Raw genomic sequence first — 144,179 nt, 5'->3', positions numbered from 1 at the left:
ATTCCCCGAGAAACTAATCCCGAAATTTATACTTTTAGCCATGAGGGGGAAGACTCTTCCTATCCATGGAGATGGTTGTAACGTTCGTAGTTATCTTTACTGTGAGGATGTTGCTGAGGCTTTTGAAGTCATTCTACACAAAGGGGAGGTCGGTCATGTTTATAACATTGGAACTACAAAAGAGAGAAGAGTGATCGATGTTGCCAAAGATATATGCAAACTCTTTAACATGGATCCAGACAAAAGCATTGAGTTTGTCGAGAACAGGCCATTTAACGACCAGAGGTACTTTCTGGATGATCAGAAGTTGAAAGAGTTGGGTTGGTCAGAGAGGACCTTGTGGGAAGAGGGTCTGAAAAAGACTATTGAATGGTATACCAAAAACCCCGATTGGTGGGGGGATGTCTCTGGAGCATTGCTTCCTCATCCTAGAATGCTGATGATGCCCGGTGGAATAGAAAGACATTTGGATGGAGCCGAAAAATATGATTCAGGATCTTCTGAATTCTCAGCAAAGTCCAATGAAACCAAAACGGTAGCCCCAGCTCCAAAGAGCAGCGACGTGCCTCAGAAATCCCCTTTTAAGTTTTTGATCTATGGTAGGACTGGGTGGATTGGCGGTTTGCTAGGGAAATTATGTGAGAAACAGGGGATTCCTTATGAATATGGCAAGGGACGTTTGGAGGATCGTTCAAAGCTTTTGGCAGACATTAATGCTGTCAAGCCGACACATGTATTCAATGCTGCTGGTGTTACTGGTAGACCCAATGTTGATTGGTGTGAGAGTCATAAACCAGAAACAATTCGTACAAATGTTGCTGGTACTCTTAACTTGGCAGATGTTTGCAGAGAGCACGGTCTCCTGATGATGAATTTCGCCACTGGTTGCATATTCGAGTATGATGCTAAGCACCCAGAGGGTTCCGGTATTGGGTTCAAGGAGGAAGATACGCCCAATTTCGCTGGTTCTTTCTATTCAAAGACCAAGGCCATGGTAAGAGCACTCCTTACGACTCTGAAACGCAAATACAGCATCATTTTTCTGAATTAGACCTTAATATGTTTTTCCTTTTTTTCCTTCTACTGATTTCACTGGATGAAAGAATATGACAACGTTTGCACACTCAGAGTTCGCATGCCAATATCTTCAGATCTCAACAACCCTCGCAACTTCATTACCAAGATTAGCCGCTACAATAAGGTGGTCAATATTCCTAACAGTATGACCATACTAGACGAGCTTCTTCCGATTTCAATTGAGATGGCAAAGCGTAACCTCACGGGCATATGGAATTTCACAAACCCCGGTGTTGTGAGCCATAATGAGATCTTGGAAATGTACAAGAAATATATCGATCCAGCATTTACTTGGGCCAACTTCACATTGGAAGAGCAGGCCAAGGTAATTGTTGCAGCTCGCAGTAACAACGAGATGGATGCATCAAAGTTGAAGAAAGAGTTCCCTGAGCTGCTACCGATCAAAGAGTCGCTGATCAAGTATGTATTTGAACCAAACAAGAAAACCTCTGCATAAAGAAGTTGTTGATCTCAAGGATTTTGTATGCTATTTCAGCCATTATTCATTTTTGGCACCCAGAATTCTCTTTTGTTTTAGATTATTGTTAGTGACTAGAGTTTCCTCGGTCGTTATTCCTTGTTTTTTTTTGTATGAATTCATAATATTTGTGTTTTGTATGTGAAAGATTTGGATAGGCTGCTCCCTGTATCTGTCGTTAAATCTGATATATGGAATTTTGAACTTTTTCTAGCTCAATCATTTTTTTCCTTTTCGCAAGTGATTGATTTATTGCTTTGTACTTGCATTTAGCGGCAGTAAAATGAAGTAGAACTAAAGGTTTACTGAGTCCAAATCTTGAATAGTCAAGGAGTGCTAGGTTATAACTAGGGGTGTCAATGGATATTCGAAAATCGAACCGTACCGTAATGAACCGATTTTTAGGTTTCTTTAAAAGAAATTGTAGGTTTTTATATAAATCTATAACCGCACCGATAATTAAGGTAGGTTTTTTATTTTATGAAAAAATATCGAACCGTACCGAATAAATTTTTCATGTGAAAAATATATTTATATAGTAAGTTTAAAAATAATAATGTATTAAATTTTTCTTTGGGTCTTGAAATTATGAAAACTGTTGCTAAGCCAACAAGTAATTAAACTCAAAATAATAATTCCTGAAACCTATTATGCTACTTCTACTTAAACTAAGTTATTTCAAGTATCTTCATTAGTAAGATACAAAGTATTCTAGTAATTATGAGTAGCAAACTACAATGTATTGAATATGTTTCCTTTCATATAATTTAGATTTATCTTTTTGAATATTTAATCTTCTATATACTTTATTCTTGAGTCTCAACTTGGTTAATATCTTTCCACTCGTGTGATTAATATATTTTTTTACCTTTGCTTGGTTTCTTTTACGTTGTTGTAGAATAGTTAATGGATCTATACTGTAGCCATCTTTCATTTTTTTTAATTCATCACCCTTTAAACAGTAAAAATGTCTGGAGAGTTTTGCTAAGTCCTACAAAAGAACATATGCTATTGCATTCTACTTCTATTGGTGAATTTTACATGATATTTAAAAAAATACCGAAAACTAACCGAACCGTACCGATACCGAAGAGAAACCAACATGATTGGGACGGTTTCGAAAAGTCTAATTTTGGTTATACAACCGAAAAATTAGTATGGTACAAATTTTATAAAATAGTCGGCTGAACCGAACCATTGACACCCTAGTTATAACCACGAGCGAACTTATAGGCTATAGATTTGAATATGAGTTTAATTGAACACCTTTTTTAACTTGTACTATAAATATATATATATGTAAAAATCCTACGAAATATTATAACCATTTTTTGGACCCATAATTTCAAAGGATCCTAGGTAAAAGATAGGGCAAATAGCCACTATTTATAAATGACAGCTCAGTGCACAAAGTATTCCGTGTTCTACAAGGGTACGGGAAGGGCCGCACTCCCAAGGGTGTGATGTAGACAGTCTACCCTAATGCAAACAAATAACTACTTTTTATACCGCTAATAAAAAGTTAGCCATCATCTCAAAACGAACCAACATTTAGCTACTCCTTAATATAGAAATAAAATTTAGATAAAATTTCCATAAGCTTTTATTAGTGAAACTCTAGTATATTGTGTTGGATAAAGCCGTCAATATGGGTTTAGCCGCTGGGCTAGACTGGGTTGAGTTAAGATTCTTTTAGCCTATTTAAGAATGAGGCTTTTTAGCATGGCTCATGTACGCCTGTGGCTCGTGAGACTTGACCGAGGTTGGGCCGAGGCAGTTTGTGGTCCTAATAAAAAGTATTTCATTGAATATATAAAAATTAAAAGGAAATAGGAAACACAATTATCTCTACTCAGTTTGAGTGATATCAAGTTGAATCTATTTGCAAAAATGTCAAAGGTTATTAAGTTTTTAGAAGTTTCTTTTATCGTTTTCTTGTACCCAAGATATATATGAAAATAGCACGGTCTGGCCAATTTTCGGACCGGTAATTAAAAAATAACCAACGTTTGCAAAGTCATTAAAAAATAGCCACTATTTTGCTGCAACACGAAAAATTCCAGCATAATATACTGGAGATTGGTGCACCTGTGTATGAACTTCCAACATACTATGCTGGAACTCCAACACACGGAAAGTTCCAGCATAATATACTGGAGATTGGAGCACATGTGTATGAACTTCCAGCATATTATGATGGCCCAGTATATTATGCTGGAAGTCCAGTATATTATGCTAGAATATTTTTCAGATTTTGAACAGTGTTTTCATTCAGATTTATCTTTACATTAAAAGTGGCTAAATTTCGATTACTTCCGAAACTGTGGCTATTTTTCAATTACCACTTGAAAATTAAGCTATTTTAGAATTTCACTGCATAGAATGGTTGAGATTTTAGATTGAAAGCATAACAGATAACTTTTAAGACAGTGACACAAAGCTACAAGTAAATCTTTACTTGTATTTACTTGTAGCCGAACTTGAATTGACAATCAGCAAACTTGTACTAAGACCAACAAACCAATAAGAAGACAAATGCAGCTAATTGTATAGAAACCAGTAAAGTAATTCTTCATTTTTAATGCCTGGAATTGGAGCGCGAATAAACCATCTTTACATGGAATATTGAAGTCCCTTTGACCCTTCATACCAAATAACAATTAATTTTCTTACTTGCCTAAAACTTATTAAAAGGGACAGGTCAATTTCTTCCCATCTGAACTTGATCTTCCCTCGACACTCCTCTCCTAAGATAACTTGTGAAAGTTCCAGTTTATGCAGGGGAAAACCCCCAAGGCGGAATAACACATCTTGATTTACAATTGAAGAAAAGGCAAGAAAATCGAAAGAAGTTGATCTTAAAGCAATACAATCATATTTAAGAAGATCTACTCAATATGCACTAAATTGGATATTAAGTTTAAAGTCATCAAAAGAAATCAAACACTTGTGTCCTGATTGAACTATCCTCCAATCACCAAACCTTGCAAAGGGATAAACTCTAAATTAGAAGATCGACACACACAAGAAAGGCTTGGAATAGGAAACAATTTGCGAAGATAAGGAAACATACCACACATGCCCTACTTTGATTCCATAGAAAGTGGCACAGCAGTATAGATGTGAGGTGAGTTGGTTTCTGGTAAAGTACAACCATCCATTAACAATTTAAAAATAAAGCATAAGAATATTAGCACCTAAAACGATAGGCAGAAGAAAATGTAAATCAGATGAAACTACCTTCAGTTTCCACGCGCAACCAGTCCTGACCACAAACCAAGGCTTCTCTAGCAGCTGGATTCAGTGAACTGCGATCTTGGTCAAGCACCTTGCCTCTGTTATTGAATGCCACCTCTGGCCCAAGAGTGGATGCAGGAACTCCCAAGATATCACGTGCCATCATTGATAATGTAGGGTACCTTGGTGTGTGAACTTTCCACCAATTCAATATGCTGAAATCATAATTGCGTGGAAAGACCGGCTCTTCCAAGTATTTCTCAAGATTTGACGTTATGTTGTGGTTTTGTGAAGTTTCATGGAGAAATTTGTCAAAACCCCTAAGTCTGTCCCTTGTACCACTAGAGATACTGGTTAAGCTGCCAGAAGTACCAGCTGTATCTGGATCAAGCGAAGATGAGCCCATAGCATACTCATTTGAAAGCTCCCTTATAGCATCAGATATTTCTTTTATCTGATTTGAGGCATCAGAACCATAAATCTGAGGATAGTAATACTCCACCAACTTCATCTTGAACCTGGGGTCCAATATTGCTGCTATCGCCAAAGTCAAACTGCACTTACTCCAATACTTATCAAACTTTTCTTTCATCTTCAGCGCTATATCGCTAAGAAAATTATCAGGATTTTTACACCAATCAATCAACTGGATGTGAATATCACATATTTCAGGGAAATATAGATTCGCAGTTGAACATTTATTTGCCGTGAAAACATTAGTAACTTCAACAAAAAGTTTTATATAGCCCGCAATAGCACTAGCATGATCCCACTCTATTTCAGACAAAGCGAAAGTGTAGGAAGGGTCGTGCTCTTCTAGTAGACAGAAGGCTCCCCTATAATCTAAGGCAGCTTCAAGCATCAAGTATGTTGAACTCCACTGCTGTCCACAGTCAAGAATCAAAGGCCTTTCACCACTAATCGCAACTTGCTGAGCAATCTCATTGAATTTTCCTAGGGCTAATTGTGAACTCTTAACATGCCTTATGCTTTCTCGAACCTTGTGGATCACATCTCGAAGTGCTTCCATGACATCAAAAACGATTGATTTCAGTAGCTGCACTGCACAACGGACGTCAAACAATTCACCATTCTTTAAAAGAGGCCTGTTTTGAGAAAGCCAGTCCTTGATTCTAAAAATCATCTCATCATAGCCCGTACAATGATCGAAAGTCATAGAAAACAACTTACGATCAATGGCCCAGTCTGTCAAACTTTTTATAACAACTTCTGAAAGTATGTCATCTGTGTGAGAAGGATCCAGTGTTATGAAATTCAGCATTTTCTTCTGCAGTTTCCAGTCTTCATCAATGTAAAAAGCAGTTAAACACAGATACCGTGCATTTTCAGATGAAGTCCAGATATCAGCAGAGAGAGTAATTCTTCCATGCAAGTTATGGATCGCCTCATACACCTTCTGTTTCTCTTTTGCATAAATTGTCATACAGTCAAGTTCAACAGCACTGTTAGTCAAAGTCTCAAATAATGGCTGTAAGTTCTTGACAAATATTTTGAATCCAACATGGTCAACCATGGCTAAAGGATAACCATGTACCATAATCATACGGGCAAGATCCAGACGGCTCCGCTCTTGATCAAATCTAACACTGCCAAGGTTGATAGGCATGGTAGCTTCCTCTTTCTTTACTTCTTGATCAAACTTAAAGGTCACAGGGTTAACGGTTTCTTCTTTCCTTTGCCCTTCTTCATAAGTGACAACTGCAACAGTAGTTTCTTTTCTCTTTCTCTTTGCTGCAAGTATTTGGGAAACATCATAGTTGGATCTTTTTAGACACCGCAACAAATGATTCCTCAGATGAGTTGTTCCACTGTTACTCGATCCACTAAGCTTCTTTTTACAATGTACACAAACAGCATAACAGATATCTGCCTTTCTAACTCTTTCAAAATGGTTCCACACAACGGATGTCAACCTCTTTGGTTTCTTTGCTGGGGTCTCAACTGGAATTTCCATGGCATGGATGAAGCTAAATTAACCAATCTGTTTTCACTGAAATGGTTTGGTCTAAACGCTGTTAAATGACAAAATAACAGTAACCAAGTTTCTGATCAGGATCTTTTTTGTTTTATCAGAACAACAGCAACCAAGTAAAATGCAATGGCAGAACTTTAAGGAAGTCAAAAAGGTTTGTACTTCAAAATCATTAACCAAATCCAGCATATGAAGAAAGGAAAAAGATGTAAACTCAAATTTTGAGCCTCATAATACTATCCTAATCATTGTAGACATGCTGTAGATCTTCATCTTGTTATTAAAAAAAAAAAAGACATTACTTTAAATGTTATGTACTCAATCTTGAAAAAGACAACCAGCCTAATACTCATCACAACTCTTTCAACTGGAGTCAGTTTGTCTATCTGATTTATGCTCTCTCTCTCTCTCTCAATTTATCTGATTATGATCTTTTTCTTGTGCGTGGATATAATAACTCATATCTTTTGGAAGGAACATTCGTTTTCATAATGAAACAAAAAATATTGAGAGCAAAATAATGGTAAGTATCCTATACAAGCGCCAAAGAAGGATATACTTGATTGACACCGAAGCACCGATTGTACAGTTCAAGTATCCATAACCCACGCACAAACAACTCATGAAGTCAAAAGCACTAAATATGCAAGTTCTTTTGCAGCCTAAGCTCTAATATAAAGAAGCCAAAGACGAGAAGAAAAAAAGAGGAAAAAAAAAAAAGAAATCTCATGTTTATTGGGCTGAAAACGGGTCTGATAGAAGTGGCATTCCCCTAAAGAGCATCGGTAGGGGCTTGCAACATAGACTCAACGGGTTCAGCTGAACCAATTTCTTTTTACCCAGAGCATAGATAATATAAAAAATCACTAAAATTCAACAAATATTAAGTTCTGAACCACTAAATCTAAAGGTGCAATGGATTCAGTGGTCAGGACATAATAAAGGTTGAACCAATCAAGTTTAAATCTTGGATCCGCCTCTGGACCGTACATTGTTCACAAAATTCACAACAATGTTGATCCACGATACTCGCAGCAGTGACTTTATACTGACCAAAGTATATGCATATACTCACATATTTAAGTTCATAACTAGAGCCATTTACAACATCCAAATGATCCAAATTCCCAATCAAATCAAATTTTAAAAAAAAATTGTAAAAACCAATTTAAATAAGCACAAAGCCACACAATAAGACATTAAAAACCCAACTTTGCCTAAAAAGTCAATCGAATTAATACAGTAAATCACCTACACCTCAATCCCAAACTAATTGGGATCGGCTATAAAAATCCTCTACATCCATTCCACTTATTCGGCCCCAGTAAAAAATGCACAAAAAATCTATTTTTTGTGAAGAGTGAAAATTAAACGAGATTTTCAAATTGAGCTCAAATTGATTTACTTGAGACGGATTCGGGTTGAAATGCGAACCTATAAAGTGGAGAGCTTTTCGTTGACGTTGTTCAGAGAGAGATCCGATCAGAAGATCCGATAGAAAACAGGGTTAGGGTTTGGATTGGATTAGAACGGAGAAGAGAATACGAACCGGATGTTGAGACCGGGAACCGGGAAGATCCGGTAAGAATGGCCCGGTTGCGTGATTTGGGATTTGGGTGGTTCACACATTTGTGAAGTCCGTTTTGAGAGTGAGCAGAAATTTGGGTCGGGTCAGGTTGGTTTAAGGGTAGGTGTGTTTAGGTAAAATAGATCTTCTCTGCTTATTTTTATTTTTGAGATATTTTTCATTAAATTTCTGGATTTTATTGCTATAACAAATATTAGTCTTGTAACTTGATAGTAATTCTTGACTACGATTTGGTTAACCTAATATTAGTATTAGAAGATTACTACGAATAATAATTCTTCAAAACTAGAGTTTAAAAATTAGAAAGTTTTTTCTTTTAGTAAATCACATGAAGATTTTAAAATAATAGAATATTGTGGAACTTGAATTGAAAAGTTCAATAAAATATTAAAATGAAAAAAAATTAAAGTGTGACCTTATTTAGTGTTAAATTATAAGTTACAATCAAACAAATCAAGAGTTAAAAAAATATTGAAATCAATTGATAATTAATATGTGCGTAACAAACTCGTCAACAAATTATGTACTCAAAACAACAAGGAGCTTACGGAGAGCGCCCTCTTACAACCCAAGGGGATTAGATTAAGATTTACATTGAATCGACTAGTATAAAAATATCGTTGTGTCATTATTATTTTTTTGCACTTTAAATTTTGCACATTTATCTAAGGTTCAGTTGACTAGATTGGTAAAATAATCAGACTAGAAAAGCATAAAATTAAAAAGGACTACAATTCATCCCTCCCCCTCTGTACTTTCAATAATGGTGTGATTTTGCGCAAATTGTGTAGACCTATTATCACAACTCAACCTATATATGGGTTCGAATATGGAACCGGAGAAGTTCTGTAGTTTTACTTCTTATCCTAAATTGATGATTATTGTACAATATTTCTCATGGTGCTATCTTCTACAAACGTGTGCATGTTGTTTTTCTTTAAATATTATTTACACGTATTTAATGAATGTTTTTGGCGAAGGAGCGTCAGATGACACTCTTTATAGAAGTATATCTCTGCACTACTCAAAAAAGATAAAATCTTCTTATACAGGAGAGGGAAGCCACCTTGCCATAACAACAACAACAACAACAATAACAAACCTTTCCCCTACCTAGCGTATTCTACAAGTAGGGTATGAGGGTATTGTGTACGCATACCTTACGCCTACTTTACTTTAGTAAAGATAGAGAGGTTGTTTGCGATAGATCTTTAGAATCACCTTAGCCATAAGTTTTCATTTATATATGAGAGAGATTTGGTAAGAAAAGAAGAATACACTAGCTTCAAAAACTATTTCTGGAGCAAGATTGTGTACAATAGTTCATTCCAAGCATCTGTAACTCCAGCTACACACCAGTGACTGCAATCGGTTTCGCCATTGGCATATCTTGATGGATGTCCATCTTTTCGCAGTTGTGTAAGCAGTGTAATATCAAGTAAATAGACAGGTTTTGTCATGTTACTTAGTACATTCTTCACCACTGCCTCTCCTAGATATCTGTCACCTGGATAATTTGACCCCTCTATTGGCTTTGTTTGTCCTCTGCAGTCCTGCACCATTGGTTCATCCCAATCCTTGCCACTGAAAGGAGGAAACAGTAACCAAGTTGAATTAACTGGTCTAGATTAAGTTTTACAAAGTAAGCATACTAAATGGAGAGGTTAATTTCAATTATGGCCACTGAACTAATGTGCGTCACGCGATCCTACTGTGTTTTTTTGCATGTGACTAGGTGGACAGTTAATCGGAAGGGGCAGCCCGATGCACTAAGCTCCTGCTATGTGCGAGGTCTGAGGAAGGGCCGGACTATAAGGGTCTATTGTACGCAGTTTTACCCTGCATTTCTGCAAGAGGTTGCCTCTATGGCCCGTGACCTCCTGGTCATATGGCAGTAACTTTACCAGTTACGCCAAGGCTCCCCTTCATAATTAACCGGAAGCTAACTTCAATTTATCCTGTAAAGCACAATATCTGTGGTCACATTAATGTAACTGAATTTTACCAACTATAACAATAAACTCGCAAAACTATTTTTTGTCATATTAAAGTAGCTTACTTTATCCACTATAGCAGTTAAGTTATTAAACAAGACGCACTATACCAACAAAGCCTACATATCAAGGTGACTTTACTGTAATAATAGGTACTCCTTCCGTTTCAATTTAGATGAGTTAGTTTGACTCGACACGGAGTTTAAGAAAAATAAAAAGAAAGACTTTTGAAACTTGTGGTCTTAAGAGCTTAAGGGGTAAAAGCTTTGTGGGGTCATGACATTTGTATAGTTATAAAAGTTTCTCATTAAGGGTAAAATAGATAAAATGAAGAGTTTAAAGTTGAATTATTTCCAATTGTAGAATGTGTCATTCTTTTTGGAACGGACTAATAAGAAAAGTGTGTCATCTAAATTGAAACACAGGGACTAATATTTTGTGACTTTACTATTATAATGAGTAGAGTTCAGCTACTTAATGTGACAAAAAATAATTATAGCGTAGGGAGTACTGCAATATTATGGATCCAAACAAAGCATTTATGATATCGAGGTTCCTACATCCAACCGCAAGTAGCTTAGGGTTGAGGCATAGTAGTTGTTGAAGTACCACTGTTATAGTGCATAATGTTCAGTTAATTTAATGTGACGAAAATAGTCAAGTGACTTTACTGTTATAAGTGTTCATACTTGCAAGTAACTCTAACCGATGGTTCGTCGAGATTAAAATGTTTAGGGGGGAAGAAGAAAATCTGTCTGATAACTTACTGATAATGAACAGCAGAAATTCCTTGGAAAAACACTTTAGTCACAGCAGGATCAATGTTGGAATCAACCCAATTGGCCCAAGTAGTCAAAGCAATCTTGTATGCTTCCATATGGTCCATCTCCTTGTAGATTTTGTCACCAACTTGAAAATAGTCCCATCTGCAAGAAAATCAAGAAAATGTGATTTTTTTTTCTTGCAATTAGAAATAATGAAGTCTGGTTTTCTATTATGTTGATGAAGAAGCGCACGTTTGTAGGCTGCCGGTATGTATCCACCAATGGTAGCTGTTGAAGATTAAGAAATCGACTCCTTTCCACTGGTCGCTCCTGCTGAGAGAGTCGAGCTTGAGAACTCGGCCTGCTTCCTCGATCACTAGGTCAACGAGAAATCCATTTTTCAAGAATGTGACTGTGAACTCAAACTCCTTCCAAATGCACCAAAAAGAGCATGAGAAAGAAAAGAAGGATACATTTTAAAAGTTAAAGAAAGTTGCAGAACAAGGAGATGCTATAGGTATAGAATCAAGTCAGAATTTGATGCTTCATTTGATCATGACAGACCATTCTACATTGGCTAAGAATTCAAAGAATGATGGCATTTTAACATTTCAGCATTAGCCATAACCATTAAATATGCAAGCATGCCAGAATTGAGGATCAATCACATATCGAGTCACTTCCAAATTCCAGTCTTTCCGTTACATGAACAGAGTAAACAACTCGTGTTAGACATTCATAATAAGTTCTGGTATGCATTTTGTACTGAGTTGAAGATGAATAGCATGTCCAAATGCGGCCAGCATTTGTCTTGAGGCTTAGTAGGACGCTAACAATTGGCTTCCGAGCAGGATTCATGATCATTAGCTATTAACACGATAGATCTGAAAACATGCTAGTTTTATGAGAAAGAGGGGTTGTATCATTTAAATCACAACAAAATGCAGTAATTTACACTTATTTTTTAAAGCTTTCGTCAACAACAAACCCAATATAATCCCACAAGTGGAGTCTGGGGAGGGTAGTGCGTACGCAGCCTTAACCTACCTTGAGAAGATGGAAAGGTTGTTTTCGCTAGACCCTCGGCACAAGGAAAGTTTTGAAAGCTTTCATCGTAACATGAAAATGAAACAATTGATTTTTCCGTCATGAACTTTAACCTGTCAAATAATTGACTCACCGGGAATGAGAGAACGGAACGATTTCTTGTTCTGTCAAATGTGTAATTAGAATTCGGAACTGCAGCGTGAAGCATGCAAGCTAGTGATTGCCACTGGTTATTGCTCAAGGAATCACCCACAAACATGAAACTTTTGCCTCTGAATTTTTGCAGAAGATCTTCGCCATTGAACCTATGCATTAATCCAAAATAATTCATCTTAAAACAAGTCTTCAATCATAATAAATTAGTAATCGAAATGGCAAACTATAGATACTCATTTTGAAGCAGAAAAAAATTCCTTTTTTATCATAAATAACAACAATTACCACTACGCCTCATTCCCAAGCAAGTTGGGGTTGGCCAGATGAATCCTCACTGACCATGTTACTGCACTTAAGCTCATTATAATCGAATATTTAAAAAAATAAAAAAATAAAAGTAAGAGTACTAAAAGTTTACTGGCATATATATCTCTCGGACTAAAAAACTCCTAGAAAACATAGGAATTTTTCTTTAACAAGGGAGACCTATGTAACAAAGCATAATCAATTCCAATACCAGAATAAAATATTAGATTGCAGTAGATTGACAGTTAGGTAATACTAGTCAGACCGTGAAAAAACTCTTTAAATACTAAACAACCTAAATTAAATAGCAAAATCTGATTAAATTAGGATTTAGCTGAACGATTGATAGAAGAGGAAGGGTGCATTATACAAACACATAAAAAATAAAAATAAAAAATAAAAAAGAGGATAATTAACATATCCCAATTCTCAGACGTCATAAAATATCGATAACAACTAGTATTAAATATTAATTATGGTTAAGGATCATTTTATGTAGCATCTTTTTATTATTAATCCTTTCTAAAAAAATATATATTTTTGTATTTAGAAATAATTTAAATGTAACTCATACCCCACGGTGTGGATAATAGTGGGTATGTTGTTGTTGTAAATAATTTAAATGTAAATTTCTCATTTTACCTTAGGATGTGTTTGGTACGAAGCAAAACCCAAAAATAACCAAACACGAAAAATATTTTTCTTGATAAATTATTTTTCATTTGAGAAGGGATAAACAACTTGCTTTGCTTATGTTTTTCTCCAATAGTCTATTCGAAGTAGTTTCTACATTTTAGAGTCTTGAATAATGAGACAAACTTTTTTTTCCTCTGAACAATATTTTCCTTTAATATCAAATAGTACACTTAAGGGTTATTTGATTGACAATATAAATTTATTACAGATTTATAATTCTGAGATAATTTAGTCCGCGTACCAAACGACCTCTCAATGGCATGCTATTATAGCCACAAAAATATCCTAGCTGATTTAAAATCACAAGTTCCATATCCGTGCATTAAAATTGGAACATATGAATAACAATTGTTAATCCACAGCGAAACTGAACAGCCTATGTACCTTCACATATTAGGTGTAAGGTATGCATACACACTATCATTTACAGATTTCACTACTGAGATTATACTATGTATGTAATAGTGGCGGAGGTAGAGTGTCGGGACCGGGTTCGGCAGAACCCAGTAACTTTTGATTCAAATCATGTGTTTGTCTTATAAAATCCATTGAATATGTATAAATGATTAATTTAGAACCCAACAACTTTTAACGATTAGAATCCCGAACTCATAAGCTTGAACTGACTCCGCCTATATGTATTATGCTATTATTATTGTTGTAATCCAGAGTGAAACTGAATTTAGCTGGAAAAGAGAAGCCATTGATGTTACCTGGACAGGTCACAGTCTGTGGGCTGCCATCTGTACTTGAGGAAATCTTGATCGATTCTGCCATTTTTGAGGCAATTGAGACCTGGGTCTATGAATGGACACTGCAATGAATCATAAAGTGGATAAAAGTCGTCAAAAATCCAGCTTCCTTCAAACAAATTACAGCTTGTCAATTGTTGGTGTTCATAAGATAATGTTATTAGAGGAAAAAATACAAGAATAAAGTTTAAGCTCAGACAAGAAAACCAGCAGCTACAGCTGGTTCTTGTTTTAGCAGACATGGAGAAAGAAGTTACAACGCAAAAGCTAACAAATGGTGAGCTCTCAATGAGAAAAACGAAAAAGATTTACCTTTTATAAACAAAAATATTTACACAATCACATCAATTATTAGGTAAAAAAAAATAAAAGACAGTCTGATGCACAAAGCATTCTGCATTTACGCAAGATTCATGGAAGGGCCGCAGTTATTAGGTTAAAAAAAAAAGGCAGTCTGATGCACAAAGTATCTCACATTTACGCAGGATCTGAGGAAGGGACACATCTCTAGAGGTGTGATATAGACAGTCTACTGTAATGCAAGCATTCATGGCTGATTTTACGGCGCGAACTCGTGACCTATAGGTCACACGAACACAACTTTATCGTTGCTCCAGAGCTCCCCTTCATTAGTTATTTGGTAATGATAGATAAGTTTTTGTAATAAACATTGTATTACCTAATAAAATGGCAATTAATCTACTATTATACATTAAATTACATTGACAATGTAAAAGCCTTTAGTTATCGATGTATATAACTTAAATTCAAATACATAAATAGTGTAATAGAATTCATACTTTTAACATATATAACTTAACATGTTATAAAAGGTTATCTATAGAAATAGATTCAGAATTTGAAATTTTTATGAGCTTTTACGGCGACTTCAAGCTGGATTTACTATCAAATATTTATAAATATTTTAATGGATTTTGTAATACAACAGCATTCTTATATAACAGTGATTCATTATTAAAGCTAAATTTTTCTCGGAACTGATTCTTATGTTATGTTATAATATATATTCTCTATAACATTATTCAACTATAGCAGCCAAAAAAATATTCTAACAAATAAAGTTGTTATAGAGAGGTTTGAGTGTACAAATATAAAATCTAGGCAAAAGCTAATATGTTCACGTGAATCCATAAGTAATAAGCTACATCCTTCTCTAAGTTATTGATTTTCTTCTTCAGATAACTAATTATATTACTATGCACAATTATTTATAATTGTCTTTTAAATAATCTGTTTATGCAAAAGAAGTTTATACGATTAGTGTAAGAAAATTAAACAGGAAAAAGAATGTGTTGTTTGTTAATGAATATATGTCTAGATTGGTGTGGTTAGTTAGTTGTCAGTTGTCACTAGTAATTAAATTAGTGGGATTTTGGATTACAGTCTAAGAGCTTCTTTGGCCAAGCTTATTAAATGTCAAAAATATATTATTTTTTTTTAAAACAAGTACTTTTTAAAAAAGTGCTTTTGAACGGCACTAAAAGCATTTTTTCTGATTTTCGATAGAAACTACAAATTCTCACTTCTGTCAAGAAGTAAAAGGAGAGATAGAAAATTAATTTATTCAAGATAAAAGTAACCTTACTTAAATTTATATTTTTCAAATTATTCTTCATTAATTTAATTTTTTTTTCCTTTTCCTTTTTATTTCTACCATACATTTCTTCTCTTTTTTATTTCAATCATATTTTTATTCTCTGTCTCCTATTCATAAAATTAGATTATTAATTTATATTGAATAATATATTTTGATATATTTAAATTATCATGTAAATAATAAGTAATACTATATACTCAATGTTATTGCTTTGGAATAACATATTTTATATTGATTAGAATTTTTAATTATATTTTTACTTTATGTTTTATATTTTAATTAATTCTTTTATAAGAATTTAATTTATTTTTTAATATTACTAATTACAAATTGAACCTTTAATGTTATTTTTTATAATTTGATACTTAAAAATATTTTTTGGAAAGATTGACCAAACATAACGAGCTTGCAAAACGTACTGTTCAAATAAATTGGTCAAATACAAACTTTTATTTTACAAAAGTACTTTGTTAAAAAATACTTTTAAACAAAAGTATTTTTCAAAATAAGTAATTTTTTGCGCCTTCGCCAAACGGGCTCTAAAGCGCACTTAGTAAAAGTAAACCACTCAATCTTCGAAAGATGTCAGTACAACATTCTTTTTTGAGTGAGTGCTACATTTCGGACAAAATTTTCTCAAACTTCTCACGTGTTTCACTACTTTCGGCGAATTAAAACAGAAAGGCCAAAAGAGTTCCTCAATATTAACGACAGAATCTTTTAATATAGTACCATCATAAAAATAGGATAAAATAACGAAAAGTGCAAACTTCGTTGTAAAATTTTCTTACAAATTACTTTTTCCGCTTTATTTTACTTGTCCAATATTCTAAAAAAATAAAATTTACTTTTACTTATCACTTTTAGCATATCAAAAGAAATTAATTTTTTTTTTGTTATACCTACAATATTAATTACTCATTTCAAATAAGATTCTCAAATCCACTAAAAATATACATCAATTAATATGGGTATCATGATAAATTATGCACTTCGGTTATTATTTCTTAAGGGGTGTGAAAAATTTATGATATCGAAGTGCATTTTTTTGGAACTACCATTTAGAAATTAAAAAATTACTCATTGTTATACCTAGATGTGAAAGACATCTACTGTTCAAAACTCTCTCGATAAGAAGCTTTCTTTTGATCCCGGTTAATCTCGTCTTCTTGTAGAATTACGCTTTCCAGAGTTGGAATCTTCTAGTTCTTACTATCTGACCCATCACAATAGCCGTACAGTCAAATAGTTGAGTTAGACGGGGGATAATGGTCGAACTATCAAAGAGGTCCGCTACCAAAGAATTAGGAGTTATAACATTCATAAAAGAAAGAAAAAACTCCATACTGAGGGTGCACCTTGAACCTTTAGAATTCAATCACCGGCGGAATGCGCTTGAAACCAATTCACTTGAGTGAGACAGAGGAGAGTGGAAAGGATAATGGTAACCCTACCATTAACTACTTCATTTGTGAATTTCATAGTAATAACGCCCTTGTTGATGATCATTTACTCTGACAACATCTAGGGTTCATAGAAGCAATAACCATAAATGGACCCCAACAATTAGGCAATATTCAAGTACCTAATCCTCTTTGAGTGAAGAAGAGATGGCCTTTGTATAGACACTCCTGAGTTATATTCGTCGTCCTAGGCTTACCATTATTTCCCTGGTGGCTAAAATCATCTCAAAGTGAACGGAGTAGGGGTGCTTATCGGGCGGATTGGACGGATAATTACGCTTAACGGTTCAGCTTATCGGTTATCGGATTATAAATGTAATAAAATCCGCTAGTCATTCAATAAGATAACAGACGGATTGGTATCAGATTAACGATTATCAGACAGTTTATCGGCTAAACCAAATAAAATTTTTTTGAACAATCCTAATCTTGTGAACACCAAACGGCCAATCTACATAGTTCACTATCTGAATAAAAATATAGGTAGAATCTGAAACTCTTGAACACCACTAGAAAGATGTGGGGCTTACTCGTGAAGGCTAAATTTGCTGCTAAAACTTCAATTGTAGGGTCATCTTTGCTATAACATTGAAAAGAAACAATAAAATGGAAATGAGTATGTCTATCAACTTATTAAGTGATAACCGAAAACTTGAAGGCATTTTTAAATTTTATTTTCTGATAATACTCTGGTAGCTTATGTTGATCCCATTTCTAAAAACAATTCATAGAGGTCATGACTTTCTCTAGAAGAAATCAACTACGTAACGAAGATACATATTGTCATGCATAAGGAAGTAAAAGTATAAATATAAAAATTCTTAACGGGTTAACAGTTTATCCGTTAAAAATATTGAGTAATCCGCCCCCAAACTGTTAAGTTATTAATTATAAGATCTCAATCCGTTCACCATCCATTATCCCGATAACCCGATATCAATAAACCAATAATCCAACGGTTCGGTTCGGTTAACGGTTACAGTTCGACTTTGAACAGCTCTAAAACGGAGAGAGTATTTTTAAAAAATAAATATAATTATCTATAATAAGTAAAATTAATAATCTGAAAAATAATATAAAATTTACACAAGCAATCAACGGCAGAGTTAAGTTTAGCTCTATTCCCTTTAGTCGGAAAATTGTAATGCACGCAATATAGGCCAAAAATGAAACTTTTTCATTGTATATATTGTTGTTAATTCTCTCAATATATATTCTAATTTAACAGTAAAGGTGATTCAAAAATTACTTTATGATACTGAATTAAATCTCGGATATGACATTCTTGTTTTTTTTTTCATGTATTTTAAATTTTGGCTCCACCATAGTTATTTAATGTATATTTTCGTTATTCTTTTCATATTTCGTTTTCCTCGATTGAAACAAGATTAGTCGCACCTAGGGAAACTCGTGCTAATTCTAAACCTCTCTAATTATGACTATCACTACTGAAGAGGAACGGCAATGAAGCTCGAAATTTCCAAATTCATTACTAATTGTGATAACCTAATATGATATTTCTTCCGTATCAAATTATCTGTCGTGTATCTCTTTTACACGCTCCTTAAGAAATATTAATTATAAAGGATTTTAGACTATTTTACTCTTATTTATGTCTTAAGATATGATCTTTTTTCATTAAATATTTATTCTATTTTTGTGTTATCTCCATTTTCAAAAAAAATTATTATATTAAGGTAAAATGGGAAAAATATAATTTATTTTGTCTTGAACTTCTAAAATGACAAATAATTTGAGACAACTATTTTTAGAAATCATAAGTAGTTAATTAATACACATTCTTACCTCAATTTTATGACTAACCATGATAAACTGATGTGGTTTGGTGTAAACACTGGGTGTGAGCAATTTTGTTCCATTGTTTTACTTGGCACATTCTTAACTTCTTACAAGAAAAGGGTTATTCAACTTGGCGATCTGTGGATTTTGTGTTTTAGGTGTTAACCGGACGTGCTGGTCCGGACTGGACACGAAAAAAAACAGCATGTCCGGTTATTGTTCCGGGCTGGTAAGTGGGCTGGATAAATGGGTTGGTAACGAGTTGGGAAATTCCGGTCTAATTAGGGCCCGTTCGGGTTCGGGCTTAACGGGTCTGGACTAGGCCGAGTTACTTATTTTATTTTATTTTTTTAGTATATTTTATTTTTCTTATTCAATGCTATTGATACTTAAGTGTTTGCAAACTTTTAAGGCTTAGAATTAAACTTTAAACTTTAAAGTTTAAAGTTTTAAATTTGAAATTTGAACTTTAAAATTTTAAAATTGAAATTTGAAAGTAAGTGGCTACAAAAAATTATTTAATAAGACTAACATGCAATATTTAAGAATCAAACTCCGAAGGCTTTCGTTTTATATTTTCATTCAATAATAAATAATACTTCAAATTAATTTACAAGTTCTATTTTGATTTTTTTATTTTTGAACTTGCAAATTAAAAGTTTACAATAATTATAAAAATAAGAAAGAGTATATCACACGTTTTGCATCATTTTTGTAAGTTCATCCATGTCAACATGAGGTTCTTGGTTTCCGGCGTTGCTTGAATCGGAACCATAAACCATTATATCTCTAATTTCTTGGTCCTCTGTTTCATCTACCTCATCACGCCCTTGATTTCGCCGTTCTGATCTTATCCAATCTCTTAAGCACACTAGAATATTCAAAGCGTTGCTGTCCAATGAATGATGGGTATCTCCTAGTTCATGCCTTGCTTGGCTAAATGTGCTCTCTGATGCGATTGTTGAAATCAGCACATTTAGCACGTCTCGAGCCATGGCCGAAAGAACATGAAATTGATTTGAGTTGCTCCTCCACCAACCCAGCGGTAGAAATTCCTTTGTGCGGGTCTCTAGTGACTTTTGCAAGTAGAATTGGAGTTCATCAATATTCCTGCTACTAATTTGTTGATGCTCTCCTAGTGTAGACCAAATTAAATCATCTTCATCACCATCATTATCCTCCAAAGCACTGGTCCCAGATGTTAAAACTGAACTTGAAGGAATATTTGCATCTACAACAGCAGAAGCATCAACAATGTTAGCATAATAATTATATAAAGTTTGTAAATATTTGTGTAGCTCAGAAATACAAGTTTTAATATCATGGTTTTCAGTTGGTCCAATATCCATATAAACATATAAAGCAGTGATTAATTTGCGACAAGTGATCATTTTGATAGAAGGGTTTAAAATAGCACCAATTAGGTAAATAGGGAGAAATTGGTAGAAATATTTCTTAAATTTATCTAGCATAGATTCAACAACATAAGTATATCCTTATTTCTTTTTCAACAACATAAGTATATCCTATGTAGTTGTTGCCCTATTCCTAAGGCTTGAAATGACATTGGAAAAGCCAATACCAGCAAAGACGGCCAATTATTTATGACGCGATGGAGTACAAGAGAAATTTGAGCAATATGAACTAAACCATTTGCAATAGTAGGATAATAAGCTCCAGAAAACTCAAGTGTAGCCACATAAAATTTTTGTAAAAATTTTACAACATCTTCAATGACATCCCAAGTTCTAGATGTTAACAAACGGTTAGGATCAGTATAATGAGAATTAGCAACTTCAGTTATAGGCATTTTATATTTATAACAACATCTTAAGAATAAATAAGTATAATTCCACCTAGTAACTATTTTTTCAGGCATGAGTCTTAGTTTTAGTCCATATTGTATACATTTTTCCTTAAATGCATTTAATCTATCACTTCTATTATTTTCTTGAATTACACCAACACCTCTTCTAACTAAAGTGATCTCATCTCTAAATAATTCAAGGCCACTCTTTACAATTAAATTATAAATATGACATGCACACCTAACATAAAATATTTTAGGAAGTGGTGGGTGTAGATGCAATTTTAATATTGTAATAGCAGCATTGTTGTTAGAAGCATTATCAAATGACATACACAAAACGTTTTCTAAAAGATTATAAAATATAACAACTTCATGGATAGTATTACTTATAAATGCACTAGTATGACTTTGATCTTCATCATATTAAAAGCAATAATACATTTTTGCATACAAAAATTATCATATATCAAATGGCATGTAACAATCAAATAATCATTTCCACTAACAGCACGACCAATATCAGAAGTAAGAAAAACTCTACAAGAAAAACTGGCGAACAGATAACAGATATATGTCTGATATTGTCCAAAAAGCCTAAAGATATCAGCTCTACAAGTACTTCTAGGAATACCTTTAAACAAAGGGTTATAAAATCTTTGAATATAAGAAACAAGATATGGTGAAGCAGCAAAACTAAAAGGTAAACAATAAAGTACCCAGGCAAAAGGGACGTCAGCACAAATAAAATACTGAGTATGTAAGGCATGAAAGAAACATGGAATAAGGAACTCAACCTGTAAGTCTGAATAGCTCTGTGAATCATGAAAATATTTATAATGTCATGCATGTGCGTATAAATGACATACCATGCATAAGTATATGCGTACATAACATCATCAAGCCTCTGAGGGCATCCCGTCATATCATCTCAGCCACTGTGGGCAAAATCATCAACGTATACCAGCTGATCAGGTAGTGGTCGTATATAACGCCATAACCTTTTCCATATCCCATATACATATAATATACGCGTATATAACGCCATCTGGTCATGAGTCAATGTACATGTATAAATGAATGAAATGCATAAGAAATACGTTAATAAGATCTCTCGGAATATCATAAGACATATGAACAGACGATATGATAGTAGGGCATGTGGGGAATCAAGAATATAGGCAACCATAGTACTTCTAGGAATATAATTAATTGTGAAAGTTGCGTACTTGCTCATTTCTTGCATCATATGGATCATGCCAAAAAGGAAAGAATGGATAGACTTAACATACCTTATCACAATATTTTTAATCACCAAGTTGAACTCGCCTCTTCGTACCTTAATCTACAACAACAATAATAATACTATCATTAAGTTACGAAAGGTGCAACTATCGCACAACGAACGACAAACTTATTTTATATTAAAACGGGCAGCATTTCCCCTATAATCCTTACTTCCTTCAAATTCAAGATAACACCAAACACAACAATATCAACATGCATACATTATTTTCCAACCTTATATACACCACACAATACTACAAAATAGACCAACACACCCCAATCTCTTCATGCACAAAACGACTATCGTTGTAGTGTCAAACGGCCCAAAAATATTACGACGAAAGACCAGCCCACCACCCTGAATTTATGTGGTGTTTCTCACAAACTTACTCCTCCAAAACTCTACAAAATATTAGTAAAACACGCAGCCCAACAGCAACACAAAACAATCCACAAAACAGTCCACTACAAGTGAATAACTCGAACTCACGGCTTCCGATCACCGTCTCGTGAATTCTAGCTATTAGGAAACGAATTTATCAACCTTCCTTGATATTTAAATACTTAAATACATAAAGTACACATTTTCTTAACTATGAAGTACCTTCCAAAATTCAAACTACAAAGAAAAAGATGAGCGATATAGCGATACTTACGTCGTAGGGATCGTTTTAATGTTATCATTTCTTGATTCCGTGCCCAGGATGATAATCTTGTCTGAAGCTCTTGCAGAGAGCTTAAGAGTAAAGTTAGGGATATTATTTGGTTGTGTGTTCTGGAAAATTGAATAAAGAAACGAGATAAGGATATAAATATCCATTTTGTTTGAAAAGTCAAAAGGTGCTACTTGGCACCCTAGCATCCGTCCTTCTTCCAACGCTTATAACCTTTTATCCGGGTGTTGTATGAACAAACGGTTAAGAGAGTTGGAAAATAAATTCCAAGACCTTCAATTTGGTATATAATATATCCCAAAAAGACCTCATATATCACACAAAATATATTTCTCAAAAAGCTCTATTACAAGGCAAATCCTTAGTCGGTTTTTCCGCAACTTTAATCCGATTTTTCCCAAACTTCATATTTTCTATCCAAACATCATATATAGCCATATTATGACTTTAAAATAATTTAAATAATGATTAACATTCATTACGTCACCTTGGGATGCACAGGGTGTAACAATCTTCCCCCCTTAGAAACATTCGTCCTCGAATGTTAAACTCCCAGAAATCTATAGAAATTTTGGCAGAGTCTCCTCTATAACGGTACTGCTAACAACCTAAAGGTTGTGATGTCTCAGTCGGATCCTCCTCTGAAAGTGGAAACAAGTGAGGACACCTAGTCTTCATTTCTTCTTCAGCTTCCCAAGTCATCTCCTCCACATTATTGTTAATCCAAAGTACTTCAACCGAAGCTACATCCTTAGTTCTTAATCTCCGAACTTGTCTATCTAGTATAGCAATGAGAGATTCCTCATATGATAGCTGCTCTGTAACCTGAACATCGTCAGTTGGAATGACTTTAGAGGGATCTCCAATACACCTACGGAGCATAGACACATGAAATACTGGATGTACAGACTCCAATTTGGAAGGAAAGTCCAACTCATATGTTATTTAGCCTACTCTGCGTATAATATTATAAGGTCCAATGTACCGAGGGATAAGCTTTCCTTTCTTACCAAATCTTATAGCACCTTTCATCGGTGATACCTTTAGGAATACCCAGTCGTCTACCTGAAACTCCAAGTCTCGTCGTCGATTATTTGCATAGGACTTCTGACGACTCTGTGCTGCTAATAGCCTTTCCCTTATAAGCTTAATCTTCTCAACTGCCCGATGTACCAACTATGGTCCTACTAACTTAGTTTCCCCAATCTCGAACCATCCTACAGGAGACCTACACTTTCGTCCGTAAAGAGCTTTGTATGGAGCCATCTGAATGCTGGAATGATAACTATTATTATATGCAAACTCAATAAGTGGAAGATGATCATCCCAGCTACCTCTGAAGTCTATCACACAAGCCCGTAGCATATCCTCCAGTGTCTGAATAGTACGTTCAGCCTGACCATCTGTCTGGGGATGAAATGTTGTACTAAGACTTACTTGAGTCCCCAATCCTTTTTGGAAGGACCTCCAGAAATTAGCTGTAAACTGAGCACCTTTATCTAAGATAATAGATATAGGGATACCATGAAGTCGTACTATCTCCCTAATGTAAAGCCTTGCATAATCCTCTGCTGAGTAAATAGTCCTGATAGATAGAAAATGAGTTGCTTTTGTAAGTCTATCGATAATAACCCATATAGCATCGAACTTACGTTGGGTACGAGGTAAGCCTATGATGAAATCCATATTAATCACTTCCCACTTCCAAGTCAGAATCTCTATAGCCTGTAACAATCCACAGGGTTTCTGATGCTCAACCTTAACCTGCTGACAATTAGGGCACTGAGCAACAAACTCTGCTATATCCTTCTTCATTTCGTCCCACCAGTATATTCCCCTGATATCATGATACATCTTCCTCGCTCCTGGATAAATAGAATAACAAGAATAGTGAGCTTCTCCCATAACCTGCTGGTTCAACCCTGCCACATTAGAACACATAATCGACCTCGATATCTGAAGACTCCATCTCCTGTAATCTCAAATGGTGTATTCTCCTTTTGAGGGGATGTATCTCTGTAACGAGCTAGCACAGGATCCCCATACTGGCGTTCCTTCACTTCAGTTACTAAAGAGGATGTTGTCGTGTCTTGAATAGTAACTCCGGTATCACCTGAGTCCAGTAATTGAACTCTAAGACTAGCTAGCTGATGAATCTCATGGGCTATCCCACACTTCTCTGGTTGTAAATATGACAGGTTATCCATAGATCTACGACTGAGGGCGTCGGCTACTACATTCGCCTTCCCCGGATGGTATAAAATATCAACGCCATAGTCGTTCAATAGCTCTAACCATCTCATTTGGCGTAAATTCAATTCCTTTTGATTGAAGATATATTGAAGGCTCTAATGAATTGTATAGATATCAACATGAATGTCATACAAATTGTAACGACCCAACCGGTCGTTTTGACTTTTAGAACCCCGTTTCCCTAAATAAAACACCCCGAATGTGTTTTTAATAATTTATGACTTGCGGGGATGGTTGGTTCGGGATTTGAAAGTGTTTGGATTGAAATCGGAACACTTGGTTCCTTAAGTTAGCCTTAAAAGGGCAAATTTGACTTCGGTCAACACTTTGAGAAAACGACCCCGGAATTGGGATTTTAAGGTTCTCGCAAGTTCGTATGTTAATAAGTGAACGAGTTATATTATAAGTTATGTAGGGTCTAAGGAGAGCCCTAAGTCTTAATCAAATCAAGTTGGAAATTAGATGATAGACTAAAGTTCCAAATAAGTACACACAAAAGCCTAACTTTGGACGAGCATGCCTATATATATATATAAGGAGTTATATGATGGACAACCTATCAAATAAAAGATCTTCGAGTCTAGTTTCTAACGCTTTCGACCGTTCATCATTTGGATATGTCTACAAGGACTTATGGACGTTTTAGTAAATGGTGTCCAGCAGGGCAAAACTTGTAATACGAGATACAACCTGCACAGCTCAAGGTACAACTCGCTGAAGCACCTGTGCCTTTATAAGGCAGTCACGGGCAGCAGCCATTTTGGGGTATTTTCCTGAGCTAGGGATTGGTTCTTTCATGGTGGATTCGACCTTGGGGACTACTTAAGAATACAAGGTGAGTTTTTTGGATATTTTAAGTTAATAACATCCTATTAACACTAGTATTAACATCCTTCAATCTTTGAAATCCCTAGAAATCTTTCAAGTTGTTCAAGAACACCAAATTTCCCAAACATTGGAATTTCAAGGAAAAGCTTCAAGAAGGTAATACTAATACTTCAAGCTCATTTCTTATGAGCCGATGAGAGTAATTCTAATAGTTGTTTCAAGTTGTTATGGTTGGATAATTGATTTCATAAACTCTAGTTCATGGCATGAATAGTGTTCTTGAGAAAATGAGGGAAAGATAAATAGTGTTCTTAGAAATGAAATTAAAGGATGCAATGAACTTATGGAATCATATTCTAGCTTAGTTGAAAGTATTCAACTAAGTAATCACCAAATTGAATGTTTTGGAAATGTTGGTTAAGGAAGACGATGAACAGTAATTTGGCGGTGTTGGAGAATTAATGTAGTATCATTGATGACTTTAAATGGGTATTGAATGATAAGAGTGGAGTTGAATGTGCTAGTAAGTGAACGTATTAGACGATTTGAGCTGGAGGCTTGTAGCCAACTTGAGAGCCATAAATGGATATTGATAAATATTTTTGAGTCATATTTTGATTGTAATTGGGATTGTAATTGTAGATATCAATTTGTTGGTGGCGTATGAGTATTTTACTCAATGTTACGATGTCGGAGGAGGATTAAAAGCTTGTGAATGTTAATAAAGTGAAAGCGAGTTTTGGAGCGTTGGGCATCGGTCGAGTTATTTGAAAGGCTTGGGAGCCGGCTATGGAACTTCGGAGCGAGGTAAGTCTCTTGTCTAATCTTGTGAGGGGAAAATTACCCCATAGGTGATTAAATTAATAATGGTTGTTAATTGTGGGGGATACGTACGCACGAGGTGACGAGAGTCCGTGCGTAGCTACTATTAATGCTAAAGTCCGGGTAGTTTAGGACACAAAGCATGAATTACTTGTGTAAATTATATTCTTTATTTAATTATATATAAATTGTGAATTGTTAGGAAATATAATAAAGATGAAAATTTCATATGCTTAATTTTTTGTTTAAATTAATTGACTGTTTCAAGAAATTGTTCATCCTCCCGAATTTATCTTATAATGAATATACTCTCCTTTCAGAGGTACATAAGAAAATGTCCTCCTTTCTTGTGGAGCGGGCCGAACGCCTCGGCAAGATAGATGCATCTATGGATCGTGCCGCACGTCCCTCGGCAGTGTACACGAAACTCTGGATCGGGCCGTACGACCTCGGCAGAAATCGTGCTTAATAATAATAATAATTACACGATACTTGGACAGTTTATTACAGCTTGTAAAGCTATTTGATAAATTGAAAATTTATTGAAATTGAAAAATTGAATTGCAGCTTGTAAAGCTATTTGATAAATTGAAATTTTTATTGAAATTGAAGGATTTAATTAATAGATTAGAAATTATTTGAATTGAAGGAATTTAATTAATATATTGAGAATTATTGGAATTGAAGGAATTTAATTACCTCTGCTGGTACAATAAAATTATTGTTAACTCTGTGAATCACGCTGATATAAATATTTCTATTTTCATGATTATTTAATATTATTTACCCATAGTGAGTGTCATAGTCGGTCATCTCGTCTCTACCTCTTCGAGATTAGGCTTGATACTTACTGGGTACACGTTATTTTCGTACTCATACTGCACTTGCTGCACATTTTATTGTGTAGGTACATATATGTATAGCGGCCTTGTGGGCGCAGAGGTGTGGCTAATAATTGTGGGGACATAGGTGAGCTGCATTCTATATTACGATCCGCAACTAATAGAGTCTCCTTCAGAGTTATTATATTTTCCTGTCTAATTTGTATTCTAGACAGATGCTGTATTTTATTTTAATTCCCTAATAAATGCTCATGCACTTGTGACACCGGGTTTTGGAATAATTATGGGTTGCACTGTATTGGAAATTTTTAAAGATATTAGTACGTATTTGGTAAATGTTATCTTCTACTATTTAATTGAGGGGAACAACTATGACTTCAAAAATATTAAAATGAGAATTTATTTAGTATTTATTGTTGGCTTGTCTGACAGCGGTGTCCGACGCCATCACGACATATAGGTGAAATTGGGTCGTGACAACATGGTATCAGAGCACTAGGTTCACGTAGGTCTCACAAGTCATGAGCAAGTCTAGTAGAGTCTCGCGGATCGGTACGGAGACGTTTGTACTTATCTTCGAGAGGCTACAAGGTTGTTAGGAATACTTCCCTTTTTGATTCCTCATCGTGCGATTCGATTCCTTTGATGTTTATGCCTTCATTTCCTTCCTACTTAATCTTATGCAATGTGAAGATCTTGTTATATATTGGGGATTGAGGAAATTTTTAATGGTACTACAAATGTAGCACATGATACTTCTCCTTATGTAATTAATTGGGCTATTGTCATCGCCTTACGAAAGGCCGCTCTGTCATTTCAAATTAAGTATCAGTACTACTTAAGGTTTTGAGATTGGGCATTGATTGTTATGACGATTCATGCGTTGTTATCGCACAGTGTTTATGAAATGGAAAAAAAATGTCCGTCTATGTGTCTGGGCAGTAAACGACTTGAAAGAAGGTTTTCTCAGTACATGATTCAGAGGTTCCATGTTTTAATTCCAGCGGAGAAAAGGCAATCGGACTATGAATGTTCAAGTTTAGGGTTGATGGAGTAACGAAACTTGATATTTTTGAGTGTGGTAGAGTTCTCAATTTTGATGTGGTGTCATCGCCTTGTAAAATGCGTTAAGGTTCGCCAGTGTTATGATTTTCTTCAACTTGCCTTCACAACAGGGTGTTAGGAATTGGTATAGAGGAAGCAGTCGTTAGAGATCGCGGTGTGAAGTGATTCAGGATCGAAGCAGCATTTCTAGTATTGATGTATCGAGAAGGATGATCGTCAGAAAGGTTTAAAGCTGGTAACGATCTATTGGTTCAAGTGCTACAGAGACGGATTTTGAGTTAAGGTAACAACTGGGCAGCGAAGGATGAGGAAGGACATGTGGAAGGTGCCTTGCGGTGGTTAGGTTCCGAAAATGCCAAGTGTAAGAAAACAAAAGCAGGGTAGTTGCTTAAACGAGATGGTTGACCAAAGTGGGAGAGTGGCAAGGTAGCACATGGGTTACGTGGTAGGATGATTACATGTCTTGAGGAACATTTGGAGTGATTTGGGATGTAAAATGGACAGTGACTAGGTCTATGGACTTAAGTTGTAATATTAACTGCTATATTGAGGAAGATTGGATACAACAAGAGGGAGTTGCTTGATATGAAGAATGATACAACATGACTTTGGATTGTAATGTATTGTCGCACCTCTAGTTGACGGCCATGAGGAGTGAACGGACTGGTGCAACTGGTGAATGAGCTTGGACTCAAGGTGATCTACTGATTTCGTAGTAATTGCAACCAATGCAGTGGCGTTGGAATATGTTAGCATGTAATTTCCACATGTGGCTAATCTCATGTGAGCAGGTTAGCGGTCGCGTAGTGTTGACGAAGCTTCTGTGAAGAATTTTACTGGCTACCCGGTAAGAGATTTAATATGTAAATATGGCTAGTGGTTCAGAGTGTTTATTAAAGGTTAATAGAAGAATTTCGAGAAATTTGGCAAGTTGCGTGTGCAGGATCATGCCGACGATGAAGAAAGAATCTCGGTGGATTCCAGAATTTTGTAATTGTAGCTTCAAGCTAAGTGGGAGAGACCCACTGTCTATGATTGGATTGTGTAGTGTCTACTTGTGCGATTTCTGGTTATCGGTGTATTGGTGGGTCATTACGACTAAGGAAAGAAAACATCGCTGGTAATTTGAGCAAAGGAGTTGGGGAATGTGTGCCATATTTGGCCTTATCAATCCATATTCAGGTTTGTGGGAAGACTCAGAGTTTATGCTTCGTGAAGATGTAATGCACAGGGAGAGTGAGACAGTCGGGTGTTTCCTTAAGAAAGTGTCCATGTGCTAGCAAGGCCATGGAGTTGATCATGTATGGGAACAAGTCAGAGCAAGTGACTCTCAATAACGGTCCTAGTGGATTCAAAAATTTAAAGTGTGGTGTCTAAGGATCTCGAGTCTGTAGTATGGTTGAGTATCGAGCTTTTGCAGCAGATTATTAAACAAGTCTTGGAGTACTCTACATTATCTTCAGGTTATGGTGTAGCATTGGAAAAACGGAAGAAAATAACTTTGGATTCATAAAAGAAGTATCAGAATGGGTGTACCAGTTGAAGATGTAAAAAGTGTGCACAAGAAGGGATATGAGATAATTAGTGGGTTTTGAAATAGCGTGGTCCCGTGAAATAAGGTCACTTAGGATGAGTGCAGATTTGAGTTCATGATATAATGAATGGAGCTATTATTATTTCTAAGGCAAGTTGAGAGTAAATCGAGAAAAAAAAATGGATCGGCTAACAATGGTTAAATCGGCACAATAGTGGCAATGATCAGTTCCTTCATCGCATTGAATTATGCATGTGATTTGTGGCGGTACGTGCGAGGCTTGACGACCGCCGTAATTGATTTTATTATGGAGAAATTCAAGTATTATGACATGTTATGTGTAGAGGGATCCCAGAAGAGTTATGGTGGTTTAGACCACTACCTAAGGCCGGTATTTTCTACGGATATGGGAATCCAGCCACGTGTTGCAATGGTTCTCTTGAAATAAGTTAAGAAGAAGGTTTCTATATAATGAAGTGTTTACCCTATTAAGTAGTTCGAGAGTTATGATGAAATTCATGTACTCCTGTGCATTGGCGTGATTAAGTGCACTAAGTAGCATGGGATTCGAAAGTTGAGGATTTAAGATTTCGGTTCGGTGTTGACAAGGATGTTATGAGCTCGGATGAGCAGGAAAGGGATTTAGATGTTTAAAGTAAGATGGTATTGTTTTTGGCATCATCTAAGGTCGATGTCAGGTGTAAGGGACCTTGTGTATTGATTTGTGGATTCTTGATATGCTTTACAATATTTTGTGTAACCGGTAGCATGAATGTGCAGACTTGTTACCTGGTGTGGAAGATCGTGGGAGCATGTCTCACGGAAATATTGTGTAAGAGTGACGTGTAGTCACTTGATTGAGTCAATATTGAAACCAAGTATGAATATTGTGGTAATATCGCTGATTCGAGAATTTATGCCTGGAGGGCGCTTGGTTCATTTGGTTGTGGACTGTGAAAGTTTGTTCCGATTATGACGGTTATTCTTGTGTGTTATGGGAAAAAGGGTTATTATGGATCCTTGAAAGGTTATTAGCCTAGACCTCAGAATCGTCTTGAGGTCTTTGGATGGATTTAAATATGAATACGGGCTCTATATCAGGCCGGATGTGTTCATTTCAGCATAAAAGCTCCCTATGGAGGAGTATTCGAACGTTGGATGTCGTTTCGTCGTCGGTTATTTCATGTAATACTATATTGTGCCGTGTGAGTAATGAAACGGCTTGATAAATTTCTTATGTGTTGAGGTTCCGCAGAGCGATGGTGTTATGTGAGCAGGATGGCTCTCGGGATTCAGATTATATGTCGCACCTTAGTTGTGCTTGAGTTTTGTAGCGTATGGCGATGTCGGTCCTTCCAGGGATGGTATTATGCACTTAGCGTGCTTGTATCCGATATTCGGATATTTTGTAGTAATGAGCATTCTAGCTCGGTAAGTATTTCCTTATAGATTCTTTATGTGCGGATCGGGTGGCACGCCGCCACGGGTATGTTGTTTGGATCGGGTGGCACGCCGCCACGGGTATGTTGTTTGGATCGGGTTGCACGCCGCAACAGTGTGATGTTGAGTGCAGTCCCCTATATTCTATTTTGTATGTTTTGTGTCCCATTTTCTGAGGAAGGTTCATAACACTTTTTCAGTTGTCTAATTAGTCACGTGGGTCGAGAAATCCTTTCCAGAGTTCGTGTTTCTTATGTATCGTAATCGAGTTTGTAGCTTATTAGCTCATTGTGGTGTCATATGAGGCTTTTTGATCGTGTCTGAGGTAGTTTATTGCCTGAGCAGCTTATACTTGGTGAGACGAGATTATTGGATTCGGGATTAGTGCGATCAGATTATATGAAGTGTAATAAAGAGCAAATACCATTATTTGGTTATAATGAGGCAATGATTTTTGTCAGAAGGAGAAACTCAATAATTGTTGACTCGGCAGTTGGTTATGAATTTCTACACATTTCTTCCATCGTGGAAGCATTTCAAGAGTTGGAACAGGACTTATATGTATCATGAGGTGTGTTGAGAACATCAGATTCGTGGAATTTTAGCTATTGTTATCGGAAGATGTTATTATAGTCTTGTGAATGATGCAGTGCATGGTCTAAATTCAACAAAGGTATGCAACCCTGTATTGGTGCATCGTGTAATGATAGATACGACATTCATAGGTTGGAAACAGACATGGTGGAGAATTCTGGATGTTAGAATTGGGCTCTAAGGCTTATTTGCCTAAATAAAGGGGAGACTTTTCAGATTGGCTCGAGTTAATGTGCTCAACTGGGTGTGGTAGCACGGGTAGGTGCACGAGGTGTTAAAAAATGATTTTGGATAACTCCGGAATACTCCTTAGCACGTTCGAGGACGAACGTATATTTAAGTGGGAGAGAACGTAATGACCCAACCGGTCGTTTCGACTTTTAGAACCCTGTTTCCCTAAATAAAACACCCCGAATGTGTTTTTAATGATTTATGACTTGCGGGGATGGTTGGTTCAGGATTTGAAAGTGTTTGGGTTGAAATCGGAACACTTGGTTTCTTAAGTTAGCCTTAAAAGGGCAAATTTGACTTCAGTCAACACTTTGAGAAAACGACCCCGGAATTGGGATTTTAAGGTTCTAGCAGGTTCATATGTTAATAAGTGAACGAGTTATATTTTAAGGTTCCAGCAGGTTCGTATGTTAATAAGTGAACAAGTCATATTATAAGTGATGTAGGGTCTAAGGTGAACCCTAAGTCTTAATCAAGTTGGAAATTACATGATAGACTAAAGTTCCAAATAAGTACACATAAAAATCTAACTTTGGACGAGCATGCCTATATATATAAGGATTTATATGGTGGACAACCTATCAAATGAAAGATCTTCGAGTCTAGTTTCTAACGCTTTCGACCGTTCGTCATTTGGATATTTCTACAAGGACTTATGGATGTTTTAGTAAATGGTGTCCAGCAGGGCAAAACTTGTAATACGAGGTACAACTTGCACAGCGCAAGGTACAACTCGCTGAAGCACCTGTGCCTTTATAAGGCAGTCACGGGCAGCAGCCATTTTGGGGTATTTTTCTGAGCTAGGGATTGGTTCTTTCATGGTGGATTCGACCTTGGGGACTACTTAAGAATACAAGGTGAGTTTTTTAGATATTTTAAGTTAATAACATCCTATTAACACTAGTATTAACATCCTTCAATCTTTGAAATCCCTAGAAATCTTTCAAGTTGTTCAAGAACACCAAATTTCCCAAACATTGGAATTTCAAGGAAAAGCTTCAAGAAGGTAATACTAATACTTCAAGCTCATTTCTTATGAGCTGATGAGAGTAATTCTAATAGTTGTTTCAAGTTGTTATGGTTGGATAATTGATTTCATAAACTCTAGTTCATGGCATGAATAGTGTTCTTGAGAAAATGAGGGAAAGATAAATAGTGTTCTTAGAAATGAAATTAAAGGATGCAATGAACTTATGGAATCATATTCTAGCTTAGTTGAAAGTATTCAACTAAGTAATCACCAAATTGAATGTTTTGGAAATGTTGGTTAAGGAAGATGATGAACAATAATTTGGCGGTGTTGGAGAATTAATGTAGTATCATTGATGACTTTAAATGGGTATTGAATGATAAGAGTGGAGTTGAATGTGCTAGTAAGTGAACCTATTAGACGATTTGAGCTGGAGGCTTGTAGCCAACTTGAGAGCCATAAATGGATATTGATAAATATTTTTGAGTCATATTTTGATTGTAATTGGGATTGTAATTGTAGATATCAATTTGTTGGTGGCGTATGAGTATTTTACTCAATGTTACGATGTCGGAGGAGGATTAAAAGCTTGTGAATGTTAATAAAGTGAAAGCGAGTTTTGGAGCGTTGGGCATCGGTCGAGTTATTTGAAAGGCTTGGGAGCCGGCTATGGAACTTCGGAGCGAGGTAAGTCTCTTGTCTAATCTTGTGAGGGAGAAATTACCCCATAGGTGATTAAATTAATAATGGTTGTTAATTGTGGGGGCTACGTACGCACGAGGTGACGAGAGTCCGTGCGTAGCTACTATTAATGCTAAAGTCCGGGTAGTTTAGGACACAAAGCATGAATTACTAGTGCATGAATTACTTGTGTAAATTATATTCTTTATTTAATTATATATAAATTGTGAATTGTTAGGAAATATAATAAAGATGAAAATTTCATATGCTTAATTTTTTGTTTAAATTAATTGATTGTTTCAAGAAATTGTTCATCCTCCCGAATTTATCTTATAATGAATATACTCTCCTTTCGGAGGTACATAAGAAAATGTCCTCCTTTCTTGTGGAGCGGGCCGAATGTCTCGGCAAGATAGATGTATCTATGGATCGTGCCGCACGTCCCTCGACAGTGTACACGAAACTCTGGATCGGGCCGTACGACCTCGGCAGAAATCGTGCTTAATAATAATAATAATTACACGATACTTGGACAGTTTATTACAGCTTGTAAAGCTATTTGATAAATTGAAAATTTATTGAAATTGAAAAATTGAATTGCAGCTTGTAAAGCTATTTGATAAATTGGAATTTTTATTGAAATTGAAGGATTTAATTAATAGATTAGAAATTATTTGAATTGAAGGAATTTAATTAATATATTGAGAATTATTGGAATTGAAGGAATTTAATTACCTCTGCTGGTACAATAAAATTATTGTTAACTCTGTGAATCACGCTGATATAAATATTTCTATTTTCATGATTATTTAATATTATTGACCCATAGTGAGTGTCATAGTCGGTCATCTCGTCTCTACCTCTTCGAGATTAGGCTTGATACTTACTGGGTACACGTTATTTTCGTACTCATACTGCACTTGCTACACATTTTATTGTGTAGGTACATATATGTATAGCGGCCTTATGGGCGCAGAGGTGTGGCTAATAATTGTGGGGACATAGGTGAGCTGCATTCTATATTACGATCCGCAGCTAATAGAGTCTCCTTCAGAGTTATTATATTTTCCTGTCTAATTTGTATTCTAGATAGATGCTGTATTTTATTTTAATTCCCTAATAAATACTCATGTACTTGTGACACCGGATTTTGAGATGATTATGGGTTGCACTGTATTGGAAAATTTTAAAGATATTAGTACGTATTTGGTAAATGTTATCTTCTGCTATTTAATTGAGGGGAACAACTATGACTTCAAAAATATTAAAATGAGAATTTATTTAGTATTTATTGTTGGCTTGTCTGACAGTGGTGTCCGACGCCATCACGACCTATAGGTGAAATTGGGTCGTGACACAAATAGTGCCTCTACATCTTTAGTGCATGAATCACCGCGGCTAACTCTAAATCGTGGGTCAGATAATTCTTCTCGTGCTTTCTTAGTTGTCTTTAAATATAAGCAATTACTTTTCACGGTCGTTCTGCCACTTGTTGTATGAATACATGGCGTATCTCATTGCCCACAAATACTGGAATTTCCTATAACTCATATGATCTCAAATATCATCTTTTGATTTTTTTTCCCGTTCATTAGTCACGATAGGTGCCACTTTCTTATGGAGTGCATACAATGTTATTGTGAGACTGTTGTTACAAGACCATTTCTTCCTTATGTCACTATGCTTAAGTTGAAGCCTTCTTCCTTATTCCCTCAGCTAGTCTTTCTTTGTAGTACTTAAGAGAGACCCTTTGACTTCTGTAAAGCTGCGAGCTTATTACATCGTATACCCGAAAGAATTTTTGATGTTCTTACTCACCTATAATTATCCTTAATTACTTACCTCCGCGCCTTTGTGCTCGTAAGGTTGATTCTGAATTGAAATTTTTGACTGTCTTCTCAGTGGCACAGTTTGTTTTTCGTAACATTTATACGGTACCTTTAACAACCCCAATTCCTATATGAATATTTCTCAAAGATTACGATGTCATCATATTTGCGAGACTGAATTCCTTACGTTGGGTTTCACTATGTTTATCTTGCACACCCTGTTGATTTGTCTGTATCCTCTTGTTTAGCCATGGCTAGGCTCTTCTTGAATCAACTACTAACTACACGTTAGTCCATTCTCATATATATATTTTGCGTAATCTCTCTTGGGTTATATATTTTGTCTTAACTTACCCCGCACACTGGCTCCTTATGTATCCAGTGTTCACTTGCACTTATTTATCAATAACATCTAGTGATGGAACCCTTACTGCCTCTCCCCGTCGGCATGCTTACATAATGTTCTGGTGTCGTATTATATCCATAGGATCTGAATAAATTCAATCTCATTCCTTTCGCCTTTCTACCATATTCTTCCTTTACTATTCCATAGTTACCTGAACCACATAACTCCGACTTAATACCATATCACACCATCTTCATCCTTTAGGGGAGTACTAACGTTTAATGCTATAAAGATTTACCTATAAATGTTTCACCTCTTCATATTTGACGTCTTTTCACATCTTCACAGACTCTTACTTGCCTTGTGGTAACCCTTCTGTACCATGGATAATTTAATTTCTTACGGACGAAGGTGACACCTAGTGTAACTGACACACTTAGTCCCTTAAGCTTAACTCTGCTCACAACACTTGTTTTAGAGAAGCGTCTTCCTCAATGAACTTTAAAGGTTATTCTTCTATTGTCCATTCAATTATCGCCGGAACGCGATCTCTGAAATTCTCACGATGTCAACTATTATCAAATCCTCCAGTCTCGAATTCATGTTCAGTTTATCTTATTCACTAGCCCATACTAATTTCTATTACTCCGGGGGTCTAACTTTTCCTTCTGGTAATCACATTAGAGTCATCAACTCATTTCTCGAAATGAGGATATGACTTTATGTCTTATACTCTTCTATTGTTTCCATGCATGTCTCCTCTTATCTTTTCCTTCACTTGACTATAGACTCTGTCGTCGTGTCATATTTTGATTTGCCATTTTCATCCATTTATCACATCTTACTCTTGATGCTTCATTTACTCTCTTCTTATTCTCCTGCTAATATTTTTGTCTATCACTTTATTCTAAAAACTTCTTCAAAAGATTCTTTCACTTTAAGCCCCCTTGATTCAACTCACTGGCTCTTCGGGTCTCCTAACACTCTCTCTTTACTAGGGACGAGAGCCATACAAAGGTAAATATTTATCCCTTCTAGGATTCCAATGCCAGTCTTCTGAAATTTCTGAACATTCTAGTATTCATATCTGATTATACTATTCTAGAGTGCACCATCTGGGTGTCTCACAGGGAGAACCATTACCACGTTTGCAATATCCCTCAGAAATGTGAGCTAATGATAACAATCCATCCACAATTTTGGGTTACTCTAACCCCAGCTGGATCCTGATATCCCATCATTCTCTTAAATTATATTTGTTAGCTCCCATAGGGCATAATTGAGATGGGTGTTGTCAAGTGAATATATCTTTGTTATTGTTGAAAGTAACTCAGAATGCTTATATTTCTCTGCCTGAATTGTAAATACAGATAATCTTCACTAACTGGGTAACTCGTATCCTTCTTCACCTAGCTTCTTTTACTTGTTGAAACTTGTATCTACCTTCTGATTCTCTCGTTGCTTTTTACCATAGGGGTAGATAGATATTTATGCCTTAGGGCTCCTTATCAAGAGGCTCACACGTCGTAGTACACACATATCTACTGAATGCCTTACATTTACTCATCATAAGCATGACGCAAAATCGAGTTCCTCTGACTCAACTCTTCCACAGCCGCATTCAATCTCTTACCAATTGTCTTTCTGGATGTAGATGTCGTTGTATAACGAATAAAATAGAATTTAGGAATTTAAATTTTTTACAACTGAGCTCTACCACACTATCTAGAGTAAGAAGAAAGAGTGACAGTCTTAAATGCCCTATAGCCTCCTACTTATAAGTGTGGTGCATGATACACACATAAATATGACTCTACTAGACACGACTTGTAGACTCCCTAGGACAGAACTGCTCTGATACCACTTTTGTCACGACCCAAACCGCAGGGCCGCGACGGGCACCTGGTGCCTTACACAACCAAGTACCAATGTAACATATCTTTCTTATCATACCATCATAGGTAAGTGGGCCAGAAGGACCATCATGAGATAACGAGAATAAAACATAAGGGAATACTAGACGTAGGACGACCCAACATGATATAGAAACTTATACATGTAACATACGGGCATATAAGGCCGACATGATCATTTGTATACTCAAGACATAGACCGATAAGGCCATACAAGTATCCATATACATGTCATATGTCTACAAGCCTCTAAGAGTACATAAATATCATAAAGGTCGATATCGGGCCCCACCATACTAATCAATACATATTCAAATCATACTGACCAAATAGGCAACTCCGGAGCAAGTGGAGTGCACAAACGCCTTCCGCTGAGCTAATAGCATACTAGGAGAACTCTCAACCTGTCTATCGGGACCTGCGGGCATGAAACGCAGCGTCCCCAGACAAAAGGGACGTCAGCACAAATAAAGTACCGAGTATGTAAGGCATGAAAGAAACATGGAGTAAAGAACTCAACCTGTAAGTCTGAATAACTATGTGAATCATGAAAATATTTATAATGTCATGCATGTGCGTATAAATGTCATACCATGCATAAGTATATGCGTACATAATATCATCAAGCCTTTGAGGGCATCCCATCATATCATCTCAGCCACTGTGGGCGAAATCATCAACGTATACCAGCTGATTCAGGTGGTGGTGCATATATAACGCCATAACCTTTTTCATATCCCATATACATATAATATACGCGTATATAACGCCATATGGTCATGGGTCAATATACATGTATAAATGAATGCAATGCATAAGGAAGTAAATCTATAAGATCTCTCGGAATATCATAAGACCCATGAACAGACGATATGATATTAGAGCATATGGGGAATCAAGAACATAGGCAACCCTAGTACTTCTAGGAATAGAATTATTTGTGAAAGTTGCGTACTTGCTCATTTCTTACATCATATGGATCATGCCAAAAAGGAAAGAATGAATAGCCTTAACATACCTTATCATAATATTTCCAATCACCAAGTTGAACTCGACTCTTCGTACTTTAATCTACAACAACAATAATAATACTATCATTAAGTTACGAAAGGTACAACTATCGCACAACGAACGACAAACTTATTTTGTATTAAAACGGGCAGCATCTTCCCTATAATCCTTACTTCCTCCAAATTCAAGATAACACAAAACACAACAATATCAACATGTATAAATTATTTTCCAACCTTATATACACCACAAAATACTACAAAACAGCCCAAAACACCCCAATCTCTTCATACACAAAACGACCACCGTAGTAGTGTCAAACGGCCCGAACATGTTATGATGAAAGACCATCCCACCACCCTAAATTTATGTGGTGTTTCTCCACAACCTTACTCCTCTAAAATTCCACAAAATAGTAGTAAAATACGCAGCCCAATATCAACAAAAAACAATCCACAAAACAGTTCGCTACAAGTGAATAACTCGAACTCACGGCTTCCGATCACCGTCCCGTGAGTTCTAGCTATTAGAAAATAAATTTATCAACCTTCCTTGATATTTAAACACTTAAATACAGAAAGTACACGTTTTCTTAACTATGAAGTACCTTCCAAAACTCAAACTACAAAGAAAAAGAGAGGCGATATAGCGATACTTACGTCGTAGGGATCGTTTTAATGTTATCGTTTCTTGATTCCGCGCCTGGGATGATAATCTTGTTTAAAGCTCTTGCAGAGAGCTTAAGAGTAAATTTAGGGGTCTTATTTGGTTATGTGTTCTGGAAAATTGAAGAAAGAAATAAGATAAGGATATAAATATCCATTTTGTTTGAAAAGTCAAAAGGTGCTACTTGGCACCCTAGCATCCGTCCTTCTTCCAACGCTTATAACCTTTTATCCGGGTATCGTATGAACAAACGGTTAAGAGCGTTGGAAACTACATTCCAAGACCTTCAATTTGGTATATAATATGTCCCAAAAAGACCTCATATAACACATAAAATGTATTTCTCAAAAAACCCTATTACAAGGCAAATCCTTAGTCGGTTTTTCCGCAACTTTAATCCGATTTTTCTCAAACTTCATATTTTCTATCCAAACATCATATATAGAAATATTTTGACCTTAAAAATGATTAACAAGTCTCATATTCATTACGTCACCTTGGGACACACAGGGTGTAACAACCCGGGTTAAGTTTTGTTGCCCACCTTCCTCATCAGCACCCCATGTAATAGGGTGATTATCTACCATGTGCCTACGAAGTTGACCCGTTCCCCCTGCCTTACCTCCGGTCTCATGTTTATAAACTTTCTTAAAAATTTGACATCTTACATAATTTTTATCTTTTTCTAGTCTTTCAAAATAATTTCAACACTTACTTCTTAATCTTCGATTCCTCTTAATAGGGAGGGGAGGCCTACCTGTATTACCACGACCTCCACCCCTAGTATTTTGAGTTTGACTAGCATTACCAAGTGTAGCTGGTGGTGTTTCAAGATTATCAGGTGATTGAATATCATCTAAATTATCATCTATACCATAATTTTCTTGAAGTTGCTCATAATCTACATTTAAATTTTTAGGTGAACTTTCATAAATATGTGTAAAGCTACTAGAAGAACTAGCACCACCTCTTGATTTTTTAGAAGTTTTACTCTTACTACTACTACCCCTACCAGTACACGTTTTTTTGGCTGCTCTAAATATATCCATTATGTAAATTAAATTAAAAATTAAATTAATAATTCTAAATAATAAAATAAAAATATACACCAAGAAGAGAAAGAGATGGAACGAGTGTACCGGGATTCCGGATGCCGCACTAAATTTGATATCAAACTTCAGTTGATAGACTGATACTTGATATTTGATGATATTGAATATTGATACCACACTTCACTTGAATACTTGATATTTGATCATTATAATTTTGTAGTGATTAAAGTAAATATTTGATGAAACTTGAAATAATAAGTAGTTGAGAATTTTAGAGCAATAAGCAATATTGTCAAGAGAGAATTGAGAGAGAATTAGAGTAGTAAGAGAGCAAATTGTGAGAAAAAAATGAAGAAGAAGGGGGGTTATTTATAGTTTTTAAAAGGTTAAAATTGTAATTTATCAATTATTAGCGGTGGGGGCTGTTTTCTTAAGGGGGTAGGCCGCCATTTTTGCAAAAAATGGTCGTTGCCCAACGGTCATTTTTGAATTTGACCGTTGGCAACGGTCAAAAAATTAAAAAAAAATTACAACGGTAACCGGGCTGGACCGGGTTGTAGCCCGGTAAAAATCCAGTAAAGGGTAACCGAGCTAACCGGGTTCCTGGGCACCGGTTACCAAAATATGTTCGTTCCCGCCCGGCTCCCCCCAACCCGTCTCACCCCCTAGCGTACCAGGCTGAACCGGGTCAAATCGGACGGTGAATGGGCTGGCCCGGCCCGATTAACATGCTTAATTTGGATTAAGGAGACTAATTGGTAAAATGTTTTACAATGAGTATAGTTTAAAAAAGTAATTACCTTTACTTTCTCAGATTACAAATCCATCCTTACAAGAAACACTTATTTCAAATTTATAATTGTTTAAAATTTATAAAAAAAATTGAATCCCTTTTCTCTTTTTGCAATTATCACACATTATTTCAATGCATCTCTTTGTAGTAAAGATCAGGAACCTTATTATTTTCCTCACACATGCCTTTATGAAGTAAAAACTGATTGGTGGAGAATGATACAAAATTTTAACGTTGATCTAAATTTATTTTATGTACTCCCACTGTTTCAGAAAGAACAACCGAAGTCTAAGTTGGATGATCAACGTATTTAACTTTTCAGTGTGAATTCAAATATTAATATTTGTTATTTTAAAAAAATAAAATTTACATATATTAGACCTATCCAAAGGGTATGATAAGTTGCAGTATTTAGTAGTAAGAGATATTTAGAAAATGCTTAGAAAATTATAGTTAAAAGAAAAATTGTTGGACTCTCTATGTAGAAAATTATAGTTAAAAGAAAAATTGTTGGCGTAACTGGTAAAGTTGTTGCCATGTGACCAGGAGGTCATGGGTTTAAGCCGTGTAAACAATCTATGCGTACTATAGACCCTTGTGATCCGGCCCTTCCCGGGATCCCGCGCATAGCGGGAGCTTAGTGCACCGGACTACCCTTTTTTCTATATCATAAAGGTGTCATATCCATATCACTGCATTTTTTTTTGTTGCAGTAATGATGCTTAAATTAGTTGGATTTCAAATGAGTCTAGTGGTAGGAATTTTCATATATTACCAAATTCACAAACTAGCTTTACTTTAAGACAATTTAAAGAAAAGGCTTGCAAGACTCTGCACACAATCTTGATTAGGTTTGATGTCCTTTGAGTTCACTAAGTTTTCAATTGTGCCAAAATAGTCCTATTTCTCTGTCCCCATTACATCTTCTCCCGAGTTTTTTTTCTTTTCAAAATATACATAATAGTGGTGTTCTGCCAGCTTGGACAGTCGTGTTCCACTAGGTACTTGTTATCTAGTATAGCATAAGTACTAGCTAACTTTATTCACCAACGCTTAGACAAATGTGAAGAAATTACCAATAATTTCCACTCATTTCGTTGACCGTTAAACCACGCCAGTTGATGCATATCTTCTACTGTAATTGGGGGTCTCTCCTTCCCCGATTACTACCTTCGCGTCTCTAACAAATGAGTGGAATGCTTGTCTGCAGATGGCAAAGTGACAGCCAATTCAAGCTATCCAAACATGCTGATATTCAAATGCCAGCCGCTACGCTTTGTTCAGACAGCAGCCAAAAGCATCCCTCTTGTCACTGGATTTCAACCAAAAGTGCAGAATCTAAGTTTTTTTCAGTGTTTCCCCAGAAGGTATAGCTTTTAAGCATTTATAGAGAAAAAACAGAGTTACCAGGTACCTATATTGACAGGAGAGAACAGGTACGCGGTGAATGGTCGAGGTGGGTACAAAATAGCCCGGATAACACCGTCAAAACAAAACAAAAGGACATAAAAAAAAGTCATGACAGTTTTCTCAGTATATGTTTTCATCAAAATGATCCATTGTAAGCCTGTAAAAGTAAAACAAATTTCTAACAAAGGAAGGTTTAATGCTAATCACTCCGTTTATTCTGTCTCAAAAACCTCGAGATGGACTCTATTTACTTGCAATGTATTTATAAATCGTTCATATATTAGGGAACTGCCACTTAGTTTTGGCATGGAATATTGACATGCTTTCTCCATCAGTTTATTCCTATTGCTGATCACGCAAAAAGAGGCCAAATTGTCATCTACTACTTATAATAGAAATTAACACAATGGTGAAGCATCTACAAACGTTCAAGCAATTATTCCAGGTTCAAAATAGATAAGTAATTGTTACAACAACATATAATCCCACATAGTGGGGTCTGGGGAGGGTAGTGTGTACGCATACCTTACCCCTACCTTGTGGAGATAGAGAGGTTGTTTCTAATAGACCCTCGAATGAGGAAAGCATAAGCACCACATTAATGAAAAAAAAAACAAGAAGGGACCTGAAAAGAAAAATTGTTACTATTGTATATTCAATGAGAGACCTTTTGATATACTTCCTGCAAACGCAAATATTTGACTTCGTTACACTTCGGTTTTCAGTTGACCGTCATAATACATTTTCTGTAAGGCTGAATGCAGTCTTGTTAAAAATGTTGGGCCTTAGATCAAGGAAAATTCATGCTTTTCAAGAATATTTGACTTTGTTACACTTCGTAAAATAAGCACGACATAATATAGTGCGACCAGGCATAGAACTAGCAAGACCAGGATATAGCACATCATCAACAATTAGACTACCTGTACGCTGATCAACTCGTCTGATTCTGAAGAAGTGCTAAGACACAGTTTGACTAAGTCTCACAATGTCCTTCAGCAATCGACTGACAGAAGCCTTTATTTCATCTGGTATTACTAACTGCGGTGGGACTGACTCCAACGCATACAAAGTAATAACCCTCATTACAACAGCCAAGTGTAAATTAGTCATATCGCCTTTCCACACACTCTGATTCACAAACTTGCATGACGCTTTTAAGGCACATTTGCTGCATACCTGAAATAAGCACGTAACATTTCAGCACATACGGGGAATAGGGAAGAAGACGGGAAGAATTTTGAGAATATCCAAGGAAAAAGAGAGTTACATTGTCTTCTTGAATTCTGAAATATGTACGCAACCTCTTAGCAGAAAAAACAGTCTTCTTTGCAATGGAAGGGCAACCAAAAAGGGCCACCTTTTTCAAGTCACTGCCAGACAACCATCTGAACAACCAAATCAATAGATTAAGGATCTGAATGAAGAAAGCTAGGGGATATAAAGTAGTATTTAAACCAAAAGAAGAAAAATGTCTGAACAAACATCATAACTCAATACCTCTTGAAGTTTGAACCAAAAAGAAAAATGACCATAATGTGTGTAACATACTCTCACACACGTTACTTATCAAACAAGAAAAACACTCACACATGTTAAGTGAGAGAAAAAACACCCCAATAGTACACTAACTTTCCCCGTTTATATTCACTTGCATCAAGTATTTCCCCTGATATTTTGTTTCTGGATAGTTAGTGCGATGGTAATAAATAAAAAACGAAATAAGAACATGAAACTGGTGGGGGCCAACGAGCACTTCGCCTAGGTTAAGGTCAAGGCCCTAAGACCAAATTGTCAAATTAAAGTCTCATTTGATTCTTGTACATCTATATTTTGATATCGTCTCATTATTACTTTTCCTTTGATAACTCTTCTTTATGTATTAATCTCCTCCTTACCTTTCTCCCTATTACTATGATAACAAGCTTTTTGTCACTATCTACTAAGTAATAACCACTAGACAAGAAAAGGAAAGAAAAACAAAAGGACTAAAAAGGAAACATGTGCACATCTGAAATTAAAATTCAGTGAAACCAGTCCAGATCCCAAGACAATAAAAAATTTATAAGTCCTACACTCCTGGAATTGATAGATTTGTCTTTGAAATTGCTCATTGTCATGTTCTATAAGGTAATCAGAATCTGATCTCTTCAATCCCACCTAGATATCCTTAGTCTAAACTGGCTAACACTGAGCTTACCGGCTTAGTTTGTAATTGTACAGAAATGGAATTTTCACTTTTAATTAATAGTAAACAGATCATTTATTGAAAAGTTCAGCATGAAGAAAGCTTAAAAAGATTTTTCACCTTGAATTTTACTGGAAACACAAATTCCATATGTTGATAGCTTGCTTTAAAAAGGTTACCTTGAAAGTAGTCCTAGTTGGAAATCCTACAACGGAAAGCATAGTGCAATACGGATTGGTCTATGTTGAACCACTGTGTTTATTCTCAACAATTGGCAGAGAATTAGGTGTATACAATTTGTCGTAGAGAGCATGTGAGAAACACAAGAATCAAAATATGAGTGCAAGATTTGGAAGGTGGAGGAGTCAGCATTTATAACTGAAGAGACCTCCGGTACATTGTAAAACAGCATTTTGTAGGGGATAATACAGAGTAAGGAATTCTAACATACGCAATTAGCATTATTAGAGCAGTGAAGTAAATTGAGCAGAGAGAAGAGATGATTCTTCCACTAGACACTGTCCCCTAAAGCCTTCTGTATTCTTAAGGCTATTATATCTGCTAAAGATTTATGCTAGACAATTTTCTCTATAAAGGGAGGCATTCTTAGCTGTTCAATATAGGACAGCTGCGTAAGATGAATTCTTATATGTTGGACAATGTGATGATTTCTTAGAGCATTTTCTCTCCTTTTCCTTTTCCGCACATGTAGAAGAAGCTGGGGCAGGGATAAAACGTTCTACTAATCGTATCGCTTAAGTCGGCAAACATCTATGACTCTTTGCATTTTATGATGAGAAGTGCTGAAGTCTGCCGACATTTTCCTATACTTGAGATATCCGAAAGAATGACATATTTCTAAACACTGCAACATAAGCAATGTTTCAGTTTACAAAAACTATTGTTCTCCCCACTAATTAGCAAACTGAATTCTGTCAAAGATGTTATTCTTGAAATATTTTGGTTGATCAAAAAAACACAAATTAGAAAATGATAAACTTCAATAAACAAACATAACTGGCAGAAAACTAATCGCAATCAATATGGAAAAACGGGTAAATGTAACTAAAGTTTGATTCTTACTTAGCAATCTCTTGGTGATCTCTACCAAACTGCTCAGCTGCGTACTTTACAAAATCGCGGGCATAGCTATTCTCAAAACAAGTAATGTCAAACCTCTTCCTAGGCAAAAAGTTTGAATCTTTAAAGTACCCTTCATTGTATAAATGTGTCACAAACATCACCATATCAGGTGAAAGTTCTTTGTACACATTATGATCCTCCATAGTCAACGGCGTTGACTTTCTTGATTTTACACTCTTATTCTCCTTCTCATTCACAAATAATTCATGTAAAGTTTTGCTCTTTCCCTCATTTTCACACACCCAATTACCACTTCTAGCCTCCACAGTCAACGGCGTTGACTTACTTGATTTTACATTCTTACCCTCCTCATTCACAAATAATTCATGCAAATTTGTCCTCTTTCCCTCATTTTCACACACCCCATTACCAATTTTATCATCCTCCTCCTTCCTATTAGCTTTTTCATTTTTCTTCTTCTCAAGCAAAATCCTCACTTCTTCCTCCAAGTTTCTTAATTTACACTTCAGCACCTTGATTTCGCTTTCGGTTTCAGTTTCATCCTCACTTTTTTCTGATTGTTCAGACTTTTCTAAGAGTCCAACAGCTTCTTGAAAGAAAACACCCAATGGTTTTTTGTGTTTCTTTTTGGATACAATTTCTGAATTGGTTGATTCTTTCTGTTGAGACTGAGCTGAAACGGAAAAGGGTCTCAAAAGAGATGATGAAAATTGTGCAGATTGATATGGGGTTGAAGAGTTCAATATTGTTGAGGCTATAGGGTTTAAGGGAGGTTTATGGAGTTGAAGAATTTGTAAGAAGTACCAAGAATTGAATTTTCTGACGAATATCATTTGTGGGTTCTGGTTATTTGGTCAGTGTCAGTGAACTATGGATGGGCAGTGAGGGAAGAGGGGTTTCTACCATTAGAGGGTTTTAGCAGTAAAACGACTATGGCTAGCAAATGCCGACTCTCGTTTGCGTCTTAGTTGGGCTTTGGTTTCTTTAACGTAAAAATAGAACGGACTAGTCAGTTTTCGGACTGATAATTAAAAAATAACCAGTATTTTTAAAGTTATTAAAAAATAGCTACTATTTTGCTGCAACACAAAAATTTTCAGCATAATATACTGGAGATTTTATGAACTTCATGCTGGAACTCTAGCACATAAAAAGTTCCAACATAATATACTGGAGATTAAAGCACCTGTGTATAAACTTCCAGTATATTATGCTGAACCAATATATTATGCTGGAATTCCAGTATATTATGATGGAGTTCCAGTATCAGTATATTATGTTAGAAGTTCACATGTAAAAAATTCGAACTCCAGTATATTATGCTGGAATATTTTCCGGATTTTAAATAGTGTTTTCGTTCAAATTTATCTTTACATGAAAAGTGGCTAAATTTCGATTACTTTTGAAATTGTGGCTATTTTTCAATTACCACTGGCTATTTTTTAATTTCACCCAACTTTTAACTAATCTTCGGGTCATCTGCACACATGGCCTTTTTGGGGTGGCAATGGAAATGGCACTAGATAGCCACTTTTAGGATAGTTGTTTACGTTTTAGCCAACAATAACAAACAAACCCAGTGTAATCCCACAAGTGGGGGTCTGGGGAGAGTGATATATACGCAAACATTATACCTACCTTGTGAAGATAGAGAGGTTATTTTCGATAGATTCTCGACTCAAAAAATAATTAAAAGAAAGCAATAATCAATAGCAACAACACGGTAATAGGAAAACGAAAGCAAACAACACAACATTTAATAATAAAGATTCAATAAATAAAATACAAGAATAGTACGAGTACTACTAAAAAGACTAGGAGTAACTCTCGACTACTTGTCAGCCTTCAACCCTACTACTCGACATTCACACTTTCTTAACGAGGGTCATGTGTTTACGTCTTAGCCAGCTATTACAAATTATTTAATGGGCAAATATTTTTTCTTCTTCTTCTCCGCTTGCTCGAAATTTAGGACACTTTAGTTTTTCATTTCAAAACTTCAAGATATTGTGTCCTTGTGTTCAATTTTATTTCAAAACTTCAGGAAATTATGTCCTTAATTTCAGGTTCTTTAGTTCAAAAAATCGATATTGTATCCTTAAGTTTAATTTTTTGGTTCAAAACTTCAGGATGTTGTATTCTTAAGCTCAGTTTTCCAATTCAAACTTACAGGGACACAGTAATGAAGTCCAAACTGTACAATTCAAACTTCAGGCTTGTGTCCTGGATTTTAATTGCTGAGGTTCCAACATCTGGCCACTAGAGAAAAAGAAAGAATAAGGAGAATAAGAAAGAAACAGCAATAATGGTGACCAATTTGATATAGTTCTCTTACGATTTGGGGACAAAATGATGTATATTTTCATGAAATTGTATCCTTAAGTATGGATCACAATTCAACGTGGGTATATTTAAGTAATATCCATCTTAGTTACGTTACAGTATATTTATGTATTATTTTTCTCAATTATCAATTCGTATTTGTTACGCATTGTTACTGCATGTAAAGAAGCTAATTTCACATGCATAATCTTCCCGTTGACCCTATATATTTTATTATTAGTGTAATTGTCCGCGCTTCACGCGTTCATCTAAAATATCAAAATATGACCGAAGACTAATCTCATACTTTTTAGTAGAAAGATCAATTTTTACTCACCCGAAAACTTTTGAAGGGACTACCATCTTTTTGGATTCTTTTAAATTCTCATTAAATTTTTTATTTTGCCGGAGATAATATATGAAATTATAATCCAGGTTATATATAAAAGTTGAAACAACCCATTTATAAATCAAGAAAGTAACTTAAATAGCCATATGCCCAAAATAAATCCGACAAAGGTATATATGTAAATATAATTAACCTGTTATATACATATTGGCAAAGATCTGTAAATATTCTTGGCCGAAGAACCAAATACATTAAATCCCCATCCAACTCGGTACTCCTTGAGAATAAAAACAAAAAATAAAAATTATGAAAAAGAGAAATGATAGTAGTACTGCAAAATATTGGGGAGATAAACGTAGAAATGACAAAAATAGCCACAACTCTATTAAATTAATATGAAAAGATAATTTTACCCTTTGTTCATGAGTGCTATGTAAATATTAAGGATACGGTATTCTTAATTTTATGAGTGATGTGTAAATATTAAGGACATTTTTTCCTTAATTTTTGCACAACAGTCATGAAGTTAAGGACATGATGTCCTAAAGTTTAACAACAGAAGGTGCAAATACATGACACTTTGTCCTTAAAATTTATACAGCACTCATGAAGTTAAGGAAACCATGTCTTTAATATTTACACAACACTCATGAAGTTAAGAACATTATGCCCTTAACATTTACACTACACACATGAAGTTAACGACAACATGTCCTTGACATTTACACTATACATATGAAGTTAAGGACATGATGTCCTAAAGTTTAACAACAGAAGGTGCACATACAAGACACTTTGTCCTTAATATTTACACAACACTCATGAAGTTAAGGACACCATGTCCTTAATATTTACACAACACACATAACGTTAAGGAACCCATGTCCTTAACATTTACACTGCACATATGAAGTTAAGGACAAGATGTCCTAAAGTGTAAAACAGAAGGTGCTACTTAATTCAGGAAATTTTGTCCTTAATATTTACACAACACTTGTGAAGTTAAGGACACCATGTCTAGCACTTGGGTATTTTTATCAGGGCGGGTAAAATTTTAGTAAAGCACTGACTAAAAAGTAAATATATTTTAAACAGTGGCTTAAGAGTAAATACAACTCTAATCCCCGAGATAAACATGAGATGCCTCCAGCTTTTCTTCTTCTTATTCTAAGGTCCTCTATTTCAGAATTTTGTTTTAAAGCAAGGCTGACAGTCTTTGTTTTCTGTCAAATTATTAAAAAGAAAAACTAAAAAGGAAAGGAAACAAAACAAAAAATCAATTAAAATGTATCATGTCATTGATGGTATTGAATTTCTTAGTTTCAACTAATTTCTTTTGTATATCTTTACACGTTGTTTTTTCCTCCAATTTCAGTCCCAGCAACTCAAAACCCATAATTTTAGCTCTAAAATCACAAATCAACTAGCCATATTCTTCTTTCCTTCATATTCTACTATTATATCTCTTCATCTAAAATGACAAATTAACTACGCATTTCATACGCCGCTGAAAAGCATCTGTCAATAGATGAAGTTAATCGTTTTTGTGCCATTATATATATGTATAAAACATGTTTCTTTTTCAACGTATAAGGAAATGAGATGAGAAGAGTGGAATCAATAATAAACAACTTTTTTTTGTTACGGATAATTTGAGGAATATGATTAAATTATGAATAAGAAAAACAATATATCTCGTAGGAGGAAAGTTTACCTTAAAGTGCCTCCTTTTTATTATTTTCAAGAACCTAATTTTTGCCTCCTAGTGCACATACCATTTTTGAGGTATTGCACTCAAGATTTTGTTGAGATTAAGAAAAACTTACATGGGGATATCAAGAGAAAAACGTTTTCAAAAAATCAATAAATAAAACCACATAATGATCCTCTTGGAGTACTGGAACACACCCCATATAGAGTGCCTCAACCATTATTGGGCTATTTGTGGCAATGATAATATCCTCCAATAAAGTCACCAAGAGATAGATTTGTGGCAAGGATAATATCCTTGGATGAATGGAATATTTGGAATCTTTTAGAGATATAGTATTTGTATTAGGTAGAACTGGATATGCAAGTAACGATCTGCAAAGGAAATTTTAGGAGCCTGAAACATGAAAATTACATAATTATTGTCCTCCGATCCATTATAACAACCCAATATAACCTTAACGAAATCTTGCAGTAATGTATAATAGTAATGAAATAATGTGAAGAATTCTGTCGTTACCTAGGTAGGTGACTCTTCAACTTCTGCACATCTCATTGAGAAGAGGCATAGGTTTGTAACTGTTGGTGTAAAGAAATGTGGTAACGGTTGAAAGTAATGATTTTCCTTTCCGGTCTTAATTTTTTGAATTTAAAAATGGATATTGTTGTGAGTTGAGAGAGGAAAAACCCAAAAAATTAACAAAATAGATAAATACATTTCCGTGTCTATGAGAGAAGTCATGTCAGCACTCTTTGTCCCTCTTTTATATATATATATCCTATATTTTTCCTATTTAGAGGCTGAGGGAAGGAGAAAACCAATTCTTCCTCCTAATAACATCATTCACTATCTTCTCAATCCAAATGGGAACCTACTTTTGAATTTCCCTATTTACAATTATCATTCAAACTGCAAAATCTCAATTGACTTGTCTTAGCTATCTTGCATCTAATCCTACACTAAATTACCGGCCGGTCATCGGAATTGTTAGACTTCCCGGCGACGGCGCGTGGGGCCGCCTCAGCAACGCTACCGACTTCTCTTACATCGCCGCTTCATACGTCAAGTTTGCTGAAATGGCTGGTGCTAGAGTTATTCCGCTTACCTATACTGAGCCTCCTGAAATTCTCAATCAAGTACTCCTTCCGTCCTAATTTGTAACAGTACACTTTTCTTTTTAGTCAGTCTCAAGAATAATGACATCTTTCTATATTTAGTAGTACTAAATATAGAGACGGATTCAGAATTTAGTAGTACTAAATTTAGATGTTATCAGAACGTCTTGACAAAGTTTGCTATTATTAGAGGCGGATTCAGAATTTAATGGGTTAAAATTATGAGATTCTCAGTATATTGAACTCATTGTACTATTAAAATTATGCGTTCAAATCTAATACTTGTTGAGATTTTAATAGGTTTTTACATATATATAATATATCTAGTACACTATGTATCGAAAGTTATGAGTTCAGATAAACTCGTAGCGGATAGGCTACATTCGCCTTTGGCTATTATATGTCATCTTTGCATTTGCAGTGTGGCAAATGTTAATTCAATGTCTCTGTGCAGAAACTTAATCTAATCATATTCAAGGCGTTATCTTCACTGGAGGGGATGCCAATAAGGGTCTCTACTTTGAAGTTGTTAAATATATATTCAAGGTAACTTTCTCCTGCTCATACACTTACCTCTAATTATAAAAATCTCGTGTATGTGTGGACCTGCATGATATATGATATTACTATGGTTTATTTTAGATTACAAACTTAAAAAGTATTTTTTTTATTAAATTTAATGCCAGGTCAAAGTACATATATATACATAATAAAATGGAAGGGAGGAATATTTAATTTCGCATCCATTTTTGCTAATTATCATCGTCTGAAGGGTTGTTATGAATGCCCAAAGGTGTTTGTTGTCAACATTATTGTACAGTGAATTGTATAAGTTTTTTCTTGACATTGCAAATAGTTGTGGAAAAGAATGATGCGGGTGAGCATTTGTGAGACCATTCCCTAAATAAAATAAACAATTAAAAAAAAGAAAGAGATGTGATTGGTTAAAATAAAGAAGAATGGGTTGCTAGAAAAGAAAGAGATTTGATTGGTTGAAATAAAAAAGAGTGGGTTGGTGTAAACTTGGACGGTTGTAACCAATTTGCAATCTTGCAAATTGACAAGTAGGCAACATAATAGATTTTTGGTGAGCATTCGTCCAACTATAAATAGGGGAAGATGTTGCCTCATTTAAAACACACCAAAAACAAAGAGAAGCTAAGTAGAAAGCAAAGCAGTGAGAGTAAACCACAGATTGTTATCTGTGAGATAAATAGTGAGTGACAATATTATTGTAATAAGATTTTTTAAAATAAAGAGTGTTATTTCTTTCGAAGTTGTAGTAGTCTCTTGACACTACTAAGTTGTAATATTATAGTGGTAATATTACTCCGCTCGGGTATTGTATTTTATCCCGCTAAAAGATTTGGTGTTATCGTTATTCTCTTGTGTTATTATTATTTGCCGTGGATATTATTCCTGAACGGGATATATTTATTTTCCCAACAACGTGGTATCAGAGCCATGGCAAATAATGGTACGCTATCTTTTCAGTACCCCCGTCTCACAAAAGATAATTATGAGAAATAGTGTCTACGTATGAAAGCCATTCTCGGCTCTCAAGATGTATGGGAAATTGTAGACAGAGGGTATGCAAAACCCGATAATGAGGAAACTCTGCCTCAAAATGAAAAAGAGGTCTTGGCAAAGACGCGGAAGAAGGATCAACAAGTCCTCACGCTCATCCACCAATGTTTGGATGATGCCATGTTTGAGAAGGTGGCAGATGCTACCACCTCAAAGGAAGCTTGGGGGATTTTACAAAATTCTCTTCAAGCAGTTGACAAGGTGAGAAAGGTAAAACTTCAAACTCTAAGGGCTGATTTTGAAGTTTTAAAAATGAAAGAATTTGAATGCATTTCGGATTATTGTTCAAAAGTGAAGGATGTTGTAAATCAACTAAAAAAATACGGGAAGGACATAGAAGATGTCCGTGTGCTATAAAAGATCCTTCGCACTTTAACACCTAAATTTGATTTTGTGGTGTGTGCTATTGAGGAGTCTAAAGATTTAGACTCTATGATAGTAGAGCAATTGGAGGGTTCTTTACATGCCCACGAAGAAAAGATCAAAAGGAGACAAGAAGTGTCATTGGAGCAACTTCTTAAAACTCAGGCATCCTTCAAGAATTATAAAGGTGAAAATAGCTATCGAGGTAATGGACGGGGACGAGACAGTGGCAGTCATGAAAGAGGAAGAAGTAACGGTAACAACTTCAACAATGAAGTTAAAATCCATCAGACATTCAGATGTCGTGGTCGTGGACATAGAGGAGGAAGAGGACGTGGCTACTACTAAGAAAATAATGGACAAAGGTATGACAAATCAAAAATTGAGTGTTATAATTGTCATAAATTTGGCCATTATTCTTGGGAATGTCGTAGCAATGCTGAAGAAAAAGCTAACCTTGTTGACGACAAGAAAGAATAATATGAGTCAACGTTGTTGATGGCACTCAAGGAAGAAGACAAGGATGATTGCAGCTCGTAGTATTTGGACAATGGAGCAAGCAATCATATGTGTGGATGCAAAGAGAAATTTGTGGAGATCAATAACATGGTGAGAGGTAATGTGTCCTTTGGAGATGCCTCAAAGATTCAAATCGAAGGGATATGTATGATTCTGATCTCCTGTAAAGATGGTAGTCACAAGCTAATTCAAGATGTTTATTATGTGCCAAAATTAAAAAGTATTATTTTGAGTTTGGGCCAACTTCTTGAAAAGGAATATGACATCCACATGAAAAATATGCATCTTTGGCTTAGAGATTCAGGTGGAATTCTAATTGCTAAAGTGCATATGGCAAATAATAGATTATTTTCTTTGAATCTTAAAATAATTGATGCAAAGTGTTTGAAAACCAATATGTACAAGATGAATCATGGTGTTGGCTACTTGAATTTTGAAGCGCTCAAATCAATGGGAGAAAAGAACATGGTGAATGGGATACCATCAATCAACCATCCCAATCAATTGTGTGAAGCTTGTCTTCTTGGAAAACATGCAAGGAGGAGTTTTCCAAAGGAGTCCATGTCAAGATCAACCAAACTGCTCCAGCTTGTTCACACTGATGTGTGTGGGCCAATCAATCCACCTTTCTTTGGTAAAAGTAAATACTTTCTACTCTTCATTGATGACTTTAGTAGAAAGACTTGGGTTTATTTCTTGAACCAAAAATCTGAAGCTTTTGTTGCTTTTAAAATTTTCAAAAGTACTTGTAGAAAAAGAAAGTGGCTATGAAATAAAAGCTTTAAAGTCCGATAGAGGAGGCGAATTCACTTCAAAAGAATTTAATAATTTTTGTCATTCACTTCAAAAGAATTTAATAATTTTTTTCAATCTCATGGAATTCGTCGCCCTCTAACGGTACCTTATTCACCCCAACAAAATAGAGTTACAGAGAGAAAGAATCGAATGATTCTTAATATGTCTAGAAGTATGTTAAAAGCTAAAAATATGCCCAAGAAATTTTGGGCAGAAGCTGTATCTTGTGCAGTTTATTTGAACAACAGGTCTCCAACAAAGAATGTTAGAGATCAAACCCCTCAAGAAGTATGGAGTAGAATAAAGCCAAGTGTCAAGCACTTGAAAATCTTTGGGAGCATAGCCTATGCTCATGTGCCACATCAAGGGAGAGCGAAGTTTGACGATCGAAGTGTCAAGCATGTGTTTGTTGTCTATGATACGAGTTCAAAAGGCTACAATCTATACAACCCAAGTAGCGACAAAATGGTGGTGAGTCGTGATATTGAATTTGATGAAGAATTAGCATAGAATTGGGAAGCTCAAGAAGAAACTTCATATGATTTTCTTCCATACTTTGGCGATGAAGAAGAACCAGAAACCGTGGAACTTGTGCAGGATACAACTTCACCTCCTTCTCCAACCAATGTTGTATCTCCTTCTTCTCAACAAAGTTCAAATGAGCAACCGCAAAGGACAAGGAGTATTCAAGAGCTCTATGATGACACAGAAGAAGTTACTAATTTTGATTCTTTATATTGTCTCTTTGCTGATAGTGAACCAATGAACTTTGATGAAGCTATTACAGACAAAACGTGGAGACAAGCCATGTATGAGGAGATCGAGACAATAGAGAAGAACAACACTTGGGAGTTAACAACTCTTCCCAAGGGTCATCGTGCAATTGGAGTAAAATGGGTATACAAGACAAAGATGAATGTTGATGGAGATGTGGAGAGATACAAGGCACGACTAATGGATAAAGGCTACAAGCAAAGGCAAGGCATTGACTATAAAGAATTTTATGCACTTGTTGCCCGCATGGAGACGATTTATTTGCTGATCTCTTTGGCAGCACGAATAAAGTGGATGATCCATCAAGTAGACGTCAAGTCAGCCTTTTTGAATGGCTATCTTGAAGAAGAAGTCTATGTTGAACAATCATTGGGCTTCGTGGTAAAAATCCATGAAGATAAAGTATTGCAGTTGAAGAAAGCTTTATATGGATTAAAGCAAGCCCCACGAGCATGGAATAGTTGTATCGACAAGTATTCTCAAGGCAATGGGTTTACTCGTTGTCTCCATGAATATGCTCTTTACCTTAAAATTCATACTAATGGAGATATCTTACTTGTTTGTCTTTTTGTTGATGATCTTATTTTCACGGGTAATAACCCAAGTTTGTTTGAAGTTTTTAAGAAAGATATGTCCCGAGAGTTCGAGATGACAGACATAGGGCTCATGTCATACTATCTGGGCCTAGAAGTGAAGCAGATAGAGGATGGAATTTTTATCTCTCAAGAAAGCTATACGAAGGAGATCTTGAAGAAGTTCAACATGCTCGATTGCAACCCCGTGAACACACCGATGGAGAGTGGGACAAAATTATCCAAGTTTGATGAAGGAGAAAATGTGGATCCCACATTTTTTAAAAGTCTTGTGGGATGTTTGAGGTACTTGACTTGTACCAGGCCAGATATACTCTTTGCAGTTGGAGTAGTAAGTCGGTTCATGGAAGCTCCTACCTCCACCCATTTGAAAGTCACTAGAAGAATTTTTCGTTACCTAAAAGGTACGATTGATTTTGGGCTATTTTATTCTTCTTCTAGTGATTTCAAACTTATGGGATTTTGTGATGGTGATTATACGGGAGTTATTGATGATAGAAAAAGCACAACTGATTTTGTGTTTTTCTTGGGTGATTATGTTATTTCTTGGAGTTCAAAGAAACAATCAATTGTTACTCTCTCGACTTGTGAAGCCGAATATGTATCAGTAACATCATGTACCTGTCATGCTATTTGGCTAAAAAAATTATTGAAGGAGCTCAATTTGTCACAAATTGAAGCTACAAAGATTTGTATTGATAACAAATCTGCACAGGCACTCGCCAAAAATCCGGTGTATCATGATCGAAGCAAGCATATATTTCGCCAAAAATCAATTTCGACTTGGCCCGACGATGGATATCATTCGGTGGGTTTCTTGAGGGACTAAAGTCGGGGAAAAAAAACTTTTCTTTTGTAGTAGTGTATCAATTTCCCCTTGGTTTTTCTTCAAACCACGGTTCTTTTCCAAAGGTTATGTTTGAACCGGGTGTAGTTAACTTTTTATTTTTAGTTAGGAACTTATGGGCTATTGGTAGAATTAGAATAGGATCCCGTAATTTCGTAATGCCTTGAATATAGCGGCTGCTTTAGTGTGACACTTAGGATCATTTGTTGACTCTTGTAAAAAGGCCTTAAAATGTATGTTCTTAATTTGGCTTAAGTACCATGATCTGAGTGTTTGATGATCTAATCTGGAATGAGTCATGTGCCATGTGTGTTTGAGGCTTGTTATATTCTGTGCACGACATTTAACGCCTAGAACTTACCCCGTGTGTCTGCAAAGCGAAATGGTAGTCTTGTTTAGTCTGGAAAGTGATATAGGCATTTCTTTGTTAAACCATATATATACATACTCCACCCACCTATTTTCTATGTACCATAGTTAACCCCATTGGGCCTGTAATCCTGTTTCCTTGGCAACCACATTACAAGCCCTATCCCTTGTTTGAATTGACCATCTTTTTGAACCCTTTACCTCTCGTAAGTACTTGAAATACTATGAATTTACAAATGATAAAGTGTGGGGTAGTTGGTGGAGCTTTTGAGTGGAACTAGGGAAATGAGAAGAAAGGTATATCTTGTTGGAAAAGCCACTTATGAAAAAAAAAATATTGTTAATAGTGTATCATGTTGATTAGTAATAATTCTTTGGTGGGTTTCAAGGTGATTGTGCTCAAAGAAGAAGTGTGGGGTGGTATATGTGGTGTTAAATATGAAAATATTGGTTTAACTTAGGTGTAGACTTGATTGTAAAATAAATATATTAAAGTGCTTAGGGAGGTGTAGTTACTAAATATATCCTACTCAACCCGTAGCCTACATTACATCCAAATAAAGTCCTACTTGATCCTAGACTGAGTGAGCTCAATTAGTAGAGTCATACACTACGGGCAAGCCTATGGTGCGTTTTCTGTGGCACAAGAATGTCATTTCTGAGGGTGAGTGAATTCTGTTCCTTTTAAAGTTCCTTAGTGTGTGTGAATTTTACTGATTGTGAAATGAGTCTCTTTTATTGTGAGCAGGCACTTGATTCATGAAGAAAAGGTAAGTCTGGACCTATGAATTAGAGTAAGTAAGTCGGTTAGGAACATTGCGTGGCTAGAGGGAATCAACTCTTGAGGTGTAGATGTTGCACTAATGTCCTCAATTTATGTGAAATATTCTTGGTGTGACGAGTAGGGAAGTCGCTCAGTGAAGTTAGGCCTCTTAGAGTGTGGTTTGATTGCTCAGGGACGAGCAATGGGTTAAGTGTGGGGTGTTGATAGTAGGCTATATTTATGCAATTTAGACACTACTTACACTCTAATTTAGCCGCACTTTATTGATATTTGAATGCTAAACGATAACAAAATACTCTAATTAAGAATTTGATGCTTTGCAGGAGCTACTCCGAGCTAGGAGGGAGCTAACAGGTGTTTAGGAGTCAACATGGAGTGTGAAAGGCCAATCGAAGGTTAGCCCGGTCGAAAAGGAGCGAGAAAAGCAAGCGAGATGACCCCTCCAGGTGCGCGGCCGCGAAGTGGGCCGCGAATTGGTCCTCGAACTCAAGGCAGTGAGGCAGTGGAAATCCGCGGCCAGATCCACAGTCGAATCTGCGGCCGCGGACGGGCGGACGAAAGCCAAACACGCAGGTTTAATTATGTAATTTCCCAGGCGACTAACCTAAACCTATATGAAACCTAAACTCGCCCAGAAATGGGAGATAGCTATTTTTAGAAGATTTTAGAGGCAAGAACGAGGGAGAGAAGATGGATAATTTCCTAAGAGTTTTCATCTTCTTCTTCATACTTCTATTTGTTGATTATGAATTATTTTAGTGATTTGTTTCCCATTAGTATGAGTAGCTAAATCTATTATCTAGGGTTGATGGAACCAATTGTTGGATGAAGTCTTGACTCTATTTTGTTATAATTGAGCCATGTTTGTTCTATGATTGTTCAACTACGTATTGTATTGTGGTTAATTGGAAGGGCCTTCAATTAATCATGTTTAGTTACCTTGTGTTGCTTGAGAAAGAACACTTGGTTAGATTGTTGTTGAACAACACCACTTTTGGGTAAGTTAAGAGATTAATTACTTGAATTTAAAAGTGGGGTTAGAAATAACGAAGCTTTGGTGGGATAATTCTGAGTTGCATAAATTGTTAACTAGAGTAGTTCGAGAGAATGCTTCTAGTAAATTATCGTAATTGATCGAAAGGTAATTACGGTAGCCCGGAACTCATAATCCTCATAGAGTATTACAGCGAGATTATAGCTAAAGAGTTGAGAATTAATCCGGCAATTGGGTAAATCAATAGCCCTAGATCCTTTTACCCTTGAATTCAATTTTAGTCTTGATTATTGCTAATTTTATTATCATTTTTCCTTAGCTAAAAAAATTCCACTGATTATTCATAAAACTCTTGCATCCTGAAGTTGTCTGAGCTTATCATTAGCATTATTTAAAGTTATAGTAAATACGTTAATTCCCTGTGGGATTCAACTCCGGACTTGAACTAGGTTATATTTGCAGCGACCGCTTAGTCCTTTTTACAAGGCATAGTTGGGAGTGATCAGTGACCTTCCTCAGAACCAAGTCCCTGATTTTAAAGTGTCGAAGATTGGCTCTTCGATTGTAGTACCTTTCGATCCATTGTTTCTGTGCCATCCGAAGGAAGGCGGCTTCCTGTTTCTCATCTAGCAATTCGATGCTTGTATTCATAGCCTCGTGATTTGACTCTTCTGTTGCATATCAAAACTTGATGCTAGGTTTGTTCGACTTTAACCGGGATCAGAGCTTCGGCACCATATACTAAAGAGAATGATGTTGCCCCTGTACTGGATTTTGACGTTGTTCGATACGTCTAAAAGACTTCGGGCAATATTTCTCTCCATTTTCCTTCACCGTCGTTCAATATTTTCTTTAGATTTTGAATGTTGGTCTTGTTTGTCGATTCAGCCTGTCCGTTCCCACTATGATGATATGGCGTTGATAGGATCCTCTTTATTTTGTGATCTTCGAGAAACTTTGTCACTTTGCTGTCGGCGAATTACTTTCCATTGTCGCATACGATCTCGACAGGTATCCCGAATCGACATATAATGTGGTCCCAGATGAAATCTATGACTTCTTTCTCTCTAATTTTTCGAAAGCATGTGCTTCAACCCACTTAGAGAAATAGTCAGTCATAAACAAAATAAATTTAGCTTTACCTGGGGCCGATGGTAGAGGGCCGACGATATCCATTCCTCATTTCATGAATGGCCATGGGGATAAGACTGAGTGGAGTTGCTCTCCGGGTTGGTGAATCATCGGCGCATATCTTTGACATTTGTCGCACTTTCGAACAAACTCTTTTGTATCCTTTTATATATCGGCCCAATAGTGTCCTGCTTTGTGAACCAATGATTCGGCACCGGAATGATTTCCGCATGTGTCCTCGTGGATTTCTCGTAGGACGTAGTCGGTATCTCCTGGTCCTAAACATATTGCCAATGGGTCATCGAATATCCTTCTATACAGTGTTCCGTCTTCGTCCAATGTGAATCATGCGGTCTTCGTATGTAGAGTCCTCGATTCCCTAGGATCTGATAGAAGCTTCCCGTTCTTTAGGTATTCGATATATTTGTTCCTCCAATCCCAGGTGAGACTTGTGGACTTGATTACGGCGTGGCCTTCTTCGATTACTGACCTTGAAAGTTGCACGATAGTCCCTGAGCTAATCTCGTCATCTTCAACTGATGATTCCAAATTTGTGAGGGCATCGGCCTCGATGTTTTGTTCTCGAGGCACATGCTGTAGGGTCCATTCTTTAAACCGATGTAGAGTCACATGTAGTTTGTTCAAGTATCTCTACATTCGATCTTCTCGAATCTCAAAGGTTCTGTTGACTTGGTTTACCACAAGCAGGGAGTCACATTTGGCCTCGATGATTTCTGCTCCCAAACCTTTAGCTAGCTCGAGACCTGCAATCATGGCCTCATACTCGGCCTCATTGTTAGTTCACTTGGCAGTTTTGATAGCTTGTCTAATTGTATTACCCGTGGGTGACTTCAAAATAATGCCTAACCCAGACCCATTCACGTTCGAAGCACAGTCTGTGAAGAGGGTCCACACCCCCGATGATGTACCCGACTTTATTAATAGTTCCTTTTCAACCTCGAGTACGAGGGCTGGCATAAAGTCGGCCACGAAGTTCTCTAAGATTTAAGAGTTGATGGTCGTTCGGGGTTGATATTCGATATCGTACCCACTAATCTCGACGGCCCATTTGGCCAATCGGCCTGAAAGTTTGGGCTTATGCAAAATATTGCGAAGAGGATAAGTAGTCACCACGCAGATCGGGTGACACTGAAAATATGGTTTTAATTTTCTAGAGGCGCTTATTAGGGAAAGCGCTAATTTTTCTAAGTGTGGATACCGAGTCTCGGCCTCACCTAAAGTTCGACTAACATAGTAAACAGGGAATTGCATACCTTGCCCTTCTCGAACTAGGACCCCACTTACCGTGATTTCCGAGACTGTCAAGTACAAGTAGAGTCGCTCGTCCGCTTTTAGGGTATGAAGCAGTGGCGGGTTCGAGTGGTACCCACTTTAATTCTTCTAATGCTTGTTGGCATTCCGGGGTCCATGCAAAATTGTTCTTCTTTTTGAGCAGTGAGAAGAACCTGTGACTTCTATATGAAGACCTCGAGATGAATCGGCCGGCTATGCGCCCTGTTAATCTTGTACGGACTTAACATTGTCCACGACTGTGATGTCTTCGATTGCCTTGATCTTATCGTGGTTGATTTCGATTCCCCCATTTGATACCATGAAGCCGAGAAACTTGCCCGAGCCGACCCCGAATGCACATTTCTCCGGGTTGAGCTTCATGTTGTATTTTCTTAGTATATCGAAGGTCTCCTGCAAATGTGTCAAATGGTCCTCTGCTCGCAGGGACTTAACTAGCATATTATCTATATAAACCTCCATTGATTTACCTATTTGTTCTTTGAACATCCGATTTACTAAGCATTGATAAATGGCACCAGCATTTTTTAGTCCAAACGGCATTACATTATAACAATAGGTATCGTACTTAGTGATGAACGAAGTCTTTTCCTGATCCTTCGGGTTCATTTGTATTTGATTATACCCGGAGTAGGCATCGAGAAAACTAAGGATCTCGTGGTCGATCATGGCATCGATCATGCGATCGATATTCGGCAGAGGAAAAGAGTCTTTAGTAGGGCATGCTTTGTTTAAATCTTTATAGTCTACGCACATTCTAAGTTTATTTCTCTTTTGAGGGACTACGACTACGTTTGCTAACAATTTGGGATATTTTACCTCCCAAATGGATCCTATTTTGAGAAGTTTGGTTACCTCATCCTTGATGAATGCATGTTTTACCTCGGACTGAGGCCTTCTCTTTTGTTTTACCGGGCTAAACTTAGGGTCCAAGCTCAGTCGATGTGTAGTGATCTCCGGCTGGATCCCTGTCATATCTAGGTGGGACCAAGCAAAACAATCCATATTATCGATAAGAAATCTAATGAAATTTTCCCTGAGCTTGGGGGTTAACCCCGTACCCAGGTATACCTTTCGATCGGGTAGATGCTCGATTAGCATGACTTGCTCCAATTCCTCGACAGTCAATTTGGTGGCGTCGGAATCCTCGGGGATTATGAAGGATCGAAGGATCCAGCAATCCTCGTCCTCGTCCTTTCCCTGCTTCTCCGACTGAGTCGAGGCTGGTGGTTGTGGTTGCTATTTAGCTTCCTATTTTCCTTTGGACTCCAATCCCTTTATTGACGAAGGCGCTGATACCGGTATTACTTTATCGATCAGGAACATCTCTTTTGAAGCATGTTGTTCCCCATACATCGTTTTTACTCCATCCGGTGTTGGGAACTTCATCATTTGGTGAAGGGTTGAGGGGACCGCCCTCATGTTATGAATCCAGGGTGTTCCGAGTAGTGCGTTGTATCTCATATCGCCCTCGATCACATGGAACTTTGTTTCTTGAATAGTTCCGGCTACATTTACTGGTAGGGTGATTTCACCCTTAGTTGTTTCACTCGCCATGTTGAAGCCATTGAGAATCCGAGGTGCGGGTACGATCTAATCTTGTAGGCCGAGCTGCTCCACGACCCTCTATTGAATAATATTGGTCGATCTTCCTGGATCAATTAAAACACATTTAACCTTAATTTTATTCATAAGGATAGAGATTACCAAAGCATCATTGTGGGGTTGTGAGATCCCTTCTGCTTCCTCATCATTGAATGATAAAGTGCCTTCTGGCACATAGTCTCGAGTTCGTTTTTCCTTGGTGATTGATACTTTAGTACGTTTGAACATGGGCCCTTGTGGAATATCGACCCCGCCAACGATCATATGAATCACGTGCTGTGGTTCTTCCTGCTCGTTTTTCCTGTTTGCATCCTTGTCTCTAAAATGGTTCTTAGCTCGGTCACTCAAGAATTCTCGAAGGTGACCCTCGTTGAATAGACGGGCCACCTCTTCCCTTAGTTGTCTGCAGTCTTCAGTTCTATGACCATGTGTACCATGGTATTTGCATATTTGATTAGGGTTTCTTTGTGATGGATCGATTTGCAGGGGTCTGGGCCATCTAGTATCTTTGATTCTCCTAATGGATGACACAATACCTGATGCGTCGATGCAAAAGTTGTATTCTGATAATCGTGGTGCTTCTGTGGGATCGGCATATTTATCGAAGCCACTTTTGCTCATGAGCCCTCGAGATCCCTGTCCTCGATCGTTCCTTCGATCATTTCGGATGGGATTGCGTCCTGGGCCGCTTTTTCTACGATCTGCGTTGTATGGTTAATACTGATCTCTGTTCGACCGGGGTTCTCTATCGATATAACTTTGAGTTCTGGCAATGGGCATGTTTGGATAAACGGAACCGGAAGGGGTCCCCAATTGATCATCCTCGACTCTGATTTTTTACTGGTACCGATTATGTACATCGTCCCAGGTTACCGCTGGATATTCAATCAAATTCTGTTTTAGTTGTCGTGATGCCATCGAACTTCGTTCGTTCAAACCCTGAGTAAAGGCTTGAACAGCCCAATCATTTGTGACCGATGGTAGTTCCATGCGTTCCATCTGGAACCGAGATATGAATTCCCTCAACATTTCGTTGTCTTTTTGTTTCACCTTGAAGAGGTCCGACTTCCTAGTTGCAACCTTTATCGCTCCGGCATATGCCTTTATGAAAGAGTCTGCAAGCATGGCGAAGGAATCGATGGAATTAGGCGGCAAATTGTGGTACCATATCATTCCTCCTTTCGATAAGGTTTCTCCAAATTTTTTCAGTAAAACAGATTCAATCTCATCGTCTTCCAAGTCATTCCCTTTTATTGCGCATGTATAAGAAGTGACATGCTCATTAGGGTCGGTGGTCCCATTATACATAGGAATTTCTGGCATTTGGAATTTTTTGGAATAGGTTTCGGTGCCGTACTTGGAGGGAAAGGATTTTGTACAAATTTCTTTGAATCCGTACCCTTTAGAATCGGCGGTGCCCCCGGTATTTGGTGAACCCGAGAGTTGTATGTCTCTACTTTCTTGTCATTTGCCTCGATTTTCTTTTCTCCCGATTTAATCCGTTTAGTGAGCTCCTCAAACATTTTCATAATGCCGGGGTCAGTCCCTGATTCGTTGGCATTCGACTTTTCTGGCACAGGCTCGGTCCTTTGAACGACTTCTGGTTCGATCCTACTCAGTGTACGGTGTTGATTTTGTAGTTGTGCTATAGCGGCATGTTGAGCATGTAACATTTCGAATATCAATTGGAGGCTAACTCCACCATCTTCTCCGCTCTACGTACCTCGACCACCTGATCGAACTTCCTTGCGTATACTATCTTCGGGCTCAACGCCCAAATTTGCATTTAGGGAGACATGTGAACTGACATCGATGGGATTTGCAATTTGTGCTCCCTCGAGGTCGGCCTGAGGCACCTCGATTCCTGGGGCGGCTATGTTGTCGTTTTTCCCGTGAAATCCGAGGTTGTTGTCACCATGTGTAGGTGCTGCTTGTGAGTTTGACATATTTATCTTGAAAACAAAGTTTCTTACGAGAACAAGTATAAAGCAGTGTGTGTTATCAGAATCAGTATTAAGCAATCACTATTATCTTAAGCCCCACGGTGGACGCCAAACTGTTTACCCTTAAAATTGGATAACAATTAAACTTATAGTATGGCTCTAAGAACACGTGATTTCACTTAATACCAATTGATAAATAAGAGGATTAATAACAGAAATAAACTATAAAGTAAAGCAAACTGGTTGATGCAAGAACAATTAAAATATAATAAGCTGATGAACAATCGTATAAACGAGAAAGAAAATTATATTGCTTTTATCTCTGTGAACCGTGGTCTACAAATGATTAGGACCTCCCTTTATATAGTAGAGAAATCCCACTTATGGTATAGTTCTAATTACAGAAGAAAATCTCATGATTAGCTAATTAACCATTTCTGATTTGATCCGTTTCGAGATTTACATCACGATCCTCGACCAGTCGCCGAAATTTATGCCGTGATCTTCGACCAATCACGGATATCTTGCCTTTCCGTTATTATGCTATATTCGATCTTGCTCGATGTCTGTCTCATTTGGCTTCGATCGCTACTAACCTCGATCTCGACAGGTACCTCAGTTCTGAACTTGATATGTAGTCCTCGTGATTTAGTCTGTTCCGTTACGAGGCCGCCATTCGATGCAATCTCCCGGTCTCGGTCAAATAGTAAAATTGGGTGGGCCCGATTTTAACCGTATACACAAGGTACATGATGTATTTTATCCCTTTACCCCCTTTAAAATATTTGTGGTAATCTCACCAAATGATATGGAGTTTAGTATAATTCTAGTCGAATTTAACCTTTTTTTGTTTCTGATATATTTGTTGTTAATCGATTCAGGTCTATGTTTTCACTGTTCGAGCACGACGCTATCCCATTATTGCTCTGCAGTGGCGCCCGGAGGTACTATCTTCGGACACTGTTGTCTGTATTTCTAAATATAGAAAAGTATCATACTTTTTTAGATAGATGAAAAAAGGAAAGTGAATCAGATAAAAATTGAAACGAAAGAGTATTCCTTTTTGTGCTTTTGGCTTTGATGCTTTTTCTAGTTAAATATATGATCACATTTTTGTGGCTGCTATATAGGAGTACATAGTAGGTTTTTGACAGACAAGCATGAGTTAAATTTTTTATATTTAAACGGAGAAAAATGGTCGTTGAAGATTCATATAATCATATAGCCAAACTAACTTATTTGGGACTAAAACATAATCCTTTGTTCTTATATACACCTGAAATGATATAGCAGAAAAATATTTTTGAATGGGCTTCATCACAAATTCCACATACCGAGGATGCAATTCAAATAACTCAACACGTTGCTAACTATTTTGTCAGTATCTTTGATACTTTCTATATTATATATTGATTATATATATATATATTATACATGGATTACGCATTGGATGAATGGCTATTGAGGTTAATTCTTCTTCTTCTTTTTTCTTCTTTAACTCAACTTTATTTTGTCATTTCTAGTTACTGTTGAACTTCTTGATTTGCCTCTTCTATTTATTTGTTTATTTTTCTTTGTAATTTGCAGTGAAGCTAGAAAATCTTCTAATAACCCAGCGGCTAACAAAGTACATGGAAACCTCATCTACAATTACAGTCCCACTTATGCTGGAAAGGCTGGGTAAGTTCATAACACCATCTAACCTGGTTGAAACTCTTGGGAATTAGCAGGACGAAATTCAAGATTTTCATGCTTTTTATTGTACTGTTGGTGGGGTTTTGATGAATTCTACCTCTTCACCCCCCGTTCTGCCTCGAGCTCTTTGTAGATGCAAGTGAACTACAAAATCATCGACCAATTGCCACGTTATTTTCTTCTATAGCTCTATGTTTACTTTTGGCCTCCTTGAACTCTAAAAATAAAGAAAGATTCTGTGAATGAAAAAGTTTCTGATATATTGAATTCATACCCTTTGTCATCATCTCCGGTGCTCTATTGATATACATAAGAAAGAAATAAGAATATTCTCTGCTACATAAAAATATGTTAACTAATCTTATCCAAATATGTACTACCTATTCACTAGAATACAAAGAATGAAAAATTGGTATATACAAAACTATCCTTTTAGAAGCTGCTGGAATAAAACACTTGTCCCTATTTATATCTGTTTGATGAAGGACACATGGATCCTTTAGCTGCATTGGATGAGCACATGTTTATGTCAACAGATACACTTTTCAAATAACACTTATCTCCTTTTAACTCATTTATCATCGAATATTTCCCCTTCTTCTCCAAATATTTTACTTTCTCTTCCAAACAATGTAAGACATCACCATTCATTGATTTAGCTCCGGCAACACCCCCCCCCCCCCAAGGTGAGATCCGCCATATTGGACTCCCAACTTGCCCAAAAGTGTTCGATGTAAAGGTCCAGCTAGGGCTTTAGTGAAAAGATCTGCAATTTGAGAAGAGGAAGGTATAAAAGACAGAAATTAAGCCATCGAGCAATTTTTCACGCACAAAATGGCAATCAAGCTCTATATGCTTGGTACGTTCGTAAAAGATCGGATTTTTGGCTTATGTGTATAGCCGACTGATTATCGCAATGAAGAAGAACCGGTGAAGAAGGTGGAGCCGATAAATCGTGAAGAAGACGGACTATCCAGCTGAATTCAGCAACAAGACGCCGCATAAATCGATATTCTGCCTCTGCTAAAGAAAGAGCTACGACTCGCTGCTTCTTGAATTTTCATGAAATTGTGCATCCTCCGAGACTCAAGAAAAAACCACTCATGGATCTTCGCGTATCAGAACACGATGCCCAATCAGAGTCGCAATAAGCCAAGAGCTGAAATAATGCAGTAGGCGATATAAAAAGATCAAGTCCGGGATCACCGCATAAGTATCTCAAGGTATGTAGAGCTGCTTGATAATGCCCAGTGCAAGGAGATTGCATATGTTGACTTAAATTTTGGACAGTAAAGGAAAGATCCGGCCTAGTATTTGTCAAAAAATTTATATTGCCCAAAAGCCTGCAATATATAGTTGGATCATTCAAAGGAGATCCACAATTTGTTGAAATTTTGCTTGTTGGATCCAAAGGAGTAGAAACTAGATGACTATCCAACCAATCAAATTCAGATAAGAGTTCAAGTGCAAACTTTCGTTGAGTGATTACCAGTCCTCCAGATTCTCGAAGGAGTTCTAATCCCAAAAAATAATGAGCCTCCCCCAAATCTTTTATTTTGAACTCAATGTCAAGAAACTGCTTGATCTCACTAATTTTTGCTTGATTGTTTCCAGTTATCAGAATATCATCGACATAAACCGCAAGGATAGTGATCAAATTTCCAGTGTTCTTAAAGAAATGGGAATAGTCATTCAAAGAATAAATAAATTCCCTGGTTCCCAAAGCTGAAGATAGTTTTGCATACCATTGATGCGAAGCCTGTTTTAGTCCATATAATGATTTGCGAAGCCTGCAAACATGTGATGGAGATGGGGGAGTCAAACTAGGGGGAAAACGCACATACACTTCCTCGTCTAAGTCTTCATGGAGAAATACATTGTTTACATCGAGCTGAAATAAAGTCCAATTCTTTTTCACTGCAATACTTAGAATGCATCGAATTGTTGTCATTTTCACCATCGGAGAAAAGGTTTCGGTATAGTCAATTCTTTCTCTTTGGATATCCCATCTTATAACTAATCTTGCCTTTAATCATTCCAAAGAGCCATCAAATTTTAGTTTGACCTTGTATACCCACTTGTCGGGCAACTCTTTTCTTCCTTGTGGAAATTCTATTACCTCCCAAGTGTGATTAGATTCAAGTGCTGTAAATTCCTTTGCCATGGAATCTCTCCATCCTGGATGTACTACTACCCGCTGGTAAGAGGTTGGTTCCACTATTTGACATATAGAAGTAACCATGTCCTTATTTTGTTATGTGAGAGAAGAGAAAGAAAACGAGTGGATAGGAAGCAAAGGGGGATCAGGAGAAATCACTTTCTAAGAAAAATCACATATATAATCTGATAAATACTGAGGTACACTGTGTGGCCTGTCAGACCTTCGCAAAATAGTCTCTTGCTCTAAGGATAACAATTCAGTTAAAGGAGGAAAGTTGACAGGCGACAAAGTAGAAACATTAGGACTTAAGATGGAGTCAAATTGATTAGTTGAAACGGGAGAATTAGAGGATTCTAAAGAGAGAGAACTAGACTGGATAGGAGAAGAAAGTGTAGCTAATATAGGATCTGACAAGTGCAACACTGGTTGCACAGTTTGTTATTCCCGTCAATATTGCTGTATTTGTAAATAATAATTCTGCAAAATAAAAGTTAACGTAATGAAACAGTAATTAATTCGAGCCCACTGAATTCACAGTATTTCCTTAAGGAATTTAATCCCCTCCTAGTACCCAAGGTAATGGATTATTTCCTCCCAGGATAGAACGAATCACACACTGGTGTAGCGGTACTTCAAACCTCAGTGTTTCAGTGAACACAAAGTTCGGTAGCAAATCACACTTACAGTTGCTTTGTTTGAAGTTAAAACAATGCAGAACGAGGGAGTAGAAACTCAGAAAATCGTATGGAAATGCTGAGAGGAAGGAGTGCAATGTATAGCCAAATCTGTTGAGTGATTTCAGTTCGTGTCTTGTGTGTTGTGTGTTGAGTGTCTTTCTTCAACATCTGCTGCACATATATATAGCAGCCAGTGTTGAAGAAGACCAAACGTCCACCCTCTATGGTGGAGCAAGCATTAGCTTGTTTGTGGAGCAAGCACATTCATGGTGGGAAGAGCATTAGGCGGCTGCCAAATGGTCAATACACGGATTGAAAAATATTCGTTACAAATGCGGATAATCTTACGTTAATATTTACTATTAACAAATAAATTTGGTCCAAAAAATTAATCAATCAATCGATCATTTGACCAAATCCAAATCCAAATCCGAAGCCGAAGCCGAAGCCGAAGCCGAAGCCGAAGCCATAGCCGAAGCCGAGCCGAGCGAGCGACGACGACGACGGCGCGAGGCTTGCTTTCTTCTTAACTCTTTAAGAGCTACAAGAAGAGCAATTATATATATACCCACCAAAAATGTCTTCCTCTTTCAATATGGGACAATGTCTCATTGTCAAGAGGGGGAAACTTAAAATTTTACTCAAAAATTTTATTTTCCCTCCATTTCCCATTCACCCTCATTTTAAGACTATTTCATCTTAAAAAAAATAAAACCTCAACAATCCCCCACATGAATGGGGAATGGCTATATCACGGAAGTATGCATGAAAAAACTGTGTGATTTACAAGCAAGGATTAATCGCATCTGGATAAGTAGGTTTCCCTTTGAACTTTCCGTAGTAAACTTATGTCGGATATACTCGGTCAATCGGTAGATTTGATATCTTTGAACCGTCGATCTTTGGTGTATACCTAGACAACCATAAGTCACACAATCAACCCTTAACCGTCTTTGGTTCTCATTGTTGTGTTCGTTTCAGCCATGAACACCGCCTGGTTTCATAAGTGCGTAGAGAACTGGCCTTACAAAGTTCTCCTTGAAGCGGCTAACACTTCACACTTACATAGGTGATTTCTAAACGTGTCATCCTGTAGATACACTATTTGATATACCCCGTATCAAATTTAGAAATCATTAAAAAGCCTTAATGCTTTATCCTTGGTACTGAACATTGTCTCATCACGAGAACGGACTAAAATTTTATTTGACAATGTTGAACCGTCATTAATGACTTTGTTTGATCTCCTTGAACCTAGATCTTGGGATCTCCAGTCTTCTAGGTAGAATTACCGCCACAATGACTTGTTCTCGGCCATAGCCCCATTCCCCTTGATGATTTCTCAACTACCTCTCTAGTTAGGCCTTTTGTAAGTGGATCCGACACATTATCACTTGACTTTACATAGTCAATCGTGATAATTCCTCTAGAGAGTAATTGCCTAACGGTTTTATGTCTTCGTCGTATATGACGAGATTTACCGTTATACATAACGCTCCCAGCCCTTCCAATTGCCGCTTGACTATCACAATGTATGCATATTGGTGCCAACGGTTTGGGCCAAAATGGAATGTCTTCCAAGAAATTCCGGAGCCATTCAGCTTCTTCACCGGCTTTATCTAAGCTATGAATTCAGCCTCCATTGTAGAGCGGGCAATACATGTTTGTTTGGACGACTTCCAAGATACCGCTCCTCCACCAATAGTGAATACATATCCACTCGTGGACTTAGAATCAGTTGAACCGGTGATCCAATTTGCATCACAGTATCCCTCAATCACCGCAGGGAAATTACTGTAGTACAATTCAAAGTTCTGGGTATGTTCTAAATATCCCAAAACTCGTTTCATTGCCATCCAATGAGATTGGCCTGGATTGCTCGTATATCGACTCAGTTTACTTATAGCACAAGCTATATCTGGTCGTGTACAATTTATGATATACATTAAGCATCCCAACACACGAGCATAATCCAATTGTGATATGCTTTGGCCTTTATTCTTTGCTAATGCAAGATTCACGTCAATTGGAGTCTTTGCAACTTTAAAGCCCAAGTGCTTGAATTTTTCAAGTACTGTCTTAATATAATGAGATTGTGACAATGCCAGACCTTGAGGAGTCTTATGGATCTTAATTCCCAGAATTAAATCAGCAACTCCCAAGTCTTTCATATCAAACTTGCTATTGAGCATACACTTAGTAGCATTTATGTTGGCAATGTCATTACTCATTATCAGCATATCATCCACATATAGGCAAACAATGACTATGTGATTTGGAACATTTTTAATGTACACACATTTATCACATTCATTTATCTTAAAACCATTTGACAACATTGTTTGGTCAAATTTCGCATGCCATTGTTTGGGTGCTTGTTTTAGTCCGTAAAGAGACTTAACAAGTCTACATACCTTCTTTTCTTTACTTGGAACCACAAACCCTTCAGGTTGTTCCATGTAAATTTCTTCCTCCAACTCTCCATTTAAGAAGGCCGTCTTAACATCCATTTGATGAATTTCAAGACCATACACTGCAGCTAATGCTACTAATATCCGTATGGACGTAATTCTTGTAACTGGAGAGTATGTATCAAAGTAGTCTAGACCTTCTCGTTGTCTATACCCTTTGACTACGAGTCTTGCCTTGAATTTATCAATAGTGCCATCATCTTTGATTTTTCTCTTAAAAATCCATTTAGAACCCAAAGGTTTATTTCCAGGAGGAAGATCAACCAATTCCCATGTATGGTTGTTCAATATGGATTCTATTTCACTATTGACTGCCTCTTTCCAAAACAATGATTCCGAAGAAGTCATAGCTTCTTTAAATGTTTGAGGCTCATTCTCCAATAAGAAAGTCACAAAATCTGGTCCAAATGAAGTAGACGTTCTTTGACGTTTACTACGTCTTGGATCCTCCTGATTACATGTACTTTCTTTTGTTTCTTCCCGAGGTCGTTTAGATCCTTCACCAAACGACTCATATTCCTTTTTATACGGATATATATTTTCAAAGAACTCAGCATTATCTGATTCTATAACCGTATTATTATGAATCTCGGGATTTTCTGATTTATGAACCAGAAATCGATATGCTTTACTATTTGTCGCATATCCTATGAAAACACAATCAACGGTTTTCGGTCCTATCTTTACCCTTTTGGGTTTAGGAACTTGCACTTTTGCCAAACACCCCCACACTTTAAAATAATTCAAGCTGGGCTTCCTTCCTTTCCATTTTTCATATGGAATGGATTGTGTTTTGCTATGGGGCACTCGATTTAATATTCGATTAGCCGTAAGAATGGCTTCCCCCCACAAGTTCTATGGCAAACCAGAACTTATCAACAACGCATTCATCATCTCCTTTAATGTGCGATTCTTTCTTTCCGCAATCCCATTAGATTGGGGCGTGTAAGGGGCTATTGTTTGATGAATAATTCCATATTCTAAACATATTTCTTCAAAAGGAGATTCATATTCACCACCCCTATCACTTCTTATCATTTTTAATTTCTTGTTAAGTTGCGTTTCAACTTCATTTTTGTATTGCCTGAATGCGTCTATTGCTTCATCTTTACTATTCAGTAAGTAAACATAGCAATATCGAGTACCATCGTCAATAAAAGTTATGAAATACTTCTTTCCACCGCGAGATGGTATTGACTTCATGTCACAAATATCTGTGTGAATTAAGTCTAAAGGATTTGAATTCCTTTCAACTGACTTATAAGGATGTTTAACATACTTAGATTCCACACATGTTTGACATTTTGATTTTTTGCATTCAAACTTGGGCAGTACTTCCAAGTTAATCATTTTCCGCAAGGTTTTATAATTGACATGACCCAAACATACATGCCATAAATTATTTGACTCAAGTAAGTAAGAAAAAGCTGAAATATTATTATTGTTTTCCACAACCATTACATTCAGATTGAAAAGGCCCTCGGTGAGGTAACATTTTCCTACAAATATTTTATTCTTACTAATGACAACCTTGTTGGACACAAAAATGCACTTAAAACCGTGCTTAACAAGAAGTCCAGTAGAGACTAAATTCTTTCTCATTTCGGGAACATGAAGGACATTGTTCAAAGTCATGACCTTGCCAGAAGTCATTTTCAGAAATATCTTCCCATATCCTTTAACTTTTGCTCTTGAAGCATTTCCCATATAAACTGTCTCTCCGGGTCCAGCAGGAGCATAAGTAGCAAAAGCTTCTCTAACTGCACAAACATGGCGAGTGGCTCCTGAATCAAACCATCACAGTTTAAGATTTCCCACCAAGTTACATTCAGAAAGCATGGCACACAAGTTATCAACATCATCATGGTTTACTACCATGTTTGCTTGACCCCTTTTCTTGTCTTTCTTCGGAGCACGACACTCCGTAAATTTATGTCCAGTTTTCCCACAGTTGTAACAGTTTCCACTGAACCGCTTCTTGCTTGGGTTGTATTTCGGACCAGAAGCCTTCTTCCTCTTTTTGTTAGCTTCAACAATATTTGCTCCCATTATTGTTGAATTACCACGGCCTCTCCTTTCAGCAGCTTTATTGTCCTCTTCGATTCTCAACCGAACAATGAGATCTTCAAGGGACATTTCCTTTCGTTTGTGTTTCAAATAATTTTTGAAGTCCTTCCACAACGGAGGCAATTTCTCAATCATTGCTGCTACTTGGAATGCTTCGTTGATGACAAGACCTTCAACAAGTAGATCATGAATAATCACTTGCAATTCCTGGACTTGGGTAATAACAGACTTGCTATCTACCATTTTGTAGTCCAAAAATTTTGCGGCAACGAATTTCTTCATCCCGGCATCTTCAGTTTTATATTTCTTTTCAAGCGCATTCCACAATTCTTTTGACGTCTCCACGCTACTGTATACATTATACAGATTATCATCCAGTCCGCTAAGAATATAATTCTTGCATAAAAAATCAGAATGCTTCCACGCTTCAATCACGAGAAAGCGTTCATTCTCTGGAGTTTTATCTGGCAGATCAGGAACATCTTCCTTGATGAACTTCTGTAGACATAACGTAGTTAAGTAGAAGAACATCTTCTGCTGCCAGCGCTTGAAATCAATCCCGAAAAATTTTTCGGGTTTTTCTGCCGGTGTTCGGCTTGTCGATGCGTTGGCAGTCACCATAGGAATAGCTTGGTTTTCGCTTTCAGTCGTCATTTTTTCTGTAAAAGAATGACACAAAGAAACGTTTAATACACGTTTTTAAACTGGAGTAAAAAATCACGTAGATTTTAATCTCCAACAAAACGCCACGAAGGCTTTACTCTCCAAAGCGGGAGTACACAAAACCACAAAGGTTTTAGTTTGCAGAATAATTAGAATAACACAAATACAGAAATAAATATTAAATTCCTTAAGATTGTTATTCCCGCCAATATTGCTGTATTTATAAATAATAATTCTGTAAAATATAAGTTAACGTAATGAAACAGTAATTAATTCGAGCCCACTGAATTCACAGTATTTTCTTAAGAAATTTAATCCCCTCCTAGTACCCAAGGTAATGGATTATTTTCTCCCAGGATAGAACGAATCACACACTGGTGTAGCGGTACTTTAAACCCCAGTGTTTCAGCGAACACAAAGTTCGGTAGCAAATCACACTTACAGTTGCTTTGTTTGAAGTTAAAACAATGCAGAACGAGGGAGTAGAAACTCAAAAAATCGTATGGAAATGCTGAGAGGAAGAAGTGCAATGTATAGCCAAATCTGTTGAGCGATTTCAGTTCGTGTCTTGTGTGTTATGTGTTGAGTGTTTAGCTTGTTTGTGGAGCAAGCACATTCATGGTGGGAAGAGCATTAGACGGCTGCCAAATGGTCAATACACGGATTGGAAAATATCCGTTATAAATGCGGATAATCTTACGTTAATATTTACTATTAATAAATAAATTTGGTCCAAAAAATTAATCAATCAATCGATCATTTGACCAAATCCAAATTCAAATCCAAATCCAAATCCAAATCCAAATTCGAATCTGAATCCGAAGCCGAAGCCGAAGCCGAAGCCGAAGCCGTAGCCGTAGCCGTAGCCGAAGCCGAGCCGAGCGAGCGACGACGACGATGACGCGAGGCTTGCTTTCTTCTTAACTCTTTAAGAGCTACAAGAAGAGCAATTATATATATACCCACCAAAAATATCGTCCTCTTCCAATATGGGACAATGTCTCATTGTCAAGAGGGAAAAACTTAAAATTTTACTCAAAAATTTTATTTTCCCTCCATTTCCCATTCACTCTCATTTTAAGACTATTTCATCTTAAAAAAAATAAAACCTCAACACAGTTGAGTCACTAGATGAAGGAAAACAAGTTGAAAATAATTTAGACATAGGTGTTGAGTATGAAAAAGGAAAAATGTGTTCGATAAACTTTACATTTCTTGAAACAAATAGTTATAGATTGAAGATTCAACAATTTGTATCCTTTCTTGCCAAAAGGATATCCTATAAACACACTTTTGACTGATCTATATCGAGTTTATCTTTATTTCTAGTAAGTGTGGATGTGAAGCACAAACAACCAAAGGGTTTTAAATAGGAGTAATCCAGACTTATTCCAAATAGAACTTGATAAGGAGATTTATTGTGAAGCACCTTAGAAGGGAACCTATTAATCAAGTGTGTTGCAGTAAAAAGACACTCTCTCCAGAATTTCTTTGGGGCATGAGACTGAAATAATAAAGTTTTACATGTTTCCAACAAATGCCTATGTTTGCGTTTAACCATACCATTTTGTTGTGGTATGGCAACACAAGTTGTTTGATGAATAATACCTTGAGAATGAAAAAAAATCTTTAAGAATGTCCTGTGTTCCTAGTTCATAAGCATTGTCTCAACGAATTACTTTAACCTTAGCAGAAAATTATCTTTCAATAAGAACAAGAAAGTGTCTCAAACTAATGAAGTCATTTGACTTTGTGGAAAGAAGATAGGTCCAGTACTTCTTGAGTAATCATCTACTATGGTAAGAAAATATTTCTCCCATTTATATGTTGGTGTATTATAGGGCCCCAGGTATCAATATGTAACAATTTAAAATATCTTTTATATTTAATAGAGATGATTGAAAAAGGCAATTTAGATTGTCTTGCCATAGGACAAACATCGCAAGAAAAATTCTTATAATCTATGAATCTAATGGGAATACCTGAAATATTTTTCATTGCATGATAAGAAAGATGCCCTAATCTATTATACCAAACCTTTTCAATATCTGAAATATTACAAACTGAAATTACTTCATTGATGTCTTCATTGAATTTCTCATGACAAACAGGACTTGAACTAACAGACTGACAAACAAAAGGAAAGGACTTTCTACTACAAGACTTAGACAAATGACTTAATTTTGAAGGAACTAGAAAAACAAACTTTGGAAAAAGACTTGATTTTGAAGAAGTTGAAACAGCAGACTTGGAAATGGAATTGTTATCCTTCAGCAGATAGAGCCCTCATGTTTCTTCACCAAAAACTAGTTTCTTCCTCATTGAAGGGGCATGTACACAACATCCATTCTCAGTAAAGAGCAGATTATATTTAACTTGCTTACAAAACTGGCTTATTGATAATAAGTTGTGTTTGAATGCAGTAACAAAAAGGACATTGTGGATCTCAATTTCATGTAACCTTTTCTTTAGAAGAATTAGGCAGATTTACAAGACGAGGGGTTGAAAATTCTATTATGTTATGCAACAGGCTCTTTTCATAAGTCGTGTTATGTAGCACCTGTGTCTAAGGCCCATGGGCTGTGATTCAGTTTAGAAAAGAGAGAAATGAAGGCGTGTAAGGCAAAGGTTTTACCAGCCAAGTTAGCACTTGCACCATTTGCATCAGGATCAGGATTTGAAGCAGAACTTGCTCCTTGGACAGATTGGAACATTTGTATCAACTGGTCACATTGTTCTTTGGTAAAACCTTGGTTGTTCACCAGAGTAGAAACAACATTTCCACCAAATCCTATGTTAACACCTTCCTCATAGATTGCAGCATTGGCTTGTTGGTTTCTAAGTTATTCCTCTGTGCATTCCACTTCTGCCTAGCCATCAAAAAAGCAGACGATTCGGTAGAAATTTGGTTATCAGAGTGCACCACTCGTTGAGTTTCCTGATGTAGGATAATAGAGTAAGCCTAAGCAGCTGTGGGCAAAGGCTTCATCATGAGGATGTTTTCTCTTACCCCATTGTAGGCATCATTTAATCCCATCGAAAATTGAATCAGTTTGTGATCCTCGTTCATCTTATGATTGTGCATCTTTGCACCACATTTGCAATCACAATTACAAGTCGTGAAAGTATTAAGCACCTTCATTTGATCCCAAATTCTCTTCAACTTTGTGAAATACCCTGCCACATCACTAGTCCCTTAGTTGACATTATTTAGCTCCCTTTGTAGCTGGAACAACTTTGTTCCATTAGCTTGGCCATACCTATGCTCCAACTCTTCCTTCTCTCTATCTCTATTTCTTGTTCATGTTTTAATAAGTTACTTTTATTTCATAATAACATGTCTTGTTCATGTTTTACTAAATTACTTTTATTTTATAACACATTATCAGCACGAATTGCTCATTTCATGATCTTCTACGTCAAGACTATGTAAATTATAAGCAGACAATAAGATCAAGTACAATGAAAAATGTCTTGGATGATAATACAAAGATAAGTTTTACATACATCTAAACTCATTCATACTTTCATATCTTTGCATTAACTTTATGTGCAGTATTTAGTTAAAATATTTTTTTCAATTGTATCCATTGAAATAAAGAACTGAAAAGGTATGTCTTTATTTGCTACATCTCTTATAGGACAAATATAATATTCCAACGTATATATATGTTCTGACCTTTTACATACTATGATAGATAATTATTAAGGTAATTTAGTAATAATATTTTTACCATCACATGATGTATTTCATTGAAAGCAAAATTATCAAATATGTAGGCGATTTTACAGTACCTTACAAATTTGGCATTCGAATATACAATCAATATAAACTCATTATAGTTATAATTTATAATAGTCACAGTTATGCATTAAGCCTTAAATATTTTTGCTGGAAACATAAGGCTCATTCCTCCGTATTGGATTTTTTTGGTGAAGTTCTTATAGTCTTTGAAATATAAGTGGTTATAGGTTATCTGCACATTTCCCCTAATTAATTTATTAAAATATAAAAGTGATTGTATCATTTTAAAACAAAATGGCATATATCCTAACTAGCATTTTTGTTGCAGAGGAACTGTTTCAAGATTGAAATAGTTTTATGTCTTCTTGAAAGTTAATTTACTTATACCTATAATTATGAAGTAATAATATTTTAAAGGCTCAAGTGCGAGTCCTAGTGAATCTTGGCCTATTATGCCAAAGATTGAGGGTAAGACGATGGGTTCAAGTCCCAACGCACTATATTGATGAAAAGACGTTGGATTCAAGTTCCAACGCATTATGGCCTAGCATGCCTTTATATGGGTAAGGCATTGGGTTTGAGTCCTAATGCACCATATTGATAATAATAATAATTAAAGAAAAAATAATATATTTTTCATGAAAAAGCATGAAGCTTGTCCCACTTGATTTGCTTCATTCTTGAAGTGAATGTGATAGCAGTGTATGATAAGTCTAAATAAAGACAAATTGTTGAAAAATGAATGTGGGCGTGCGAAAGGCCAAAATAATAATAGTTATCACTATGGTAATTATAAAAAGGGAGAACAAGACAATGTTTACCATAAAATTGGTATGAAAAAAATAAAATAAAGCACATTGTATGATTATACTCCATTCATTGAAGAGAATGTGACTTATGATAAACATTGAGAATGCATACTCATTCCTGAAAGTGAATATGAAAATATATATGTGATAAAGATTATGCATAATAATGTACTTGTGCATGATTGGATAAATACTACAACTCACCTCTAAGGGAGGTTTGAGACAAAGAAAGATAATGAATATTATTGTGTAGTTACATGAATATATCATTGGTCGCATACATGTGATACGCCAAATATTTTGTCAAGCCTTATGAAAGTTATTAAAAGCAAAATTAAAGCAAGAAATTATTTTGCTTATGATGATTTTGAACATGACAATTATTATGATATGATTATCTTTGTGAAGGAAACATTCATTATATGGATGGTGTGACAAAAGATCTTGTAGTACAAAAGCAATTAAGAGATCTGAAAGAACTAATTTGTTACTACCCGAATGAATGAAATTGTTCATGACATTAATCTTGTAGTAAGTCTCAAAAGAAATATTTTGATTTACAAATATATTAGCCAAAGTGGTTGGCATATTGAGACTATAAATGAAAAAAAAAATTAAATATCTTTATATTACTATAATCATATCGGGTAAATATAAAATGTTACCTGACTTTTTTTCTATTTGTAGTACACAAGTATAAGCATGATGATGCAATCACAAGCCACAAGTAAACTAGAGGTTTATTGAAATAAATATTAGTTGGCATGACCGGTTGACCATCTCGGTTCAATTATGATGGGAAAAATTAATTGAGAATTACATTGTCATATATTGAAGAAATATAAGATTCTTCAAGAATTCTCTTCTGCTGCTTATTCTCATGATATACCAGTTAAGGTTGGGATTGAATTCCTTGATTTATGGAACGAATAAAAGGTGATAAATATGGGCCCAGTCACCTTCCATGTGGACCGTTTACTATTATATGATTTTAATAGATACATCTATTTTATGGTCACATGTGCATTTGTTATCAACTTGCAGTTTGATTTTTGCAAGATTGATTACTCAAATTATTAGAGCACAGTTTCAGAATATAAATTATGATGATTTATCTTGATAATACTAGTTTAAATTCAAGTTGGTTTAGCAGAAATTGTATGCCTCCAATTATATCTAAAACATTGGTTATGAGAACAAAATTGCCAAAATAAAATTTGGTATGTGATGTATTATTTAATATACAGCAACACTTGTACGCATCTAGCCAAGTTATGATAAGTTCTCCCTATCACAATCGGTTCAGGGTCAGAAACCAAATAATTTCCATCTAGAAATATGAACGTGCTATATGATTTAATTGTTCCACCACAATGCACAAAGATTAATCCCCAAATAAGGCTAGGGATATTTGTTGGTGATCCCAACAATAGGGGGAGAAAATGGGCAGCTGAAAAAGTAATGCATGTAATGAATTATTATGAGTACATCTAGATCTTCGTACGAGAAAATGTGAACTTGGAGTTCAAGTGATAATTCATTTGCAAAATATTGGCAGGCGTATTTGCTGACCCAAAACTAAATATCATATTCAGCTGCTAATGCTCCAAATAAAATAAAGTTCATAATGAATAGAGTCTATGGCATGCATGAAGCATAATAAACTAATCGGTTCCAAAGATAAAACTCCTTGAAGAAGGAGAGGAGCAAATGTTTAATATGGTCATAATAAGGAGGCATGTGCTCTAGAAGAGCACCACGACATAACACTTCATAAGACCTCATGGGAGAGGTTCAGGTACCTGAATATATTAAGATAAAGAGATCTCAATAAGTTATGTCGTTATTGGGTAATAGTAGAACCAATATAAAATGATCGTTGACGATATTATTAATATAATGTAGCGCTCAATATTATTAATATTGACGAGGATCTTGAGCTCAAATCTGTCATGAAATTTGGACAGATAAATGATTGGCCAAATAAAAAATATGCAATGAAAATTAATTTCACCTAAAAAATATGAAGTTGGACGGATAGTCCCAACATCTGAAAGTATAAAGCCAGTGGAGGTATAAATATGTTCTTGTACGAAAAAAAAAAAAGATCAAGTCGATAAACATAAAGACGACTTGTGTCACAAAAAAATTTGTAAATATCCTGGCATTGATTATATAGAGACATGTTCTCGTGTGGTGGATGTCGCCATTTCAGGTTTTAATCTGGCAATACATGAAAAACGTGATATGCGTATAATGAAAATCATTGAAGGATTTAAATTGTTCTGAAGCATATTAAGGTTTTCAAGCAATTTATTAAATAAAGCTTCAAAAATCCTTATACGGATTGAAACAATCAGGACGCATGTGGTATAATCGCCTGAGTGAGTACCTGTTGAAAGAACGGTACAAGAATGATTCAATTTGTCCTTGTGTCTTTATAAAAAGATCTAGATCTAAATTTGTTATAATCACCGTGTATGTTGATGATTTAAATATCATTGGAACTCCTAGGGAACTTCCTAAAGCAGTAGACTATTTAAAGAAAGAATTTGAAATGAAAGATCTTGGAAAGACAAAATTTTGTCTTGGTCTACAAATTGAGTATATGAAAGATGTATTTTTTGTCCATAACCAGCATACACTAAAATAATTTTAAAGCGATTATTTATGGATAAAGTACATCCATTCCGACCTCATGAAAATAATGAAGAGTTTCTTGGTCCCGAAGTACCATATCTTAGTTTAATTGGTGCACTAATGTATCTTTCTAATATTACAAGGTCTGACATAACGTTTTCAGTTAATGTCTTAACAAGATATAGCTCTGCTCCTACAAGGAGACATTGGAATGGAATCAAACACATATTGCGGTATCTAAAAGGGACTATCGATATGGGATTATTTTATGACAATGATTGCAGTCCTGATCTTGTTAGTTATGCCGATGCTGGGTATTTGTATGACCCACACAAGGCTAGATCTCAAACAGTCTATGTGTTTACATATGGAGACACTGTCTTATCTTGGCGATCGACTAAGCAATCAATCTTGTCTACTTCATTTAATCATGCTGAGATAATTGTTATTCATGAAGCAAGTCGAGAATGTGTATGGTTGAGGTCTATAATACATCTTATTCGAGACAAATACGGTTTGAAGTGTGACAAACTACCCACAATTTTGTATGAAGACAATGCAGCATGCATAGCCCAATTGAAGGGAGTATTCATAAAGGGGATAGGACAAAGCAAATTTCACCAAAGTTATTTTTCACACATTATCTTCAAAAGAATGGTGATATCAATGTGCAATAGATCCGTTCAAGTGATAATATGGCTGATCTGTTCACCAAATCTCTACCGACGTCAACTTTCAAGAAACTAGTGTACAAGATTGGGATGCGAAGGCTCAAGGATGTGAATTGATGCTCTCATCAGGGGGAGTTAATATGGCTGATCTGTTCCCTTATAAGGTTTTGTCCCACTGGGTTTTCCTTGCAAGGTTTTTAACGAGGCAATCAAAAGGCTAAACATGTGTACTCTTTTTCCTTCAATAGGATTTTTTTTTTCCCATAGGGGTTTTTCCTAATAAAGTTTTAACGAGGCACATTATCTATGGACATCCAAGGGGGAGTGTTATAAGAAAAATCAAATTATGATGGATGTCTACTCTTCCTCCATGATCTTCTCAAATGTTTAATGACATATTCAATGACATATTTCTATGCTTAATGACATATTCAATGATATATTTTTCTTCACTTTTCATGCCTATATAAAGGCATTGTAATAGATAAGAAAATACATACAATTGAAGAAGAAAAACTCTTCCTTCTCTCTATCTCTATTTCTTGTTCATATTTTACTAAATTACTTTTATTTCATAGTAACATATCTTGTTCATGTTTTACTAAATTGCTTTTATTTTATAATATATCCAAATATGTACTACCTATTCACTAGAATACAAAGAATGAAAAATTAGTATATACAAAACTATCGTCTTAGAAGTTTCTAGAATAAAACACTTTTTCCTATTTATATTCGTTTGATGAAGGACACATGGATCCTTTAGTTGCACTGGATTATCACGTGTGTATGTCAACAGATACAATTTTCAAACAACACTTAGCTCCTTTAACTCATTTAGCATCGAATATTTCCCATTCTTCTCCAAATATTTTCCTTTCTCTTCCAAACAATGTAAGACATCACCGGTCATTGATTTAGCTCCGGCAACAAAGTCTAACATGGGGTTAGTTGGATCTTGGAATAAGCTCTTTTCAATGGACAATCTACTGAGAGTTCACATCCTAAGATTATACATGAAGAAAGTTGCCATCAAAGGATATCTTTCACGGTTCGGGCTTGTCTTCAATGTTCAATCGCCAATTATCCAGCCGCGATTCCTGAAAATTAAAACTCGCTTAGGGTGTGTTTGGTATAGCAGAAAATATTTTCCAAAAAAATATTTTCTTGGAAAACAAGTAGTAATCTTACTCATTTTTCGTGTTTGGTATGCAAATTAAGGAAAATAACTTCTCAAGAGTATTCATAAATAATTTAGATACAATAAATATGAAGCCATAAATTTTAGAACCAACAACCTTCCGAACCCACAAATTCCATAAACTTCGAAACCGCTAAACTTTCGAACCCATAAACTCTATAATTTCTAAACCCGTAAATTTTCAAACACATAAACCTCCAAACTCATAACTTTGGAACTCATAAAATTTCGAACATGTAAACTTAAAAATGAAATAACCAGAACTGAAAATATAAAAAATATTTTTTTTTGTCGCGGGAGGGGGATTAGGGGGTTGAGATGGGTGGATGGTGCAGAAAAACGAAAAACAAAAAATAAAAATACAAAAAAAAAAAAAAAAAAATGGGGAGGGGGGCTGTAGAAAATAATTACAGAAATTTAAAAATACAAAAAAAAAACCAATTGGGAAGGGGGGGAGGGGTAGCAGGGTCGGTAGTGACGGACAAGAAAACAAAAACTGAAATCTGAAAAAAAAAAAAAATGGTCGAAGAAAGGGGGTGGGAGAGGTGGGGTAGGGGAGAGAAGGCGGGGGCTTGGGGTTAGATGTGAGGGTCGGTGAAATTTTTGAAAAATATTTTTCTAACTTTTTTTAGGAAAGTCATTTTTCTCCAATTTCAGGAAAATGTAATATCTAAGAAAATATTTTTTAAATTATTTTGAACAACCAAACAGTGGAAAATGAGAAAATATTTTCCGTTGTCATACCAAACACATATTTTTCCATCCTTTTTTTTTCTTCTGGTGAACAACTCTTTCGAATTCTCAATTGAAGTAATTTTCCTTGTAACAATAATGTCTCTTTAGATTGTTAGAAAAATTGGAAAACAAGATCGATTCAACAAAGTTGTGGATGAATGTTTTATACTAGAGGGAAGGTAAATTGTAGGAGAAAAATCGAAGAAAGGCTTTGAGGCGAAAGATTACTATCCTTAAAGAGATGTTGGCCGTATACTCTTTAAGAGTAATACAAGTAAGATAATACTTCTTTAGAAGATTACTAGATTTTTGATAAATTTGCATAAGACGTGCAAGATGAAACGTTCAAGATTTTGGCAAAGTGCAAAAATAGTCGTATCTATAACCTCTACTTAAAAGAATATATAAAGTTTATAAAATTTCGTAATTCATATTAAAGTGGAAATTCGTGAGTTTGATATAAGTTTAGTATAGTATAGTATAGTATATATATTAAATGTATAATATATATATATATATATATATATATATATATATATATATATATATATATACATCTTATATCGATATACTATATATACATCTTATATACTATATATATTCGATATTAAATATTGAATATTAAAATTTAGGATGTTAAATAAAATTTAGGTCACAATTCTATAATAAAATTTACAAAGCATTGCCTTAGATATTTTTTTTAACATCCTTTTGTCTCTAATATCTATTTAAATTATTATTTTTAAAAAAATATATATGTTGGGCCCACTTAGCCCGTTTAGTCCCGCGGGCCGGGACCGTTTAGCCCAGGACCAAACGGTCTCGATCCCGATCCCGATCCCGGGCCGGTCCCTACAAAAAGCCCGTTTAGCCAAGGACCGTTTGGCCTGTTTAATTTGGGATCGGCCTGGGACCGTTTAGACCGGCCCACTTGGCCCGTTTAGGCCCGGGACCGGCCCACTTGCCAGCCCTAGTTTGATACGAGTCTCATGTTGAAGACTATCAAGCCTAATCTCACACCCAAATATTTAAAGTCGGCATATTGCGTGTGCAGTTAGAACCAGTGGCGGAGTCGCAATCAATCAAGGGGTGTCAATCGATACTCATTCGTCAAGAAATTATACTATATTGCTAGATAATTTTTTTATTTTATGTATATTTACTATATATTGACTCTTCTTGACTTTTATGTGTATTTAATTTTTTATATTTTGATACTCTTTGGTGAAAAATTCTAGCTCCGCTACTGGTCAGAATTTTAAACATTTGCATTTGAAGTTAGTTTTGGCATTAAGCTGTGAACTCTTACGTGGCATTTTAATGGGATATTTTTTTAGAAATAGCCAGATTTACAACTAGTAATTGAAAAATAGTCACAGTTTCAAAAGTAATCGAAATTTTGCCTTTTTTTATGTAAAGATAAAATTTAAACTGTAATGACCCAACAGGTCATTTTGACTTTTAAAACTCCGTTCCTCTAAATAAAACTCCCCGTATATATTTTTATTAATTTATGACTTACGGGAATAGTTGGTTCGGGATTTGGAAGTGTCCGGGTTGAAATCAAAATATTTGGTTCCTTAAGTTGGCCTTAAAAATGCTAAGTTGACTTCGATCAATATTTTGAGAAAAATGACCCGAGAATCGGGATTTGACAGTTCTAATAGCTCCGTATGATAATTTTGGACTTAGGAGCGTGTTCGAAATTTTATTTGGAAGTCCGTAGTTAAATTAGGCTTGAAATGGCTAAAACAGAAATTTAAGTTTGGAAGTTTGACTAGGGAGTTGACTTTTTGATATCGGGGTCGGAATTCAGTTCCGAAAATTTTTATAGCTCCATTATGTCATTTATGACTTGTGTGCAAAATTTGAGATCAATCGAAATTGATTTAATAGGTTTCGGTACCGAATGTAGTAGTTGGAAATTTTAAGTTTCATTACGTTTGAATTGGATGATGATTCATGGTTTTAACGTTGTTTGATGTGATTAGAGGTTTCGACTAAGTTCGTATGATATTTTGGGACTTGTTGGTATATTTGGTTGAGGTCCAGAGGGGCTCGGGTGAGTTTTGGACGGCTAACAGAGCATTTTGGGCCTTTGGGAGATAGCTGATAGCTGCTCGTATTTTCTTCTGATTTTACTTATACGCGATCGCGTAAGTTCGTGAGCGATTGCGTAGGGTAATTTGGGCAGAGGTGACTTTTGTTCTACGCGATCGCGTGAATGGGTTGTGATCGCGTAGGCTTAATTTGGGCAGCTGAAAATTTGGTATATGCGATCGCGTGGCACATCCGCGATCGCGTAGGTTGGGCGAGCTGTGTTATGCGAACGCGTGGCTAAGGCCGTGTTCGCGAAGAGGAACGGAGGGAGGAGCTAAGCCGCGTGCTTAATGCTTCGCGATCGCGTGAGAAGGTTCGTGATCGCGTAGGTTTGCGGAGTCAGTGCTTCGCGATCGCGTGGGACTTTTTGCGATCGCATAGAGTTAATTTTGGGCAGTGTTGAAATTGTGATTCGCGATCGCGTGAGGAAGTTCGCGATCGCGTAGAAGAAATCACCGGGCAGAGAGTTTAAGTTCTGAGAATGGGACATCGTCCCATTTTCCATTTTTACCGATTTGGAGCACGGATTGAGGCGAATTTTGGGAGATTTTCAGAGAAAATAACGGGGTAAGTGTTCTTAACTCAATATTGGTTAAATTACCCGAATTCATCACTGTTTTTATCATTTAATTGGAGAATTAAGTTGGAAAAGTTTGAAAAACCCTCTTGGTTAGATTTGAGGATTTGAGGGCCGAATTATTATCGGAATTTAGTAATTTTGGTATGGATAGACTCGTGGTTGAGTGGGAGTTCATATTTCGTAACTTTCGCCGGATTCCAAGAAGTGAGCCCCACGGACGATTTTTAGTTAATTTCAGAATTTTATTGAAAAATATAGTATTTTCTTATGAAATTGATTCCTATAATTTTTAGTGATTGTATCGAATTATTTTGGCTAGATTCGAGTCATACAGAGTTGGATAATCGAGGAAAAGTCATACTGGTGGATTAAATTGGAGCAAGTTGAGGTAAGTCTCTTATCTAATCTCGTGGGGGGAAAATTACCCTATAGGTGATTAAATTAATAATTATTGCTAATTGTGGGAGTCACGTACGCACGAGGTGACAAGAGTTCGTACGTAGCTACTATCTATGCTAAAGTCCGGGTAGTTTAGAACTCAAAGCATGAATTATGTGTGTAAATTGTATTCTTTATTTAATTAAATTATTTGAAATATATTGTGAATTGTAAGGGAAAGATAGTAAAATATGGAAATCTCATATACTTAATTTTCTTCTTAAATTAATTAATTGTTAAAAGAAATTGTTCATCCTCTCGAATTAACCTTATAATAAATACACTCTCATTCCGGAGGTACCTAAGAAAATGTCCTCATTTCTTGTAGAGCAGGCCAAATGCCTCGGCACTATAGATGCATCTATGGATCGCGTCGCACGTCCCTCGGCAGTGTACACAATACTCTGGATCGGGCCGTACGACCTCGGCAGAAATCGTGTCTAATAATAATAATTACATGATACCTTGATATTTTAAATTGCAGTTTGGGAATTTAATTAATAGATTGGAAATTATTGCATTTGAAGGAATTTAATTATTTCTGTTGGTTAAATAAAATTATTGTTAACTCTGTGAATCATGTTGATTTAAATATTCTAGTTTTATTTTAATTATTATTATTGACCCACAGTGAGTGTCAAAGTCGGCCATCTTCTCTCTACCTCTTCGAGATTAGGCTTGATATTTACTGGGTACACGTTGTTTACGTACTCATGCTACACTTGCTGCACTTTTTGTGCAGGACCTGAGACAAGTGCTATCGTTGGACCTATCGGCGCGCACCCGTGTTATTCGGAGGCTTAGTGGTGAGCTGCTTTCTGAGCCGTTCTGCAGCAACTAGTGCTTCTTCCTAAAATTTTATTCTATCTATTTAATTCCATATAGTATTTATAATTTTTGTATAATCTAGTAGGTGCTCATACACTTGTGACACCAGGTCTTGGCACACACACTAGTAGAATGTTTGGATTTAAATTATGTTCTTGGTTATTTTAATTTACTAAATCTTTTCATATTATCTAAATTCCTGCAAGTAAGAAGAGTTTAATTACTTGGTTAATTTTAAGAGGATTGAATATGTGTTTAAATTACTAGTTGGCTTGCCTAGCTGTAATGTTGGGCGTCATCACGACCTATAGGTAAAATTGGGTCGTGACACGACAAGTTATGTCGTTACATTATTATAGGTCTCACAAGTTATGAGCAGGCCTAATAGAGTCTTGTGGATCGGTACGGAGACATCTGTACTTATCTTCGAGGGGCTATAAGGTGTTAGGAAACTACATTTCTTCATATTCCATCGTGTAATTGATGTAGTACTAAATAGCTTTCCCTTATTCTCTCACAGATTATGAGAATGCCCTCTACTGAGGTTCCATACCAGGGAAGAGCTACTCCCCCAGTTGCTAGAGGCCGATGGAGGGCTCCAACTCGTGGTAGAGGGCGAGGACGTCCCAGGACTATTCCAGTTATGCTGCCAGTGGGTCCAGCAGAGAATCCCATTATTGAGGAACATGGTGAAGTGGCTGTGACAGAGCCAGCTCCGGTGGATTTCACATCTGCACCGGGATTCCAGGATGTCATGGGTCGTATGTTGCGGTTCATGGACACTATGACTCAGGCCGGTTTATTTCCGGCAGACACAGCCACATCTCAGGCGGGCGGGGGGAGCACAGACCCCGATCACACATGCTCATGGACAGGCATCTGTTGTATATCAGACCCAGGGTGCACTACCCGTGGGTAGAGCCCAGCCAGTGGCAGCAGCTACACCTGAGCCCAGGCCAGTTGCAGCCGCTGATCCTCAGAAACTATTGGACAGATGGACTAGACTACATCCTCCTGTCTTTGGGAGTGAGCAACATGAGGATCCCCAAGACTTCATTGATCGGTGCAGGGACATACTGCACAACATGAGGATATTGGAGTCTCATGGGTTTGACTTTGTTACTTTTCAGCTAGAGGGCAGGGCCCGTAGATGGTGGATGTCTTATATTCTTAGCAGACCAACAGATTCTCGTCCCATGACTTGGGATAAGTTCACTTGTATCTTCCTGGACATGTATATTCCACCCTCCCAGAGGGAATAGTTACGGTTTCAGTTTGAGCAGCTTCAGTAGGGTCAGATGTCAGTGACCAATTATAAGGAAAGGTTCTCTGAGTTATCTCGCCAAGCACTTATGATACTCTCTACTGAGGCGGAGAGAGTGCGGAGGTTTGTTGCGGGCTTACACACTGGCATTCATGCCACTATGGCTTGAGAGGTTGAAATGGGTACTTCTTATGAGTTAGTCGTAGAGATAGCCCGGAGGATTGAGGGTGTGCGTCAGCATAGCCGAGAGCAGGTTACGAGAGATAAGAGGTTTAGGTATTCTGGAGAGTTCAGAGATACTCCATCTAGGGGCAGAGGTCAGTTCGTGAGGGGGCAGTCCAGCAGGCCCCCATATCCAGCACCACCGCCTCCTCGGGGTCCTCCAGTACGACCTTATTTCAGTGCTATACCAGAGAGTTCTTATCGCCCACCAGCTATTCATGGTTCTTCCAGTGGGTATTCAGGTCACCAGTGCCAGATTCTTAATCAGCAACCCATTGTACCGAAGAGTTGTTACGAGTGCGAGGATCCCAGTCATATACGGAGATTTTGCCCTAGGCTTTGGGGTAGGCCAGTGCAGCAGGGTCAGCAGCCTATGATTACCGCACCAGTTGCTCCACCAGTAGTTCGACCACCAAGAGGTGGAGGACAAGTGGATAGGGGTTGTCCTAGAGGTGGAGGTCAGTCAGGGGCAGGCCAGCCAGTTGGTGCTCCAGCTCGGTTCTATGCTTTTCCGGCCAGACCAGATGTAGAGGCCTCAGATGTCATGATTACATGTATTATTTCTATTTGCGGCAAAGATGCCTCCGTATTATTTGATCCAGGATCTACATATTCATATGTGTCCTCTCTATTTGCTTAATTTCTGGGTGTTTCTCGTGAGTCTTTGAGTACTCTCGTTTATGTGTCCACTCTTGTAGGTGATTCTGTTGTTGTGAATCGGATCTACCGGTCCTGTATTATTACATTATGTGGTTATGAAACAAGAGCAGATCTCTTATTGCTTGAGATGGCCGATTTTGAAATTATTTTAGGCATGGACTAGTTATCTCCATATCATGTTATTCTAGATTGTCATGCCAGATTGTTACCTTGGCTATTCCATCATTGTCTAGGCTGGAGTGGAAGGGTTTGTCTTTAATGTATTTAATCGGGTTATTTCTTTTATGAAGGCTCAACACATGGTTGAGATGGGTTGTTTAGCTTATCTAGCCTATGTGCGGGATACTACTGCAGAGACTCCGACTATTGATTCAGTGCCTGTAGTTCGGGAGTTCTCCGATGTATTTTCTTCAGATCTTCCAGGTATGCCACATGATCGTGATATTGATTTTTGTATTGATTTGGCTCCAAATACCCAGCCTATATCTATCCCACCGTATAGCATGGCTCCGAAAGAATTGAAAGAACAGTTTGAAGAGTTACTAGCCAAAAGGGTCAGACCGAGTGTATCGCCTTGGGGTGCACCGATATTATTTGTGAAGAATAAAGATGGAACAATGCGAATGTATATTGATTATCGTCAATTGAACAAAGTCACTATTAAGAACAAGTACCCATCGCCGCGTATTGATGACCTATTTGACCAGTTGCAAGGTGCTAGGGTGTTCTCTAAGATCGACTTGAGGTCGGGGTATCATCAGTTGAAGATTCGGGATTCGGATGTTCCGAAGACTGCTTTCCAGACTAGATATGGTCATTATGAGTTACTGGTGATGTCCTTCGATTTGACTAACGCCCCGACATCGTTTATGGATTTGATGAACAGGGTATTCATGCCACATATTGATTCGTTTGTCATTGTCTTCATTGATGACATCTTGATATACTCGCGCAGTAAGGAGGAGCACGAGCAGCATATGAGAGTGGTGCTTCAGACACTACGGGAACAAAAGCTATACGCTAAACTCTCCAAATGTGAGTTCTGGCTAGAGTCTGTAGCATTTTTAGGGCATATTGTATCGAGCGAGGGTATTAAGGTTGATCCCAAAAGGATTGAGGCAGTTCAGAATTGCCATCGTCCCACTTCGGCGACTAAGATCAGGATTTTCCTAGGTTTAACAGGTTATTATCGTTGGTTCGTGGAAGGTTTTTCATCTATTGCAGCACCTTTGACTAAATTAACCTAGAAGGGTACTCCGTTCCGATGGTCCGATGATTGTGAGGTGAGCTTTCAGAAGCTCAAGGCATCATTGACTACAACACTAGTGTTAGTGTTACCCCCCGGTTAGGGGATGTATACAATGTATTGTGACGTTTCACGCGTTGGCTTGGGTTGTGTATTAATGTAGGAAGGGCGAGTTATTGCATATGCTTCACGCCAGCTGAAGCCCCATGAGAAGAATTATTCGGTGCATGATTTGGAGTTAGCTTCAATTGTTCACGTTCTTAAGATTTGAAGGCATTATCTTTATGGGGTGTATTGTGAAGTTTACACTGATCATCGCAGTTTGCAGCATTTGTTCAAGCCGAGGGACCTAAATTTGAGGCAGCGCAGATGGCTGGAGTTACTGAAATATTGTGATATTACTATCCTATATCATCCGGGCAAAGCAAATGTGGTTGCAGACGCCTTAAGTAGAAAGGCGGAGAGTATGAGTAGTTTGGCTTTCATTTCAACAGAGGAGAGGCCATTAGCTTTGGATATTCAGTCCTTGGCCAACAGACTTGTGCGGCTGGATATTTCAGAGCCCAGTCGAGTTTTTACATGCGTTGTAGCTCAGTCTTCACTATTTGAACAGATCAAGGCTCACCAGTATGATGATCCACACTTAATGGTTCTTCGAGAAACGGTACTATGGGGTGGTGCCAAGGAAGTTACTATTGGAGCAGATAGTGTTCTGCGACTCCAGGATCATCTATGTGTTCCTAATGTGGATGGACTGAGGAAAAAGATCCTAGATGAGGCACATAATTCTCAGTATTCTATTCATCCAGGTGCTATGAAGATGTATCGCGGCTTGAGGCAGCATTATTGGTGGAGACGAATGAAAAAGGACATAGTTGAGTATGTAGCTAGGTGTCTAAATTTCCAGCAAGTTAAATATGAGCACCAGAGGCCAGGTGGCCTACTTCAGCAGATGACTATACTGGAGTGTAAATGGGAACACATCACTATGGACTTTGTAGTTGGGTTGCCGCGGACCTTGCGGAAGTTTGATGTAGTTTGGGTCATTGTTGATAGGTTGACCAAGTCAGCACTCTTTATTCTGGTTGTGACTACGTATACCTCAGAGAGGTTGGCCCAGATTTATATTCAGGAGATAGTTCGGTTGCACGGTGTGCCAAATTTTATCATATCAGATAGAGGCCATCAGTTTACTTCACATTTCTGGAGAGCAGTACAAAGTGAATTGGGGACCCGTGTAGAGCTCAGCACAGACTTTCATCCGTAGACCGATGGGTAGTCAGAGCGGACAATTCAGATTTTGGAGGATATGCTCAGGGCATGTGCGATTGACTTTGGAGGCTAGTGGGATCGTTTCTTGCCTTTGTCCAAGTTTGCTTATAATAACAGTTACCAATCCAGCATCGAGATGGCTCCATTTGAGGCTTTATATGGTCGGCGATGTCGTTCGCCCATCGGATTGTTTGAGCCCGGTGAGGCTAAGTTATATGGTACTGATTTGGTGAAGGACTCTTTGGAAAAGGTAAAGTTGATTTAGGAGTGACTTCGTACAGCACAGTCCAGACAGAAGAGTTACGCGGATCAGAAAGCGCGTGACTTATCTTTTATGGTAGGTGAAAAAGTTCTCTTGAAAGTTTCGTTGATGAAAGGAATCATGAGATTTGGGAAAAAGGGTCAAGTTGAGCCCAAGGTTTATATGCCCATTTGAGGTGTTGAGACGAGTAGGGGAGGTTGCTTATGAGCTTACACTGCCTCCCAGTTTATCAGGAGTTCATCCGGTTTTCCATGTATCTATGGTTCGAAAGTATCATGCCGACCTATCACATGTGTTAGACTTCAGCACAGTTCAACTAGATAATAGTTTGGGCTATGAAGAAGAACCAGTTGCCATTGTTGATAAACAGGTTCGCCAGTTAAGGTCCAAGAGAATTTCTGCAGTAAAAGTTCAATAGAGGGGCCAACCAGTCGAGGAAGTGACTTGGGAGGCCGAGGAAAACATGCATAGCAGATATCCACACTTATTCAGCACTCCAGGTACAATTCTAAACTCGTTCGAGGACGAACGTTTGTTTAAGAGGTGGAGAATGTAATGACCCAACCGGTTATTTTGATTTTTAGAACTCCATTTTCCTAAATAAAACTCCATGTATGTGCTTTTATTAATTTATGACTTGCGGGGATGGTTGGTTCGGGATTTGAAAGTGTTCGGGTTGAAATCAGAACACTTGGTTCCTTAAGTTGGCCTTAAAAATACTAAGTTGACTTCGGTCAACATTTTGAGAAAAATGACCCCGGAATCGGGATTTGACGGTTCCAATAGCTCCGTATGGTAATTTTGGACTTAGGAGCGTGTTCGAAATTTTATTTGGAAGTCCGTAGTTAAATTAGGCTTGAAATGGCTAAAACAAGAATTTATGTTTGGAAGTTTGACCGGGGAGTTGACTTTTTGATATCGGGGTCAGAATCCAGTTTCAAAATTTTTTATAGCTCCGTTATGTCATTTATGACTTATTTGCAGAGGTCAATCGGAATTGATTTGATAGGTTTCGGTACCAAATGTAGAAGTTGGAAATTTTAAGTTTCATTAAGCTTGAATTGGAGGATGATTCGTGGTTTTAGCATTATTTGATGTGATTTGAGGGTTCGACTAAGTTCGTATGATATTTTGGGACTTGTTGGTATATTTGGTTGAGATCCCTAGGGGCTCGGGTGAGTTTTGGACGGCTAACAGAGCATTTTTGGCCTTTGGGAGATAACTGATAGCTAATGGTATTTTCTTCTTATTTTCCTTATACGCGATCGCGTAAGTTCGTCTGTGATCTCGTAGGGTAATTTGAGCAGAGGTGACTTTGTTCTACGCGATCGCGTGAATGAGGTTGCGATCGCGTAGGCTTAATTTGGGCAGTTGGAAATTTATTCTATGCGATCGCGTGGGCACGTCCGCGATTGCGTAGGTTAGGCGAGCTGTGTTATGCGAACGCATAGCTAAGGCCGCATTCGCAAAGAGGAACGGAGAGAGGATCTGGGCCGCGTGCTTAATGCTTCGCGATCGCGTGAGGAGGTTCGCGATCGCGTAGGTTTACGGAGTCAGTGTTTCGCGATCGCGTGGGACTTTCTGCGATCACGTAGAGTTAATTTTGGGCAGTGTTGAAATTGTTCTTCGCGATCGCGTGAAGAAGTTCGCAATCGCGTAGAAGAAATCACTGGGCAGAGAGTTTAAGTTATGAAAATGGGACTTCATCCCATTTTTTATTTTTACCGATTTGGAGCTCGGATTGAGGCGATTTTTGGGAAATTTTAAGAGAAAATAACGGGGTAAGTGTTCTTAACTCAATATTCGTTAAATTACCCGAATCCATTATTGTTTTTATCATTTAATTGGAGAATTAAGTTGGAAAAGTTTGGAAAACTCTCTTGGTTAGATTTGAGAATTTGAGGGCCGAATTGTTATCGGAATTTAGTAATTTTGGTATGGATAGACTCGTGATTGAGTGTGCGTTCATATTTCGTAACTTTCGCCGGATTCCAAGGCGTGGGCCCCACGGACGATTTTTGAGTTAATTTTGGATTTCTTTTTGAAAAATGTAGTATTTTCTTATGAAATTGATTCCTATAATTTTTAGTAATTGTATCGAATTATTTTGGCTAGATTCGAGCCATAAAGAGTTGGATAATCGAGGAAAAGGCATATTAGTGGATTAAATTGGAGCAAGTTGAGGTAAGTCTCTTATCTAATCTTGTGAGGGGAAAATTACCCCATAGGTGATTAAATTAATAATTATTTCTAATTGTGGAGGTTACGTACGCACGAGGTGACGAGAGTCCGTACGTAGCTACTATCTATGCTAAAGTCCGGGTAGTTTAGGACTCAAAGCATGAATTATGTGTGTAAATTGTATTCTTTATTTAATTAAATTATTTATAATATATTATGAATTGTTAGGGAAAGATAGTAAAAGATGAAAATCTTATATGCTTAATTTTCTGCTTAAATTAATTAATTGTTAAAAAAAATTATTCATCCTCTCGAATTAACCTTATAATAAATACACTCTCATTCCGGAGGTAATAAAAAAATGTCCTCCTTTCTTGTGGAGCAGGTCGAACGCCTCGGCACTATAGATACATCTATGGATCCCGCCGCACGTCCCTCGGCAGTGTACACGATACTCTGGATCGGGCCGTACGACCTTGGCAGAAATCGTGTCTAATAATAATAATTACACGATACCTTGATATTTTAAATTGCAGTTTGTGAATTTAATTAATAAATTGGAAATTGTTGCATTCGAAGGAGTTTAATTGTTTATGTTTGTTAAATAAAATTATTGTTAACTCTATGAATCGTGTTGATTTAAATATTCTAGTTTTATTTCAATTATTATTATTGACCCACAGTGAGTGTCAAAGTCGGCCATCTTCTCTCTACCTCTTCAAGATTAGGCTTGATACTTACTGGGTACACGTTGTTTATGTACTCATGCTACACTTGTTGCACTTTTTGTGCAGGACCTGAGACAGGTGCTATCGTTGGACCTATCGGCGCGCGCCCCGCGTTATCCGGAGGCTTAGTGGTGAGTTGCTTTCTGAGCCATTCTGCAGCAACTAGTGTGCCTCTTTTTAAAATTTTATTCTGTCTATTTCATTCCAGACAATATTTATAATTTTTGTATAATCTACTAGATGCTCATACACTTGTGACACCACTTCTTGACACACACACACACTAGTGGAATGTTTGGATTTAAATTCTGTTCTTGGTTATTTTAATTTACTAAATCTTTTCATATTGTCTAAATTCCTGCAAGTAAGAAGAGTTTAATTACTCGGTTAATTTTAAAAGAATTGAATATGGGTTTAAATTACTGGTTGGCTTGCCTAGTTGTAGTATTGGGCGCCATCATGGCCTATAGGTAAAATTGGGTCGTGACATGAACAAAAATACCCTTAAAATCTGAAAAAATTTCAGCATAATATGATTGAGTTCGAATTTTTTACATATGAGATTCTAGCATAATGTGCTGAAATTTCATAATGTATTAGAGTTCCAACATAATATGATGAGTTTATACGCATGAACTCCATAATACAACATATTATGTTGGAAATTTTCGTGTGCTCGAATTCCAGCATTCTAGCTTACCGAGGACATGACTCTCGATAAAAAGGTGTGGGATCGAAAATTAGGATGGTAGGTTGATAAACATTCTAGAGTTTTGCCTTGTCTTACCAGTAGTAGTACTATTTTAAGCTCAAATGAGATTGTTTAATTCTGTTAAATTTTAGGTGAGCAATTATTATGTAAACAAAATAAAATAAAGAAGAAACATTTTGCTTGGTCGTTTATCCCAATTCGTAATTAAATTGTAAGTGCTCTAAGTAGTCTATGGGATTGGTCTACTGGCTATTAATTTTATTCATCGATTAATAATTTTCTTAGATATAAATATTATTGTAGATTTTAAAACATAATTAAATATATAATTACAAAAATATTTAATAATAGCAAAGAAAAAGAGAAAAAAGAGTGATTGACAAAAGTTATTTATTCTAACACTTCGACAAACATAAAGTACAAAAGTTCGAATATTTATCATTTAAAAATATATTTTCGTGTGGATAAAAGTTGTTATAAGTAAATATTTAATATATGGTTTTAAATATTTTTAAGGAATAATTAAGTATTTGAATTAACTAATTAGAAAAATAATCCAATTTTATTCTTCCCAAATTTATCATATAGGTAAAATAATTTTTCAAGTTTACACAATCTTAGAAGACAAAAATTATTTATCATAAAAAGATATTGACGATGAAAGAAATCAGAAAATAAAATAAATTCAGTTATAGTTCTAAGAATTAAATTGGTTAAAATATAAACTTAAAGAAATGAGAATGAAATAATAGAAGACAAAATCTATTCCTAAAGATACATCGGGTGATACATAATTTAACATATTTGTATCTCATATTATAAGATAAGTATAATTATAAAATAATATACAATTAATTAAATTTCATCATCTTTGCATAGTCAGAAGATATTGAATTCAACTATTGTGTCAATGTGATAACATTTACTTTCATCATTTATACAAATATTATAGTTTATTTTAACATCAATGTATATAGTTTTAATTGAATGACGCTACACACGTGCAATGCAGGTACATTAAAACTAATAAGCTAAAAAACATAAGTTGGGGTGACCAAGTTACGATATATGACGGATTTTAGCTTATAAAAGTAATTTGAATGTTTAACGAAAACAAACTAAACTAAGCTAGTTTAACCGGCTCCTAACCTTGACCAAACACCCTTTTAGATGAAAATTATAGTAACTATTTCCTCGGATAAATGTGGACCTTTTCCCTACACTTTATCATCCTAAGTTTCGTATTCGATACTCAAAGACCAGAGTCCTTTGGAGAGGTGAAAACCAAATTCTCCTCCTAAATCACATCATTCAATTTATCATACTGTTATCAATCCAAATGGGGACCTACTTTTGGATTTCGTTTTTCACAACTCTCATCCAATTAATGGCTACTGTAAAACCCCAGCAGCTAATCGAGTCGCAATTGAATCTCCCTAGCTGTCCTGGACCCGACCCGACACTTAACTACCGGCCGGTCATCGGAATTGTTAGTCATCCCGGCGACGGCGCTTCGGGGCGGCTCAATAACGGCACTGATGTCTCCTACATCGCAGCTTCTTACGTCAAGTTTGCTGAAATGGCTGGTGCTAGAGTTATTCCTCTTATTTATACTGAGCCTCCTGAAATTCTCAATCAAGTAAATAACTTTTTTTCCTTCCTTTAGTTCAGCTTTACTTCGTATTTTTGGAAAATCAGATTTTATCAATGAGTACGTTATTACGTTAATTAAAACGTGCTTTTTATGACAGCTTAAACTTCGAGTCTCATCACCCCACCCAACTATCAAAAAGAAATGATAAATGTATATTTTTAGCTGCTCCAAAAAATAATAGCCGATAAAATGCATATCTTTTGTATACATATGCTTGTATATATGTGCGTATTTTATATATATATATATATATATATATATATATATATATAAAATATACATATTTTATATACTCTTTGGCTAATGGATGCAATTAGCTTCATTTTTCCCTAAAGAATGTCCACGTGCTTGGCCCAAGAACAAGGCCTACACGTGAGGGCGTGTAATACTTAATTAAGTAAATAATAATGTTAACAACTTAAGCTTTTAGATGAGATGGTTAGTATTACACATAGGCATCTGGTATTAAATGGGTATGAATAGAGGGAATTGGTACTGATTAGCGCAAAACACAACACAAAATTATTGTTCGCTAGTCAAAGATAGTATAGTTTAATTATCTTCTCCACAACGATTGGATTTAAACACTGTTCGAATAATCTCTAGTTAATTACTATCCAGGAAATTAACACTTGACTTTATGATTATCCATTACGATTAACTACTAAAAATTAAGTGATTAACAGTTGATCACAAAAGACAACAAACGAGCAACAAAGAAATATCAATGAGACAAATAAGGGTAATTGACTAGACAGGTACAAGATAATTGACTCGGGATACAATTCTTGAGTTAGTTCACTCTATAATATTGTTGATTCTCACGAATTCAATAATTGACTCGGGATGGGTTGCTCTGATGGTAAGCACCCTCCACTTCCAACCAAGAGGTTGTGAGTTCGAGTCACCCCAAGAGCAAGGTGGGGAGTTCTTGGAGGGAAGGATGCCGAGGGTCATTTGGAAACAGCCTCTCTACCCCATGGTAGGGGTAAGGTCTGCGTACACACTACCCTCCCCAGACCCCACTAGTGGGATTATACTGGGTTGTTGTTGTTGTTCTCTCACGAATTCAATAGATAATCAGATTACACTTGAAGTTAATGTTCCTCTTCCGATTAAACGTTAAATTCAGTAATTAATCCAATTGAAGTACGGTAAACAATTGCAACCAATAAAATGATGGTTATGATATAAAGGGTAACTACTCACAAAAATTTCCCTATTTTCTAGATTGATTAACAATTCAAGAGGCTCTTTCGATTACCTATTTGAATCACGAATTTAAACTAGAGCATAAGATGTAAAGAAATTCAATATCAAGCCCCTCTTTCGATTAAGCAAAATAAGAAATAACTTCACAATACGAATTAAAACTCCATCAATTAATTCCAACAATGATCAAGAATCGAATCCCTATCAAGTTATCAAAACACCGTATCTGTCAACACCCTAATGGAAATTACTTTATAGCAATGGAAAAAGTATCTCAGTAAGATTTAAAAACATAAAAAACATCAATGCTAATGGTTCGATACAAACTCCCGTATTGCACCGATCGTTGGTTGAAATCTTGACGAATTCTTGTGTCTTCTTGCCTTAGTTGCTTCTCCAATCTTTCGTAGGTCAAAAGTCCCTTCAAAAAAGTATTTTTGGTGTATTTATACCCTCTAGGAACGGGTCCGGACGAAACTACCCTTTCCTAGCCGAAACAGGAAATAACTCTAAGAAACTTGTACAAGCGCGCTTGTGAGGATATTCAGAGAGTTCAATTCTGACAGGTAGCCACTTTTACACAGCCGTGACGCGCCATGCGGCGCCCCATGCAGCGCGACAGTGTTGTTTTCTTAGAATAAATCGTTTCTTCCACTTTTTGACCTCTGGACTTGGTCCTCGACCCTCGAACGTGATCCCGACTTAATATTTTTGCGCTTTTACTCAGACTTCAAAGCTCTAACTTGTTCGATTTAGCTCCAAATTAACTTTTTAACTCGGAATCACTTTCCGCAAGGCATAAAACACGTAAATAAGTGTAATTCACCATCATTTAAGCTCAAACACATGTAAAATGCAGCAATTAGAATGCAAACTATGGCTAAAACACGGGTTTCTAGGCTACCATCAGGTATTGAGGATTTGTATAGGTGATCATAACAAGCTTGGGATTTAGGAGTAGTTGATTGATTGACTCATTGGTCCTTTTCATAAGTCTACTTTTAAATTACTCCCTCCTTTTCAATTTATATGGCTTAGTTTGACAAGACACGGAGTTTAAGAAAGAAAGTACTCGCTCTGTTTCATTTTGTTTGGCACTATTTCCTTATTAGCTTGTTCCAAAAGAATGATACATTCTTATATTTACTTCATGAGAAGCTTCTATAGCTATATAAACGTTATGACATGTTTAAGATCGCAAGTTCCAAGAGTCTTATAACCACATAAATGTTATGGTATATTCAAGACTACAAGTTTTAAAAGTCTTTCCTTTCTTTCTTAAATTTCTTGTCGAGCGAAATTATGACAAACAAAGTGATGGAGGGCGTAAGACTTTTGAAACTTGTGGTCTTAAATATGCCATAATATTTGTGTGGTTATAAGACTTTTGAAACTTGTGGTCTTAAATATGCCATATCATTTGTGTGACTATAAAAGCTTGTCATTGAGAGTAAAATGCGGAGCTCAAGTTAAATTGCTTCCAAATTTAGAAAAAGTTATTCTTTTTTTGGAACGGACTAATAAAGAGATAGTATCATTCTCTTTGTAAAGGAGGGAGTAAAGGAAGTTGCAGCCAAGTAAAAATACTCTAACTATGACGAACCGTTTGAACATCTGCATCTAGTATGAAATGGGTCTGAATGGAGGGAAATGGTCTTAAATATGCCATAACATTTGTGTGGTTATAAGACTTTTGAAACTTGTGGTCTTAAATATGCCATATCATTTGTGTGACTATAAAAGCCTGTTATTGAGAGTAAAATGCGGAGTTCAAGTTAAATTGCTTCCATATTTAGAAAATATTGAACGGACTAATAAAAAAATAGTGTCATTCTCTTTGGAAAGGAGGGAGCAAAGGAAGTTGCAACCAAGTAAAAATACTCTATCTATGATGAACCATTTGAACATCTGCATCTAGTATGAATTGGGTCTGAATGGATACAAAGGATTCATGGAGTTGACTTAACTAGTTTGAGTTGAGCTGTAGTATATTGGTTGACTGATTGATCTTTCAAGAGTTAGCAGATTAATTAGGAGGATTGTAACCAACGTAAATACAGTCTTAACTACGGTGAATAAACAAAGATCCTTATAGCTGATTCAACTAGTTTGGGCTGAGACACAGTTGAATGTTTGACAGATTGGTCTTTCACAAGTTTACAGATAATAAGGAGGGTTGCAGCTAACTAAAAACAGTTTAACTATGATGAATCATCTAAACATCAGTATTTAGTATGAAATGTGTCTGAATGGAGGGAGTGGATACAGGAGATTCATATAGCCGATCCCAAGAAGTATGAGATTGAGCCATAGTTGATTGATCGACTGATTGGTCTTTTCACAAGTTCCCAAAACCACTTAGTTCCTTATTTTAGCTTCAGTTGCTGCTCCTTTGATGTGTATGTAAATTGCAAGATTGCCTTCGGTTTCTTCCATTTTTTCACCTTTACAAGTGTTTTATTGTGTGTATTTAAGTGCTGGTTGTATATATATTAGCATGAAGATGTCTCGTAGACTACTGTGCTATCATAAAGACTTGAAAATGCATGTTATAATCTGTCATTTTGGCATTTGCAGTTTGACAAATTAATTGCATATCTTCATGCAGAAACTTAATCTAGTCAATGGCGTTATCTTCACTGGAGGACGGGTCAAGGATGGTCTCTACTTTGAGGTTGTCAAAGGAATATTCCAGGTGACTCTCTCCTATTGGTACACTTGCGTCTAGTCATGCTACCACTGCTGCATTTTTCTGCACGTGTAAAATCCCCTGCATGTGATTGGGGAACCAGCATGGAATCTGGAAAATAATCTTGGCATGAACAAATTCCCTATTTTATACTTTGAATAGGATATCTTCCCTTTTTGTTTGTTTGTTTGTTTGTTTAGTTTAGTTTAATGCCAAAACATATTCTGCTAATAATCATCTTCTGAAGAGTTGTTTTTTTGTTTAAGCATGTCCGAAGTTGTTTGTCATCAACAATTGATGAAAATGATTTCCTGATATTGCAGAAAGTCTTGGAGAAGAATGATGCGGGTGAGCATTTCCCTCTTCTTGCCATCTGCTTGGGTTTTGAACTTTTAACAATGATCATCTCCAAGGTAATGAAGGTCTACGGGAAGATAGAGATGGTTTAACTTTATCAGAAGGCACTTAAATTGAGAAGTCTGAACTGTTTAACTCAACATAATTGGTGGCATTGACACTTGTGATAGTATTTGGACAAGCAAACAAACTCTAATGAGGAATACGATTTCTATGGGAAGTAAGGAAGAGTTCTACTATACATGTCGGATAATTTTTAACCTCCTAGTACTTGTGGCTTTCTTAAGATCCAGAAACTCAAATATGTATGAACAGGTTATGAAAATGCTTTATTTTTGTTGTACGTATGCAAGTTTATCCAATAAAATATAGTAGTATTTTTGGGTAAGACTCCATGGCAGGCTTGCAGTAAACTATAGAAAACTGTATTGGATAATACCTTGATGAGGAATCAATTTGTTAATTCGGATTAGATCAGTAATCAATATTGAATTATATATTGTAGTTGGTTGGATGTTTTATTTTCTTTTCTTTCTGGTTTTATTTTGTCTAATGAGGTCTAATTTATTTTTATAAAAGCCTAATATCACAATTGATATTTTACTTAACTGTACTTAAATATAATCTCATGCCTTACTGATATTGTGTAATTACTTCTGAACCTAAATTGCACAGTACTTGACATCTAAGCTAGTATATTTTTCTAAAGCAACCATGACCAAAATACAATATGTGAGAGATAAATTCCCGCTTTCTTAAATAGTGTTGTGGATTTGTATTCCCCCGTTACTGTGCATGAACCAAACAGCTCATCTCAATACTTTACTCGAGTTTTGTTTTCATGGGTTGATTTTAAGAGGTTTCTTTGGCTGTAATAGGACAATAACATTCTTGAGGAATTCAGTGCAGCAAATCAAGCCTCTACAGTACAATTCATGGAAAATATAAAATTGGAAAGAACAGTTTTTGGAAGGTATAAATTTTTCTCTAAAATTCTTTCATGTTCTCTATTATTCTATTTTGCCCTTCTCTTTTTCCCTCTTTCCTCCATTTTTATCCCACTTGGGAAAATCTCAGTTACCCTTATTCTAAAGGCTTTAGTGGCTAAATCTTTAATAGGTGCCTGATTGATAGGAAACAAGACAAATAGTGTGTATATTTCAAACTTTTAAAACTATAAGGGTTTGTATTGTCCTTTGTCTTTTGCTATGGTAGTAATTACTAATTATCAGATAAAACAAACATGCGGTTATTTAAAGCAACCAAGATTGAAACCTGGCATTTCAGTCTGATCTGCAAGAAGTGTCCATTGTTCTTTCCCTATGTTTCTCCAATGGTTACAAAGCAAACAATTGATGGTGGTTGTAAGACTGATTCCCTAGTGGTATTCAAACTGGTCTGATATGCGTGTGAATAATTACTGCTATTTATTAAAAAGCACTATAGATTAACAAGAAATTGCCCTTAATCATACTGCATACTAAGACACACGTATGGGGTACTTATCCATAACCAAGTCCATGTAGCGCAGGTTATGAGCACTGTGGGGATGGCATTGTTTTTCTATTGTTCTGCCTGCAGTTTGGCAGCTACTGCCTGTAAGATATTTTATGTTTATATTGAATGAACTGTCACAACTCTCATTTGCAAATAACTAAAGCAATCTATGTAGTCATTCATGTAAATTATACGTTAATAGTTTCTTAACAACTATGTCAAAATGCAGTTTTATAATATGTGAAGAGATCTATGGTAATTCTAATTTTGATGATAGACAATTGGCTATCAACTGTTTCCTGCAGGTTCCCCCCTGTGTTGATAAAGAAGATGAGTACAGATTGCCTTGTGATGCAAAATCATCATGTACGCTTCACATGATAGGTTTCTTTTTTCCTTTTGTCACACTGCCATTTTTGTAATTTGTTTGCGATCAGTAAGAGATTTACCTTCTCTCTCTCTCTCTCTCTCTCTCTCTCTCTTTGCCTTGTGATGCAAAATCATCATGTACGCTTCACATGATAGGTTTCTTTTTTCCTTTTGTCACACTGCCATTTTTGTAATTTGTTTGCGATCAGTAAGAGATTTACCTTCTCTCTCTCTCTCTCTCTCTCTCTCTCTCTCTCTCTCTCTCTCTCTCTTTGTTTTCCTTAGTGGAGTAGATAATTTGTTATCAGTACAAAATTTAACTCTCTCTCTCTCTCTCTCTCTCTCTCTGTGTGTCTTCATCACTGGAGATTGTGATCACTTCAAGATAATACTCGTACTTCCTGTGATCATGATTGCTCCAGAATGGTTCTCTATACTAGAAGTGTCACAAATACTTGTTTCCCTTTTAATGTCTAATCGGCTTGTATCTGTTCTGAAAAGTTTGGAAATGCTAAGATTCCTGTACTGATTTCAAAATCAATAGTCATTTTGTTATCAACTGACCTACCTTGGGATTACCGCCATATCTCTGTTATTACCTGCAGAATTTATTCAAGCTGCTGTCGCTCTACTACAGTTTCTTGGGGCAACATTATTTATATTCGTAACGAATATTTGGCATCATTAGTTAACTTAAAGATGAACTTGACTTTGTTTCTAACTATGTCAGACAAGTTCTTTTTCCTGATGATATGTTGGCAGTGTACTCATAAGGCCAGCAAACTACCCTTATGATTGTCTTCTAAACTTAAGAACCTTATTGGTAGATTAACTTTTATATCAAATCATGCTCCCAGTTATTAGTGAAGACAGCATAAAAGCCTATGTAGAGATGTGATGGAGGAGAGATAATTAGTGATCACAGCATAAAGCCTATGCAGAGGTGTAATGGAGGAGAGATAATTAGTTGATCACAGCATAAAAGCTTAAGATGATTGATTCATGTTGATCTTAGAATGGATTCTACTTATGTTAGATATTCCATTTGGCTTTCAGTTTTTATCTGTATTTTCTTGGAACTTTACTTGTCACTTTTTGAATGCTGCAATGAGGCTGAAAGTTGTTTTTTAATGCTACAGTTTGGCATATCACCAGAAAGGCTTCAAGCAAATAAAGATTTATGTAGTTTTTTCAGGATATTGACAACTAGTACAGATAAAAAGAACAAGGTACAAGATGTATTCTATTCCTTTACCCCCTTTGGTTTATCTATGAGATTATCACCAAATGATATGGAATGTAGTGTAGATTCTACTTGAGCTTTTTTGTTTCTGATTTGCTAATAACTGATTCAGGTCTATGTCTCCACTGCTCAAGCACGACGCTATCCCGTAACTGCTCTCCAGTGGCACCCTGAGGTACTGTCTTTGGATACTGTTGGCTGATCTATTTTGCTATCTGAAACAAACCGGATTTTACTGTTGTCTGAAAGACAGGAAATTGTTGTTAGATCTGACAACATGTCAGGTAGCATATATTAATGTCCTGGAGTTCGGTACCCTTTTTTCTGTGTGGCTTTCATGTTATCCTTATTAAATATCTTATCACAGTTTTGTAGCTGCTCTGCAGGGTAGGAGACAAGCATGATTTAAGCTGCATTTTTTTATATCTGAAATGGCATTACTAACAATGTTTCATAATCAAAACTATGCGGTCTAATCACCATACTAATTATTACATGACTTATAAGGTTCTCTTAAATGAGAAGTAGTGATAAGATTTTTTACAAGCATGCATAGCTATTTCCTGGAGGGTATAGTTGAACATAATATAAAAAATTCAAACTCCTTGACACCATTTTCATCTGAAGTTTTGAAATTTAACTGCATTAGTTCCTTATGTCATTGCAGAAAAATGTTTTTGAATGGCGCTCATCACAGATTCCACATACCGAGGATGCAATTCAAGTAACTCAACATGTTGCCAACTATTTCGTCAGGTGTTGACCTTTTTTCCTCAGTTTTCTTGTCCCCTTTTTATGTGTATTTTGGGGGGGGGGGGGGGCTGGATTTTTTTCAGGCGCAGCACACAATAAGGAGGCAGGAAATTCTTTCTAACTTTTTTCAACAACAACGACCTAGTAAATCCCACACGTGGGGTCTTAGGAGGATAGTGTGTACGCATACCTTAATCCTACCCCGAGGGGGTAGAGATGCTGTTTCCGATAGACCCTCAGCTCAAGAAGACGAAAAGAGACAAAACATCATAGACCTAAAACTCTGCACTTTTTTCATTTTTGGAAAATAATTTGGAATATTGACTTATTTAATAACTGAAATTGCAATTGATGTTGCATAAAGCTAAAGCTTTTCTTAGGAGAAGTTATAGGTGATTCATCCTATATTGTGCTAGTTTTATGTTGTTAGCTAAGTAGGTAAAGTGCAGATTTTTAGGCATGATCATTTCTTCAATGTAGATATATGACTTCACAGGTTGTTTGAAATATAACAAATGACTTTAGTTCTTATTTAGGTGCAAGCTATAATGTTTTCTTACTCTTCACTCTTCAGTGATGATTGCTCTACTTTTGCATAACATGATTAAAGAAAAGCATAAGAACTAACCCATTTACATATAGCCAGAATTAGCAGCTCATATCTAATTCTTTCCCACTCTTTCTGCTGTGGAATGTGAACCAAAGTGATTCCAGAACCTTTCAATTTCTGATTACTGCTGCGCTTCTAGTGTGTCTTGTTTTAATTCATTTGTTTATTTTCTTCGCAAAATTGCAGTGAAGCAAGAAAATCTTCTAACAAGCCAGCGCCTAGCAAATTGCTTGACAACCTCATCTACAATTATAGTCCCTCTTTTGCTGGGAAAGCTGGGTAAGCTGTTGAGATTCTTGAGAATTAGAATGATGGAATTCAAGAACTTAATTCACATTCTCTCATGCTGTAGGGGTAGTTTTGACGAGGTCTACCTCTTCTCTCCGCGTCCCGCCTTGAGCTCTCTGTAGATGCCAGTGAACTGCTAAAGCATTGAATGTTCTAAGCTTATACATGAGAAAGATGCCATGCGAATGTTGTTCATGGTTCGGTTTGGTCTTCAATCTCCAGTTATCCAGCAACTCCGACAAGCGAATCTTTATACCACTTGTATGATGATTGTTTGCTTATAATTCCGCTGCCCAAATAGGTTCCAAACATGGCTGGTTTTTTTTTTTTTAACCCTTCCCTACTTAGGAAGATCTATATTATTTTCACACTTACCCTCCAGCGTGACTCGAACCCAGGACCTAGTGGTCGTGGGTGGAGGTGCTTTTACCAATTGAGCAAGCCTCACTTGTCCAAACATGGCTGATTCAATGTTGTTTTTCTCGTGCAGTTGTTTGGTATGTCACCAGAAAGATTTCAAGCACACAGTTATGTATTTCACGGCTTGTTTGCATATATGACAAGATATGAAAAGAATTATTTTTCATTTTATGTGGCACTATTTCCTTATTTTCTAGAAGTACTAACTTAATAATTAGATTATTTAGTTGATGATTAGCGTAATTTCTCATATTAAAACTTTATTTAAGGTTTATAACCTAGTGGTACTGTTAAGCCATATAATAAATGTGAGCTCAATTTTCACTATGTTCTTTCCCTTTACCTTCCTGTGTAATAGAGGAGGATTTTTTTTTTTTTAAATAGAAACTTAATTTTGTCCTTGTAAACTTAAAATGCCACAATTCGAATCGAAACACTAAGATCTAATACAGTAACTTGTTCCCATGGGTGTGTTTCTTATGAAGGAAAACATATTTCAGGAAATAATTTTGAGAAAATAAGTTTTTTTTTTTTTTTTCAAACACCAAAAGATATTCACTAAAAGGGAAATAATGACTTTCTTTGTTTATGTTTTTCTACATTTATTATCCATTTGAAGTAGTTTCTAAATACTAGTGAATACTAGTTACTGAGATAAAATTTCTTCTGAAAAATATTTTCCATCACTCCAAATATATATGTTTGAATTTTGCATATTCAAAAAAGGAAAAAAAGAAAAAAGAAAAAGAAAAACAGTTTTGTAATTTTCTAGTAGACTATCTCAAAGCACGTGAAGCGCACGTGAGTTCCCTACCCCCTTGGTCCCAGAGAAATAGATACTCTCCCATATAAAACCCCAAAAGTCCTTTACAATGGCGGGAAATCGATTGCTATTTGCGTGGGAAATTCGTATTCTCTTTCTTCTCCGTCAGATTTGACCCGACCCGTATCTGACATACCCGAAAATGGCGAATGACATGGAAACCCTAGGCATCCTCGATGAGATTCAAGCTCTTGTATCAGACAAACTTCAAGTGGTAAACTCTTCCGCTTGTTTGAATATATTCCCTTGTTGACTATTAAATTATCATTACGGTAATTTAGAATAAATGTTTCTATTGTTATATTTCTAATTTTCTATAATAATTTACTTATTGAAGGTGATTTATTTATTCTATCAGCTCCTTACTTTTGCTAATATCACTAAAATTATTTATAAAGTGCCTTTTTTTAATTGATTTATGAAACTTAGTTGTTTTAGAAAGTTTTATGCTTGCTAATTTTGGAAAAAAGAAGCTACCCCTGTCCCGTTTTATGTGACAGTGTCTGGCTAGGCATGAAGTTTAAGAAAGAAATAATTTTGAAACTTGTGACCTAAAACAAGCCATGGATTCATTTGTACAGCTGAGAAGTTTAAAGTTAATTTTTTTAAAATATAAAAGTGTGTCATTTTTTGGGACAACCTAAAGAGGAAAGTGCGCCGCATAAAATGGATTAGAGGGAGTACTTCTCATTAATGAGAAAGCACATATTTTTTGATTCATAAAGCTATCTATTTGCATTAGTTGCATAATTTTAGAGGGTAAGAGGGCAGTTCTTAATACTTCACTTTCCCCTTGTTTTTGCTATGTGTTTTGGGGGGGGGGGTACGTCCAGGGTGATGCATACACACACAACAAATGAATGAGGAACAATCCAGGAGCTATAGCTTGAGGAAGATGGAAGCTAGATCATGAATTCGAGAATTCTAGCTGAAAAAGCTAGAGAGTTTAGAGAGGAGAGAGAAGTTGTATTTCATTTGATGAATCCCAAATGTACCTTTTACCACTGTGTATATATACAGATTGAAGTAAAATGGAATCAATTACAAGATGAATCACTAGCATCTCAACTAGAATAGTAACTAACTAACAAACTGACTTCACAAATTCAGTTACAACCCTAACTATCTTCGACAAACTGATCTAGCTTAGCAATGCTCTAACCACGTCTGCCAGCTCAGCATCTCTGCATCTTCTGCTTCATCTTAGCTGCTGCATCGTCTAGGATTGCATCAGCGGGGTTGGGGGCAGATGTCACTTTAGGTACATGAATTGAAGATCATTACATAGTATGGACACTCGAGTTTCTTTTAACTACGTCTTTGTTCTTTTCCTTTGGTGAAACGGAAATGCAGATTAAATATGCAGAAGTTATTCTAGATAGAAGTTCTTCTGTCAGCCGTCAAAGTAAAAGTTCCATGTCTAGTAACAAGAATTTCTAGTTCGCCAAAGACTTGGTTTTTTGTTTCTGTTATCCCTTTGACTAACTTATACTCTAATTCTGCATTCTGCTTATAATAGCAATGACTAGTTACCCAAGCAAAGTCACAGGACTTCATTTTGGGGGAGGGGGGAAGGTAACCATTTAAACTTCTATATTTGTTGGGATGCAGGTTTCATACAAGTGGCTGAGTCGTAATTTTCTGGTGTCATCAGATTCTGCAAAGAGGTAAGCTTTTAATGAATTCTCCAGTAAGGTATGTTTTGGTTTGTCCATCCTGTAATGCTAAGGCTAGTTGCTTGTTTACAACAGGTTGCTTCAGGAATTTGTCGAAAAGCAGGGAAATGATTTTGAGGTGGTCTACAGCTTGTCTGGCTGGTTGAAAACTAGCCCTTCAACCTACCATATAAGACTTGTCTCTGCTCCTAACCTCGCAGGTTGGATGTCCTTTTAAATGTCACTTCGTAATGAAAAGAATTTGTTTGACCGGGCATAAGCTCTATACATTTTGCATTGGAGCGAGCTGAACCCTGGGGAAATCCTCTTTTTTATTATTATTATTATTATTATTATTATTATTATTATTATTATTATTATTATTATTATTATTATTTTCATTTTTTACCAAGTTAGCACCTTAGTTGGAACCATATGGAGAATGTTCCTGATATATAAACTTCAAAACTTTCTCAAGCCAAGATTGGGGGCTGATAGCTGAACAAAATTCCCGTTAGTTGCCTCATAACCTCATTGTTTTGTTATATGTCTGAAGACTGATAGGTATCTTCTTGATGCCACTTCTCTTTTTCATATTAGAATTATCAGTTAGTTATTTTAGGTAAAAAAAAAAAAGGTTTTCTCCATAGGAGAACATAGCTCTCGTAATATTACATACAAGTCTAAGATTTCTCTTCTATTATTACCGGGTTCTTAAGTTTGCTTTGACTGTTTAGCAGTGAAAGAATGCTACACATTCAGAAGCTTGGTACTTGGTTCAGCTCATACTAATGACAATATCTGCATTCTGATACATCTAGAGCCCCAAAAGTGAAACAAGCTTTAAAGTGGGGCTTTATTGGTGTGGTTGGAGATTCTGTTCAGATCTAGCTAGTAGTTTTGGGTCTGTTGATCCTGCAAGAAATTAATAGCAAAGATAAAGAATTTGAGACTATAAGTTTGTCGTTGGTCACACGGAACGATGATAGATCGATGCCCTTGATCCAATTCATTATTTCCAGTTTCATGACATCAAAACCGGTTGGGTATATCAATCAATTCTGAATGAAGAATGCATTAAGTGGATTCTTTCTTACATAAGTTGTTTGCAGCTTTCTTATCCACACCCACTTATGAGAAGTTGACCTTTGGCTGATTAAAGCTAGCATGTTAGAATTGTTGTTTTACCTTTGCTTTAAGCTTTTCTGAGTGTGTCATTTTGATGGAGATATGCTGGAAGTAAAGTTTTATATCTTCCTACTTGTTATTCATACGCTTTGGTTTCTGTGGCAAGTTGTTGCAACTATTATCAAAGCTAAACTGGCTAATTTCTATGCAGAAGCCAAGAAAGAATTTTCGGACGATTGCTCAGTTCAGGTCTATAGTGTGCAAGCTTGCATCCCAAAGGATCCAGTGGCCCTCTGGAATGCTGAATTTGTGCAGGCCGAAGAGCTCTTCAGGCTGCCCCTCTCAGTTGATAATTGTTTGCTTGATAATAGGTATAAGACTTATATTTCAGAGTCTTCAAATCTAAACCATTATCATTGCTTTGGAGTGGACATTATTTTTCACACCCTTGATATGCAAATCATTAAGAATTTTGACAAGTATTCATTATTTCAACAAGGTGGTTAGGCAATCCATATTATGATATGCACATGTGGTGGGTGGTGTTGATTCCCTTTCTAATGGTCACTAGTATTGCAGGTTTTGTGGAGTTTCAAATCCTTTCGTCAAGCGCAATGGTGGAGGAACAATTCCAAGCACTACCACTGTTCCTCAAGTGAAAAGTGCAGCATTAGGACTTCGTAAAAGTAACTCTACTGCCCTAGCGCAACCTGATCAGAAAAAGGTTCAACTACCAAGTCCTAGCGCCAGTTTGCCATCTTCGCATGTGGTTGATACCAAAAGTGAGAGTCGTGGCACATCAGGTCCTGGACAGGGTAGTAAGCTTGCTGCAGAAAAAGACAAAGTTGCTCAACTGCCGGCTGCTAAGAAGGCAGTTCAGTCTGACAAAAGTTCTGCTAAAAATGGCGGGGCATTGGCTAATATGTGGGGTCGTGTATCCACAAAGCCAAAAGCCGACAGTGTTGCAGCTGCTACCAGTGATGCCACACCAAATCCTGCTGGTTTGTCCCTTTGGCTGTTTGGTCGCTTGTCATTGAAGTTGGTATTATGTTTTGTTCTGGTCCTTGACTGACCACTTCTTTCCTTTGGAACAAATGTTTACTTAGGTAATGCGGCTCAAATATGTACTCCGGAAGGAGTAGAAGATAGGGTCAGCGATGATGATGATCAACAAGTCAGCATCAGGAGAACATCAAATGGTGAGGGAAATAGAAAGAGGAGGGTAATTTTTGATTTTTCGGATGAAGAAGATGAATTCAAGGATGCCGTCAACCTAGCATCACCTGATCCTCCAAAGCAGAAATCGATTTTAGGATCAAAACAAAGTCCTAGTACTCTAGAACTGGAAAAGCAGGAAGTCAAGAAGGCAAAGGAGGCTGGCACCAAGAATCATGAACGAGAAAGAGAACCTTTACCTACCAGCGAATCGGAGAAGTCTAAGTTGTCCTCTTCAGAGATGATTTCAGAACATGCCAGTCTTAAGAATGCAACTATAAAGGATGAAATGGCAGATGCTGCTCCAGTTTCCCCTAAAAGGAGAAAAGTATTGAAGACACGAATTGACGAACGTGGAAGAGAAGGTATGAGTTATGATGAAATTCAATTGTCTAAATTAAGTATAACTATTTGAAACTTGGGTTAGGGTCATGCAATGGAGGGAAGGAGGTTAAAAGTGAAAGTCGAACTTTCCTCACTATACATGTGTTACCCTATGATCTAAGATAATTAAAAATTAAAGGCATCTAATAATGCATTTCTATTATTCTTCATCGAAAACTTTATGTGTAGTCATGACCCCTTCGATTGCTGCTTTTCAGGCCCTCTAGAGCAGTCTTAAGAAAGCTCCTAGTGAATAAAAGATCATTTCTTAATGAGCAAAGTAGTTAACTCATCCAAGAAGATTGCACTGATATTTTGTCAGATCCTGTTCCATCATTGAAGGATTTTTATTTTTGAGTTGATATTCTCTTATTCATGATATGCATGTTCATTTCCTTTCACCTAGATATGATGATCTCTCTACTAATTTCTTTACTCAAGAGTAGCCAAATTCTGTGCCTTAATATGCTAATATAATCTCCTAAATGATTTTCGTCTCTGCGCTAATTCATTTGCTTACCCTTTCCAGTGACCGAGGTTGTTTGGGAGGGTGAAGATGGAGAAACAAATGCTGACAGTAATACAATGAAGAAAGCTGACAACAAACCAGTTAAAAGTACTGGTGACAGGTGAACACATTCATGTTCAATCATTTTACGGATGTCGCTATAGTACACATGGTTGCTCTTATGTGGCTTTCCAAGTCCTAATATGTTAAAAGAAATGACATTAACAACATTTAATGTCCATGTTAGAGAGGCTTGTAGAGCGTTGAAGCTAATTAGACAAACATACAAAAGCGTTCCTGCATTTTTTTCCAGTAAGATGATGTTGAGTCATGGTTACTGTCACCTTTCATGTACAAATGTTGAACAAGTGTTACATCTATTTTGTGGCCTAAGAATCAGCCAAGCTATGTGTGAAATGGGTATGAAAGAATTCCATATATTTTCGAGTAACTTGGCTAAAGGTTTGAATCAACATTTAAAGTTCTTAGTACTTATTTCATTGTACTTTTACATTATGAGCTCAAAATTTAATATTTAGTGAAATTTTAGTTGTTTTGGTGCGCGCACACACATACATACGTAGTACATTATTGGGTGCAGTTGAACACATAGAAACAGCCTCTATGTTTTATGATAGACTGTCAGTTCGTTAACGTGCAATCTTTCAGTCGCACTTATTACCTTTTTTCCCCATTTTTGAGCCTTTTCTAATCATCCTCTTTTTTGCTTCCTTTCTGGTTGTTAGCAGTCTTCTAATATTACTTTGTAAACTGTTATACTGTGTATTTACCTAACTTATGGTTCATTTCAGACCACCCATGGCTAAGAAGTCTCCCGCACTGGCAAGTACTGCACCTACGCGTCAAGCAGGTAAAGAAGGAAACAAAAAAACAGGAAATAAGGATCCTAAGCAAGGGAATATTCTATCATTTTTTAAGAAGGCTTAGAGATTCAATTTTCAGAAGTTACCGTTTTAGGTTAGCCAGTTGTTCTTCGAAATTTGGATTGGTTCGTCTATGCATGGCTTTTATTCAGTTACAGTTTGGATCTCTTTCTTGTACGTATTGCCTGTTTCTGCATGACTTGTGACACTTCACTGTCTGTAATATTTACACTTATAGTAATCGAAAAGTGGCGTCTCCTTCTTCCGTTATACATTCTGTATACAAAGACATAGCATTTCTTGTGTAAACTAAGAGGTGATTTTCTCAGTTACAGTATTCTCAACACGTACTGATGTCAAGTGAAGTTTAATAGTGATAACTCGACAGGACAGGGACCTGCCCATCTCCACGCAGGTTCATATTAGTTATAATAGAGACGGAATTAGAATTTCAAGATCTTGGGTTCGGGATTCTAGCCTTTTTTTATTATTGGGTTCTTAAGTAAGAATTTGTACTTATTCAATATATTTCTTAAGACAAATATAAGGTTTTCACTAAGGAATTTTTACATTCCTATACACTATTTGAAACTTTGTTACCTTCCCTATTCAAGTTTCAATTTAATTACATCCTATATATAAATTTACCAATTATATACGCTTTATGAATTAAATGGGTATCCCTTTATATTAGGAATCAATTATTTCTTATTCTCTCTCCCTCCTGCGCTCTCTCTCTCCCTCCGTCTCTCTCTCTCTCTCTCTCTCTCTCTCTCTCTCTCTCTCTCTCTCTCCTGCGCTCTCTCTCTCTCTCTCTCTACGTCTCTCTCTATCTTTTAATCCTTAATTCTAGTAATGTAGAGCAAATGAAAAGAGAGCAGCAATTCCACCATTGTCAGCCATTAAAAAGTTTTGAAGCTTTGAATTTGAATTTGAGTTTTCAAAAAATATTATTTGTTTGAATTGGGTCTTGTTGCAAACAATTGAGAATTCTCTCTACGTCTCTCTCTATCTCTCAATCCCTAATTCCAGTAGTGTAAAGCAAAGGAAAAGAGAGCAGCAATTCCACCATTGACAGCCATTAAAAAACTTTGAAGCTTTGAATTCGAATTTGGGTTTTCAAAAATCATTATTTGTTTGGATTTGGTGTTGTTGCAAACAATTAGGAATATTATTTGGAGTTTATATCTCAATTTTGAGGGTGTTTTGGTGAAGATTAGACTTGATTTTGGCTGAATTTCAGATTGAAACTCGAATAAGAAGAAGAAGAAGAAGAAGAAGAAGAAGAAGAAGAAGAAGAAGAAGAAGAAGAAGAAGAAGAAGAAGAAGACGACGACATGACATATATTGAAACTCGAAGAAGAAGAAGAAGAAGAAGAAGAAGAAGAAGAAGAAGAAGAAGAAGAAGAAGAAGAAGAAGACGACATGACATATATATATTGTATGAAAGTTGAACAATATTGTATAAAAATTATATTTAAGTTGTATGATATTGTAGTTGTATATAACTGAGTAGAAATAATGTATGAAAATTTTAGATAAGTTGTAGATAAGTTGTATAATATATAATTAGTTGTATGAAATTTGTTTTTACTATGTATAAATCAGATACAAAATATACAAAAGACATATTGTATAAAATTTGTATAAAAATTATATTTAAGTGGTATGATATTATAGTTGTATATAACTGGGTAGAAATAATGTGTGAAATTTGTAGATAAGTTGTATAATATATAATTAGTTGTATAAAATTTGTTTTTACTATGTATAAATCAGTTACAAAATATTCAAAAGACATATTGTATAAAATTTATGTTTAATGTGTATGATATTGTAGTTGTATTTAACTGTGTAAAAAAATGTATGAAAATACTTTTAAGTCTATTATAACCACTGTTATTTCCACTTTACTCGTTTTAAAATTTAAGTATAAAGAAGATGATTTTTCCATTTTGCCTTACTGTTGGTAAAGATTTCCAATATCTAAATTACCTTACACAGAAAATATTTGATGAGGTATCAGAAACTCTTCCACTGATATGGTTGTTAGAGAGATTCAGAATCTTTAAATTGAGAGGAAGATCAGAAAACCAACTTGGTAGCGCATATGATAGATTTGCAAGAAGAAACATGTGTCTTACCGGAAGAAACATGTGTCTATGAATACGTGTATGTGATTTGTAATTTAAGTTTGCTTTGTAATTTCGGTTTGTTCGGATTGTTTTTGATGAGGGGAGCTAAAAGGAGATTTGGTACCGAAGGGATCCCGTACCAATATTCTGGAGAGAAGAAAGAGAAGAGGAGGAAAAAAAGAAAAAGTGTGTAAGTAAATTTCTTGAATGAATGCACTAATAATGGATTGAGAGCCTTTTAAGATGGAATGTTGTAAACAAAACTTGTTTAGGTCGGGTAATTAACTAAACATGGGTATTTTTGGGTCGGGTAATTAACTAAACATGGGTATTTTTGATAATAAAGTTTCAAATAGTATATAAAAAGGTAAAAATTCCTTTCACTAAATCTATTGGGTTCGACCGAACCCATTACCGAACATCTGGCTCCGCCCCTAAGTTAAACCTTTTCACGTCCTACTATCTTTCTTATGCATTCCGAAAGAGATTTCTCAAAACGTTGAATGAAACAGATGCTAGTTCTTATAGTTGGAAAAGGTTCCTGACTATACTTTTCAAGATAGCAACTGACAACTAAACCTCATAAATCATATTAACCTCTTTTACTTTCCTCATAGTATTAATTTCAAGATATTTCCTTTTCTCTTTTTTGTCTTAAATAAAAGAATCTCCGACTATGCTTTATGCATCACGAATTTTCAAAGTAGTACGATTCAATATTCCCTTTTTGAAAAGTATTTAAACTCAATGTTCTGCTATATGCAAATAATGATGATGACATTGACTTTAGAATCACATATTGAGATGGATTTTTTTTTTGGTTTCTCACCCGGTGTCTGGTATCCGCATTGGAGCTCGACTATATTCGGATTCGCGCCGCGTAGGACCCCATTCGAGGGGAAGCGCTCCCTACCAAGGATTTTTCCATACATACGGCTCGAACCCGAGACCTCAGTCCCATCCAATGCACCACATCCTTTGGTGGTATTGAGATGGATTTTGAAAAGTAACTCCTTAAATAATTTGACATCTATACAAGAGTTTCTGAAATGATTTATGATTTATAATATTTGTATATATTGTTAATGACTTGGACTTGAAGACTCCTTCCTTATACTTTACTTTTAATATAATCATGGATTTAAGTTATATACACGTAAAATATAAAGATTTTTTTTTTAATATTAGCAATATAATTTGACCTGTTATATCATTTAGTTACTATTTTTGTTAGGTTACTAATTTATATTCATCATCAATATTTACCTATAATTAACTTATAAGTGAATTTGATTGCATTATTTTTTCCACGCTATCAAAACATAGAACTTAATCTCTAATTAGACTATATATACTCGAACAAACCTTTGTCGGATCATTACTTTTTTATTTATTTTTTATTTTTTATCCTACTACATAAGGCCCGGGGAAGGGTAGGGGTAGGCCAAAGAAGTATCGAGGAGACGTGATTAGGCAGGACATGTCATTGCTTCACATTACAAGGACATGACCCACGATAGAAAGCCGTGGAGGTCGAGGATTAATAGCCTGTTTGGCCAAGCTTCTTTTTGGGCCAAAAGTGCTTTTGGCCAAAAATTAAGGTGTTTGGCCAAGCTTTTGGAAGGAAAAAAAGTATTTTTGAGGAGAAGCAGAAGCAGTTTTTGAGAAGCAAAAAAAAGTATCTTCTCTCCAAAAGCACTTTTCTGAGAAGCACTTTTGAGAAAAATACACTTAAAAGCAGTTTTCAAAAGCTTGGCCAAACACTAATTACTGCTTAAAAGTGCTTTTCAAATTAATTAGCCAAACACAAATTGTTTCTCCCCAAAAGCACTTTTTAAAAAAGTACTTTTGAGAAAAACACTTCTCAAAATAAGCTGATTTTAGAAGCTTGGCCAAACAGGCTATAAGGTGGTAGGTTGACAGGTAGTTGTGAGTTCCTCCTAGGCTTGCCAGTAGTACTAGTACTATTCTTGTATTCTCTTATTCCTGGTTCTTTATTACTTCTTGTGCGATTCTCTTCCATTACACTATTACATTGTTGTCGTTATTGCTTGTTGCTTTATTTTGACAGTTTTTCGAGTCGAGAGTCTATCGAAAACAATCTCTCTACCTTTATAGGGTAGGGGTAAGGTCTGTGTACACACTACCTTCCACATATCCCACCTATGGGATTAAACTGGGGTTTTGTGGTTGTTGTTGTATCCAGTGTTTTAAAAGACGTGGGCATAAGGCGAGACGTTTTACATATGCCTCAACGAGGCGTAAGCCCTGAGGCACGGGGCGTAAGCCACATGAGTATTTAATTTATAATATTTTTATAAAATAATATAATTACAGTAAATATTTATAAATAGGTAAAATTATATAAAAATTGAAGAAAGCTATAAATATGTAATATATATATATATATATATAGATGTGCTCCATCCCCACAAAAAATTCGTCAAAACAATCTATTATACGCTACTTACAAGCACAAATAACTTGAGTCGAAAAGGATAAAGTTTTCTACACTGAGGAACAAAAAGGATGACTGACCTACAATTTAAACGTTGAACTTGCTGCTACGAAGGAGGATATAGTTCTCTTTATATTTGTAAAATAAATTTGAATATTTGTTGCTTTTGGGAGATATTAGTAGACTAGCAGACAAGATAAAGAATTGGGAAAGACCATAAATTAGGGTTTCAATCAATTAAAAAGGACTTAGACTTTTAAATTTAACTAGTCTTATGCTACGCGCGTCTATGTTACTCACACTTTTCAAAAATGTTGTTGGGTGCGTGTCAGATCCTCCAAATTTAGTGCATTTTTGGAGGATTCGACACGGATGCGGCAGCATTTTCGGAAAGTCCGAGCAACATAGACGCGCGTTGCGCGTGTACCCAACTCAATGATTATTATTATTTTTAAAGTTATATAAATATTATATAAAAAAATTTATACTCCATATTTAAGTTATAAAATAAAAGCTAAGAAACAATATCAGTTAAGTGAAGAAAATTAATTTAGTTAAATGAGTAGTAATTTATCAATCTCACACTTAATATTATATTAAAAAGGGAAAAAGGCCATTATTACCCTTGTACTATTAGAATTATGCACGTTTGTCCCCCGTTTCACTCTACGTTCAATCCCACCCTCCCGTTAATAAAGTTTATGTAATTACCCCTAACCCTAACGGCTCGTCGATGTGGCAGCTGGCCCCCTTTTTTTTTCCAAGTCAGCTGCCAACTCAGATTTCCAATAAGTTACAAGCCCCAAATCGACTCCCAAATCAGATTGACTCAATTTCACTCCCAAAATTTTGACCCGTAACCCGTAACCGTTTGCCCACTAAATAAATAGAATTAACCCGTCTTAAAACACTTTATTCACTTCATTTGGTCGAACCTTCTGATACTTGAAAGAAAATGAGAGAACCAAACCGGTCAGAATCTTTGCTTTCGGTGGCGATTTCAAGCAAGGGTAAGAAATTATTCCCAAAAACTTGATGTTTCTGTTAGTTTTATCTCTTTCTTGTATGTATCTGAAGTGAAGTTTTACTGGCGTTTCGAATCCCTTTCAGATTTGTTCTTGGTTGGTTAGGGATTTCAGATCCCCTTTTCTTTATTGATTATTTGAAGCTGATAGGTGTGTGTAGTTGTCATATGGTTTCTAATTTTTTCTAATTTGGTGTTTATTGAAGTTAGGGTTTACAGAGTAGTTCTTGGTAGGTTAGGGTTTTCACTTCTCCTTTCTTTGTCGATAATTTCAAGCTGGTAGTGTGTGTTTTGCTTTTGTATTCACTTGCATGTGGTTTTACAGTATTAAACCCTAATTTTATTCTTTTTGTTTGCATGTGCCTCATCTGGTATTGAAAAGTCTTTTGGTGGTTTAGGATTTCAATTTTAATATTTTGTGGTTCCACTTCCTTTGTTTTTTTTTTTAATTATAGAAAATAAGTGAATCAGAATTTTAATATTGGCTTTCATTTATTCTTTTCTGCGTTGTTTATTGGAGGGTGGAGTTGGGACACGTTATTCCCTTGTTATTTTAATACTTTAATGTATGGTCTCCCATATCTATGGCTGCATCTATTAGTTTATTAATGTTGACTGACTTATTCAATGTGTGGCTGATTCTATTTTATTGACTTTACGCCTTTATGCCTTTATATGCATCTATTAGTTTATTAATTTTAACTGACTTTATTATACAATTTACTAACAATAGTCCTGCTGGATTTGGTCTTTCATCATGGTGGAGAGTGGGTCAAGAAACCACTCGTAGCATACTCAAAAAAATTTCTGTACATTAAGAAAGGTTTTGACTCTGACTTGCTTTCCTATAATAATTCAGTGGATGAATATGTTTCTAACTTGGGGTATATAGGAGTCCAATAACTAATAGTTAATGGTCCTTCTGGTACATGCTATGAAATAGAAGGTGATTATGGCATTAGGACTTTAGTGGACTTGGTGAACAACCAGTTTAATGTTATTAACAGATTTGCTGTAGAGGAATATGAGCCAAGTATTAATGTACCTAATATAATCCATCACAATGAGCATGATGAACCTGATGAACTTGAAGCTGCCACTGATTGTGATGACAATGAATATGTTGTTTCTTCATACTATGATTGTGATAGACTAGAGAAACTTTTTAAACAAAAGAAGAGAGACATTAATGATAAATTGACTGACTATAAAGAGTTGGATAGGTCAATGACATTCAAAGATATTGTTGAAGCTAGAAAAGTGATAAATATGTATGCACTTGCAAATGGTTATGGGTTGGAGCAACTTAAAAGTGACCCAACTAGGCTTAGGTACATTTGTGAAGCTGGCTGCCCTTTTGTATGTCACATATCTAGGAATACTTCGGGGGTGGGGCTGAATTCAGGACCTTACATTCTGAGCACACTTGTGAACCTGCATGTGAGAATCATAGAGTTAATTCCAAGACCATTGCTGAATACTTCAAGAGAAGGTTGCAAGATAATCCCAAAATTAAGGTTAGAGAGATGAGGGCGAGCTTGAAGGCTACATTTAATGTAAATGTTAGTGAGTCAAAGTATAAGAGGGCAAAAAGATTGATTTTAGAGAATCTAGAAGGCAGTTTTACTGATGAATATTATAAGTTGGTGGCATATGTTAATGAATTGAAGTTTAGTAATCATGGAAGTGATGTGGTAGTTAACTTATCAAAGGATGCCCTTGCTGAAGTCAATAGAAGGTTCCTAAGGATGTACATATGTTTTCATGCAATGAAGATGGGGTTTATAGGGTTGGATGGAACTTTTTTGAAAGGGAAAGTTAAGGGTCAGCTTTTGGTGGCAGTTGGTCAAGACTCTGCAAACCACTTTTATCCATTAGCTTGGGCTATTGTGGATAAAGAAATAAAAGTCACATGGAAGTGGTTTTTAAGTCATCTACAAATGTCACTGGACCTTAAGATGGGTGAAGGAATCACTTTTATCTTAGATATGCAAAAGGTATGAACACTTTACTTCATTATTTTATTATTTTACCAATCTGTATTTATAGATTCTCATACTTCTTCTTTCCTTTATTTGCAGGGGCTGGGTGATTCAATCTCAGGAGTTCTTCCTGAGGCACACCACAAATTTTGTGTAAGACACATAGAAGCAAACTGGTGCAAGAGATGGGGTCTGGGGAATACAAGAAATATCTGTAGTGGGCAGCTTGGAGTACCTATGAAGAGGACTTCCAAGATCAGTTGAAGAGTATGAGCTAAGTGGATGATGATGGTAAAGCTGCTGTTGAAGATCTGTTAAAGTATCCACCTACTTGCTGGAGTAGGGCATTCTTTGATATTACCTACAAGAACCAGTCAGTGGATAATAACCTGACTGGGTCCTTCACACAAGCCAATTATAAAGATGTTAGAGGAGATCAGAATCAAGGTTATGAATATGTTGAATGATAATGAAGCTGAAGTGATGGGGTGGGGAAGTGAATACAATCCCAAGACTCTAAATTTGTATAACCAATTCATGAGTATTGCACAAAAGTGTCATGTGAATGACAGTGCTGACCAAGGTTATGAAGTGACAGAAGGTAGTGATAGGCATATTGTCAATCTGGGAAAAAAATAATGTACTTGCAGGACATGTGACCTTTGTGGAATCCCATGTCCTCATGCAATCTGTGTCCTACGGTACAAGAAGGTTGATCCTTTAAGTGAGATTCACTGGTACCTTTTCAAAGAGGCATATCTCTAAACTTATTCTCATAAGTTACAACCTGTGAGAGGAGAAACATTCTCGAAGATAGAACCCTCACAGAATATGGAACCACATGAATTTGTAAGGCAGGCTGGCAGACCAAAAGTAAAAAGAACAAGAGAGGCAAATGAGTCAACCAATAGGCAGGGGCAATGGTCTCAATCCAGAAAAGGGAGAGTAATGACATGTAATAACTGTTGAGAGCCTGGACATAATGCTAGGGGATGTGCCAAGGTAATCTATATCTTGAACAATAACTTTGAACTTCTATTTTATTCTGCCTTGTTCTAACATATAATTGTGTATGTTGATAATAACACTCTAAAGGAAAACAACCAATGGGTGGCAAAACAAGGGGAAAACTAAAAAAAATAAAGAACTTTGGTTGATGATCCTGATGCTGAACAACCTACATCACCAGCTACTGCAGATATCCCAACTGAAGATGACTTCCATTTATCAGCACCCCAGCCAAGTCAAAACAGCCAATCCAACAACTTTGTATTTGCCAACCCCTACAGTTCAAAGGCAGCTTCCAACTAGCAATGATCCAGATTTTGAGATCCCTAACTTTGAACCTGAGCCTGACATAGCTATAAGACCAAAGAGCATCTCAGAAGCAAGGATTTATTGGTGATTCAAGCAAAGTGTACCAACTACAACTAGGCAAATTGGATTTGTTGGTGATTCAAGCGGTGCAAGTCAGCCTTCAAAGCTTACTTTCTCAGCAAAAGGCCTAACATGGCTGGGAAAATCTGCCATCACTGGAAATCAGTTGAACAAACAAAGGTTGAACAAGTTGCAAGTAAGAAATGGTAGTGGTCTTCTAGTGAGATTTTATGATGTAAATTTTTGGATGTGTTGTAATTACTGCCATGATAGTAAACTTTATATTTTGGTTGTGGTTCTTTAGTTGTGACTGTTAGATGCCATGATATAACTAGGTGTTGACATCTTTTTGGGGGTTATAATATGGTATCCAGTTGTCTTATTAAACTCACTTTATGAATGTTGATAGTTGGTGAATGTTATGAATATTGACAATTGGTGTTCAGTTAATTATTGTCCATTTTGTTCCCTTTTCAATTTTAGTTTTCCAGTTATCTAGTTATCCATTTTTACGTCTGGAATATAAGTTTTTCAGTTTTATACTTGCTGCTGTCTTTTGTGTCAAATGAATTGGATTGGAAGCAATTAAATGACTTAGTTATTCAACATGCCATTTAGAACAATCAAATATGCAGTACATATACTAGCAAGGGAAAGCAACTACTACTACTACACCAACATTATCATACAATAAGGGAAAAAACTGACCAAGAAATACTACTATAACATCATAATCAAATCTGTAGAACATGGCTGGAAAGCAACAAATTCTACTATAGAATTAAATACTACTACAACATGGCTTAATTGATCTAAAAGTCAGCTACACATATATAACTCAAAATCAACAACTTTGAATTTGCAAAAAAGTCACTTCATCATCGAGGCTGCAAAAAAACCAAGAAACAGTCCCTAAGAAATCATAAGCAGCATCCTTGTCTTTGCAAGTTTATCTTCCAACTTGATGATTTTATTCACTTCATATTGGTATATAGCCTTCATGGCAATTACTTCTTCATTCAATTTGTCCCTTTGCATCTTAATCTCATCCATCGACGATGTTACATCTTTAATATTAGTCCAATCACTTTGCGGGAAGATTTTATCTTCCCATTCCCAAAATCCACATGAACTAGGCTGCCAAACATAATTCAAAAAGAATATTTAGATAATAATTACAAAACTCTAAACTTGTAGATTTCATAATTACAGTAAAGTTATAAAAAAAACATAAAACTGAAAATAAACAACCTTAGGCCTCAGACATTTGTAAAATTTTCTTCCAGGGTTATATGGAGTAGACGAAGTGAAGTGGTTGGCTATAATGCCACAACGACACCTAATCTGTGGTGAACAACTACCTTGCGACATTTATCAACCAAAGCTATGACGAGAATGAAGAAAAGAGAAATTTTGGGAAGATTTCAGTCGAACCCTAAGTTCTTAGCAATGGAGTGTCTTTTGGGGGAGAAGAAGAAGACGCTGGGTACGGGTCAAAATTTTGGGAGTGAAATAGGGTCAATCTAATTTGGGAGAAGAAATAGTCGTTGGGTTTAGGGCTTGTAACTTATTGGAAATCTGACTTGGCAGCTGACTTGGAAAACAAAGAGGGGGTCAGCTGCCACATCGACGAGCCGTTAGGGTTAAGGGTAATTACATAAACTTTATTAACGGTAGGGTGGGGATTGAACATAAAGTGAAACGGGGGACGAACGTGCATTAATTCCAATAGTACAGGGGCAATAATGGCCCTTTTCCCTATTAAAAATGATATTCCTCTTATTTTCTGTTTCTTTTACTGCCGATTCTCTTCTTAATGGCATAATTTAGGTACCGTATTATGTTAATTTTAAAAAATAATTTTACTTGTATGATAAATTGTAGAAGAATTTAATTGGATTATTTTGCTAATTAGTTAATTCTCTGTTATTTGTTCTCAAATAAGAAAATACTTTGTTTTCTTGTTGATTCGAATGTCACGACCCAATTTTACCTATAGGTCGTGATGGCGCCCAACACTACAGCTAGGCAAGACAACTAATAAGTCAATCGTATATTGGTTAAACTTTTATTCCAAGAAAATAATAAAATACCAACTTCTACCAATGTGTGTGCCAAGACCCGATGTCACAAGTGCATGAGCATCTAGTAGATTATACAAAACTCCAAATACTATCTGAAATGAAATAGACACAATATAAATATAAGAAGAGACACTGGTAGCTGCAGAACGGCTCAGAAAGACAGCTCACCACTATGCCTCGGGATGCCGTGGGTATGTGATGATAGGTCCTCCACTAGTATCTGTCTCAGATTCTGCACAAAAAGTGCAGCAAGTGTAGTATGAGTACGTAACAACGTGTACCCAGTAAGTATCAAGCCTAATCTCGAAGTGGTAGAGACGAGATGACCGACTTTGACACTCACTATGGGTCAATAACAATAACTGAAATAAAACTAGAATATTTAAATCAGCATGATTTACAGAATTTACAATAATTTATTTAATTAGTAGAGATAATCAAATTCCTTCAAATGAAACAATTCTCAATATATTAATTAAATTCCTTCAATTCAGAAAAATTCTAATTTATCAATTAAATCTCATTTATAGGAGTAACAGTTAATTCCATAAACAAGCAAGAATAATAATTTATTAAATTCCAAGGATTTTTTAATTTATTAATTAGCTTCACAAGCTGAAATAAATTATTAAAGTATCGTGTAATTATTATTATTAAGCACGATTTCTGCCGAGGACGTACGCCCGATTCAGAGTGTCGTGTACACTGCCGAGGGACGTGCGACGCGATCCATAGATGCATCTATCCTGCCGAGGCGTTCGGCCCGCTCCACAAGAAAGGAGGACATTTTCTTATGTGCCTCCGAAATGAGAGTATATTTATTATAAGGTAAATTCGGGAGGAGAACAATTTCTTTTAACAATTAATTGATTAAAACAGACAATCAAGCCTATGAGATTTCCATCCATTAATATCTTTATCTAACAATTCACAATATATTCATATAGATATCAATTAATATAAATAAATCAAAGAATACAATTTACACAAGTAAGGCATGCTTTGGGTCCTAAATTACCCGAACTTTACCATTAATAGTAGCTACGCACGGACTCTCGTCACCTCGTGCGTTCGTAGCTCCCCCCCCCCCAACAATTAGCAACAATTATTTAATTTTAGTCACCTATGAGGTAATTTATCCCTCACAAGATTAGACAAGAGACTTACCTCGTCTTGCTCCAATTTAATCCACAATTTTGCCTTTTCCACGATTATCCAACTCTGTTTGGCTCGAATCTAGCCAAAATAATTCGATACAATCACTAAAAATTATAGAAAATAATTCTATAAGGAAATACTACATTTTTAATAAAAATCACGAAATTAATTAAAAATTCATCCCCACATCTCGGAATCCGGTGAAAATTATAAAATGTGACAACCCATTCAATTACGAGTCCAACCATACCAGTTTCACTCAAATCCAACTCCGAATCGATACTAAAATTTCAAAATTTCGTTTCTATGAGATTTCTAAACTTTTCCAAATTTCAATCTCAAAACACTAATTAAATTATGAAAATAATGATATATTTATGTTCATAGACCAAATCCAAGTTAGAATCACTTACCCCAATATCTTTTCCTTGAAAATCTAACAAAAGTCGCCTCTGCTCAAGCTCAAGTTCGTCAAAAATGGCAAATGGGACGAATATCCTCTTTTTATAAAACTGCCCAGCAGCCTTCGGAACTGGTCCTCGAACTAGACCTCGATCGCGGTTTCAATCACAAGCTCGAGCCTGGACCTCAGTCATGGCCTCGATCAGGGCATCCAGGTTGGGCCTTCGATCATATCCTCAATCATGGCATCGAGCTTGAGCCTTCGATTGTGACCCTCAATCTTGGGTCTCGATCCTGGCCCTCGAGCCTTGCCTTCGATCATGGCCCTCGAGCTGGACCTTCGATCATGGCTTCGATACACAAGCTCGAGCTTGTGCCTCATCAACCCTGGGCTCGATAGCTGGGCTCGATATCTGGCTCGATATCTGGGCTCGATCACAACTCAGAATGTCCAACAGAAGAGGAAAAATTGCGGCAGCTTTTTAATTCCAATTTGTTATCCGTTAACCATCCGAAACTCACTCGAGACCCTCGGGACCTCAACCAAATATACCAATAAGTCCTAAAACATCATACGAACTTAGTCGAACCTCTAAATCACATCAAACAACGCTAAAACCATGAATCATATCCCAATTCAAGCTTAATGAAACTAAGAGTTTTCAACTTCTACATTCAATGTCGGAACCTATCAAATCAACTCCGATTGACCTAAAATTTTACACACAAGTCATAAATTATATAACGGAGCTATGAAAATTTTCGGAACTGGATTCTGACTCCGGTATCAAAAGGTCAACTCATCGGTCAAACTTCCAAACTTAAATTCTTGTTTTTAGCCATTTCAAGCCTAATTTAACTACGGATTTCCAAATAAAATTCCAAACACGCTCCTAACTCCAAAATCACCATACAGAGCTGTTGGAATCATCAAAATTCTATTCCGGGGTCCTTTTCTCAAAATATTGACTGAAGTCAAACTTAACACTTTAAGGCCAACTTAAGGAACCAAGTGTTCCGGTTTCACCTCAAACACTTCCAAATCCCGAACCAACCATCCCCGCAAGTCATAAATCATTACAAGCACCTACTGGAAGTTTTATTTTAGGGAATGAGGTTCTAAAAGTTAAAATGACCGGTTGGGTCATTACATTCTCCATCTCTTAAACAAACGTTCGTCCTCGAACGGGTTTAGAATTGTACCTGGAGTGCTGAATAAGTGTGGATATCTACTCTGCATGTCTTCCTCGGCCTCCCAAGTCGCTTCCCCGACTGGTTGGCCCCTCCACTGGACTTTTACTGCAGAAACCCTCTTGGACCTCAACTGGCGAACCTGTTTATCAACAATTGCAATTGGCTCCTCTTCATAACCTAAGCTATTATCTAGCTGAACTGTGCTGAAGTATAACACATGTGATAGGTCAGCATGATACTTCCGGAGCATAAATACGTGGAAAACCGGATGAACTCCCGATAGGTTGGGAGGCAATGCAAGCTCATAAGCAACCTCCCCAACTCGTTTCAACACCTCAAATGGGCCTATAAACCTTGGGCTCAACTTTCCCTTCTTCCCGAATCTCATAATTCCCTTACATCGACGAAACCTTCAAGAGAACTTTTTCACCTACCATAAATGATATATCACGTGCTTTCTGATCCGCGTAACTCTTTTGTATGGATTGTGCTGTACGAAGTTGCTCCTGAATTAACTTTACCTTTTCCAAGGCATCCCTTACCAAATCAGTACCATATAACTTAGCCTCACCTGGCTCAAACCATCCGATAGGTGAACGACATCGCCGACTATATAAAGCCTCAAATGGAGCCATTTCGATGTTGGATTGGTAACTGTTATTATAAGCAAACTCGGCCAAAGGCAGGAAACGATCCCACTGACCTCCAAAGTCGATCACACATGCCCTGAGCATATCCTCCAGAATCTGACTTGTCCGCTCTGACTACCCGTCGGTGTGCGGATGAAAGGCTGTGCTGAGCTCTACACGGGTCCCCAACTCACTCTGTACTGCTCTCCAGAAATATGAAGTAAACTGAGGGCCTCTATCTGATATGATGGAAATTGGCACACCGTGCAACCGAACTATCTCCTGAATATAAATCTGGGCTAACCTCTCTGAAGTATACGTAGTCACAACAGGAATAAAATGTGACGACTTGGTCAACCTGTCAACAATCACCCAAACTGCATCAAACTTCCTCAAGGTCCGCGGCAACCCAACTACAAAATCCATAGTAATTCGTTCCCATTTCCACTCTGGTATAGTCATCTGCTGAAGTAGGCCACCTGGCCTCTGGTGCTCATATTTAACTTGCTGGCAATTTAGACACCTAGATACATACTCAACTATGTCATTTTTCATTCGTCGCCACCAATGATGTTGCCTTAAGTCACGATACATCTTAGTAGCACCTGGATGAATAGATTACCGAGAACTGTGTGCCTCTTCCAGGATCTTTTTCCTCAGTCCATCCACATTAGGAACACATAGACGATCCTGGAGTCGCAGAACACCATCCGCTCTAATAGTAACTTCCTTGGCACCACCTCGTAGTACCGTTTCACGAAGAACCATCAAGTATGGGTCAATCATCGGACCATCGGAACTGAACACCCTTCTGGGTTAATTTGGTCAAAGGTGCTGCAATAGATGAAAAACCTTCCACGAACCGACGATAATAACCTGCTAAACCCAGAAAACTCCTGATCTCAGTTGCCGAAGTGGGACAATGCCAATTCTGAACTGCCTCAATCTTTTTAGGATCAACTTTAATACCTTCGCTCGATACAATATGTCCCAAAAATGCAACAGACTCTAGCCAAAACTCACATTTAGAGAACTTAGCATATAGCTTTTATTCCCGCAATGTCTGAAGCAGTACTCTCATATGATGCTCATGTTCCTCCTTACTGCACGAATAGATTAATATGTCATCAATGAAGACAATGACAAACGAATCAATATATGGCATGAATACCCTGTTCATCAGATCCATAAATGTTGTCGGGGTATTAGTTAAACCGAAGGACATCACCAGAAACTCATAATGACCATATCTAGTCCGAAAAGCAGTCTTCGGAACATCCGAATCTCGAATCTTCAACCGATGGTACCCCGACCTCAAGTCGATCTTAGAGAATACCCTAGCACCCTGCAACTGGTCAAATAGATCATCAATACGCGGCAACAGGTACTTGTTCTTAATAGTGACTTTGTTCAATTGGCGATAATCAATACACATCCGCATTGTTCCATCCTTCTTTTTCACAAATAATAATGGTGCACCCCAAGGCGATACACTCGGTCTGACAAACCCTTTGGCTAGTAACTCTTCAAGATGTTCTTTCAATTCTTTCGGAGCCATGCAATACAGTGGGATAGATATAGGCTGGGTATCTGAAGCCAAGTCAATACAGAAATCAATATCACGATTAGGTGGCATACCTGGAAGATCTGACGGAAATACATCGGGGAACTCCCGAGCTACAAGCACTGAATCAATAGCCTGAGTCTCTGCAATAGTATCCCGAACATAGGCTAGATAAGCCAAACAACCCTTCTCAACCATGTGTTGAGCCTTTATAAAAGAAATAACTCGATGAAATGAAATAATAGGCGAACCCTTCCACTCCAGCTTAGGCAATGCTGGAATAGCCAAGGTAACAACATTGGCATGACAATCTAGAATAACATGATATGGAGACAACCAGTCCATGCCCAGAATAATTTCAAAATCGGTCATCTCAAGCAATAGGAGATCTGCTCTAGTTTCGTAACTGCAGAATGTAATAATACATGACCGGTAGATCCGGTTCACAACAACCGAATCGCCCACAAGAGTGGACACATAAACAGGAGTACTCAAGGACTCACGAGAAACACCCAGGAATGGAGCAAATAGAGATGACACATATGAATACGTAGATCCTGGATCAAATAATACTGAGGCATCTTTGCCACAAACAGAAATAATACATATAATCACGGCATCTGAGGCCTCTGCATCTGGTCTAGCCGGAAAAGCATAGAACCGAGCTGGAGCGCCAACTGGCTGGCCTCCGCCTGGCTGACCTCCACCCCTAGGACGGCCCCTACCCACCTGTCCTCCGCCTCTCGATGGTCGAACTACTGGTGGAGCAACTGGTCCGGTAAGCATAGGCTGCTGACCCTGCTGTACTAGTCTACCTCGAAGCCTGGGGAAAAACCTCCGCATGTGACTGGGATCCCCGCACTCGTAACAACTCTTCGGTGCGATAGGCTGCTGACTAAGTGTCTGGCCCTGGGGACCTGAATACCCACGGAAAGAACCCTGAATAGCTTGTGGGCGATAAGAACTCTCTGGTATAACACTGAAATAAGGTCATACTGGAGCACCTCGAGGAGGTGGTGGTGCTGGATATGGGGGTCTGCTGGACTGTCCCCTCACGAACTGACCTCTGCCCCCGGACGGAGCACCTCTGAACTCTCCAGAGTACCTGAACCGTTTATCTCTCATAATCTCCTCTCGGCTCCGCTGACGTACACCCTCAATCCTCTGGGCTATCTCCATAACTCGCTCATAAGAAGTACACATCTCAACCTCTTGAGCCATAGTGGCCTGAATACCAGTATGTAAACCAGCTACAAACCTTCGCACTCTCTCCGCCTCAGTAGGGAGTATCATTAGTGCATGGCGAGATAATTCAGAAAACCTCGCCTCATAATCAGTCACTGACATCTGACCCTGCTGGAGCTGCTCAAACTGAAACCGCAACTCTTCCCTCTGGGAGGGTGGAATATACCTGTCCAAGAAGATACGGGTGAACATGTCCCAAGTCATGGGAGGAGAATCTGCTGGTCTGCCAAGAGCATAAGACTGCCACCATCTACGGGCTCTACCCTCTAGCTGAAAAGTAGTGAAATCAACCCCATGGGATTCCAATATCCTCATGTTGTACAGTCTATCTTTGCAACGATCAATGAAATCATGTGGATCCTCATGTCGCTCACCCCCGAAGACAGGAGGATGTAGTCTAGTCCATCTGTCAAATAGTTTCTGAGGATCGGCGGCTACAGCTGGTTTGGGCTCAGGTGTAGTTGCTGCCACTGGCTGGACTCCACCCATGGGTAGTGCACCCTGGGTATGATATACAGCAGCTGCCTGTCCATGAGCCTGCGCGATAGCGGTCTGTGCTCCCCCGCCCGCCTAATATGTGGCTGGGTCTGCCGGAAATAAATCGGCATGAGTCATATTGTCCATGAACCGCAACATACGATCCATGACGTCCTGAAATCCTGGTGTAGATGTGAAGTCCACCAGAGCTGGCTCTGCCACAGGCACCTCACCCTGCTCCTCAATAATGGGATTCTCTGCTGGATTCACTGGCGGCATAACTGGAACAGTCCTAGGACGTCCTCGCCCCCTACCACGGCCTGGAGCCCTCCCTCTGCCTCTGCCTCGGCCTCTAGCAACTGGGGGAGTAGCTCTTCCCTGGTCTGGAATCTCATTAGAGCGTGTTCTCACCATCTGTGAGAGGATAAGAGAAGGATATTTAGTACTACATCAATTGCACGATGGAATATGAAGAAAGGTAGTTTCCTATCACCATATAGACTCTCGAAGATAAGTACAGACGTCTCCGTACCGATCCGCAAGACTCTATTAGGGTTGCTCATAACTTGTGAGACCTACGTGAACCTAGTGCTCTGATACCATGTTGTCACAACCCAATTTCACCTATAGGTCGTGATGGCGCCCAACAATACAGCTAGGCAAAGCCAACTAATAAGTCAATCGTACATTGGTTAAACTTTTATTCCAAGAAAATAATGAAATACCAACTTCTACCAATGTGTATGCCAAGACCCGGTGTCACAAGTGCATGAGTATCTAGTAGATTATACAAAACTCCAAATACTGTCTGAAATGAAATAGACAGAATATAAATATAAGAAGAGACACTGGTAGCTGTAGAACGGCTCAGAAAGGCAGCTCACCACTATGCCTCGGGATGACGTGGGTAAGTGATGATAGGTCCTCCACTAGTACCTGTCTCAGATCCTGCACAAAAAGTGCAGCAAGTGTAGTATGAGTACGTAAACAACGTGTATTCAGTAAGTATCAAGTCTAATCTCGAAGTGGTAGAGACGAGATGGCCGACTTTGACACTCACTATGGGTCAATAACAATAACTGAAATAAAACTAGAATATTTAAATCAGTATGATTTACAAAATTTACAATAATTTATTTAATTAGTAGAGATAATCAAATTCCTTCAAATGTAATAATTCTCAATATATTAATTAAATTCCTTCAATTCAGAAAAATTCTAATTTATCAATTAAATCTCATTTACAGGAGTAACAATTAATTCCATAAACAAGCAAGAATAATAATTCATTAAATTCCAAGGATTTTTCAATTTATTAATTAGCTTCACAAGCTGAAATAAATTATTAAAGTATCGTGTAATTATTATTATTAAGCACGATTTCTGCCGAGGACGTACGACCCGATCCAGAGTGTCGTGTACACTGTCAAGGGACGTGCGACGCGATCCATAGATGCATCTATCCTGCCGAGGCGTTCGGCCGGCTCCACAAGAAAGGAGGATATTTTCTTATGTGCATCCAGAAGGAGAGTATATTTATTATAAGGTAAGTTTGGGAGGAGAACAATTTCTTTTAACAATTAATTGATTAAAACAGACAATCAAGCCTATGAGATTTCCATCCTTTAATATCTTTATCTAACAATTCATAATATATTCATATAGATATCAATTAATATAAATAAATCAAAGAATACAATTTACACAAGTAAGGCATGCTTTGAGTCCTAAACTACCTGGTCTTTAGCATTAATAGTAGCTACGCACGGACTCTCATCACCTCGTGCATACGTAGCCCCCTCCCACAATTAGCAACAATTATTTAATTTTAATCACCTATGAGGTAATTTCCCCCTCGCAAGATTAGACAAGAGACTTACCTCGTCTTGCTCCAATTTAATCCACAATTTTGCCTTTTCCACGATTATTCAACTCTGTCTCGCTCGAATCTAGCCAAAATAATTAGATACAATCACTAAAAATTATAGGAAATAAATTCTATAAGAAAATACTATATTTTAAATAAAAATTTCGAAATTAATTAAAAATTCGCCCGCGGGGTCCACATCTCGGAATCCGGCGAAAATTATGAAATCTGACAACCCATTCAACTACGAGTCCAACCATACCAGTTTCATTCAAATCCGACTCCGAATCGATACCGAAATTTTAAAATTTAATGAGATTTCTAAACTTTTCCAAATTTCAATCTCAAAACACTAATTAAATTGTGAAAACAATGATATATTTATGTTCATAGACCAAATCCAAGTTAGAATCACTTAGCCCAATATCTTTTCCTTGAAAATTTGACAAAAGTCGCCTCTGCTCAAGCTCAAGTTCGTCAAAAATGGCAAATGGGACGAATGTCCTCTTTTTATAAAACTGCCCAGCAGCCTTCGGAACTGGTCCTCGAACTGGACCTCGATCGCGGCTTCGATCACAAGCTCGAGCCTGGACCTCAGTCATGGCCTCGATCAGGGCATCGAGGTTGGGTCTTCGATCATAGCCTCAACCATGGCATCGAGCTTGAGCCTTCAATTGTGACCCTCGATCTTGGGTCTCGATCCTGGCCCTCGAGCCTTGCCTTCGATCATGACCCTCGAGCTGGACCTTCGATCATGACCCTCGAGCTAGACCTTCGATACACAAGCTCGGGCCTATGCCTCGTCAACCCTGGGCTCGATATCTGGGGTCGATACCTGGACTCGATATCTGGGCTCGATCACAACCCAGAATGTCCAACAAAAGAGGAAAAATTACAGCTACTTTTTAACTCCAATTTTTTATCCGTTAACCATCCGAAACTCACACGAGGCCCTCGGGACCTCAACCAAATATACCAACAAGTCCTAAAACATCATACGAACTTAGTCGAACCTCTAAATCACATCAAACAATGCTAAAATCATGAATGATACCCCAATTCAAGCTTAATGAAACTAAGAGTTTTCAACTTCTACATTCAATGTCGGAACCTATCAAATCAACTCCGATTGACCTCAAATTTTACACACAAGTTATAAATTACATAACGGAGCTATGAAAATTTTCGGAACTAGATTCCGACTCCGGTATCAAAAAGTCAACTCATCGGTCAAACTTTCAAACTTAAATTCTTGTTTTTAGCCATTTCAAGCCTAATTTAACTACGGACTTCCAAATAAAATTTTGAACATGCTCCTAAGTCCAAAATCACCATACATAGCTGTTGGAATCATCCAAATTCTATTCCGGGGTCGTTTTCTCAAAATGTTGACCGAAGTCAAACTTAGCACTTTAAGGCCAACTTAAGGAACCAAGTGTTCCGGTTTCACCTCAAACACTTCCAAATCCCGAACCAACCATCCCCGTAAGTCATAAATCATACAAGCACCTACGGAAAGTTTTATTTTAGGGAACGGGGTTTTAAAAGTTAAAATGACCGGTTGGGTCATTACAGAGTAATTACATAAATTTTATTAACGGTAGGGTGGGGATTGAACATAAAGTGAAACGGGGGACGAACGTGCATTAATTCTAACAGTACAGGGGCAATAATGGTCCTTTTCCCTATTAAAAATGATATTCCTCTTGTTTTTTGTTTCTTTTACTGTCGATGCTCTTCTTAATGGCATAATAATTTAGGTACCCTATTATGTTAATTTAAAAAAATAATTTTACTTGTATGATAAATTGTAGAAGAATTTAATTGGATTATTTTGCTAATTAGTTAATTCTCTATTATTTGTTCTCAAAAGAAAATACTTTATTTTCTTGTTGATTCGAATTGTTAATGCTATCTCATACCAAATTTCAAATATTTAGTAATTAATATTTTATCCAATTATATTCTATTTTTAATGGTAAAAAATAATTAATATATTATTTTTAGATTTTTGTGTTTGTAAAACCGATAGTGTTGTTGACTTTTATCAACTACCAATCTCTCCCTCTCTCTATTTTGTTTTAGTTTTTTGTTCTAATTATTGAGCGTGATTTTCAAATATAACACAAGAAGTCAATAATAAAATATTAATTGAGTTGGAAAGGAGTTCAATTATAATACAAAATTAATTATAGTTTATATATATAATGAGATTAATTAATATAGTTTTTTGTTGGTTCGAAAATTGGCTCGCGAATAATGAAATAAGCAAACTAATAATAATCAGATTAAAACTCAAATTACAAAATTTAAGCAGTTACATTTGCACATTACAATTTTTAACAAAGTTTTTGTGTTTTTTCCTAAGAGTTAGCATATTTTCTCATGTTATTTCTCTTATCATTCTATTTTTATTGATTATCAAGTTGTAGCAAATCTTAATTATATTAATTCTTCAATAGCTAATTTTTTTCTTTAAAAGATAATTATGTGTTGGAGAAATTATATTTTACTATAATCCGTGTTAAATGAAATTACAATTAATATATGATAATTTAGATGAACTAAACATTTAAGATTTTAAAGTCTATTATAAATTTTTCACTTTGACTTTCATAAAATTTACCTTTTAAACCGAAAAGGTAAGAACTCTTGTTCCTTCTAAAAAAAAGTATCGTTGGAGTAAACTATTGCCCAAGCAATCTAGTTCTTCGGAAGGTAAAAGTATTTTTTTTTAATATTAAAAATTAATTCAAGAGAATAATGCGTGATTGAAAATTTGATTTTAGTGATAAAGAAATGTTAATTGAGTAGGAAATGAGTTTATATAAGATAAAAATTTAATTGAAAACTTCTTACCTAATCAAATAAGAAACAATTTACTAAGTAAAACCTTAGTTATTTTAAAGTCCTATATATTAGGAATTTACTCTAAATGACAATTTTATCCAATATAAAATCTGTTTTTAAAAGGTAAAAAAAGCGAACGATATTTTGCTAAGGGCTTTCGTGCTTTTAATATAATACTAGTCTTAGCGTACGCGTTTTGCGCGTGTTCCCATGTTAATACGTACATAATTTTTTAAAAAGGTACGTAAATATTATATCAGATACAATATTTAAATTATATAAAATTATAATTAATTTAAAATTCTTGAAAATGATGAGTATTGTTCCTATCAATAGATGAAGAACTCATGTCACTCATAAGTTTTCAGATCCCTTATTCTTATATGAGGACTTATGTAAAAATATTTTATAAAAATTATTATAAATTTTGTAACCTAATAATGAAAATAAACTACAAAAAATACTTTTAACAACGATTCTTCAAATATTTGTCGAATAAATAGGAAAGGAGTTATATATAAGTAAAATCTTACCTAGTTTAAATTGCTAATAGTTCTACATAGTTCGAATTAGAATATTTAATAGCCAAAATTTCAGCCAATTTAAAAGTCATAAATATTAGAAAAATTAACTAATAAATATTATGTAATGTGAAATTTATTTTTTTAAATTAAAAAGGTAGATGAATATTGTGTGTAGATATTTCGTGCTTTCGCAATAGTACATATAAGTAGATAAATAAACATTTTATATTTGTCCACCATTTACCTCACCAAAATCTTGTAGGATTAAAAAAACCTCATTACAAATGTTGGCTAATCAGCTAAAGTTAATATCTCTAATTTGTAGTTTCAGTCTTTCATCATATAATTGATCAACATATTTAAGGTAAAAGGCTATTAAACGTTGAATTAATGGAACAACGAGGATTAATGATGCATGAAATTCTTTAAAACTCGAGATAAAATTTCTTCCTAAATATTAAAAATTCTTACATAATTCAAATAAGGAAAGATTTTAGCAGTCAATTTTAGTTAATTTTAAAGTCCTAAATTTTAGAAAAATATTCTTAAATATTAGGAAACTAATCAGATGACTATTTGAAAATATTAGAAAATTAAATAAATGTCTATTTTGTCCAATATGAACTCGATTTCCAAAGAGTAAAAAAGGCGAACGACATTTCGCTAAGGGCCTTCGTGCTTTTAATATAATATAAAAATATAGATAGATACATTTAAGTTCCTTTTTCAGACTTTTGAATAATTACAAGCTGACTTTTGAGAACCTAAGTGTTATATGAAAGACTTATTCAATAAAATTTGTTTTAATTTGAAAAAGTCTATGGGGCTTACGTCTCACTACAAAAACTCGCCTCAAACGCCCGGGTGTACGCCCCGAACGCCCGGGCGTATGCCCCAAATTGTTGGGCGTACGCCTTTTGAGACTTTTGCCCCATACCATCGCCTCGAGGTATTTTTGGTGCGCTTCGCCCCAGGGCTCGCCCCGAAAACGCCTTTTAAAACACTAGTTGTATCCTACTACATTAGGTTAAGCTACACTTATAATATAAAAATTACTTCTAGTTTCAATGTGTATAGCTTATAGCTTGTTTGACCAAGCTGCAAAAATTAGATTATTTTGAGATTTTTTTTCTTCTTAAAAGTACTTTTGTTGAGAAACAGTTTATGTTTGGTTAATTAATTTGAAAAGCTCTTCTGAGCAGCATTTAGTGTTTGACCAAGCTTTTAAAAACGGCTTCTAAGTATATTTTTCTCAAATGTGCTTTTTAAAAAAATACTTTTGGAGAGAAGCTACTTTTTCTCCAAAACTGCTTCTGCTTTTACTCAATTTTTTTTTTCCTCTAAAAATTTAGCAAAATACTTCACCTTTGAACACTTTTTTGATTTTTTTTGGGTAGGAGAAGCTTGGGCAAACAAGCTATTAATCCTTTTATTTGAGCTAATCGAGTCAACTTGGCAACAAGAAAACACGCGTCAATGATTAATTGGATACAATACGTTACAAGAGGTCCATGTCATCAACGTTCGTTCCTCATTTTTATAACGCCAAAGTTGACGACACGGCGCAGCTTTATTATTATAGATCTGAAAAGGAGAACCCCATTCTCCTTCCTTCAAATCCATAGATTTTCAACAAATCTTCAATTTGGTGAGTCTCGTATTTCTATTTACCTTCCAAACTTATTAGTATTTGCATTTATTCATTTCAAATTTTATTATTTCGAGTTAATTAGCCACGAATTTAATCTGTTGATTTATTTCTGAATTACGAGTGAACCGAATTGATATAAATGATTTTATATAGTTGATGCAAAGTAATTTGGGATTGAGATATAGTTGATTGATTGGAACAGTTTAGCTCGTGAGCTAAAGGGTAATTTGTTTTATGAAAAAGAAGTAAATAAGCATTTTCTTGATTGATTGGAACATTTGTTGTTGTTGTTGTTGTAGTGTCTAATTAGTTCGAATTTATTTTCATTTGTTGATCTTCATCAGCATTGTTACTATGCAAATGCTCTACTTTTGTTTTTTTAAATTGTGTGATCATCTCATCTAAATACTGTTGCGTTTAGCTAGCTAGCTTTTAGATGTGATTGCCCACACAATTGGGTATCAAGCAGGAGTTTGAATCTCACCATCGTGTCCAATCGGACCGGTACGTGAAGGTTGAATTACCATTTTGATAAATAAATGAGTGAGCTTTTGCAACAATAAATTTTTAGGGTAGACGCTTCATACAATTTGAACATGTTAAACTTTGTGTCCTTCTGTGGTTCCCTCCCATTATCCAAATTCCATGAATTCTTAGATCTGAAACTTGTGTTTGTGCCTGTTTTAGTAGAGTGTTCTGTGTATTTGGTTAGTTCTCAGTCTTTCTAAGAATTTATATTTTGGACCAGCAGGTTAAGTTGTAGAAAACAAGATGGGAGGCGGATTCAGAGTGCTCCATCTTGTTCGTCCGTTTCTTTCATTCCTGCCTGAAGTGCAGAGTGCTGATCGAAAAATTCCATTCAGAGAGAAGGTTTTATACACTGTGATCTCTCTCTTCATTTTCCTCGTATGCAGTCAGTTGCCTTTGTATGGAATACACTCAACAACTGGTGCCGATCCATTTTATTGGATGCGTGTTATCCTTGCTTCAAATCGTGGTACTGTAATGGAGCTAGGAATCACTCCCATTGTGACTTCGGGATTGGTTATGCAACTTTTAGCTGGGATCAAAGATCATTCAAGTGGACAACAATGTCCGTGAGGACCGAGCACTCCTGTAAGTTCCATAGTTCAGTCAATATGTTTTCTTGTTGGTTCTCCTAGACTTGCAAAATCCTCACTCATATGTTGCTCTCCTTTGGTCCCAGTTGATCTGTATGATTGATTGTTGTCCATTGATCTTTTAATCTTGATTATGCAGCAATATAACCAAGATAATGCATTTGGAAATAGTGTTAGGTAAACCTTGTTTATGAGGCCTATCTGGGCAACTGGGTCTTAATCCCGAAGATTTAGTCGTGATAACTCTTTCTTAAGCGCATCAAATTTATCAAATGAAGTTTTAAGCTTGTCTTTCTGCATTTTGGTTCGTGGAGTTGCATTTCACGCAATGAACCAGTCATGTGTATGTATTCTGTTTGTATGCCTTTTGTTGTTTTACATTCTAATATTTTCAGGAACTATGTAGTCTTTATTGATTACTTATTATATGTGATCTCCCAGTGCTTTCATGATATCACTCATCAGTATTCTTTTCATTTTTAGAAACGGGGCACAAAAGTTATTGGGCATCCTAATAGCGATTGGTGAAGCAGTTGCATATGTTCTCTCTGGCATGTACGGCAGTGTTAGTCAACTTGGGGTTGGGAATGCAGTGCTGATAATCATCCAACTCTGGTTTGCTGGCATAATAGTTATTTGCCTTGACGAGCTTCTTCAGAAAGGATATGGTTTGGGCTCGGGTATTTCGCTTTTTATAGCTACCAACATGTGGTAAGCTTCTGATCTTATCTTCTCTCAGTTACAGGTAGTGTAACTGGTTCTAACTTTTTGAAATTTCTCTGGTTTCGTTGTTAGCGAAAACATTATTTGGAAAGCATTTAGTCCAACCACAATCAACAGTGGCCGTGGAGCTGAATTTGAAGGAGCTGTTATAGCTTTATTCCATTTATTAATTACTCGTACTGACAAAGTTCGTGCACTTCGTGAGGCATTCTATCGGCAGAACCTTCCGAACGTAACAAACTTGCTTGCCACAGTCTTGATCTTCCTTATTGTTATCTACCTCCAAGGCTTCCGTGTTGTTTTGCCTGTAAGGTCAAAGAATGCCCGTGGACAGCAGGGTTCATATCCAATTAAGCTGTTCTACACGTCCAACATGCCCATTATCTTACAGTCAGCACTTGTATCCAACGTTTACTTTATTTCCCAGGTATGACTTTTTGCTTATAACATTAAACAAATGGCAGTGGTTACCTTCTTCCATATGATGTTTACATTGCCGCCATCTGAATACACTTGTATGTTTGCAGTTGCTGTATAGGAAGTACAGTGGCAACTTCCTCGTGAACCTCTTGGGCAAGTGGAAAGAATCTGAATATTCTGGTCAATCTGTACCTGTTGGTGGTCTTGCCTATTATATTACTGCACCATCGAGGTAACTTATCTCCCTGTCTCACTATTTAAGTGATTGCCATTTGTTGATGGAATTTCTCTATATTAGACCTCAATCAACGGGAACTTCTTTTTTCAAAACCTTACACTAATTACTCACAATTGCAGCTTGGCGGATATGGTAGCGCATCCGTTCCATGCTATATTCTACATCGTCTTCATGCTATCAGCATGTGCCTTGTTCTCAAAGACTTGGATCGAAGTTTCAGGGTCATCAGCAAGAGACGTGGCTAAGCAGTTAAAGGTATGATTATTCTTCTGTCGCATGGCTTCCAATTGCCTGAATGTGAAGGTGATACGTGAAGCTAAACTTGCAAAACTTTTTTTGCAAAGCTTGTTTTAACTAATAATATCCTTTTTATATAAATATCCAGGAACAACAAATGGTAATGCCTGGGCATAGGGAATCAAATTTGTACAAGGAGTTGAACCGCTATATACCAACAGCTGCAGCCTTTGGTGGCGTGTGCATCGGCCTGCTGACTGTATTGGCTGATCTGATGGGGGCGATTGGTTCAGGGACAGGAATTCTGTTGGCTGTTACAATCATCTACCAATATTTTGAGACATTTGAGAAGGAAAAAGCCAGTGAAATGGGTTTCTTTGGTCTGTAAAACACCATATTGCAATTTTGTTTAAGCTCTTTCTATGTTGTGAGATGCAATATGTAAGTAGGCTTCTTACATCAATAGTCCGAGACCAGAGATGACAGGGTCTTTTGTGATTAGTTTTTGACAGTCTTTTTCTCGCCCTCGTGTATCAGCTAGCTTAACTAGGTATAATTTTTTTTTGTATCAAAGGTACTTATTAAAATTCTTGTTAGTTGATGAAGTTAATTAAAATTTTTGAAGGAACATTTTACACATATTAAAGGTGTTACATTTGCTGTTCAAGTAATTAATATGTTGTATAACAGAACTTAGGGTGCTAATGATCTCCCCTTTTTGTTAGCCCGTTATATACTATGACAGATAATCCACAAGAGATATTACAATATGTTGATTATTCGTTAAGTGAGGTGAAGATGGCTTTTCAGTACATTGACTAGTAATCTGCAGTCTCAAATATTAGGCAACTGACTATGTTTCGAAATATTTAACATTTTAGAAAATAAAAAGTTACTAAAAAAATCACTAAAAATTTAGAAAATAAAGTCACTAAAAAAATGGCAGCCCAATGCACTAAGCTTCCGCTATGAGCAGGGTTTAGGGAAGGGCCGGACCACAAGGGTCTATTATACGAAGCCTTACCCTACATTTCTGCAAGAGGCTGTTTCCACGGCTTGAACCCGTGACTTCCTGGTAACATGACAATAACTTTACCGGTTATGCCAAGTCTCCCTTTTAAAATAAGAAGTCAGTATTACTTTATTTTTCAAATCTATCATCATTGTTCTAATTAGTGGCATGGTAATTAATCGGATAAGTAATTAATATCGAATCTCTTTACTCAAGAATTGCGTAGGTGTTGGAGTTACATGCAGATATTTGGGCCTGGCCCAGTTTATTTATATATTACTGTAGCAGCTTTAGTGAGTAGTCTTTATTCTTTGAGTTGTACAAAGGCCCAAAATATATAAGAGGGGCAACAAAACATTTCAGAGGAGTTTTGGTAATTTTTACTGAGTATTGATAACAAGGTCTTTCTCTTGTTTCTCTTTCTCTTTTACATTTCATGAAACCCTAGCTACAATTTGTTGATTCCTGTCAATTTTAATGGATTAACATGGTATCAGAGCCATGAATTCGTTAGTTCCTGACGTCCTCTATCTAGCGATGTTACCCTTGTATGCTATTATCAAAGATTTCGTCTTCGTCGGAGATTTTCGATTTCTCTGATTCTCGTCGAATTTTTCATTTTTTTGCGGTGATTCTCTGCTTTTTTATTGTCGGAGCTGCATTATTGAG

The 144,179-nt window shown here is 36.5% G+C and overlaps 7 protein-coding genes and 2 long non-coding RNA genes across 14 annotated transcripts in view; 6 read left to right on the top strand and 3 right to left on the bottom strand.

The window, feature by feature from the left end:
• The window catches only part of LOC107788731 (trifunctional UDP-glucose 4,6-dehydratase/UDP-4-keto-6-deoxy-D-glucose 3,5-epimerase/UDP-4-keto-L-rhamnose-reductase RHM1), a 4,036-nt gene extending 2,262 nt beyond the window's left edge, over positions 1 to 1,774 (top strand). The window contains exons 3-4 of the mRNA XM_075227085.1: positions 1 to 1,022; positions 1,104 to 1,774. The exon at positions 1 to 1,022 is cut by the window's left edge and continues 594 nt beyond it. Coding sequence (XP_075083186.1) covers positions 1 to 1,022; positions 1,104 to 1,534 — 1,453 coding nt within the window. The 3' untranslated portion in view covers positions 1,535 to 1,774. The remainder of the gene's footprint in view (positions 1,023 to 1,103) is intronic.
• Positions 1,775 to 4,100: 2,326 nt separating this feature from the next.
• On the bottom strand, positions 4,101 to 8,485 carry LOC107788734 (zinc finger BED domain-containing protein RICESLEEPER 1). Of its 2 annotated transcripts, none has more exons than XM_016610436.2 (4): positions 8,220 to 8,485; positions 4,796 to 6,825; positions 4,629 to 4,694; positions 4,101 to 4,538 (listed from the first exon to the last, which is right to left on the bottom strand). In XM_016610436.2, the coding sequence occupies exons 2-3, from the start codon at positions 6,765 to 6,767 to the stop codon at positions 4,639 to 4,641; spliced, it is 2,028 nt and encodes a 675-aa protein (XP_016465922.2). In that variant the 5' UTR covers positions 6,768 to 6,825; positions 8,220 to 8,485; the 3' UTR covers positions 4,101 to 4,538; positions 4,629 to 4,638. The 2 variants fall into 2 exon arrangements, with proteins under 2 accessions (XP_016465922.2, XP_016465924.2); XM_016610438.2 differs by having other exon boundaries at positions 4,796 to 6,803; positions 8,220 to 8,436.
• Positions 8,486 to 9,583: 1,098 nt separating this feature from the next.
• Positions 9,584 to 14,364, bottom strand: LOC107788730 (protein trichome birefringence-like 42). The gene is made up of 5 exons (XM_016610434.2): positions 14,050 to 14,364; positions 12,312 to 12,483; positions 11,384 to 11,559; positions 11,135 to 11,293; positions 9,584 to 9,957 (listed from the first exon to the last, which is right to left on the bottom strand). Exons 1-5 carry the CDS (start codon positions 14,328 to 14,330, stop codon positions 9,666 to 9,668), a joined length of 1,080 nt encoding a protein of 359 aa, XP_016465920.1. The 5' UTR covers positions 14,331 to 14,364; the 3' UTR covers positions 9,584 to 9,665.
• Positions 14,365 to 42,457: 28,093 nt separating this feature from the next.
• LOC107821009 (uncharacterized) lies at positions 42,458 to 47,276 on the bottom strand. Of its 2 annotated transcripts, none has more exons than XR_001656038.2 (4): positions 46,289 to 47,276; positions 44,288 to 44,405; positions 43,022 to 44,196; positions 42,458 to 42,919 (listed from the first exon to the last, which is right to left on the bottom strand). XR_001656038.2 is itself a non-coding variant. In XM_016647400.2 (4 exons), the coding sequence occupies exons 1-3, from the start codon at positions 47,140 to 47,142 to the stop codon at positions 43,978 to 43,980; spliced, it is 1,191 nt and encodes a 396-aa protein (XP_016502886.1). In that variant the 5' UTR covers positions 47,143 to 47,269; the 3' UTR covers positions 42,458 to 42,919; positions 43,941 to 43,977. The 2 variants fall into 2 exon arrangements, 1 of the variants encoding a protein (XP_016502886.1); XM_016647400.2 differs by having other exon boundaries at positions 43,941 to 44,196; positions 46,289 to 47,269.
• A 4,203-nt stretch (positions 47,277 to 51,479) lies between these two features.
• On the top strand, positions 51,480 to 59,239 carry LOC142166971 (uncharacterized). The gene is made up of 3 exons (XR_012697502.1): positions 51,480 to 51,827; positions 52,261 to 52,352; positions 58,761 to 59,239. It is a non-coding gene; the product is annotated as an uncharacterized LOC142166971 (long non-coding RNA).
• Positions 59,240 to 65,431: 6,192 nt separating this feature from the next.
• LOC142166972 (uncharacterized) lies at positions 65,432 to 68,771 on the top strand. 2 transcript variants are annotated; one of them, XR_012697503.1, is made up of 3 exons: positions 65,432 to 66,166; positions 66,303 to 66,365; positions 67,009 to 68,771. It is a non-coding gene; the product is annotated as an uncharacterized LOC142166972 (long non-coding RNA). The 2 variants fall into 2 exon arrangements; XR_012697504.1 differs by lacking the exons at positions 65,432 to 66,166; positions 66,303 to 66,365 and adding an exon at positions 66,376 to 66,887.
• Positions 68,772 to 98,788: 30,017 nt separating this feature from the next.
• LOC107828474 (gamma-glutamyl hydrolase 2-like) lies at positions 98,789 to 108,242 on the top strand (the record flags this gene model as incomplete). The annotated part of the gene is given in 10 exon segments (NM_001326204.1): positions 98,789 to 99,088; positions 102,924 to 103,010; positions 103,328 to 103,417; positions 104,240 to 104,334; positions 105,164 to 105,224; positions 106,367 to 106,456; positions 106,583 to 106,645; positions 107,138 to 107,226; positions 108,020 to 108,112; positions 108,186 to 108,242. Coding segments are annotated over 10 exon segments (1,025 nt in total), but the record flags the coding sequence as incomplete, so codon positions are not given.
• A 663-nt stretch (positions 108,243 to 108,905) lies between these two features.
• LOC107792496 (uncharacterized) lies at positions 108,906 to 116,471 on the top strand. 3 transcript variants are annotated; one of them, XM_075227084.1, is made up of 9 exons: positions 108,906 to 109,578; positions 110,976 to 111,031; positions 111,116 to 111,240; positions 112,359 to 112,518; positions 112,727 to 113,148; positions 113,254 to 113,727; positions 114,276 to 114,375; positions 115,067 to 115,125; positions 116,382 to 116,471. In XM_075227084.1, exons 1-9 carry the CDS (start codon positions 109,507 to 109,509, stop codon positions 116,384 to 116,386), a joined length of 1,473 nt encoding a protein of 490 aa, XP_075083185.1. In that variant the 5' UTR covers positions 108,906 to 109,506; the 3' UTR covers positions 116,387 to 116,471. The 3 variants fall into 3 exon arrangements, with proteins under 3 accessions (XP_075083185.1, XP_075083183.1, XP_075083184.1); XM_075227082.1 differs by lacking the exon at positions 116,382 to 116,471 and having other exon boundaries at positions 115,067 to 115,408; XM_075227083.1 differs by lacking the exon at positions 116,382 to 116,471 and having other exon boundaries at positions 109,391 to 109,578; positions 112,362 to 112,518; positions 115,067 to 115,408.
• Positions 116,472 to 139,657: 23,186 nt separating this feature from the next.
• Positions 139,658 to 143,137, top strand: LOC107792495 (uncharacterized). Its single transcript, XM_016614717.2, is given in 8 exon segments — positions 139,658 to 139,756; positions 140,508 to 140,821; positions 140,823 to 140,875; positions 141,364 to 141,591; positions 141,676 to 142,030; positions 142,131 to 142,255; positions 142,381 to 142,516; positions 142,647 to 143,137. Coding segments are annotated over 7 exon segments (1,428 nt in total). The 5' UTR covers positions 139,658 to 139,756; positions 140,508 to 140,530; the 3' UTR covers positions 142,887 to 143,137.
• Positions 143,138 to 144,179: the final 1,042 nt, after the last annotated feature.

The sequence above is a fragment of the Nicotiana tabacum genome, chromosome 12 (genome assembly GCF_000715075.1).
Source record: "Nicotiana tabacum cultivar K326 chromosome 12, ASM71507v2, whole genome shotgun sequence".
In the NCBI taxonomy this organism is placed as follows: domain Eukaryota; kingdom Viridiplantae; phylum Streptophyta; class Magnoliopsida; order Solanales; family Solanaceae; genus Nicotiana; species Nicotiana tabacum.
Note: the sequence above shows the minus strand (reverse complement) of the source record. Positions and strands in the feature narration are given on the sequence as shown.

Excerpts from the sequence above, each read along its gene's own strand:
- LOC107788734 (XM_016610436.2), bottom strand. The coding sequence starts at position 6,767 with ATGGAAATTCCAGTTGAGACCCCAGCAAAGAAACCAAAGAGGTTGACA. Across the intron at positions 4,695-4,795 it reads GTTGCGCGTGGAAACTGAAG|AAACCAACTCACCTCACATC; the intron begins GTAGTTTCATCT and ends GTACTTTACCAG.
- LOC107792496 (XM_075227082.1), top strand. The coding sequence starts at position 109,507 with ATGGCGAATGACATGGAAACCCTAGGCATCCTCGATGAGATTCAAGCT. Across the intron at positions 111,032-111,115 it reads TCATCAGATTCTGCAAAGAG|GTTGCTTCAGGAATTTGTCG; the intron begins GTAAGCTTTTAA and ends TGTTTACAACAG. Across the intron at positions 114,376-115,066 it reads GTTAAAAGTACTGGTGACAG|ACCACCCATGGCTAAGAAGT; the intron begins GTGAACACATTC and ends GGTTCATTTCAG.
- LOC107821009 (XM_016647400.2), bottom strand. The coding sequence starts at position 47,142 with ATGATATTCGTCAGAAAATTCAATTCTTGGTACTTCTTACAAATTCTT. Across the intron at positions 44,406-46,288 it reads GATCACCAAGAGATTGCTAA|ATGGTTGTCTGGCAGTGACT; the intron begins GTAAGAATCAAA and ends TTGGTTGTTCAG. Across the intron at positions 44,197-44,287 it reads TCAGAATTCAAGAAGACAAT|GTATGCAGCAAATGTGCCTT; the intron begins GTAACTCTCTTT and ends TGCTTATTTCAG.
- LOC107788730 (XM_016610434.2), bottom strand. The coding sequence starts at position 14,330 with ATGTCTGCTAAAACAAGAACCAGCTGTAGCTGCTGGTTTTCTTGTCTG. Across the intron at positions 12,484-14,049 it reads ACAGACTGTGACCTGTCCAG|GTTCAATGGCGAAGATCTTC; the intron begins GTAACATCAATG and ends ATTAATGCATAG. Across the intron at positions 11,560-12,311 it reads GTTCCGTTCTCTCATTCCCG|GAGTTTGAGTTCACAGTCAC; the intron begins GTGAGTCAATTA and ends TGCATTTGGAAG.